At 31.7% G+C, this 111,605-nt stretch overlaps 2 protein-coding genes across 3 annotated transcripts; one reads left to right on the forward strand and one right to left on the reverse strand.

Annotated features, from left to right (window-relative positions):
• Window positions 1-444: 444 nt before the first annotated feature.
• LOC130899449 (protein Wnt-6) lies at window positions 445-67,297 on the forward strand. Of its 2 annotated transcripts, none has more exons than XM_057809388.1 (4): window positions 445-473; window positions 61,318-61,538; window positions 64,799-65,097; window positions 66,724-67,297. In XM_057809388.1, exons 2-4 carry the CDS (start codon window positions 61,340-61,342, stop codon window positions 67,183-67,185), a joined length of 960 nt encoding a protein of 319 aa, XP_057665371.1. In that variant the 5' UTR covers window positions 445-473; window positions 61,318-61,339; the 3' UTR covers window positions 67,186-67,297. The 2 variants fall into 2 exon arrangements, with proteins under 2 accessions (XP_057665371.1, XP_057665370.1); XM_057809387.1 differs by lacking the exon at window positions 445-473 and adding an exon at window positions 37,107-37,364.
• Window positions 3,250-4,900, reverse strand: LOC130899448 (phosphatidate cytidylyltransferase, photoreceptor-specific-like). The gene is made up of 2 exons (XM_057809386.1): window positions 4,684-4,900; window positions 3,250-4,460 (listed from the first exon to the last, which is right to left on the reverse strand). The coding sequence occupies exon 2, from the start codon at window positions 4,449-4,451 to the stop codon at window positions 3,303-3,305; it is 1,149 nt and encodes a 382-aa protein (XP_057665369.1). The 5' UTR covers window positions 4,452-4,460; window positions 4,684-4,900; the 3' UTR covers window positions 3,250-3,302.
• Window positions 67,298-111,605: the final 44,308 nt, after the last annotated feature.

The raw sequence follows: 111,605 nt of genomic DNA on the forward strand, positions 1-111,605 counted from the left end.
AGTTTTAAAAGCTGTGCATCCATGTATGTTTTCACCTGGTTGCGTCTATTGAAAGAAATATGATTATCGGCCCTGGTTTCCCTATTTGTATATAACGATAATATTATTTGTTTTACCTGACATCATTAATAACATGATATGGGAAGTTATCAAGACGGTTTAAAACTTAGATAAGGATAATAGTTCACTGGTGAACATACATGTTTACATGGAATGTATAAAACGTGCGTTTACAACAAAATGTTAAGCATAACATTGGCTAAATTATTTACCGTGCGGATCATTATTCAATTCAGATAGTCAAGTGAAAAAGATGTGATAAAAAGAGAACTATGTATATACGTTAAATTGGGGAAACTTTTTCATTGTTTTTCTATTTCTTGTGATATTGATACCGATCACATTATTCCTACTACAATACTACACAATTTCACTATCTTCGATGAAAAATTTATCGTCTTCAAGTACTGAAGGTAAACTAAAACTTGAACGTTTTGATATTTTCAAAGGCAACTAACACAACTAACACTATTGTTATATTATTATATCTTTTAAAACTTCTACATTATTTATATTTATGGCATGACGTCATCATAAGTGATGATTAAACTTAACATCTACAAATCTTCTAGTTTGTCCAACGTACCTACTTTCCATTACATTTGTTTTCATAAATATCACTCTTTTGAAAATCTAGTATTTCAATCAAGAAGTATTTATATAAAATATACTGAAAGAAGTTTCTCCTATTTTATTTTCAAAATTTTCTAATCAAGTTTTCATTAACCAGTTTACTCAATTTTTATATTGAACGAAATATCATATTTTATATTTTTCGTTATTCTATGATAGTATTATTGATTAAATTAGCAAATTTTTCGAGGTACGATAAAAACGTAATATTATAATATCAGAAAATGCACGACCAACCATTTCTATTACAATCAAGTCAATAAGAATTGGTAAAAATAAAGTAAAAAGCAGAAGCCTCATAGCAGATCTCACCATTACCAGAGCTCTTCACGTTGGAAAAAGTAGAGAGAATGATAAGAAGCAGCCTAAATCCTAATTATGAAAATACTAGTCAAAAAACTTCCTAGTAAGGGTATAGCATTGTTAACCATTATATTTGATCCCACTTCCTTATAACGTTACCTCCTATAGACTTATCAGCTCTCTTCCTATGATGAGCGAGTTGGGTCTAGACAACAACATAGTACCATCGAATAGGGTGGTGGTCACTATAAATCATGCCTTTGAAGACAAAAGTTTTTGTGTAGTAACCTCCCTAGATATGAGCCGAGCCTTCAATAAATTTTGGTACCAAGGATTACTTTTTAAACTTGAGAAACAGTTCCCATACATAATATAGCTTATATCAGAAATCAAGTGAACTTTCCTCAGTAATATCTCAGCTTGCTTGGACGTATTCTATATTTACTGTTCACTGCTGATCTTCTGACTATAACTACTGCATCATTTTCCGATTACAAAGCTATATTGGTAAATTACCCAAACACTACTGTAGCAGCAGTATATACAGGGTGAGTCGGGAGGAATGCACCAAACTCTAGGAGTGTATTATACACGTGAAAATAATGTAAAAAAAATCATATATTTTTATCCGATTTTCATTTGTTTTCAAGTTATAGCATATTAACAAATAAACAAATTATCACATAAAAATTTTCTAAATAATAGCGTTCTTTCAATAAATGTTCAAAACTTCCGCCATTGACTTCTAAACATTTTCTACTTCATCTTCTTTAATATGGGCCGCAGTATTTTCAATTCGTCTAATTAATGCATCCCGTATGTCCACGGGACTTCATTTCTCATCCAGCCCCATAAACAAAAATCTAGTGGTGTGAGGTCTGGGGATCATCCAGGCCAATTAATGGGACATCCAAGACCAACACAACGCCCTGGAAAACGTTCGTCCAAATGTTGCTTTACTGACGAGCGACATGTGCAGGAGCTCCATCGTGCTGATATTACATCTGCATTCTAATATTTACAGGAACATCCTTTAGTAGGCCTTGTTATTCAATACGTAAAAAATTCACGTAGTTCTCTCTCGTGAGACGATTCTCCAAAATGGAAGGGCCAATTAAATAACTGTCAACCATACCACACGTTTACAGAAAACCGATGTTGAAAATTGCTTTCGACCATTTATGATAGTTACGAGTATTATTAATGTCATCACGGGTAAATGTTATTATTTATCCACCGACTAAACTCCATACGGTTAGCGTAATCCTCTGGTTGTAGATGCTGTACTCTCTGTACGTGATAAGGATATAAATCTTGTTCGTGGAGTGTATTTATCACCCTTTTTTGTGGTATTCCCAATTGAGTGGGTGGCAATTCTCCGTGAGCTAGTAGCTGCATCTTCTTCTACTAGATGCAGAATATTTTTTACTTCTACCAAACCTTGTCGAGTAGCGCGTTCAGATGATATGTTAGCACTGGGAAGCTTACCAGTGTCGCACAATTTGTTAAAAACTCTAATAAATACGTTTTTATCAGGATATCTTTGGTGTGGAAAACGTTGACGATATTCTTCAGCAGCAGCTGTAGCATTTCCACTACAGACACCATAAACAAACACCATATTTGCATATTCTAAATTTGAATGAGTATCTAGCATCACATAAATTCGAAATTAAACGCTCAGTTACTGTTCACTGTACCCTTAAAGTTCATCAAAACGTCAGAGCTATCAAATGCCTTTTAGCTATTTATCTTTTAACATTTATCTATTTAATTTAAATAAAAATCGGCGGATAGGAACATATGACGTAAATCACAAATATCGTTGCAAAATAAACCGAACCTAATTGACAAGATCATCTTCAAGCCAATATGGACCTATGGGAACGGCAGCCAAATCTCACTTTCAAGTTACAGATGGGTTAAGTACCAAACATACTCATACTACACAATAAAGAATCAACTTGCTTATAGTACTAATAAAAATGTGTATGTATATTTCCAATGTAGGTTTGCATGTAGTAATGAGCAGGAAAAAAAATTTGTAAGGTGGGTGCCATGATTTCTTGATTCAAATGTTTGGTTGGATATCTTCGAACGTAATCAAAGTAGATTAATCAGTTGATATATAACATATAAATGGAAATTTTACGGTCTCTAATACTACATATACAAACTACAAAATTAAATGCCGAGGGTTAACTTGCACGAGTATTTATCTCACTAATTTTTTAAATTAATAAACAACAGAAGTCTAAAAAATATATATATTTATCACTAACAGTTATTCAAAATACTTTTCAGTATTACTCATTAAGTGCAGATTTCAAGAGCGAGAACAGTTTCAGTTTTTCATTGAGAGTTAGATTATTCATTCTGGTCGTGATATCTTCAATGTTGCGTTCTTTTATGAAAGTGCTTATATAAACATTAACAAATGTTCCCATCAAGAAATAACAATCAAATCTATCCATAAAGCCACCATGTCCAGGAATAATATTTCCAAAATCTTTAATGTCCACAGCTCTTTTAAAACCAGAGGCAAAAAATCCACCAAAAGGCGCAACAATGCTAGCGAAGAGCGTTAGATATAAAGCATGTTGAAGAAACGGATAGTAGTTCAAAGAGAAATTTGTATACGCAACGTGGTAAACAATCGGTTGAAATAAATAATTTCTAGTACAATTAGTAAATCGAAGAATTTTTTGATCAGCTTCGTAATATTTTATTGGACAAACTAAGTAGTCGTAATGGCAAAAAATATGAGCGAGAAAAAGTCCCAATAGTACCGTGAATATTCCTCCACCAACAAAGCCTTCCACAGTTTTGTTTGGTGATAATGTGATCAAAGGGGTTTTTCCAAAGTTTTTACCAACAAAGTAAGCGAAAATATCATTAATGATTATTGATAGAAAAGGTATCATAAGCCAAATAAGACCTTCGTAAAGATTTTGGATGAACAAATAACTTTGTACAGTCAGGATGATTGTTAAAAAGTGTATCCAAAACAATAAGGTATACTGTTGTAACATAAACTCTTTTTTTAATGTTACTAAAAAGAATATCAATCCTAAAAAATATAACAACAAAGAAATTATTTTGTGAAAATCAACCAGAATACGAAGTAACCAATATTTGTTGATAATTACTTGAGTGTACTGAGCGAAAGTTTCCACGAAGCAAAAGTAATTAGCCAAAATAATTGCATACCAAACAAATTCTACAAAGTATGGTATATGTGGAAGCTTCTTTAATCGAAGTGCGATATTCATTACTTCTTGAAAACTTCTAATTTGGATGATCAAAGTATTGGTTATAATGAAAGGGGGACCGACGAAAAGAGCTAAAGCGAAATATGCTAGTAGCGACAATCCTACGACCGTCCTTTTGATAACATTGCTTTTTAGTGTAAACTTCGTTGTCCAATTGGATGTTGAAGAATTCAGATAGACCATGATTCAATCCTGAAATTGAAATACATTAGTTGATTGGTTTTATTTCAATAGATCGAAGTGAACAATCAGTAAACTGCTTTAATGATATTCGTATACATTTTATTTGATGGATCTATTAACGTTTGACCCTACCATTATAGAGAATAAAATGTAATGTATAAAATGGATTTAATATCTCAATTAACCAGAAAAAATCAATGAAAATCGTATATATACATATTAACATACTCACTATTTTGACGTTTATTATTTAATTTAATGATTGGACTGTACTCTGAAACTGTTGCTGCAAAATCAAATTAACTCAATATTAATCTGATTTTTAAGTTCCAAATTTATTTAAAAATAAATTAATCGTATGCTAAAAATGAAAAAATTGTTACACTTGTCAATCAGAGTAATTGCTTTGAATTTGTCATTAGGGGCGCTGGTGTATAGTTAAGTTTCGGGAATGTCATGTCAAAAGTCACTGTTTGTTTGGCATCTTTAATGCGTGTTTATATACCAAATAATCAATTATTGGCTATCGAAATACTGCGGAAAAACACTTTATATTGCAAAAGAAACCAAAAGCAAGATCAACTGATGTTTTGCAAAAGCAAGACCAAGAGCGACTATGTAGAACAAAGAGAGATATTAATAGAAAATACGTTGAAGAACAAAAAAATTAATAGTACAAACACCCAATTGAAGCAAGTGGTAATTTTCAAGGCACAATAAACTACATTATTGCTCAACGTTGTATGCCTTAATCCACATTTCATTTCCACAACAAATGTATATCAAAATAAGGGGTGTTCACAGTAAAATCCCTTGTAACATAAATAAGCGACGAATTTCCTCTGTGATGTCGAAATTTCTCATGCAATATCTAGAGGTTTAATATAAAAATTCTTTTTGTCGCTGGAAAATATTTTTTTAAACAATTAAGCAATATATAACATTAATCAAAAAAAGAGAAGATATGCCTAGGCTTGCAAAACTAAGTGTACAAGATCAACCCGTAACATTCCAAGCACAGAAAATGCTAAATTGGTTACATTGTCTCACGAAGCTGCTATCTGTTGGAGAATTTATTGAAGAGATGATCAATAATCCTCAAAATTCAATCAACAAAAACAAACCTGATGAATGAATGGCAAATTAAAATAAACGTCAACTTTACTGATAAAAAGTTAAACAATGTCCTGGTCACATTAAATATTAAGATGATAACATCAAAACGGTCAAATATCTGGAACTACATCTGGATAGCCTACTAAAGTGGCATGAACATATCAAGAAGAAAGCGAAGTAATTAAAACTCAAATTTGAATAATTATATTTATTACTTCGAAGAAGCTTAGAACTTACCATTAAAAATTAGGTGCTGGAATATAAACAAATACTCAAACCATCGCCTTTAAAGAGTCCAATATCGATATTATAGGAGCATAGCCAACACCCCATAGTATGTCCGCAATAAAGATCTGCACCTAGAACTTGATGTAAAAAGAGTCAAAGAAGAGGTTGCTTAGGGTTACGAAGAGCGATAACCACATGAACAGTGACATGTTGACTTTTACACAGTCCAAAGGCTGAAACGCTAAAAGCCTATTGAGCTTGAGTGAAAGTGCAATAGATAGTAACCACAGTGCTGAAGTGTGCATGAATGTCAATTTCTCAGTTGAACCATTAGAAAACGGTACAAAAGTACATAATATAGAATCATAAATTTTATCACAATGTGAAAGGCGAAAAAAATTTATTTAATAGATTTATTAAAAGAAAAGAAAGTTAAATTTAATTTTTATTTAGTGTTATTATAACATAACGTTATTAAATAAATTATGCTTTTAAGCTCATAATCCCTATAATCGATTCAATAAATAACAATAATCGATCATTGGATATATGAAAGTACATATTTAGAAATTAGTATGTAGTTGTTTACACAGTACAAAGTTACCGAGAATAAAATAACTTTCTAACCCAATTCATTTTTTTATTAATTGACTCACACTTCCACTCATCGCATCAAAATTTCTCACGCAATTATAAATTTTGAATTGCAGAAAAGGTGCAGGTAACATAATCCTCTAGTACATCTGATGAGTTTTTGATCCTCATTCTTAGCTACTAATGGAATAATTGAACTCAAGCTACAGGGCGTGGAGATGTCAAAATTAATACTATTGTTTAGGTCTCTCTGATGTTTTAATACGTACTCGTGGGAATTTTGATGTAAAAAGGAGATATAGAGATGTTATTAGAGATTACTGAAGCACTGTAGCAAACTACGAATAGATCCTATAGATCGGTATGGGTTACTTTGTTGTACGAGAATGGTCCAAAAGTACCTGGTCTGAACTAGAGATGGCGGCAGTTGTTCGAAAAATAGCACTGGAAAAAATTGGTCATCGTTACGTGATAAAATACTTAAAAGGCATTATCGGAACCAATATAGAAGCTGAATTAGATTGTAGTCTGAGTGAGACTGCTCCTTCGTTATCAACAGTAAACTATTGGATAGCAGACTTTAAATTGGTCGTAAGACCTGCGAAGACCAGCATCTTAATGATCTATCAAATGAGGTGACTCCAGAAATGTAGCAGAAAATCCATGAAGAAGTGCGGTTTATCGCATATCAACTGGAAATTTGGACATGAGAAAGCCTTGCACAAGATGGGTGCTGCGTTTTCTCACAATGGAACAAAAACAGTGAAGATGTTTCCATCGAGTATTTGGCAATGTTTCACAGCAATAAAGCCGAATTTTTGGACCGATTTTTATGATGTCGGAAGTTAATAGCTATTTTGAGGAGCTTGACGATTCTCGTTATACAAAGGGTATCGACCTTATTGATATCGCTAGGAAAAGTGTATGGAGCTAAAAAGAGATTACGTTGAAAAATATATTTTCTTTCAACGTTTTTGTGTGTTGGAACTTGATTATATTTTGCAGTTACATTTAAGCTTTTCTGCAACATTTCTTGATTAGCAATATCAATTTTTCTTATAGGTTAGCTCAAAAATTAATACTTTAAATTAAAAGATTGGAATTTGATGGGTATACAACGTAGCTTCAGTTGCTTTCCAATAAATATTTCTGTTATTTGGATATCACTTTTGACCTTTTTCTTCACCTCATATACTTCTGATTTTTCCCTACTATCAAAATATATGTGTTCTTTCGCATGCATGAATTCTCTAATCAAGACCCTACAAAGACATTATACTATGCATATCAGATCTAAAGCTTTGTACTCACACGTTCATTGGAATCCATTTCATGACGTACACATTCGGAGACATGAATCAGTTTCAACCATTGAAATATGAGAAGAGGGAACAAGCACTTGAACTATAGAGAAGAACCTTAACTAAGGTCAACTTTTGATATTTACCAGTATATGGATTATAGAATAGGGTGATTAAGGGTCATTCATATATTGAATATAAAACATGCTCTGGTCTTTCGGGCAAAATGAAAAAAATGTATGAAATGATTATTATTATTATTATTATTATTATTATTATTATTATTATTATTATTATTATTATTATTATTATTACGATTTTATCTTTCGACAGGTATCTGTCTGTGGGGCTGTTACCTCTTACCAAGAAAATATCTCTTAGACCAACTGTTTACGATGCTAGGTGTTATCAGATTGTCAATTTTTGATATTTTATTGACAAAAATGTATATTTAAAATGGTGTTTAATGATCTCTAGCACAGCTCTTGGAAAGTTGAGTCCCCCAAAACCACCCCCAAATTATAATTTTACCGCTGAGTTTTTCTTGTTTGAAGATCAAAAATAAAAAATAATAAGTAATCTGATTGGTCCTCATATACACTGCGACCCAAAGGATCTACTGTGGCCCCCATTCTTGCTGCAATATTTGGAAATTCAGTGTCTATAGCTGATCATTCATGGGAATGAATTGGAGTGATTATAATGCAAATATAAATTAAAATTACATTCTTTTTTAGTGAGCTACTTATATTTATAGACTCACTAAACTCTTCTGCAACCTCATAATATGTGCCAGGTGTCCGATGAAACAATTTATGTATAGAAATTGATCGGGTATTTATTGAACGTATGCAATTAATTATAAATGACAGCTGTAATCAAAAGCAATTAGTGAGACATTTTTCTAACACTAACCGCTTGGCGGAATCTGAAAGTATTAATTAGGTTTTTAAGTTCACATTCGTGGAATTGAGGATTGAGAAGATATCTTATAACATCAATTTTATACTGGTTTATCAACATAACAAAAACCTTGTTGGAGCAATTATTATAAAGATCGTGATGACGATTATTGAGACTTTATATGTTGTGAAATTAAAGATGTACAATAACTTTTCATTATTTCATATAATACGAGAAAACAAACAAAAAAAGGTATTCGTATAGACGCTGTTGACAACAAAAAAACAAGTATTTTTGATCGAAATTAGTTCTATTCTTATAATATTCTTAACTGAGACTAATACATTTTTCCAACTTGCTTAGATGAGTTTTAGAATAACTTTTTCCAGTCGTCTGAGGTAGCCTCAAACTATGCGCTTCGAACGTAAAAACGTCTTCTTCTGGTGTTGACTAATCTTCTCCAAGTACTTTGTTTTCAATGTAGGTAAATCAAAGAAAATCTTTGGATGCCAAATCAAGTCTTTAACTCAATATTCTGGCCTGTTGAAAATTCGATTGTTCGATTTAAGAGGTCGCAATGCTACGGTGAAGACTATACGGTTCCACACGTTTACTCCAAATTATAATATCTGAGCACTTATTTAATTATGTTTCTCCAATTGATTTGAGTTTAAAGCACGATTCCCTAGTATATCTATTTTTCCGTATCATCGTTATGAATATATGTATATGTTAAAAAAGGTTGAACTTCAAGTTCACCATCGACATTTCTTAAAAAAATGATTTGATCAAATAATGCTCCGTTGCTAAAAGAGAGAAAGATGACAAATTCAATTTAGTTGTGAACCTGTTTCAAACGATACGTAATAAATCAAAATCCAAGAGCTGCTAAAATGTCTGCATTTAAATTCTAGATATTTTAGAAGAAGGAGTTCAGGGAAGACGATTTGGATATAGATAACAATATAATCTACTTGGAAGACGTTATGTCAGTATTTATGCGGACTATACAGCAGGGTTCACTGCCGGGACTTGTTTAAGAGATCAAAAATTCAGACTCTCCCTTCCTTATCCATTTTTGAATCTGTTTGTCTAATTCGTAAGCACGCTTCTCCAATGTCAGAAAGATCGTTGACCTGTTATCCACTTAGAAACGAGGAGCACGATCTTCACCTACCTACTTCACATTGTAAATTAGTTGATGGCTCAATATTTTACAATGCAAAAAAATGCACAATCACTTGTCAATTGAAATTAAATTAATATTATCTTTTCCCGCATTCCGCAATAATTTAAGGAAATATTTACTAGAAATGACTTCTACTCTTTAAACGATTTCTATTCTAATAATAATATTTAACTCCGGGCATGCAGCATATTGATTTAATTGCTATGGACTTTTATACAATTTATATATTAATTATTGTGGTTTTCTTCTCTATATTGGAATTCTATTTTATTTGTATCTTTATTTAGTTCTTTTTATGTTTGTTTTTTAGTTTTTACAAGCTTTTGTTTACAAATTGTAACAATTTTTTAACAATAAGGCATTTCTCTCTCTCTCTCTCTCTCTCTGTAATTAGCAAAATAGCTGATACTGGTGAACGGAAAAGCCTCGCTGTATTAGAGAAGAGCACTTTAGCAATTGTGAATCGTGACCGAGGAAATCCTCAATTTTAAGAGAATACAATATGATTTTAGCAAAGTGGAGTACCACCACATTTGCAACGCAACGACTGGCACTACTCTTATGCAATATTTTCCAATCGGTGAATAGGTAGTCGACGATCGATAGAATGGCCACCGTTACCACCCAATCTTATATTATCCGATTTCTTTCTATAGTGATATATGAAAAGTATTGTGTTTCTTTTGATGTAAAATGACTTAAAAATGTTTACGATTACGTCTTAAATATTTCCGACGATGTATATAACGAAAATAATTTCACAGTAATCGGAATAATTAATTTATATCATTTGGCTTCTATATATTATATATTTACTATGTAAACATTTAACTTGATCATCCTATCAAAAACATTTAATTAGAATTTGTACAATGTATACTTTAATTGAAATAGCAGCTATAAACTATAACTATAGTAAGTAACTTTCTTGAAAGACTATTTGCCATTAATTCTTTACTGTAATTTAAAATAATATTCAACAAAAATGTAACCTCTTTATCACGAAAAACCAAAACAGTATTATATGTTAGAAATAATAAAAGAAATAAACATATTCGGAAATTAGCTTTTAGTAACAGACCGTGTTTGTTGGTGGTACAAGCCGATTTTTAGCACGACTTGCAGTGGCGTTTCAAATTTTTATTATATTCCATCAAATAATCCATAAATTCCACAACCTAAAATTATTACTTTTTTATAATGCTTCAGTTGATGCTTATCTATCTAGATATAAATGTTGAAAAGAATCATTAGTGAAAGTTGTTTGTATACTTTTGTGATCCTTAAACAATAAAATAACTTCTAATTATAAAAAAATTCCTCTTTATTCTCTATCAGGTTGGATTCCTGAGTTGTTGATGTAACAGTAATCTTTGAAATAATATATGAGGATCAATTGTGAAAGGCTACATATCTAGCATCAAAAGTCTTCTATACTCTATTTGTATATGCGTAGCTCAAAAATAGCAAGTCAAATCTCCAAGCCTTTGACTATTCAAATGGAGTCAAAATTAGTGTGGGACAGTTCTCAATCTTTTAATTCACTGAAAGCAAATAATAGTATACAATAGAAAAATAGTTACGCGTTTTATTGTTGGTACCCGGGCATACCGGAGTGCACGGCTGATCATTTGGCGAGACAACTCCTTTCATAGGACCACAAACTTTAATAGGCATGACGAAATCAGACACATCGAGTGAGACTCTAGGTCTGGAACAATAAAAGAGATTTTTTTCATATCCTGTCAAAAGGTCCTTCTATTGAGCAAAGATGAGCTAAGAAGAGTTAATGGTATGTTCACTGGATACTGTCTGAAAAACACTCTGTGTGTGCCGTCCATGGACAAGGGCTGCGGTACTCAGATTCAAGCTTCTTAAAGCCAGAAGAGATGAGGCGCATAATCCCCAGACAAGTAGCTCACTTTACAAAATCGTTGCCACCTGACTAAAATGAGCTTCTTTATTAAAATAAAATATTGGGAGCAAAAAATAGATATATTTCAAGTGTTTTGAGTTTGGAAAGAATTTAAGGCGTAATTATTACCCCAAAATTGTGTCGTAAGATTGCGGATAAACTTACAAACAAACAAACAAACAAAGAAGTAAAATGAACAAAAGAATGTAATAAGAATCATATATTCCTAAATTTAACGTTTATGTTTATGTTATCTTTTTTCATAATTGTGTAGTGATTCATCTGTTTTCATCTGTCAAATTTGATATTAATTTTTTCAATATGTTGAGACGTAATTGTCCTTTATCCCTCACAAGGTTCATTTGAATTCGTAAAGCCCCTCTTTTTTATTTCTTCACAACATCTCCCCTACTATTAACGACTTTTCATTGATAAATTCAAAATCTGAAAGTCGACGACAAGAGATTTTTCATAAGGAAGCTTTCAGTAAAAACATGGATGTGTATTAATATTTTCATATTCTCCGCTTATGACTATCAGTGGAATTTGGGAGGGCTGTAGTAGGTATACATGTTGCTGAGCCGCGGGCGCAGGGCCGGTATCTTGATTAGAGGCTGCGTGATAGCTTCATTAGGTCAAAAGTTTCGGTTATAGGGCCCACCTCTGACGCCCGAACCATTTCATTTTCTTACACCGACTCGATTTTGTTTGAATATAGTAAGTAACCACTTTCCAATAAATTATACAGGAGGATCCTCATGAAATCTATCTAGAAATTTGAGTTATATCGTCACTAATCTGGAATCTAATTGAGAACTTCATGGATTCTGGACTCATTCTCGAACGGTGGAAATGAAATTGGAAGACGGTAGATGTAGATAACAATAATTATTCTGTTAAAAATTAACAGTACTGAGAACTTCGATCGTATTTTAAGATAAATACTATTCTACATAAATAAATAAGGTGAAAGCTTCACTTAACACTGATATTTGGCAACAAAATTACTCTCACTAAAAGAATACTGTTTCCTCCAGTTGCTTCGAAATAACGACCATTGTAAATGGAGTCTCTCCAGCTCCTCAATCTCAACGTCTATCACTTTTTCACTAATTTCAGTTCCGATTTTTACCAAGAGAATAAATAAATTTCTTTACCCAGCAAATTCATGAAACATAGAAAAAATGAAACTTCCTGTAATTCTGTTATGATTTTGAATTTATTTTCTTATGAAAACCACAAGTTTTGTTAACTCTCACATCAATAAATGATCTATTTATATGTAGCATTAAATCAAACTATCTCTGAAATACAATATGAAATAATCCAGTTGTGAAAATAATTTGGATAGACAGTTCGACTTGATTCTATCATCAACGCATCATTCTCATGAAATGTTTGTAAATTAGACACAGATTATTCCTAATAATCCTGGTTTCGTGATAGATATTTACGTTCAGGGAATTTTATTTGCGGGAATATCTAACTGTTTATTCGAAAAAGTAATTTGCGCATCTCAGTTTATAATTAACGGAAAGTTATGGAGATAACTAGTTTTTGATGTACACAAATTGCCAATTTAGAAAAATAAATCATCATATTTGTTTCATTTTTGATTATATATGAATCATTGCGATTTATTTCCTCAGTAAGATATTTTTGTTTAAAATACGTTTAATACTATATTAAAATTTCTTATGTTCTCTACATTTAATTAAACAATTCTTATTATTTATTGCTAGATGCTTAAATTTTCAAAAAGTAGAAACTGCACATAAAGAAAATAATTATCGTGCAAAATGATAATAAACATATTCAGAAAAAGGATAATCAGAAACTATAATCAATTAAGGAAAAAAAAAGAAACTAAACATCGACACATAAAACATTTTTCGTTACTATATGTACGATATATACAAGGACTATTATTTGCTGAACTAAAATGTACAACACCCAAAAAGACAAGAAAGTATTATATATTATCAAGAATCTTGTAATGATTGCGACGCTGTTTACTTAGGACAGACATCTCAGTATTTAGAAAATAGATAAAAAGGACATCAATATGATAAAAAAATGAGAATAGATTAAGAAAGCATTGAATATTAAAAACACATACATCCAATTTTAAAAATTCGAAACCTATTAAATGGAAAAACATTCAAGAAGAAAATTTTTATAATTGGCTCAATTACATAAGAACAATATAGATGTAAATGATAAAAAAGATCTGAACAATTTGAGTGAAGTTTATAGTTCTATTTTATAAATTTTAGTGCTATTAGGAATAAATTAATCAATTGCTGCTACATATTTCCGAAATATGGAACTAAGGAAAACATTATCTTTTGTGGTTTACTTAGATTTTTGTTTAATTAATAAATAAAATAGTGCTAAAATCTAAATAAAAGACGATTTATCAAGAAATACATATTGAAATGATCTGAAAAGTGAAAAGCTGCAATTAACATATTGGAAATATATAGTGTCTGTAAAGTTTATGGTAAAGTTACAAATATAAGAAATTTAGGTAGAAAGGTAATTTGTTTCGAGTTGTTGAGGATGTCTTTATAAGTGGGATTAAGCTGAAACTGTTGTCTCCTCTTGGCATATTTGTGACATTTAGTCAAAATATACTTTATATAAAAGGCATTAGATATCTACCTATTAATTGATACAAGTTGTTGTAAACAGTACTAGGAAGTATCCACAATATTCAAGGTTAGATGTGGGGAAGTAACCAAATGATATTAACTGTCATGTAGAAGCTGGACAATATAGTTTAATATATAGCTTAATCATTGATTATTGATAAATTTTCTGAAGCATCACATATGTTCTTGGAATAAATTTTGCTACAGAAGTTTTTATGTTATCACTGAATACTAAGCAAATTTTATATTCATGAATTGTTTTACAGAGAGTTCAGAATCGATTTAAAATTAACGATATGATAGCGATTGAAGAGCTCCTTACAGTTAGAAAAATTTTTTTCCTCACTATTCTCGATTGTTCCAGCTACAGACATTGTTATAATCGGATATATTTTTCAAAAGTATATGTTGATTAAGTTACTAATAGTTGCTGATTACTCACACGCACAGATTCTCGTGAAGAGAGGTATAGAAAAATAAATCGAAACATCTGTGCAACTTAAATCCTATATCATCACACATAGCCAAATGGGCAAATTCTAACTGTCTGTTGTACAATGTTCCATCACTTGTTACAATTTTTGTGAAAATCCGACTAATCGTAAAGGGCGCGATTTAATTGGCGAAAATGAGTGTTGTTATCACGAATCCGATTAAAACTGGAAATTTCGCAATTGGTGTCAAACATGCTGTCACTGAAAAAAGGAAAAAAATATTGATACTACCTCGGAAGTCAGAAAAGCTTTATACCTGCTCTATTGAATATCCATGGGGAAGAAGAAAGTTATAATTTTTAACGTTTATCACACAACGAAGATTATCATGTGAAATTGAATTTACTTGGAACTGTAACTGCAGAACAGGGCCTTCCGTTACTTGCCTCATCACCTAGCGATATCTGCCCTCTTCTTAATAACAACACAGTTGCTAGTAATGGGACTCCGTCACAACATACGCGTTCAAGTTTTTGGTCACTTGAACCCATCTTCATAATTCGATGGAAAATCGTATATATCACTATTTACTTTGTGATAGAATTTATCTTCTTCAAAGTAGTGCCCTAACGAGTGATATACTTATGACTTGAAGCCTTGTTTCCGTTTTCCAGATCGAAAGATGTCCCAATCGATGTTTCTCTCATCAACTCATTTTCAACTTCCAATCGAAATTGTGAAATCTACTAAGTTAGTAAATTAGTCCCTTATTACAAATTGGAACAAAATTAAATGTCAAAGCGTTACTCAAAATCTATGTTTCCAAGTAAACAGTACAAACACTATCATATTGGAGTGAATATAGTAGCAGAATGACAAATTGGAACGGAATCAAACTTTTAATGGCAACTAATGAGGGTATGAGATATGGCTTAAGTACTTGCTATTATGAAAATTATTTCACCGCGTTTGTTGATTATACCTCGTATACAATACTCTTACAAATTTCAATCCAGGCCAAGTCATTATCAATTTGTTAAACAACTTTCACCTTCGAGCACTAAGAGAAGGATAGAATTAAACTAGGTCTGAAAACTTTTTAAACTCATGTAGTTAACCAGTTCTAAAAATAATAACATGAGATTACATTCCATTCCAGAATACTACGAAGAGTAATTATCGAAGCCAAGCAGAAACTTGAAGAATATAACCAAGTACTACATAAATTTAACCATGCAAATATAAACCAAAATGAGTAAATACCCGTTGCACAACAAATATTCACAATGTCTGTGCAACATTCAACACCCAATACATTAATATGTAAAGTGCCATAAAGTACGTAAGCGTGGCTAATAATCATGTCGTTTCAATAGCAAGTGTCACACTATGAATTTCAATTGCCATTTTCACTGGGGAATCAACTAATAGCTAATGCACGATTCAGTATTACACGACAAACAGTATTTGCAAATTTCGACTTAACCATATAAAACTTAAATGTAGGTAAATAAATTATTAGTTGAGGTTTTAAGAACTGAGTATTTCTACATTTGAATGAATCACTAGTAGAAATTTTAACATTAATTTCCGAGAAACACAGAAAAGCATAACTGTATTAAGTCTATATACATTTCACGGTAAATGTTTATGTATGAAATGGAGAAAAATCCAACGAACCATACACGTCCCATATGTTTTATTTATTTTATAGAATGGGTGTTTTTTTTTGAGCAGAGGTAAACACTACCACTCAGAAATATAAACTACTAGTTTGTGTGTATTCGTCTAAAAACTAAGTTACCATTTAAATTACTCCATTTTTTAATAAATGTTTCGTTCTCCAGTGATGCTTCTCACACTTTTTATAAGAATAAAAACAAAAATCGGCAAAAATGTAGATTCTGATCACGTAACAATTCTCGTAGCATGAATATCCTCAGGAATTAACAGACCGAATAAGCAAATTGAACGGTTCAATGTATTCAAGTTCAAGTGTTATACCTCAGTCTCTGACCCTAAATTTGTTATTTGAAGATTTCAGGCAATTGAAATATCTCCAATAATAAAATTTGTAAGAGCGCACAGCAAGATGGAGATTCATCTCATTGTTCGCGTTTTGTGAGGCATTACCTAGACTTAGTATTTCCCCGGAGATGAATTGGAAGGCGTTATTTCATCCAATGGTAACCGTGATCCTCCGATATGAACTAGCTAATACAAGCTTTCGGGGCAACGACTCCATATCTTGGACCAGAATACTGCTATGGCCTCCCAAGATGCCACATCAAAAACGAACGAAACGAATGGCTAAAGAATCAGATGAAGTCTATTGGAGAAATACTCCAGGCCTAAAATAATCCAAAAAATTCATAACCATATCAGCTAAGAAGTCTGAAGAACTTCTCGTGATGACCAAAAACTAAATGAAACTGGTGGTCGGTCTTCTGATAGGTCACTGCTCCGTCAAATACCACGTTAAGACGATGGTCATGGCAGAGTGCGACAACTAAAGATTCTGCGAGCAAGCAATGGAAACAGAAGAGCATCTACTCTGCGAATTTCCTGCCTATTTCGCTAGAAGGCTGAAGTAGTACCTTGAAGGAGTAGTTCTAACTCCTAGGGAAGTGGGAGACCAAAACCCTTCAAAAATAGCCTCCATTAGGAGGAGCCTATTTATTTTGGAAGCAGAACAATAAGATGTAGAGTCTTGTACAAAATATCTTCTAAGAATAGGTGCAGAGTGACTATAAATCCAAAACGACTCCCCAAAACAACCTACAATCAAACTACAGGAAAATAGAAAAATGGTCAAACTGACTGTTCAGTTTGGTTCAGTTGCAGCTTGCAAGGTGCAATGTACTATCTATTGTGACATCTACAGAAAATTTGAAAGGGCCGCACTAACGCCAAAAATAGGTCCTTTAACTTTTAATGAAAAAAACATTAATATTCAATTGTTTCAAATCATTTATGTTGTTGACGAAACAGTAGAACTAGTTAGTAGAGCGCTTGGTACTAGGAAATCTATGATTTACAGAGTTATTAGAGATGGGAAATGCTGCAAGTAGCTGCAATAAAACCAAAATTTCAATTATAAAATCATTCGGAAAACAACTCCGAAGGAAAGTACATGAACCGTTCTTTAAAATATTATTTCCGATATTAAACAAAGTTCTTGTCACAGTTTAAGATGGTAAGGATAACCTTGCACTGAGTCAAAGTTCACTATGGAAACTTTTGAAAGAAATGAGCTTTGCTGGTAAAGGCATTTCAGTCTATTTCAATATAAAGAAACGATATTCTGGTTGGAGAGGAAATTACCTAAGGACTATAACAGAAATGAAAAACCAAAGAATAATTGACATACACCAAATGATTTTTGGAAAGATGAAACTGTTCCAAGTCAAAGATAGGATAATGTATCTACTGGTTTCAATCTACCAACAGGAAAGCGGTGCAGACTGATAATAGTAAACATCGGGAGTTGAAAAGGGTTGTGTTAAAGGTGGTTTATCGCCTTTTGCATCTGCTCTTTCTGTTGACTATCATGAGGTCATGATGTTGATGTTTTTAAGGAATGGTCCGAACACATAATAGATCCTCTTCTTCAGAACTGTATTTTCCACAACCAAGTGGTTGAATAAGAACTACAGGATTCAATATTAAGTTCCCGGTTCTAAGAGAAAAGAACTGTGTTCTTTGTGTTCTCTTTAAAAAGAGAAATTCAGGAATATGGTGAGAAAAAATTGCACAAAAATGTGGAATGACTTTGATTAAATCTCCACAATATCATTGCGAACTAAGCCAAAGTTTGAAAAAAAAAATAATTCTTTCAAAGTGATGCTTTGTTTTAATGCTATATTAATGTTAAGCCTAAAATGTGGAAGCTGGACAATATAACTGATGAAATTATCGACACACACATTGTGAATATGGGTTGTAACAGCTCATCTTCTGATTCCAATTCTGATTTGTATTTGTGAAAAATCGCCCTACTTATACTGGTTAATTTTTATATTGAAATTATGTACATCAAAATGTAAAACCTTATACATTTATAACCAGTATGACACGATGTTCTTAATACCCTATGAGAAAATTAAACATTTTAGTAAAAATTGAACCTTCAGCTGCTTGGAACTTATAAAAATGTTAATTAGGTGACAATATGGTACTTGCCACCCGATATATTTATTATATTTATACAAATGTTATTTCATACTAAAATATTCGAGGTGCCAGTTCAAATGTCTGCCAAAAGGATTACAAATGCAAAAATAGACTATAATAAAAAACCTGCCACTATTTAGGAGTTGTAGGATTCGATTACTCTAATAAAAAGAGATCATAGATTCATTAAAATGTACTGAAAAGTTGTAGTATTGTAGTATTGAAGCCAACATACCTATATGATTTTAGCGACATAATTTTGAATAGTTTTGATGGTATCTTGATGTCATTTGGTTGTTTGAAAAGATTATTGGTATTACATGTTTTGCCTAGTAGCTGCTGTAGATTATTATTGAGGTTATTATTTTGTCTTAAACACACTATTTACGCTACCAATACCTACCCGAAATAAACGCCTCGGAAAGTGTAATGTGAGTGATGGTTTAGTGTAAATAGTATGTTCAGTATTAATATCATCAACGGTTTATATATTTCAATTATGTTTTTCGGATTGTTGAAACTTTAAACACTTGATTATACATGATTTTTGTATGAAACTATGTAATTTTCTTTTGATATAAAATCCTTTAGAAACTCCAACTTAATAAAGGTTTTCCGATCTATGTCAACAATAACTATATTTTATGTTTTTTTTAAATTCGCATCGATTGAGTGTAAGAAATTTTAATAAAAAAAATAGTCGTTTATAAAGATATTTATATTTTTTATTCTGTTTATTTTGTTAGGGTACTGTAGCGTTTATTCAGAAGAAACTAAAAGTATTACCTCGGAACAGAGCGAAATCAATACTAATTTCAGCGTTAGTGATAATAATAATCCCGATATTATTGGTAATCTTTAGTTAAGGATAGATATGGCAACGTCATAGAAAAGGTGATTCAAATTAGACCAAATGTTATTAAGAAATGAGGTAAATTTCTCTACATAAGTCAGCGGGTATTTACTCGATGTTTCAACCTCTTCTTCCACTTAAACCCCCAGCAGTTATATAAGAGGAGAAAGGCTAAAGTATATAAGTATAACTTGTCCTGGGAGCTTGAAGACCGATTCGCCGATTCAATGGCAAATCGCTAGTAAAAAATTAATACTTGAAATATTTGACAGTTGTATCTTTGTTGAAGTTGTATCTTGCTTAAATCGCATTTTGTCGATTCAAGTTTAGTAATGAAGTAACTATGAATGTTTCCTAAATTCACATCAAAATTGTAATAATTTCATAATATCAACTCTTATTTCTATGTTTGTAATATCAGCATTTATGCTTTCAAATTAAGCGTTCCAATAAAAAATAGCGTCAAGTATTTGGACGACTGACAATTTCAAAATCTACTCATATGTTTCTGTCATTAATGGTGTGTAATGTGTAGTGTATTGTTTTGCGTAAGCATCGAAACTTAATTTGAATCTGACTGACAATACCATCCACATTCTCGATTCTCCTCACATCGAGAAACAAGTGAACGGCTACAAATGTAATCATAAATATCTCAGTCGACCGTGGATCTGCTGCTCAAGAACCCGTTTCGGTTATTTTAAAAATGCTGCCTTATCAGAAATTACAGTAGGCCGAAGAAGATACGCCTCTATACAATTATAATTCTTGCCGATTGTGCTTTCTACTTTAGTGCTGATTATATTGTAAAATAATTGACAGCTTAAAGTTATTTATCCTCTTTAAGTTCACTTCTTCCACTATTGTTTTCTTTCGACTCAGTCATTTAATTTTTTGTGCGTTCCAAAATTTTCCAATTTGCATATTTTCAAGTGCAGAACAAATTCTTAACATTGTAGCTGGTCATTAAATGTAATGTAATCTCTTCTCGAAGACAACGGAATTTTAGTAATACTAGACTCATAGACTGTCGTCTACTGAGAACAGGCCATTGAAAACAATATTCCCGTAATACTTATTGTAGATTCAAGAAAATATAAATTACTACTGAGTTCTGTGAAGTAATTTATAGTTCAATTGATAAACGTGTAATGATAAATAACAGTTTATTTATCTTGAAATTACCGCATTAATTTAGGAGTTAGGAATTAGAGAAAATCTATTATTGATATTAGTATTTAATTGATTTAATCTGAAAATACCTATATATTACCGTTTATACAGCACGATATACGAGGATCTGTCCATAAGTTCGTCATTTTATGAATTTGCCGTCCCCAACGGCCAGTTTATAATATTACCATTAAAGAATATATTTTAAACTAGAATAATACGAGTACACCTGTATAGTTTCAATAGTAAAAGATCATTAATCTGGCTATAAATTGCTTTTCCATCCACTGTATTCATCGGTTTTAGCTCCGAGTGAATACTTCTTGTTTCTAGAATATAACAATGAAACCATTTCACACAAACAATCACCTGTTCTGATAACCTCAACATACTTGTTGATAAAAAAATATTTCTTCCAGTGTTAGCAATAACTAAATAAGTTGGTAAAGAAATGGCTTGATTTAATATTATCATTATGAATGTTTGTCTACAATTTTTTTAAGGTTCAGTGATTTATTCTTAATTACGAGGATCAAAAATGAAAAGTAAAAATTTGCAATAATTAAACTATAGTACTAAGTACATTGAGGGTAACCTATGTGTAATGCGCTCGACCTCGGGCTACGAAGTATTATTGTAAAAATTACAAGTATAGTACGTTCGTGAAAGAATATAATATATAATATTTTGTCGATTTATCTCATTGTTTAACAGAAACGTAGAAAACGAAAACTACTGATATGTTTTTCGGGCTAATTTGGACGTATATAATTTTATCTGAATTAACATATTCCTATTTCCTCACTAAACCATTCTTCATAGGAAACATTTAAGAACTATCGAATATCATTTTTTGTATAGTACCAATATATTTCAAACTTATTCTACTTAAAAATCACGTCTCCGGAGGTCACTTTTATCTGTTCCATATTCTATTCAATAGAACTCAATTAAGTATAAATACGGATAAACTCAAGATGTATTTAATGTTCACTGAAAATGACAACACTCATATTTTGTAAGCCGATATATTTTTGTTCTTTTGTTGGTAGTATGTTACTGTTTCACTCGCCCATTCATGATGTATCTTTTTAAGGACCCTTCCTGTTTAATCCTCCTCTTACTATAAGAATACTGTGTTTAACTACTTATTTTCGTTACTTTTATTAACTGTATCTCTATGTAGCACCTATTCAGTTTCAAGAGAGGGTGTGGACAATATCCTGTTGGAATTTTTTTTTTGAAAGGCAGATGTTTTCTTTGGGTAAACACAATACTTTAGATAGTATCTTAAGTATTTAAATATGCTCCATGAAAAAGAAACTATTTCAGTTGATATGGTTACGTATATAACTTACTAAAATGGAAAATTTGTAAGAGTAAATGAAAGCGTTGTTGAATGAGTGCTATTTGAGTGGTTGATAGATACTTGAAACATACATCTTAGTCAAAAAATGGAATCAAATTTCAAATGGAGAAGAACGACTTGAACAACGACTTCAGGGCAAACCACTCCACCCTAGACGAAGTACACAGGATAACCGATGCCATAGAAAAATCACTAGAAAAGAAAAAAGTCCGCTCCTTTGTTTTCTAAGAAATGGCTAAGACATTTGACAAAGTTTGGCATGAAGGGCTCAAATATATACTAAACAAACTCTTCGCCTAACCAATATGCAAAACTGTTAGAGTCCTTTATAAAAAAAGGAGCCTTCAGAATAAAGCCAGAAGATACTTACTCAAACTTAATGGAAATCAACGCGACTGTACCACAAGGTAGGCCGGTCCTTTTCCTTTTATACACTAGTGACATCCCTCAATTAGAAAACCACACAATCGCCACGTTTGCCGACGAAATAGCTATTTTGATCGTAGGCGATTCCCATGAAAAAGCAGCAATCAACCTATTATTGGACCAAAAAATGGAGAATAAATTTAAACAAAAAAAAATCGATACATGTAAATTGCACAAATAAAAAGAAGCAATATGTACCAGTACGAAAAGACGATGAACAGGTATCACATGCTAATACAGCAAAATATCTGGGGCTAGACTAGTTGCGAACATATTCTGTAAACCTCACATAAAAAAGAAACGCGAAAAACTAGATATAAGATTCAAGAAAATCAATCAATCATTCAATTTATAATAAACTACTTGTATATGAACAAATCTTGAAACTGGTATGAACCTACGGAATTCAATTATGGGCATGTACCAGCGAAAGCAACACCCAAACAATCCGAAGATTTCAAAATAAAGTGCTAAAGAGCATCGTTTATGCAGCCTGGTTCTTTCGAAATACCGATCTTCATCGGGACCTGGAGAAGGAAACATTAAAGCAGGTATCCGCTAAATTCGCAAATAGTCACGAGCAACGGCTCTTGAAACATGTGAACAGCTCCTCGACAACACGAATCTAGAAAGAAGACTGAAGAGGGCAAAGCCTTTTGAGCTAGTTATCTAAGTGCTTGGCATAAAAGCTGAGCAAAATGCCGAATTTTACATATTAGTGTTAGTGTAGACAATAATAATTGGAAGAGCTTCTACTGAGTAAGACCATATTAGTTTACAGAGCATTAGTTCCACTCGCGTGAATTCGATATTGCATGAACATTTGGCTATTAAAAAGATTTGACAATCAATCAACTCTGAATGGTACACCAGGGAAACCAATCGCAGAACACGAATCATTCTCTACTACAACAATATGAGCCCCCACACACCAGTTTAACCAAAATCGTTTCTAACAGTCAAAACAACCAATTGATGGGTCATCCGCCGTACAGTCGTTGTTTGGCACCCAATAATATCTTCTTATTCCCGCAGATCAAAAAAATCACATATGGAATCGATAGTGATAGTGATAGTGTATTGATCTGATTGGAGAATATTTTGAAAAACAATAAAGCCAATTATAAATATTTGTTTTGTCTATCTCTCATACAGGTACCTGTGCAAAATTATGTATATTCTCAATAAACAACTTAAATCGTGCTGACATTTGATCTCATCAATATTATAAAAGGAATAAATGTCAATCGAACAAAAATAACTGAGAATGCAGAATATTGCTTAGTCTTAAATCACGGACACTTATATATGCCCGTTCAGTTGTCAGCAGTTTAAACTATTGCCCTAACTGAAAATGCCCTTTTTCGAATGGATAATTGCACTTCGATTGCACTGTCACATATGTTTCTCCTCAATGGGTGATTGTTTACAGGCTTTTCTAATATTTCTAATGCTGAAATATTGCGATAAGCACAATTCAATGCATTCTTTCGAAAACACGGTTACACTATTTTATTATATATCTAGATATGATTCAATAAATAATCTTATATCTACGTGGTCAAATAATAATTATTTAGTCTACAGACATCTATAGACTCGATTGACCTAATTTTAGTCATTCAGTATTCGGCTGAATGCAACTCAGGATCTAATAATTTATACTGCATACTGCTATAGTATAACAAACTAAAAATGAAATTAGTCAAATATATTATAAATCCATAAAAAAATTCATTTTTTAACGTTAGTGATGGAGGGATCTAAATTATTCATAATATTCTCAATTTATTCAGAATATTTATTGTGCTTTGCTGCACATTCAACGATTACAAGTAGTACAAGGATTGACGTAATTATTTGAATGTTCTGTTTCAATAACAGTATCAATTTAATTTCACCTTACGGTTTTCCTCTTTTAGACCCCGTTCTTCCATGTTAATAGAACGAAGTTTTGAATGTTATACCCTGACGCATCAGGTAACTTATTGTCCGTGGCTAAACAAGTTTTATAATGTGAAACTTGCAATCTATTGCTGCATTCGTAGAACTGCTGCTGCTACGAGCCTTTAAATTGTTGTGATTTGTCTTTGTTTATGTAATTTGATTGAACTAATTCTGCTTCAATCGGATTATTAAATCCAATTCCTTTTTCACGTGATCATTTTCCATTTCAGATTTTTTACTGATTAAAAGAAAATACTTGGACGGCTATAATTGAAAGCTTCACCTATAACAATAGTGGAGTGATATTTCACACATCGCAGGACGGACAATTAGTAGGCGTTTGTGTTTTTTATATTGAATCGGACATTGAACTTGCGAGCTAGCAACAAATAGAAATCAAATGCCAATAGGTATAGTAAGAAAAAATATACATGACATCCAAATAATTATTGTTTACATTCACATTATCATTTTCATGACTTGGGGAATAATACTTTTTGTAGCTTCTTGTGAAGAAACATATGTACTAATTGGTAAAATTGTAGTTTGGAAGAGACTATACCAATGACAGATGTAGCTGCCCTCAAATGTTCTTCGACGTTTCCAAAAACTTTCGTCTTCATTGAATTTTCATTGATTTCATCGGTTTCCAGGCTGGAGTGATATATTGATGCTAGACAAGGAAAATATGTTTTATCAAGCACTACTTCACGTCTTTACCGAGGTCTTTGGTATACTTTCAATAAAATTCTTATTATGCGGGGTCTAGCTATTAAATAACGAGACTGAGCGCCTAGAGGGCGCTCTAGACGGATGGGGTGAAAAACGAGTGGTGCAGTGGGTATCTGGATATCTTGTCTATACACGTCCCAAAACACGTTTCCGTCACTATTATAGTACTTGTGCAGTAGCGGTTTGGAACGAACGTGTTTTTTCTCGTGCCGAAAACTATCTGTGGCGAAAAACGAAAGCAAGAAAAAAACTCCGACTGAGTGCTATAAATTATTGCAAGAGCCCTATAGGAACAATTCTCTATCACGTACGCGTGTTTTCAAGTAAGTAAGCACTTTAGTGAGGGCACTGGAGATGACCAGTGCCCAGGTCGCCCTGTGACTGTTTCAACAGTCTGTGACAGTGACCAAAATCAACCAAATTTTGCGTGCAGGTCGTTGAATGAGCTGTCTGCTCAGATTTCCTTGAGAGGTTAGAAAGATAGGAAAGTAAAAAGTCTCGTTAGGAAATAGACAGACCTCGTATCAATTTTCAAAAATATCATGAAGATCTTGAATAGATTCAAAACTTCCAGTAACGTTAGCTTCTTGAGTAGAGTTGCATCTAGATCGGCTGAAAAAAGTAAAAGTCCAACACATAAGCTACAATTATCAGAAATATCGCTGAATAAGCTGAATCTAATTGAGCCATAATATTGGTTGACCCCAGTAACGCATATGCCATCCCATTATAAAGGTGGATTCTGGAGTTTTCTATCTTCTTATCCTCAAACTCAAATGCTCTAGATCGATGACCCTATTTCCGCATAAGCTTTATTGTCACCAAAAGCAGCGAAAACACTATAATACATTTTTTTGTTATAACCATAAATCAAACTAAACTAGCCGGCTTGGTATAAAATCGGACTTTGAACAAACTTCAGCATATCAAGTGAATGAAGTGATTTAATTCCTGGAAGAGCAGCTTATTTCCAATACTATCTAGTCAATAGACTTAAATTAATTGTATTAAATCTCATGATTCCCTTAGCCTAATTAAAAAAAAACATTTTTGACATGAAAATTTTGTGTCAATTTTCAGGTGGAGTTTCTACTCACACTAATTTTTTCTATAACAATAATCCTACCTAATATTTACAAAATCTCTTGGTATTTTTAAGTAGAAAATAGCTTCCATACTGCACAAAATCACACCCACTCTATTATAGTATATTGTTAATTCAGCTCAAATTATCTTCGAGAACTAGAGAGTTCGTTGAGCTAAAATGAATGTAGTGAACAACTACAGAAAGAGCGCACAGAATACGTCAGTTTATTCCAGATACATATATAATAAAATTGCAATAACGTGAATCGCACGGTCGGTGGATTCATCAGCTGGTTGAATTAACTGAATTATGAGGCGACTGCGAATTATTGAAAATTTTATTTTGTATAAATAATTAGAAATGTATTAGTTTCGATTATTCTTTTCAAATTATATAATAATTATTTTTCTATTTCCTATTTTTTTTTGGAAGCTCTGATTATACATTAGCTGCCCCTGGCTGCTCTAATAAAGTTTTGTGGGTCAAAGATTGTGGAACATTGCATGGCTTAAAGCTATATCGAGCTAATAAGAATGGATTTTATTGATAAACCTTCGTCAATGGTCGGGAAGAGAATTTCAATCTGAATGTTTATATTGTAAAGATATGTGAATAGCATAAATCACATTTTAAAAGTGTTACAATATTCTTAGATAGAAGTTTCTATAATATCACTTTAATAATATTTTCTTAGTTTTTAAAAATTCTGAATTGTCTCCTCCTTAAAAAATGTTCTTTAATGATTCGACGGCACTGTATACAATCACTGAATAACCAGAGTTGTTCTCAACAGTTTCTTTTCGGTAGGCTTGGGAAAGAAACTATATACAACCCATTTTGAGAAGTTGCAATGGCTGCAAAAACCCAGAATCGTTCGACACTCAAATATTTTAAATGGCTATTAAGACCAATTTGTTTTGCTTTACACTAAATTGTAGTATATTTTAATTCTCGGGGTGGATAATTACGTGAATGTACATGTATATTTAGGTTACCGTTTTCGATTACGGTTCTTCATAAATAATTAAATAATTCGCATAAAATATGTGGAACTTGAGCTTGATTTATTTGGGTGTTAACAAAATCACTGTAATGTCTTATGAGATATCCGACTAACGAGAAAAAGTATTTCGTGTTGTCGTTGGAAAGTAGCTGTTTGATGAAGTGGAGAAACAAAAATAAGATAAAAGTTTATTCCTTGGATGAAACATGGTTTGACAGCCACGATAGTGTTTGTAAAGCGAGGACAAATGATAACCGTGGTCGATAAAAAATAATTTTTTGTAGTAACACAAGAATGAATAGCATATTGTAATAAAATGGACCTAAACAAAAACGAAAATATGAAAAAAATAATTGTAGCACGTGAAGTTTTGATTATAAATTTATAGAACCATATTCATTGGTAAAATATTTAAAAAATAATTTCACGTTTTTTAAATTGTAGATATTGACAATATTTATATCACTTTGACTATCATTTAGCTCTACTTTTTTCTCTTTTTAAAAACTAGCAGTAATCACCCATCATGGACGAATCCCATCGTCGGTGATACCGAATTTCCATTATTCTAATATCTTGGTGGAACCTTTCATCCTGCTCATCACTGACAGCTCTCAAATTTTCGCGAAAAAATGTCAGATGGGAATGGAGGAAATTAATTTTCAATGACATTCAAGTACCAAGGGATTTGTAGGCGTCTAGAAGTTCATCAACTAACTGTTGGTAGTTTGGATCCGTATTGTTGCCCAGAAATCCTCTCACTACACTAACAAATGCCTTTCATAGCCTAAGTTCCTGCTTGGTGAGCTTTTTCGCAAAATTTTCATCGTCCAGCAATTTTCTCATTTGTGGTCCAAAAAAAATACCTACCTTTAATTTGGCAGCACTCAACTGGGGAAAGACTTCTCTAAGGTATTTGAATCCATCACCCTCTTTATCCATAGCGTTTATAAAGTTTTTTATCATTCCAAGTTTAATATGGAGGGGAGAAAGAAGGGCATTTTTGGGATCTACAAGGATCTACAAGGGGTATAAGTTTAACACTTTGAGATTCTGGTTGAAACTCACTTCTTGCTTTCCAATTTTTTTTACATAGTGTTGATCTACTGCCCGACTGTTGCATAGAGAAAGAAAACAGCAGTGTTTCGTAAAACCTCCCTGAAGTTCCATTAAAATTGCAATCACATTCAGGTCCCCACATATCTGCCACTTATACTTGTTAATTTTGTCTAAAAGCAAGCGAATATTTTCATAAGTTTTTTTCATCTTCACAGAATGAGTAACTGTTATATAAACCATTTTTAAATTTCCATTGTGTAATAACACTGCTTTTAAACTGTATTTAGACGAGAAGTTTTGCAACTGCGGCGCGTTAGAATCGACATTTTCGTCTTTATAATCACTTTTTGCATTATTAACAGAGAACTACTTACTATAAAACTCAACAGAATACTAATTTTTTATGTCTAGTATTCTGAATAAAACAGTTCAGGTATTTTTTCGGTCATAAAATCTACCGATATTAACCGCCACTTTATAAAATTACCCACCTGCCAATTTAAACAGGACTAATTAAGCTATTGAAAAGTGGTACGTGTTAGGGCTTAATAAATATTTTTTCTATTATTGGACAGGTATTTTTGCCTGTGTTACGAAAATCTTGTCGGCCAGTGTAATGGGAAATATGAAACGAAAGCACCCGATTCCAAAGGTAAACATATATTCCGGTGGGGAACAAGGTTGGGTGAATGATGGATTATTATTAAATTCGATGCAAGTTAGAAGGTTGTAGAAACAAAAATAATCGACAAAGAATATAATGTAGACGAAATGGCCAAGAAGAATGGTCACACTGTCAGTAAGATTACCGCAGTACTACAGTGTTTTAAATGCAATCCAATATGGTATCAACTAAAAAGACAGACAAGAACTAATAACACTCCACTCAAAATTCCTCCTCCGTTGTGGAGCTGATGAAGGAAAAATGTTCAAACATCAGCACCGAGAATTGGGGAAATACCATAAATCAAGCAAAAAGAGTTAGAAACCAATATATGCAACATGTACCAGTACAATTTTAAATAGACTTGATTTAAACGATAGTGATTCTGAGGAAGATGAATGTGATGCTAGTAATTAAGGAAATTGTCATAACATCTGTCGCGCATTAAATATAAGGAAGAGAGATTAATTGATTATCTAAATAAGTGGAAAAAAGTGATGCTGCTATAGTTGAGAATTAATGGATGTTGCTAGTGATTTGGAATTTGTTGTAACCTCAATCGTTTTAAAAAGTTGTTTTTCGATTGGCGATTAAATCCGTTAACCTGGGATAGGGAACGTGATATGAAAGTATCGATAATGGAATTAAGTTGAGCTTTATCATAACTTCAAGAAATTATAAAGATAAGATTCCACTTATATATACAAGATGTAGGCATTTAGATGATGTAGGAAGAAATCTTAATAGGGCCAAATCACTCAAATTCTATGTTTGACGCCGTGAGGTATACGTTAATATAATTTGATATCTGCTGCTAACTTTTTTGTTTGAAATTGTCGAATTTTGTACTATATGGATGATAAAATACCATGATAAAAGTCAACTATAAATATGAGCAAAGGGGGCAGCTTTGACATTTTTAGACACCTTTTTCTACAAGGTTAGCAATGCAGTGCTTTGACTACAGCGAGAAGCTGCGAATGTAGGATTCTGAAGAATGAATTTGAAAGTTTGTTCACCAATATAAATGCTTGATGACTAGTAGTAGAAGTAGTGGTAGTACATTTACAAGTTAAGAACAACTACTATTCTCAAAAAGTCTTGACTTAAAGATAGTCCAATGTAACGAAACTTTATACACAAAAAAATGTTTGGAAGTAGCAGTGTTACGATGACCCGTAAGAAGAGGGATGCCAAAGGAGTACTGTTTTTAGGTGATCGAAAATAAAATTAAAATATTATACCAAATATCTGTTCAGAATAAGTGGTGTAGAATGTATTATATTTATTCAATTTTCTTGTTTCAACGATCGTAAACAATACTTATTACTTTAGTAATGAGTCTTTTGCACATTTTTGAGAAGATAATTGATCATTATATTATAATTAAGGATTTGATCTAAGCTATAGATAGATATTTTCGATACTAGATGGTACGCCTATGTCCAATGCGCAGATTCCTTCCCTTGACGTTGAGACAGTCGCATTTAGCTGTCACTCGTTGGTAAAAAAACCGAACGGAGGTATTTTATTTTGCTGCCAAGGTTAATTCAGGGCAAGAGACCATTTCCAAAGTAAAATAGTAGTGTATCTCGCGTACTATCTGAGACAGCAGAGGATTTAATAGTGGCATATAATTGACATTAAGAATGTACAGCCCAGTGGATTGTGGATTCCAGGATAAGGTCTGATTAAACGGCGATATACTTGGTTTTAAGTAAATGAACTGCACTTTCAACCACAATGGGAGATTAATTCTGTAACAGTAGTCCGAGAGGGCATGAGAAAATTTTCACACGATAATGCTCTGTATTCTAAAATAATTTTAAAATAAATAAATCGAATTATTTATAAATTTTTACTGAACTAAGTAATGATATGATTTAACTACACTCGAAAGAATTTAAAGAATTTAAGTTTACCTGTAAAACAGAATTTGATTACAAATAGATTCAAGTGGGAAATTTGAAAAAATGTATTGTTATTCAAGGGACAATGAACAAATTAGATTATCTTACTTTGGTATAATTAAACTTGTAAATTTCGCAAAAACTATTAGGTCAGCTGCTATCATCTTAATAATCAAAATGTTGTGTTATGTATAACACTTTATTCTAAGTTTTGAGTTTTAAGAAAAAGAGACAGAAGTGGTCTAGTGCGTATCTATAGGAAAATGGAAAACCATCCTTGGAGCAATTAACAATGCAAAAGCAATAATAATAATAAATCACTCATACACGTATCATACGAAGAAGATAACTGTGGCGACTACGCTATGTGACGTTGGATTTCAATATACTTAATATATATACACAGTTCTCCGAACAAACTCAGTAAATTTATCAAACTCTTTGTTTATTGTCTACCTCTCCACTACCCTCGACATTAAGGCTATCGCCCATATAACAAACGACATAATGTCATGTAACGGTGGAGAAATATTTGAGATCTCTTATATAAAATAATTACAAAATATATAGAACAGGCGATACAGAAAATAAAACTAGGGAAAGCACCAGGTATAGACCAAATAACGTTAGACGTAGTGAAAGCAACAGTCGTGATGAACGAAATATGAAGTACAGGAGATTGGTAAGTAGGAATAATTACACCAATATACGAGAAAGAGGACACAAGAAACTGCAAGAATTATAAACGAATCACATTACTAAGTACAGTTAGCAACATATATGCGACCTGGACAAACTAAGAGACGAAATAGACAAAATATAGAAGATTCATAACAAGGATAACAGGGGAGGAAAAATAGATGCAAACTTCATAATTAAACAATAGGTGAAACAGCAAGAATACGAAGAGTGACACATGTGGTTTATAGATGTTGAAGCATTCGATTGATTCTATAAGAAAATTATGGAACTTCCTGAAATACAAAGGAATATAAGAAAAACTACTAGAGAGAGAGTGATAGCGACCCAATGAACAGACAAAAAATTATGTCAGAGATTGGGATGCGGTATCAAATATGTCCGGAACAATAGGAGTGAAGTAAAAGGAACAAAGACATAAAAATCAAACAGTATAAAGTCAGAAAATCGAAAATGGCACATATTGAAATTACTACATACTATATGCAGATGATATAGTATAAATGAGAAGATGAGAAAGCTCTAAACTACAAATTGAAAATATACAATAACATTTGTAACGAAGTTGGAGAATTTTATTTACTTTATTAACGCTGCCGGTAGCAAGCCGAGCATACCACGATAAAAAACTGGCGTCTGAAACAGTCCGATACTTGAAACGTGGCATCAAACCGTCACGTAGCGACAAAAGAGCGTTACACATTCTGGATATAATGCATATCAGAAGAAACGAGTATAAGACTATCATAATAAGCCGAGAAGAGACCGGAATAATGTTTTTTACCTTTTCTATAGAATATTCCTCAATTCGCGATTAAAGGATTCCCACTGTAGTTTTGGGCTTGACCAGATTATCGGCAATCTCATTCTTGTCGAGTATCCTATATCCAATGATTGAAAACAACTTATTGAGTCGCAATCCACAATCAGTTTTGATTCGTTGATCATGTTTAACAGATTCATTAGAGCTCAAACATTAATATGAAAAGAAAAGTTGAGAAAATTTTTTATGTTGACTAGTGTTATTAGATAATACTGAATAGCATTATTTTTATCAAGTTCAATATCGTTTTCAAGAAAAATATGTGTATTGTTCCAATATTCGTTTAAATAAGGTTAAATTTTATTGTTCTCAAATGCTTCAATTTCACAAATCTGGTGAATATTCAGATAGTTCGGCAGTAGATTGGAACTGAAAAGCAAACTAGTGTTCTTTGTTACCATTGTGAATCCTCATTCAATTCAAAAATTATTTATTGGGTAGTTTCTTAACACATGATATTAACTTCATGTTTTGAGTTGAAATGTTCATGTGCACAAAATATTGAATAAAAAGAAAAACCGATTACCCATTCTTCAATGGAATATTCGCTACTCCCAACAACATTTAACATCTTAGATACTATTTTTATCTCATTTCATATATATTTTTTATTTTAGTGTGAAAATGTTATATGTACCTTTAGGTGTTCTGACATTGTTTTAAAAGTTACGGCTTCCGAAGGGTCCATGGACATCCATTGCACGTCTACACAAATCAGTCTACTGAAACCAATGGGGACATTGAAGTTCTGATAGATTATCAGGTTTAAACTGTATGTAAATTCCACAGACGTATTGATGTTTATGTCGCAATACGTCTTACGAATTTGTCAGAGCAGTTCACTGCGATGAATGCAGATCAGAATGTTCTTCTTCCTCGTTTATTAGTAACAATTGTACAGTGATTGACGGTAGTATTGTTGATTTTCGATTTACTCTTGTGTCAATGTTGCCATCCGATAGTGATAAAAAAAATAGTTGTTGACATTCAAAAACGAAAAGTATTCAATCCATACCAAATTTTGCCGACGTAATCATTAATCTATTTCAGACAGTGGATTGTTGATTTATAATAGGGCTGGTAGGGTCGATGGATATAGTTATATATAAGGTTAGTAATGGCGTTTTCTTTTTTAGTAAAACTAGTGATCAATTGAAGATACATTAAATGTATTTGAGTACAACTGAAAGCTTGGAGGCTTCATAGCATTCCTAGATGAAAATTCTACTGATTCAAAAGGTATTCAATTGACTTAATAGCGTTCCGGAAATCCCTACATGATTAACGGTGGTTCGAGCGCTCAGATTATATAGGAGGGTGCATCGAACGCACATTTGCAGGTATGCTGTATGCTTGAAATGTTTATTACCGTGAATAAAAGAAGAAAAATCATAAAATAAAACAGTTAACAACATAATAACACATTATAGTCATAGTCTCCTTACCTAACCTAATCTAAACTAACCATTCTTAAATTAAATTTTTCAATTATTTTGAACCTAATACCAAAAATGCACTCATTCTTAGAAAAAATAATTTCTTCTATCAATCTTTGTTCAATATTTTATATAATATTGATAATTGCTAATTTTGGAAAATCTTAGATGCTGCTAATGGTTTTTCGTTTTGTCTTAATGATAATAATTATTCAAAAGTTCGTATGTTTGCCCATCTGTAGGACTAACCAAATTTTCTTGTGTGTTCGTCGAACGATCTTTCGGATTCGACACAGGTAGTGTGCGCTAGATGCAAGAAATGTTTTCTAAATGTGCCTGTTCGCTCGATGCACGTGCGCTCTTCGCACCCCACCGGAGTTAGCACATAACAAGTTCAAAAGATATTTTTCATTCATTTTAAATATTTATGAAACATTATGGGTTGATAATTGAGGTTTTTGGGCTGTTAGAGTTTAGTAGATTTTTTTAATAAGGGCACTATTTTGTGATTTTGTGACAATGAAATTATGTTGTATATTATCAACTCCGAATCCTAAACAACCAATTCTCGTAACAGCCAACAAATAAATCCTCTTGCAGAAGGTATAAGGTCAGTTTCATCGCTGAGCATATTAAAATACATTACAATTTTGAATGAGGAGACAAACTAAATCTGACGAACGTTTTTTTTTCGTTTTCGTCTACCAGCTCGAGTTCATCCAGCAGCTCAAGTAGTAGCTCTGGAATTAATTTTAAATTAAAAATCTTATCGAATATTTAGACTTTGAGGATAAATTACCCGAAAATATCTCATTTACCCTATTGAAAATAATACCTAGTACATTAATCTATTAACATTATATATGAAAATTGGAAATGGAAAACAGAACCATAGAAAACTAACGTAGTAAAAATCCTCAAAAATTCAGGCATATTAGTCCCAAAATGAACAAAAGTACAAACTCAATTGAATAAATTTTTTTGATAAACTTGGGGGCATAGTTAATCATCAGCGACATTCCAATGAAAGTAAGCCCAAATATCGATATACAATTACAAGTAACTACCTGGATCTAAATAGGGCATAATATTTTCAAGAAAATAATTGACGCTTTCGAGCCTGAACGTTTTTAAGACGACTCTTGACTTGGATGATTTAAGACAACGTATCTATTTTATTGTATCTATAATTCAATTAGCCAACATCTAACAAAGCCACTTACAATTACCTGTCTGAAGCGCCTTGCGATAACCAAGTTATCGTCTTCAGAGCCTGAAGATAAACTTGAAATTTGACCTATCTCTTTATACTAGATTTTCCCACCAATGAACTACGTTCCCGGACAGAAAATTCCAATGGGAACAACCCTTTCGACACCAAATTTCATATTTATTCCTTAAATAATAAAATATAGAATAGGTTGTGAGTAATAGGTCCTTATTTAAACTATTCTCACATTTAACCATCGGAAACATATTTATTGTCACAATAATTACAGCTAATTTAATGGATACCATTTTTTTCCAAATCTCGTATTTTATCCTTAGGATTACCCAAAAATTGTTTATTGCTAGATCTATGAACCAATTTAAAACCCATTCTGCAAATGTTTTTTGTTTTTTAATTTGATTTTGGAAAAAGGTGATTTCCTAGAGATATTTCTTGATGGTTAATTAACCTATCTCGAATTCTTCTATCATAACCGTTATGTGTAGTCACATCCTCAATAAAAGCCCTTTCCTTATTGTATTTAACGATATTAAGTGGAATTTGACTCAAACAATGTACCGTACAATGGTAAAATGCTATGGAAAGAATCAGCCGGGAAGTACCTCCGCGTACCGGTGCTTTTCTTAAATACATCAAATTCTAGTCTATTATTATTATTAATAACTTAGGTATTTAAAATAGTTTTCACCATTATTTTCCATTTTAAAGGTAAACGTCTTAAATATACCGAAAACTTCATCAACATACCATAATTTTATTTAGTGGGAAAATTTATTATAACTAGGTAGATCAAGTGAAAAGGCTTTAGTTCCCCCTCAGTCTCTGAGGACGATAACTTGATTATCGAAACACCCGTCGGACAGTGTAATTGTGAGTGTTGGTGTAGTGCTAGTGTAAGCAGTCTGTTAGGTATGAATATCACCAATGACTCCAAAAATTTTCAGCCTTTTTCAAGATTAAATAAGGTAAAAAATGCTTATTGTCTAAAGAAAACCAAAGTTATTGGAACAAATAGATACAATACTTAACGAAATAGGCTTTAAAACATATCATACTGATGTATGCAATATTAATTTCTTGATATTCATAATAAATATCAGCAGTTTTTGAAACATTGAGTTTTTTTAATTTCCCGAAGTTTTCATTAAGGGGTGCAATATTGTCAACGACTCATTTTAAAATATAATCTGATCATTCAATTTGGTTCGTAATTTTTTTCGCCTAAATTTTTTACTTATGAATTGCATAATCTCTTTTTTGCAGATGTACAATTATAAATCCTTAAGAAAAATCATGGTAAAGTGGAATTTTGGAATGTCTTCCCACTACTACTTTTTTTATAGGAAACATTAATTTTTGCTGATATAAAATCATGAAAAAACACATTTTTCAAGATAAACTAAGTGACCTGTAACTTGGCAACCAAACAATATAATCTATTCATAATTTAAAATATATTATCACAACTATCAATTAACTTTCTAAAACATGATGAGCCGTTACTTATTTATTGTTCCCAGTTGTGAAATAAACTAAAAATAGCGAAGACGATATAATAATGAAAATAATTGGAAAAATATCGCTGACAAATTATGTGCGCGACACCGACCAGCGGTCGAGCCTTGGGCACCAATTTCAGGGAGTTTACAGTATCCTAGTTCAAAGGACCAAAAACCGCGTGTACTGTGTTGGTAAGGACCTTCGCGCATGCGGCGTCTCATCCACGGACACGCTTCTCAGCGTATATCGTGTTTTTCTCAGGTAAGAGATCCCGGTGTAGTTGTATCTCGTCTTGAAAACTCTCTCTCTCGAGAATATCATCCGATTGTCGACCACCACCGATTTTGCCGGCATAAGAATGTCCGTGATGGGGCTCACCTAAGTGTCCTAAGTGATTGTTGGTTGCATATCGCGGGAGATATGCACACTGTGATCTGCGTGCCTGCCTCCATCTACCTTTTGCTCATTATCACCCCTTATACGACTTCCTGGTGGTAAGTACCATTAACTTTACTACCACATCTTTAATACATACTATTCTTTATACGTAAAATGATTACCAAATATATTTTATCATTCCTGTATACGTCAGTTTAATAATTAGAATTGTTGGTTAAGTTTGTTAATAAATTCATCAAAATAAACAGGTTCTAGATAAATATGGCTAATTTTGGAAACATATCGAATAATTGGAATAAACTTTTGCTCTTTTTTGTTAATAATTGATTAAAAGCGAAAAAACATTATGAGAAAATATTTCAATATGCGATTAGAATTAATTGGATGACTAAAGTTTGTTATAGTCAGAAGTTTGTAATGAAATTATTTGAATATTTATTAGGTTTGAATACTAATAATTTTGGAAGTAAAGGTAAAAGTAAAAGTAGATTGAAAATGTTCAATCATTGATTAACAACAAAGTGAATATTAAACTCTTACTCAGTTCATTAGCACGCTTCTAAATAGTCTAAGCAACAAAAGAAACGGTAAAAAGTGTTTGTAAGGACACAATAATTTTTCTATAACTACAAGAATTGTTTTTAATTGTTCATATAAAGAATAATGATGAACCTATTGCACCATAATTATGTATTTATTCATTACAAAAGCTGATATTATTTAAATAGGAATTGTTGGAGAAAATATAGTTTTATTCCCTCTTTTCATAGAAGTACATTTAAAAAAGGTTAATTTTGAGTGAGATTTCTATATTTTCAGTTCTGGAAAATTATTGTCTAACTAGATGTTTGCTAAGAATTTTCTCAACAGTGTTTTGTAATTATTTTTCTCTGATTCATTTATAGCCAATTGATGGTTTTAGATAATAATATACATGCACTAGTCAGTCCTGTTTTTCTTTTCTACCACAAATAAAGCTTGTGCTTGTCATGTACGTTTGTAGAATATGGCGGCCTAGTGACCTGTTTACCTTTAAACCTAAAGTAGCACTTTGAAGTAATAGAACGTTCTCTTAAAAAAACTACCCTATGGAAGAATGAATTTAGTTCAAATATGAATTTTTTCATCAGTGTAAAATTTCAAAAGAATTTTATTTATGGTGAATAGAAATAGAAATAGAATAGAAAATCGACTGAAATATTAGTATGTAGTACAAAAATTTAAAAATAGTTTTTATCATTCCTAGTTTATCAGTCACTAAAAACTGAATAGCTGGTAAAATGAGTTACTGATGGAATACATGGGAAACATATAAATTATACAGAGTGCTTCAGGTGAAAATAAGAGCTGATAACTAATAAAAAATAGTTGTTGATATATAAGGGCGTATCTATCTCTCTATTTAGTTTTTTGTACAAAATAAAATATGATTATGTTATCTGAGAATTAATTATCCCTGATTCACGATCAAGTTTATTTCTTCCTAATATAGATATGACAACCATTTGATATTTAATGGTGTTTTAGAATTTTTATACTGATATTTACATAATCTTCACTCTCTTATTTCTATAATAATTATCCAAATGAAACTTAAGAGGCGAATTCATTTATGCTGAGAGGAATAGTGACAATTTGTACTTGTTCCGACTTGTGAATGTGCTACTATAATGGCCTTATCCTGTTTACATTTTCTCTCATGGATCTTTAGTTATATTCAAACAGAACCAGATTTCATTTTCATGAGTATGAGTATATGACCTTGAGACAAAAATCTCAATGGAAAATACAAGCAGGCTAATTAAGTGGAATAACAAAGTCATAGTCATTGTTTTTTTTTAAATGAAGGCATAGTGCGCGTTCATTGCAGTAATGACAACTATATAGTCAGAATTATTCAGGATGTACTGGTTACGTTTGTGAAAATGGACCAAAGGATTTGCAAATACTGGCTCCTTATATTGAGCAAAGGAAATCCATTTCAAAAGACATCTTCAGACCTTTCAGCCATGTTTATATTCATAGATTCGTGGTTTGGAGAAGTATATCGTTAGCTACCGAGAGTAATTTAAAGAATATTTAAAATTTTATGCGAACATTTCACTTTTCTAGAAATAATTCAGCTTATTTGTTGTTTATACTTGTTTTTTAAAGGATTTTTCATGTTCTGAATTCATTTTCACATATATATGAACCTGAAATCAATGATGCATAACTTTTTAGTACCGTAATGTTTGGATTTTTTCTTTGGAAGACGACCATAAGTTTTTCCAGACAATATTATACATTATATTGAATTTGTTTTTTATATTTTTATATCTTTTTATGATTGTTCGTGATTCTTTGTTTTTGATTATCGAATCGTTGTAAATACATCGAGTTTTATAAAATTCGTCGAATGTTTTGGAAGTTAATAGAAAATCCTGGCGTTTTATGGCGCCCCAATTCTCTGAACTACACTAAAAAAATGTCATATTTTGAATAAGAAGGTAACATAAAACTTTAATTAATCTCCTTCAAAGAACAGCCATTGGTTGAAGTGACAGTAACCTTTTTGAATAGGTTTCATCTATTATGTCCAAGATTACTCAATGACAAAATGTTTCCGTTTTAGTACATTTCTATTCTGAAGAACGAGAAGTCATATAGTATTAAATCTGGTAAGTAAGCCGTATGTAAATAGACAGGACAACTTAAAGTCTCTAAGTCTCTAACCACTTGTAAACAGTATTCTAATTTCGTGAGCTTTCTTGGAGAATTTTCCAAAATTTCATTTAAAAGTTATTCAAGATCATTTAAAAACATTCTCACTAAAGTGGGGTATAGTAGCAGAATGAGAAGACGTTTATCGCAGGTTTATTTCATCACATGAAGGTATGAAAAATAATACTCGAAATATACGGGTGATAGAGTTATTCATTCATCAACATAATATAGTTTTTGATTACACATCGTATAATTAGTTTCACTGACTCATCTATATCATTTATTTGATACACGAAAATTTTTTTTCGCTGAAATTAAACGGTGGCGTAATGAAATGTTAAATAGTCGCGCCCAATATGGCAGTCTCAATAAAATTGATACTATTAAATATATCCTGAAATATATAACATCCTGTATGTCTTTGAAGCAAATAGATATAATCTGAGTAATAAAGATAAAGCGAATAAAGTCTAATGTTGACATTTTAATAGTAGTAAAAAGTGTGTGTTTGAATTTCATCCAAAGTATGTGGTAGGAAATGTAGTTTACCTTAGGAGTAATAAATTATGTAAATATTGTTTATTGGTGCCTAAAATATTATTAGTGAATATTGAATTTGATAATAATAGATCAGATGCGCAAATTATTAGATATAAATATACCAGAAGGTAAGTTATCCGACAGATATTTCTTGTACAATATTTATCATTCAAGTTATTGGTTTTACTTATTGGAAAAATAATTATTATAAAGTCCTCTGCCGCTTCTGTATGTTTGCGATATGCTTCAAAACTTATTGAATATATTTGACGTATAAATTGCTTAAATTATGAGTATAATCGTTTGTCCTTTACAATGAAGTAATTGGAAAGCTATCTAAACGGATAAAGTATTAACTATTATGAACTTATCTTAAGCATTCAATGTATATACATACTTCATTCCGCATAATTCGAATAATTATCTTATAAATTATTACAAAAAATGGACATGAGTGAAAAATTAGTGCAGAGGGATCCATATTAGGACAAAGGAGTCGCTTCATATAACGTGTAACTTCTAAATAAAATGGACTCTTGTATTTGCACGTTCGGACAGAACTTAACAATGAAATGTATTGATTTCGACCTTACTATAGGCAAACTTTGAAGATATAATAAACAAAATATATAATAAATTTATGACAAATATGCTTTGAAGTCTTATTATGACATAATATGCCGATATTTTCCTAAGATAAATTACCTACGTTGTAAATATTTTTACACTAAAGATAATTCGTTTTGATTTCCAATTGTATAGAAAAAGGAATAAAATTCAATGAATATGCTTATATACAGATTGATTCATATTAATTTGTAATCGAATGCATTGTTGGGAAGGTAAAAGAGCCTTTGATTGGCCTCTAAGAACGAATTTCCTTGATGATATCTTGTTTCGATAAAAGAAAATTTGGAATACTTTCAATTTCTCATTCATCAACTTCAGATACTACTTAGATGCATAAAATCCAAATCTTAGAGAGATTGGTTCATGGTGTCTTATACTGATTATGATTAGCAACTTAGAGTTTAGCGATTCATTTGGGGATTAGAAAACCTGCTAAAGATATTGTTGAAATTTATGTTAACGCGAAACTCTTCATTTGCATGCACTGGGGTGGTGCAGCGTATTCAAAATCGTCAACATATGATTTACATTATTTTGGTATCTTCAAGACATCGATTTCTTGGAACCTGCGAAATTAAATTAAAATTCTCAAATTTCACAGAAAAACAAAAACATTTTTTTGATATAGCTACGGCTATACAAAAAAAAACAAAATTCAAATTACTGTACATGTGTATTTAATCGATATAAGACTTCAAAGCATATTTACTTGGTAAGCACGTTACAGAATATTCATGAATAGTACTAGAAATCATAGAAAATTGATTATTTGGTATTTATAAGTAAATGTAATAGAAAATATAAATAGAATTTGCACATTTTTGTATTTATAAAAGTAATAGTGAGAATTTCTAAATAAAAGTTTTTACTGATACTTTCAGTTTGAAATTGTAAGATTTATATTTATTTTGCTATAAACAAAAATACTTAGTTCATTTAATAGTGTTTAGAAAAATAAAATTGCAGCTAACTTTCTATATAAATTTCATGTGGAAGTATTTTAGGGGTACATAAATGTATAAGTAAACACTTGTAGCGTAATAATCTTTAATGAGCAATCAGTTTACATATCAGAAATAAAATGTGTATCTAAAGCATATTTTATTGGTACAATTTGCAAGAATATACTAATAAATTGAGCTTTGATTTATTTTCTTAGTGCTCTGTAAGCACTTTTGTAGATTAACACTCCCAGTAAAATGGTAAAATTTCAATTCAAATATAAAAATATTCACATCCATTGATTGAATAAACAAATTAAAACGTGGATAATTGGTTATTTATTCATGTTCTATTTCTGTTAATATGCTCACAATATAATAATCTATCTCTTTAGAAGCTCGATGCAACACTTATTCAGTATATAATAGATGAGAAAAAATTTATTTCCCCCATATGGAAAATTGTGTATCGGTAATTAGCGATTTGAATTTGTTTCATGCAACCCTGCCATTCGTGGACAGTCAAATAATCAAATTAACCACACAAACTTTTAGTCTACAGAATCATCCAGTGTTTGTTCCTCTCCACCCTTCTTAAGTTAATTATCTGTTAAACTGTCTACGTTACATCCTCTCACTAGTCAAGCAAACAAACAAAACCTCAATTTTTTATTCTTTACACTCCCTTGAATTCAGTGGTTTCAGCAGAAACTAATTCACATTATTCATGATTTAAACAATAATATTCCTAAAAATTATTTTTAATATATTTCTTTAAATTGAGTACCCTGTTTTCTATGTCACTTAGTTCCTTCTTTAAATGATCAGTTTTCAATTTAATCATACGTTTTTTGAGCTATGTAGTTAAAATCACGGCAAATTCTTTGGAGTGGTTTCTGTTAGACTAGGTGACCCAAAAATTACAATTCACAAATTTTCTGTTTCTAAGACATTTTCGTTCCGATATTTTACGCTTTTTGATTTGAAATATACGGTATTAAATTAAAGTGCTGAATACGTGAGTCATAACTCTGAAATTTCTGTTGCTTGATGTACATTTTGCTTTTGAATTCAGTGAAATTGCTACTCCACATGTTCTTTAAATCTTTCAATTGCATTTGAAAGCAAGTCCAAATTGTTCCAAATCTAAATCCATACAGACTCCTCGCCTCGGAGATTGGTTGTTATCCAATTCTGATAGATACATTGATAAGGGAATAGACAAATAAAATGTGATTAACATACATGCAATTTAATGATCCTGATATTTGATGAAGAGTGAACTGACAATTCAGACGGCGGTTGTTTGGCTGAAAGATAAACATGGTCACAGAATCTCAGCTTTAAGACACTACTTCAATTTATCGTCATAGACGTCTAGGGGACTAGATACGGCACGCTAAGAAGAAGAAGGGGTCGGCGATTATTAAAAAAAAACTATTGAGAAATTGCGTACTAGTTTCACATTTTCTTTTTTTTTATAAGGGTTTTGATTATAAATTATTCTTGCCTACATAAAAAACCGCAGGTTGTCGATTTCTGAGTTAGATAAATTAGATACTACCTTAATTGATCTGTGAAGGAAGGACATTACGATGCTTTTTTAAAAATGATACAATGAGTACTTCGTAATTGAGAGCGTCATAGATGATACAGATTTCCCTTACTTAATATTTTTTTCAGAGAGATGTTCAATTTTATAAATTTTCTGTGTTATTTGATACAGGAAAATCAAGTCAATGGGTTGACCGGATTTAGGAAGAAGGAACTCTTGAGAAAATACAAAAAAATTAAGAAATAACACGCTTTCAATGATGGAAAAGTAATAAGGAAACGACAGTAGTTTTTTATTGGGAACGTGGCAAGGAAACATCAAAGTGGACTAACTTCAATATATTTTTTTTTCGAGCTTTCGTATACTTATGTATTCATCGTCTTCTGGGAAATAATTAATTAAAATTGCCGGTGATTTTTGATATTAAAGCTTGTAAAAATTTTCAAATTTCAAATTCAAAATTCAATATTCAAATTGACGTTGATAGAAATATTTGTATCAAACTAACTCTAAGAGATATTCCAAATCAAGATGTAGCAAAAAATATATTTTTCCTCAAATTTTGATGTTTCTAGTATCGTACTAGTTTTTGAAATACATTAGTCGTTGATCAATGGAGAAGATTGAAACTCATAAAAATTATCGCGGTCTTTTCGCTTCTAACTTAACTAAAATAACAAATTAGTTTTCAGAAACTGAATAGAATTAACATGGACTTTATTATTAATATTTCATTAAAATCTAAAAATTCCGCCTCCTTTTGATTAACATTCTCAGACGGCTTTTATGACACAACCATATAAAGTTCTTAATAAACCTACACCTTTCTTTCTGAAAAATTAAAATATTTAGTGCTTTTCTGAGATGTTTACACAACTTATACAACACATAGGTGTAAATTAACAGCTATTAAACATACACTAGCTTTCAATTCGAGTTTATTTTTAAAATTAGAGAACTTAGACCAGTTTAGACATTCCTTTCATGTTGTACGTCCTCAGAACAGGTGTTAGAATATATCTGAATTGTCCAGCGAATACAATATTTATGAAGTTCAAAAACAATCGGGCTAACGCTCTGGGAGGTATAAATATTTTCATATACTTTTAGATGGAATATTTAGAAACGCATTTTTTAGGTATGTGAGATTGGAAAAGTAGATCACATAATTAATTGGTTTATTCAATGAAAAATAATTAATCTTATTCAATCAAATAGTGAGCAGTAGGTTTATAATTAAATTGATCGATTTTTCAGTTTCTAATGGCTGTAAGAATAATCATTCGACTCAAATAGATATATCAAATGAACGCTCACACAAGTCTTGAACTAAAGATGATAATATTTGCATTGCTGATTTGTTCGGTTGTACCATTCTGCAAATATTACGTTGTGTACGAGATACTCGTTAAGTATAACTAATTTGCTCTATAGTTCATTCGGTAACGAGTTTACGTACAAGTTTATAACGGTTGTTTCATGTGAAATTTAATGTGAACAATTGCACAATGAAATCCCGACTTTAACGAGATGATTCAGTTATAAGGGTTGTGTTTTCTAAGCATTTATCAGTATTATCTGAAAAATGATCATCAATAGATTGATAATACTAAATTATCCAGGTTCAATTTGAAAATAAGTTATTTCGCACAACTAGAAGACTTCTTGATTGTTATGGTACATATAAGAGATTGGATTCCATACCATATAATTTCTAAATAATGATAGAATATAGAATCTGAATATAGATTCAAATTATTGACTAGGTCGCAGAAATTTTGGCTGGGTCTATCCAAAGATCTTGACTTGCACCCGTATAAGATCTAACTGATGCAGAAATTCGAGATCATCTTATGAATCATTCGATTAAGTTTAGTAGTTAAGTCTATAGTTCTTTTTTGGCTTACGGGTTTGTGATTAAACAGAATTACTGCTTATAGAGTGAAACGAATCTACATCCCACCCTACAGACTTCATAATATATAATATAAATCAAAGGGATTTCTACATTTTTTCTACGTTGGTAGTTCCCGGTTTCTTTCTTCTTTGGGTACATCTACACTCAGAACATGATCCAATTCGAGACACTCTTGGAAATTAGTGTAGTAGCTGCTAATTTGTTCGTCTAAATAATATTTTCCAATTATTATCACAGGTAAACTATGCTTCGTCAGATATATTATCATTGATTTGTCGGTAAAACTCACCATGTGAGCCAATTTATGGTTTTTTCCCCCTTATGTTATCTATTGTTAGAAATTCATCCCATTTCCACCTAACTTGTTGTTATCAGAATTTCGATCGATAAAATTGATACTCGTTTTGGTTTAAATGATTTTTAGATGTACATACCGAATATAAATGTAATATAAATACCTAAAATTTTGATCAACATTCTATTTTGAAAATTAATAGAATTACAATTCTAAAAAGTATCGCCATTTTCACAGTTTGCTTTTTCTGGCTGAAAACATATATTAAAAGTCCAAATGGTTAAATATAGTAGAAAATGAGAATATTTGTTTCTATTCCATACTCTAAGTAGTGTCATAACTTCACGTAGAAGTAAACAGACAGGAGTTGTAATAACAAATAAACACGAGTTTAGTATTATAGTGTGTCTAATGCTTACATTCGAGTCTGTCAAACATCAACAGCACCAAATATTTTAGAAAATTTGTTCACAATTACCGAACGTTTTTTTTTTAATTTATTCTTGTCTGAATTATATACAAATTAAAATGCGTTGGCCGCACTTACTCATTTGTGATTATATTGAGGTCATTCTCACAATAAAATAGTTAGTTTTAATAAATAGTTATGCAAAGTATCAAAAACTTCAATACTTTCAACGATTCTAAATTTTTCTCTAGGAGAAAAATTTCAATAAAATACTCCTAAGGAACAGGAATTTTAATCTGTGTTTAATATCTTAAGACCGTTCTTCGTTCTAATCTGATTCATTTCCAGTATTAAATCGTTCATACCACTTTTAGAAAGTCTTCAGGTACCATCCACATAAGAAAAGAATCTATTGGACAATACCATATAATCAATTGTGATGTAATGTATAATCAATTTTATTTTGTGAATTACCTCAAAAACGCTTAGTGATGAATATGGTAAGTAAGACGGATGTGGACAGAATAAAAAGACTTTTTATTCTGTAAGGTTTTCACGGCCGTCACTCATTGACTGATTATAAGTGTCTGAAGATTCCAACCGCAGTAGTTGGCGAAACGTCAGCTATTTCAGACGAAGGCCTAACAGTCTAAGAAATATTCAAGGTAATTGCTTTCAGCGGCCAAAAACCGGCGAATCAAAAGCGATTTAATGGTGAGCTTTTATTGACTACTTTAAGGCCAAGTGAGTTACTAATTTTCTGTTAAAAACTCTGAATTATTTACTATACTTATAATTAAATTTCATTCAAACTGAAAAAGTCTGTTCACTCTTGGTAGGTTTTTATAAATTTTTTGAAGTCTAATGACGTCTCGACTAAGAAGTGATTCAAATTAAAATCGTTCTTGAATCATAGTTTTTGGATGGAATATATTAGAAAGTCGAAATTTACTGTATACGTTCCATATATTTTAGAGAGAGGAAAAATTCATTACCAACAACTTTCATTACATAAAATTCCATTATCTGAATCCGCTGTCAAATGTGACACTCATTATTTAAATTGGCAATTAAGTAATTATTGTAATTCAATAGTATTTTAAGATTTATTAACATTGGAAAGAACATTGTCAAATGCAAAGTTAATTAAAGTGAATCCATTTATGGGTGTATATAATTTCAGTTGAAGCTGTGATATCTACATGTATGCCAGGAGCTTGGCTCAGAATGTGTTCTGAAATGCTTCTCTTATTTTCTAATGAGCTCTCAACATAGACTTCGACTATACTGTTGGATCCATCCTCCGTGATGCTTTATTTTCAAAATGTCTGCCAGGAGAGACGCTGACAAGCGTCTGAAACAATGTCCTGTGCATCCTTTCCATTAGGTAGACCCGGGTACTTAGCAATCTTTGCTGATAATTCTCCAATGGTATATTTATGCCCACCATACCAGCAATATTTCCAGCAGTGAACAAAAATTCCCGACTAATGTGTTTTTTGCTTTCTAGAATTGTAATTTCCTTCTCGTAGGAACGTCATCTCAGTATTTATGCAACATCATTTGCTTTTCATAACTAATTACGTAAAAAACTATTATATCATTCAATATTCATAAATCGAACAAATTATCTACAAGATGAAATGTGGAAGTAAAAGTTATCCATTTGTATGATAATCGGAGATAACGAAAAGAACGATTTATTTTAATTACATAAAAAAAATATTCATGAAATCTGTTTGCTTCATGCAAACATTTATACGCCGACATAAATTAAATGACGACAAATAACAGAAGTTTGTTGTGTTAATTTTCTGACATCCAAAAGCGTGCTAAAAGCTTAATTGGAACTTGATAAATGTGCTTGTAAATCTGAAATAGTATAATTATAAAATTAGCCGTGTTGCCACATAATAAATTAATATCCTGTAAAAGTTTGTTTCCAGAGTTATGAGTTTTAAATATTATTAGTATGTATTCTGTCATCCTTTCGTACTAGTCTGAACTACTCGAATTTCTATTTTAGTATGTTGTTGATCGTATTAAAATCAAACAACCTATTAGATTACTACCAGAAACGGTCGAAAAAAGAGTTTTCCACTACTGGTAAGTTCTTTGAAACCATGTTGAAACTCATTACTCCTAATATAGAATGGGAAACTATATACTTGTAAGTGAATACTTTTTTCTAAGGAATAATAAGCTGCTCTCGTAGTTTTGTGAGCACCTATTCCCAACAAAACCCACCTTCTCCTGAGGAGAATTGAGTATTTTTAGTGAATCCCTTGGCTTGAATTATGTAGTCAAGTTTGTTAATATCGATTTTTCTCTTTATCGATTATAATTGAATTCTTTCGCAGTTACAGAACCTCTCTTTCTTACTCGTAATCGTTGAAACTACGTTTTTGTGAAAGCTATAGAGATAGATCAAAGTTCTTTGTTCTACTTTTTCCTCTTGCTTTAAACTTTAGTTAAACGTGATCAGTTTTGTTCTAGATAAATGTACAAATTTTCTAACAAACTTCTCCATATACAATAAACTTTAAATTTTTTCTTTCTTATTATCATCAACATTTTTTGGTTTATTATTTGTATTATTGAGAAGTACCGTAATGACTGTATCTTAGAATTCACGAGGTCATACCGTTGCAAATATTGCGTTTTTAATAAAATTACGTTTAAAAAAAAGAGTTTTTATTAACTTAGCATCAAGTGTAAAGTTTAATTTTGAAAAGAGAAGAAGGAAAAGAACTTAACAGTCAGATTAGAGGACGTTAATAGTGGAGTGGATTTGAAAGTATCTAACAAACAGAACACCGAAATAAAGGAAGATTGAAAGTAACTTAAAACGCCCGAAAAATAATGATTGGATTTTATGAAAAATTGTAAGAAAAATTGTTTTAAAAAGTACAAAAACCACTGAAAAGAGAGAAAGAATACTTAGCAGATACAAATTAGAACGTTTCAAAAAATGGAAAAAATGGATAGAATAATGGAAAGATATGAAGAATGGAGACTATTACTTCGTCAAACACAAACAAATGGCAATACCCAAGAAGAACCAGAAATGATTAAACCGAAGATGTTAGAATAAAAGAAGATTGAAAACATTACCAAAACACAAAAAAAATAAAATTACAGTTAGAAAATATAGAAAAGATAGAAGATGTACTATTAGAAATAATAAATATAAAATTGAAAAATTCCAGAAGAATGAAGAATAACACTGATAACCCCTTTACGTACGAAATAGGAGCAAAAAATGTGTCAAAATTACATAGAAAAAATTCTGTTACATATAATTATGAAAATATAAGAGAAAATTACAAATACCAGAATCGAATCTACTAAATATGGAAGGCACAAAGTGAATTTAGATTAGAAAGATATCTTCAAAATTCAGCAGTAAAGTATCGGTAAATACTATCATTATCAGAATTACCACTAATTTTAAAATTCCTTCAAATGTATCACTATACAAACGAATAAGTGGTTCATACAATATATTTTTATGTAAACTAGATTTGGCTAAACTCCCGTATCTGTTTATCGAGATCCTAGTTGTCAGAATTCGCTACTTCCGGTTCACCAATTGGATTGATTCCATTTTCATGAGATGTTTAACTGAAGAGGGGATAGATCTACGGTAAGAAGATGGTCAAAAATAATTGTTGTTTCCATTTTTATTCTTTAATCTTATATATACATTCTCTTAATTCGTTAAGCAGACCGAGGCAAGGTTCCATCTTCTGGTTAAGTTGGTTACATAAGGTTAGGTTTAGTTGGCTTAGGTGAGGTTAGATTAGGTTAGGTTAGGTTAGGTTAGATTAGGTTATGTAAGATTCGGCTGGGTTAACTTACTTGACCGATGTCTGATGAAAAATAGCGCTCTTCATGAAATCCAATATGTTTCTATAATCACCTCTTGATTGGCACTGCTTTTGCGTGTAATTTGTATATACAATTCTCAAAAAGCTGAAACCAGAAGTCAACCTTTCCAATTATTGTTACAACCAGAAGTTCTATGTCAGACATCTGTGATATCGATAAATGGATTCACGAAGTAGAAAATGCCATATTAGCGTGACTTCTAATTGTATAATAAGAGGGCAGATATGGACACATTTCCTTAGATTTTCTGCTCACTATTTTTATTATTGTTAAAAAAATATATTTATACTGTCTCTTTACATTTTTTTTTCTATGAATTGATGATTATTAACAAAGAAATAATGGTATTATTTTGTCCTGATTGTTACATTTGGTATGTTACCCTCATTCTTAACCTTTTAGTCGTTCCTGACCATAAAACATAAAATTTTAATTGGTAAATTAATCAAAGTTAGCCGACACTAAAGCTTTCATGTACGAAATTATCACATGCAATTATAAATGACGTAGTCTTTCGACCTACATTATAGGTACAGAGTCTTAATAATTCTAATATTATTAGAAGACATTATTAATGGTCATTTTAAGGTTCAATGGAAGTTATTGTTTGAATAAAAATTTTTGCATATGTAAGGTACATATATATTACTCTAATGGAGGTTTCTCTATGTTATGGGCCAAGTATAATGAGTACAAAATATAGGTCGATAATTCATGTTATCATATGTTATCTAATCTGTTCAATCCCATTTTATCATATTCAAAGAAACGCAGAAAGATATTAGAAAATCATGTACTTTGTACTGAAGTGGGCTCATAATACCGGAACTGGTCAACGTATACTTATAGTAGCGATGCAAAAACAATGGGTATTTAAACAAACAATACACGGGCATATTTTCTTTCACTACATTTTCAATTCTTCGGCGTTTCCTCGAACAACTATCTCGATAAATCAATATTCAATCGTCCACCCGACGACGTTAGATTTGACACGCGCGAGGACATCGACTGAGTGGAATATTACATTAAGTATTCACTCAAGTCTTACGATAGCACTATTGTAAATTCATTTCATCTTTAAAGTACGAGTTTTAATTATTTCATCGAATTTTAATTATTGTGTTAATCCTTCGTTATCCTCGTTTCTAATACTCGCCTATACAACAAGGTATGAATATGGGTAAACGGTGTACATATCGTAGAAGTCGAGATCTTGTTGACGGCATGGAGTTGCCGGTCCAGTGGAGTTTTTTGGTTTCAACTGGAAGGTAGATGACGTCGATGAGGATGGCATCGGTTGCAGGTCGCTTAAAGATGACGATGAAGGTGACGGCAACGGTTTTAAGTCATTTGGCAGGTAACAGTTCGGAATTAGTTTCATTTGCAGCCTTCAAAATGGCTTCGGGAAGTTCTTCGTCAGATGAATCCATTAATATTATTGTATCCAATTCGGTTTAATGTGGTTCAATTAAGAAAAAGATTGCACTTATTCGGTCACTTCCAAGACGTTTTTAACAACTTCGACGTTTTAGTAACAATTACATGGTTATATAAAAAATATCTGTATTATTTTATATTTTCAAAAAATTAAAAATGCTACAAAAAGCTAGAAAAAGTTTAACAATAGTAACAATAGTTATAATCTCAAAAGTAAAAAACTATCTAATAAGGTCAAAATTTGCATAATTTGCACTAGTGCGGGAAAGTAACACTTGCAAAACTAAAATGCGTGCGAGAGAGTCCGTTAAAACGCACGGTCGTAGAAAAATATTTTTTACCCCCTTCCCCTGCGAGACATCAAAAATACTTTAAGATATATTCATCCAGTGTGTGATAGAGTATCTGGTAAAAATTTAAAGCCAATCGGTGGGTTCCCTCTTTCGGAACTCCAGCCCGAAACGGGTCTTTTACTTTACTCGTAGAAATATCCCTTTCGAATTCTTTTCTGTAAGGATTATAATTTTTCCGAGCTCACGTTACTACTATGTTATCTCCACTTTATTTGAGGGTGCAAAATACTACCTAGTAGCAAATCATTTATGATTTTTTTTGTAAATTGAGTCAATTTACTGGTAGAATCAGAATTTTCTATACCTAATGCGATGAACGTAAGACCACGGGAGCAGTGGATCCATCCTGAAAAAATAATTATTTTCTCGGTTTTTAGAAGGGCATAAATAGAAAATAAGACAGATTTAGATAATGACAAAAAATTTTTTAGAGGGTGCAAATTATTTAATAGTATTTTTCTGGTAGTACAAAAACGAAGCTTACTATAAAATTAATCATTATTGTGCCAGGATCTTTGTCTGGGACAACTGTGCTGAAACATGAAACATTTAACGTGAGCGGCGAAACTACTGAAACAGGTGCCAATATTTGATGATTTATATATCAACAATTAGTGTTGTTAAAATTAGTTGGAAAACATTTTTAAGCATTTTCGAAAATCATCATAGTCTTATACGATCATAACTCTTTCCGAAAGGTTTCACCTCTGACACTAATTGCTCGTATATTTTGTTTCAGAAAAGAAATGAACATTCCAGAAATTAAATTGTACAATCGATCGTAAATTTTGTTTACAGTGTTGTGGGTTACGCCCTAATATAATTTATTTCAGGTACTCACAAATAATAGTATATAAAATTAAAATTACACGTCTATTCCTACAATTGGAATTCTAACAACTTATTTGGAATTATGTTTTGAGTTGGGGAACATTTTCAACTCATTAAAAATTATACCAAGAATTTATAGAAATGAGTCACATACATAACGAGTGATTTTTTTGCTGTTATCTTTTTGGCAACACTGTTTTTGACAGATCACGCGCACGTCTTCCGATTTATGGGCAGTTTGGTAGGCCTACTGAGGAAACTATTCGGAGGCTTGTGACTAAATTTCTTACCCAGTTTACAATATGGCACATTAAACCACTAACGCGCAAATTTACAGTGAGGAGCGAAGAAAATATTGCGGCTGCATCAATATTTACGATTTTTTTTATTCTGTCATCGACTGACATGAGTTGTCAGTAAATTGTACTAGAAATTTAGAGAGATAATGGAGCCTGAGATTGTTCCCTGTCCTTAAGCTGTTTCTTTATTTGTATTATATACTGAAAACAATAAAATATGAAAGCATTCATTTTATGTAAGTGTTTTGGAATTTTAAAACAATTAGAGTTGTTCAAGGACCTCTAAATCGAAACAAAATTCAGAAAAATGCCAATTTATTTCAATCCCGACTCTAAATTTTCTAATATACAGCAAATAATAATCTCTAGAAGGAGAAAATATTTATAATCCAATAACAATTTCAATAGGTCTCAAAATTTCCAATGTAAAAAAAGTCATATGGTGATAGTGTATTATTTTAGTTAATATGTACATTTCTGTTAGCTTAGCCTTGTAAAGAATACGCAGAAATGTTAGCTCTGTATTGAGAGGCGATATTGAGGAATTGCATTTTTACATAAATAATAGCAATTAAAGTACATAAACATTTCCGCAGTACTTGTCTACTGACTCAAATTTTCCATATAAGTGAAGGTGGCCATTTAATTATCACCCCCATTTTATAAGAGATGAAGGATTTATTGATAGATACTTGTTGAAATTTGATTCAAATTAAGAAATATTCATGATAAATGATAATTATAAACAAAGCCAGTTAGCATTAATCAAGTAATCAAGATTCTTAGGGGTGGTTATTCTGAAATTTAGTTTGTACAGTTTAGTTTAGTATAGTAGTTAAAGTAGATATTTCTTAAACGAGTCGTAGAGGTATTTTTTAGTTCACAAGTAACACGAATCTAGTTCAGTCAGACTTGTTTTGTAGACGCCGAGAAAACACGAGTAGAACAAACACCATTTCCAAAATTTCCAAAAGCAATTCCAATGTGTTGAAAATCAAGCGCTTAAATCAGGTTTTTTTTCTGGAGGTATAAGGGTGATTATATAAAATATAATAGAATATCCACATACCTAAATCGAATGTCATATTGACACTTAATATGTAGTTCAGTTTAACAAAGAGTAAACAAATAAAGACAATAACAATTACTTAACAAACTGAAACAGGTTTCAATACAAACATCAACTTCTGGACGAAATTGACGAAATTTGTTGTCTATTGTCTGTTATTTATATAGATTATTTTATTTCTACTAACATGTATCAAAGCAGGGTCACCCGAAAGATCCTTAGTCATAAAATCTCAACCATCCTTTTGATGGGAAAAACACGTCTTTCTAGTTTCGCCAGACATACTAAACTGGTTGGTACTCTACATCAGTATATAAGTTTTTAATCATCTTATTACTTCTTGGTTTGTAGCGATATTGAGAAGGAAAGAATAATAATATATCAAGCTTTAGTTGGATAACTTTGTCGAGTCTAGGAAAATGAAAGAGCAGAAATGTGCTGTCACAAATAGCTTAGCAGTTTGCCCCGTTCTTATACCCTTACACCCGATGATTATTCAGAAGTCTGATTGACAGAAGAACTGGGAACAGCTTTCTAAGTAAGTGGCTGGAAACTAGCGGTATGTAACACATCAATATCCTCTTCAATTGGCTATCGAAGACACTCGAAAGATAATCAACAGCTGATTATTAGCAACTGGAATACAGGGAAGTACCTCAATGCCCCACCAAATTCCATTTCACGTTCTGTTGAACTGCAGTTCTCTTTAGGTTTTTTGTTTAGCACACGAAATAGGTTTTCATAATATATACCCCAATCCATTATTTGCCATTCGTAAGCACTGTGATATTGGCTGGAGCATCCGGCTGATTTAGAAACCAATCACAATATATTTAAAAGAAATGATATTATTTCATAAATAAGATATTGATTCATATAATATTGCAAGAGCGGAATTGATGTAAACTACTCGCTTTAAAAAAACAATAACATTTCTGCAGAGGAGGGTGATACTCCTTTCACCACCCCCATATCATATAATAGATATATATACCACAAATTAAAAAAAATGTTCTTTTGATATTGGAGTCTATAAAATAGGTAACAGTAACTTTCGAGGTGAAAAAAATTGAGCGATATTCTAAAGAAAATGAACCCTAACACCTAAAAATAATCATTAATCCAAAATTATTCACTGTCAAGCTATTTTTCTCTCCAAGTGTTGATTGAGTGATGTTTTTGTAAAGCTGCCAGTCGAAATAAATAGTGGCTGACATGACTTTCTGTACACAGAAAATCAGTTTAAGTTGGTGTAACGTTAACTACGTTGAACAGATCTACACTGAAGGCTGAGAAATGATTTGACGACAGCTAAGAAATAATACAGAACGTTTATATATGAATGCCACCTTGAAATATAAATGGATTCTAGCGCGGATGTGACTGGGGGTTTGGGTGTCATAATTTCAGTAACGCGTCAATTCGCCCTTCTTTTCATCACTTTTCTGAAAATGTTATTTTCCAAATATGAGCATATAAAAGAATACAAAGTTTAAGTATGCAGGATATTTTTTCGATTCTACAGAAAAAAAATAAATCAAATTTATTTCATCAACTATAACGAAAAGTTTAAGACAAGAAGGTTCCCAGCACTAGGAGCATATTACTATATTAGAAGAAATAAGGTATTACAATATGCGTCAAATACCTGAACAGTTTGAGATATGCAGACGATGTCATTTTCATCTTACATGATACGCTAATGAATTAAAATAGAAACAATTACTTGTACTTGTAAATTCTAAACTCTCATGAGGTGAATTTAAAGCTGCAGTTTGTCAGTATCACATTTAGTTTGATTGCAAAAAATAGCCAAAAATCATAAAATTATAGCAAATTTTTATGTGCGATTCAACAAAAACAACACATGAAACGTTCAGGAGGTCCTTTTATCTTAAAAACAGATAAAAAAGTAGAAACAAACTTGATTGTTTAAACATATTATTGACTAATCTACAGCCCAGAAGATAACTCAAAATCTAGTACGGATCCTGCGAAGTATTTTAAGAGATTATTGACTAATAAGATAAGTGAATATTGAATTTGTACCAAGACTTTTCTCTGATAAACAACAAGAAAACCGTGTTCCAAATTATCCAGATATAATTGCCAAAATTGTTACTGAATATAAAAGTAGCGTCTTTTGACCCTCATATAAAAATTCAGAAGTCTTAATTAATATTAAACTAGACCCATCATTAAAAATAAAATATCAAGGTCATGATCATTTGTTCTTACCTCTGTCTATCCATATCCATTCAATCGAATAGATTCAGCACATAGTCGTATAAACTTTTTTTCCAAAAAATAAATATTGTACCTAGAAGGGATTGATACCAATGAGAAGGCCTCGACTCAACAAATTTATACTATTCCAAAAGAAGCTTATCAAAAACGTTTCCAGTCATTAATTCAATGTTAAGTGCATAGCTAGTCTTGAAGTCGATAAATTTAAATTTCAACCTTTCACTTTTTTTCAATAAAATTAATTATATTAGCTATCAAATCTTGCAAAATATTATTAATGAGTATTCTAGATGGGCTTAATGCAGAAACTATATATGTTGAATATTGAGAAACTACCGTAATATTTTTGAACAGAAGTTGCATTCAATGTGTTTACAATCTTCACCTACGACTTCTAAATATGAGTATATTTTAAGTATAATCAAAAATATATTTGGGAGCTAGTAAAATGACAAAAATGAAAATTTCCAAAACATAACAACAAATAAAAGAGAACGTAATAAGTATGAAGACTCTGCATCATTTACGACCATCGAATTGTGGACGTTCGGGGTGGCTAAAAGGTTATAGGGGATTTTAGCACATTAAGGGAAAGCATTTGCCATACGCTGACGAAAATTACGCACCCACACGTTGGTTGCCGCGTTTGCTCTCCTTGGACCAAAAACGAATTCGGATGAATGTTTTCCAGACCTTATTATGCATCATTTGTTAATGGCGTGGAGGAAGAAATTGCAAAAATACGATTGCATTGGAAGAAAAAAGCACTTTTCTATCTGTTTTAGTTGACCATCCGCTGTATCCACTAGATATGGCTTCCAGAGACTTATTCCTGTTTTCTAACCTCATAGTTTTACTTATAAGGGATAGATTTTAACCAACAAGGACATAATCAAATAGAGAAACTGCCATGTCGAGGAGAAAAGTAGAAACTACTATTTAGAAGATTGAAAGTGGCTAAAGTATCGCTGGAGAACGTAAATAGACTTGCTAAGTAGGAACAGCTGCCAAACAAACCTCGTATGCTATATCTAATCGATCAAAATCGCAAATTATGGAGAAAACTTGAAACATTTTGGACTACTTCAGGGATTATAGTTAGATGTTTGGTGAGAAAGATTTTTGTAAATATTAAAATGACTGCAGTAAACTAAACTTTTCAGTTGAAATAAAGCATATATGCATAAAGATGTAACAGAATTAAAAAAGTTATTCAGTCTCAAAAATAATATGACTGTACTGTTACTTGTAGAATAATGCTTAATTGATGGAAGTGAACGTAAACCATACAAAGTGAAAGGTAGTTAAGCGCGGATTTGGCATGTTGATTAACGTTTACTGTGTTAGCGAAAAAAATTTTTTTACGACGAGTGTCAGAAGGAGTGTCGACTTTTACGGGTATAAGAAAGTGAAATAGCATATATATTGTAAAATCTGTAGAAAGCTTTATATGCTAGAAACTTATTTCTTCTGTCAATATTTCTTTGGTTCACAAACAATCAGTATTTTACGAGATCTATCTAAATTCTTGAAAACAATCAATATTTATAATCATTTTTTATCCTTTTTAAAAATTATATTGTTATACCCCTGGCTTTATACATTAAATTGTCTGTTCGAAACCAATGGATGTGAGATACCGATATCCGGTATCAACTAAAAGTTGAACTGGTATTAACACCTGTAAAGATGTTCGTTGGTACTTTCAAATAAAATACCGCGCCAATGGGTACCCGGAGTACGAGGCCATAGTCTGATTGGTGACTGGCGAGAATATTAATACTTATCAGGTTGACCCAACAATCAATAACAAATTTTATAGGAGTGTATGAGAATTGGATAACTGGTGTGAATTGGTTTATTTTGAAATGGCGACAGTCAATCATTGATAATTGGTTTAATTTCGGACATTTCTAATTTTGAAACCGGTATTTTTAATAGCTATGTTGAACACAGATTATATTAACATAAAATTTGTGAGTGGCTTTAAAAACGTTACCAATATGGGTCAATTCATCTAAATATTTGAAAATAATACTTAATATTGAAAAAATTTGATCTTTTGTTGTTTATGTTTGCTTAACAAATTTTTTTAAGAAATAAATATGTACAAACATATCCACTTTTGTACTAATAGACATCGCTTTACTCACAATTCTACTGTAAAAAAATCATTTTATCTGAATTATTCGCTATGTGGAGAAGGTTGAAATGTTGCTTGGATAATTGCGTTCCATTCATATTGGATTTTTTTCCACAGAATTGAGACTTTTTTTATACTTATCTAGTCAAATCGTCTTCATTCAGTACCAAGAAATTTCGACCAAAGAAATATTGGTATGTATATAATAATGTTTATGTGAAATAATATTTGCAGTATCGTTCATCAGTATATTAATAAAGAACCAATTTAAATAACAACCTCACTGTGACGTATGCATATCTTTTAGATGTAAAAAAACCAATTCTACAAAAGAAATTCAAAGTCATCAGTGCAACAACTAAACTTACCTACTTAGCCTATAAATTTCTTATAACTTCACTCATAACGGCCTAAACTATTTTAACCAAAAAAAATTCAGACTTATTTGAATAGCATTCAGAATCAATATGGTTCAGATTTATGACACGAGTTAATTGGATATTCATTTTTGAAGCTTATGAATTCGATGTTTTTGTTATAATAATAGAATAAATTTCAACACGCTACAATCCTCAATTAATTGATGTGAATAACTTTTGATATTGCTATATTTTTATACACATTTCTATAATGTACTTCTAGCAAATGATTTCAGTCCCCGATGATGAATACATGAGTATTTGATAGCTAGGAATATACCTCACTACGAAAACCTACAACTGATCTTGTTTGATTTCTTGTAGCCCCCGGACCTATTGAGTTATTCCACCCAATTTGAGCGAATCTTCAAACTATAAATAGAGCTGTTAAACAGCAGGGCTCACTACCGGAACTCCTTTAGAAGATAAAAAAGTCTGACTCTTCCTTCCTTATTCATTTTTGAGGCCGTTCGTCTAATTCGTAAGCACGCTTCTCCAATTTTAGAAAGATCGTTACACGGCTATCAACTTAGGAACGCGACCTTTACCTACCTACTACACGTTCAAAATTAGTTAAAGGCTCAATATTTTATAAAGCAAAAAAATGCACAATCACTTGCCAATTGAAATTAAATCGTTATCATCTTTTTCCTCGTTAGCAATACAAGATGGAGCCTGTTGTTTGTATATTACCTTGTCTAGTATCATTAAATAGGTTCATGAAGAGAGAATCGCCTTGTCTTAGTCTCCATTTCCTATGAATTAATTTGTTAAATTATAGTGTCTCAATTGCTTCGTAGTATAAATAGCTATAGATTGTTTGTCAATCATAAACTAAGTGATGTAAATTGTGCAAAGTTTGACACGAGTTGAATGAAGAACCAAAAAATTTGAAAAATCCTTCAGCTCTGATATTTTGTATTGAATGATATAGGAAGAGAAAATTTATTTTTTGTGCATAAGCACAAAAGTTCTATACAATAAATTTTTCAAAGTTTCAATTAAAAATTGTGACCCTTAGTAATGATGTTTTACTTCTGGAATAGAAAAAATATTGGCCAATTTTATTTCTTATGAAATGATTTCATTGTGTTTTCAATTTCAAGCCTTATTTCTAGAATCATATTTCTTATATTTCCCAACAAATAAATATAACCATTAGATTGAATTTGAGCTTCTTTTCTCATATTTCTGAAATAAGAACAACAAATATTTCGTAAAAATAACACAAATATAAAAATAACACTTTTTATCAGACCATTTCATAACTGATGATTTACATCTTTATAAACACGATTTTATTGTAAGTAAAAAAAACTTAATCACATTTAAATCCTTTAGCTTAATATGACTTGACATATAAGTGAAAGAATTTTATTATCACATATTTTAGGTGTAGTTGATATTTTTATGAAATTTTGATAAGGGCCATGCCCTAGGAATACGTAAATATCATAAATTAAGAAACACAGTTCATTAAGAAGGTTTAATAAACTTTAGTTGCATTTTTCTGTGGGAACCTTGAACTGTTTTCAACCACTTATCACCCTTTATATTCTTAATCAAATAAGTAAAGAGAGGAAATTAATTTATAAACCTCACAAATTGAATACGATAATATAAAGTAGCTTCCACAATTTATAATTTTTTTTCTCTGGGGTTCCTGTTAATATAATTTATTGGTAAACGGAAATTTGAGTATACTGTGAGGTATACATTGAGGTTAGGCGTTGGAGTAAATATTTGAAAATTTATACAAGTGAGAATACTTCTATGAATAGAAGAATTTTGTTCCTCATAAAATATGAAATAAATACAGAATTATGAGAAAGTAACGTTCATTTTTTTTAAATAACCGAAAAAGAAAGAATAGAAATTCTAATGATGATGAGTGACAGTGATAGACTTCGAAATCATGAAGAAGTATGCGCTGTAGTTAAAGAAACACATTTTGAACTACCTCCAAGCAGATTTATTGCAAAATTTAACGGAAAACGCGAGGGCTCTCAAGAACAGAAGACCAAGAATTAGTCACGGTGGAAAGTTAGACAAAGAAGACAATTACAAATACAAAATTTGTATTAGAACATGAGGAATTCATGGGGTAGTGATGAAAATCCAAATTATAGTAGTCTAGTATTTCCAAACGATACAGAATTTTGTTTGAGTGGTACAGTACATCGACAAAATTGTCGCTGCTGGGTGAGAATCTCCACTAGATTCAAATTCTACTTGGCTCGATATAAGAGAGTTACTTAGCACATCATAAATATAAAATCTAGTATACGTAGTAAACGTTGATCTTGGTTGTATCTCGTTAGGATAAAGCACTTTGATTGACTTTATTTTCTTTTTGTTACAGGGCAGTTGGCAGTCATTTGGTCATGGATCCAAATCAGACCTGTAAAAGGGCAAGATGGTCGCGGGGAAAAATGTCAGACATTTGTAATAATAAACCAGGTTTATTGAACCAAATAGCCAAAGGTATTGCTCTCGGTCAGACAGAATGCCAATACCAGTTTAGGTATAGAAGGTGGAACTGTACGTCTACCAAAAGGAGTATTAAAAAAGTAATGTTAAGAGGTTAGTGACAACTATTCCTCCGATGTGAGTTTCATTACAATGAGAAATAATGAGACTAATTCAAAGAATTCAAGTATATGAGGTTTTATTCGGTTAACCTTGTTTAGAACTCACATTCTATCGTATTATGTAATTTGCAAGTGAACTCTTTTGTTTATTCATTTATGTATACATTTGACACAAATCATTATTTCTACGTAAGTAATAGAATTATGTAGGTTTTATATACTTTTCTTATATTTAACACAAATTTTCATACTAATACAAGTTATATTTATATACATATGGCCAAACTTTCCCCAATAATACATGGCATTGTACGAATAATCATTAAAAAGGTTCATAAAACAAGATCAATAGTATCAAGATGAACCTCGCTTGGTTAGATCGATGTTAACGTAGAACAAATTCAAATATCGGGAATTTCGGTCTGTCGATGGATTTAGTCGCTTCAAAATCACTTTCGTTTATGACACAAACACTGCGACTTCCCAATTAAATCTGCACTAGCTGGAAAAAACTAAATTTTTCCGTAATATCACGTTTCAATCATAAAACAAAACTGAATCTTCATGTGAATTTTGATTTAATTCTAGCAATTAGTCTTCTAGCTTATCAGAGTTGCCTTTATTCACTTTCTCCATTATTTCACAATCAACTGCTCCTCTCCTTTTCTCCTCTATCTATTTCGTTGACTAAAATTTATCGCGTTTAGGGAATTTGTTGAAGGTTTTTTATTTTAACTCGACACATGACCGTTCCTAGCTGGTTCCATGCAGGAGCTTTCGAGAATGAAGGACAGCTCAAAATTTTGTTTGGTGTCACTTCAACGCAACTTCAGGCATCGATAGAGACTGCGTAGGAGGTAGGATGCTGAGATATATCTATATCTTTGTTAAAAAATCCGTGATGAACTGATGAAGGTGATTTTCTGCCTCTGACCTCATCTAGCGCACTGTGTTTCTAGCGCACAGATTATATAGGAGTTTGCACATTTGCAGGTATAAAGACGGTATTTTCAATTCCTGTATTTAGCTTGAGATGTTTATTATAAGAAAATTATAAAAGAGTTAACAACAGAGTAACAAAGAGTTAATACTTTCTCATCATAATCTCCTAACCCTAACCTAACCCAATCTAACGTAACGTTACCTAACCAAGCTTAACCATTCTTAAATTAAAAGACTTTTTGTGGAATTTTCAAAATACGCATTTTTTCAATTATTTTGATTCGAATACCAAAAATGCATTCATTTAAAAAAAATTATTTTTTCTTCAAATTTTTGTACGATATTTCATATAATATCAAACATTTGCTCATTTTGTAAAAACGTAGATGATGCTGATGGTTTTTCGTTTTGCCTTGCTGATAATAATTGTTCAAAAGTTCGTATGTTTGCCCATCTCTAGAACTCACTTCAGCAGATCAAATTTTCTTGAGCGTTCACGGAATGATCTTCCACATACAATTAGTATGCGCTAGATGCACGAAATGTTTTCTAAATGTGCCTGTGCGCTCGATGCATGTGCGCTCGATGCATATGCTCTCCTCGCACGCCACCGCCTCTGACATCTTTGTTGAAATTTTTTTATCCATTAGTTGATTTCCAGAGTAACTTAATTCAGATATTTGAAGAAGTTGCAGGCCGAAAATACTCCTACGTGAAAGTTGCCTTTTAATGAATCTTGTAGGGTGGGAGAGTTGAAAATGTACATAAGTGTCAGCAAAACCACTTGGAATTCGATTATGGGTCTATTCAAACTTGACTAAGTACTGTTCCGCCATGATTCCTAATAATACAAATTCATGTAACCAGATTTCGTCTCCTACATGGACCATATCCTTTTGTTGCTGCCCTATAGTTGAAGTACCTGTTGCATTTTTTAGATTGTAGTAGAAACGTATCTCGTCCAATTGAATATGTTTCTTGTGGCATATTTATATGCCAATCTAAGTGTAGCTTTGGGAGATTTCATTCAACTGTTGCAACACTTGTGATTTTCGGAGAAAAATGATCTGTTAACATTTTGTATTTGTAAGGTGAGTTGTTTCTAAAAATTATTATGACAGCCCCAGGACGTTTCGGACAACCGACAATAAACTTCCGTAACATGGGTTCACAAACAAAATCATTATTTAATATTTTAATATCTTCTGAATCAAAGAGTAACCTCTAGAAAATAGCGCTTTAAAAACCCGGTTTAAATTTTACATCAAACCCGCGGAATAATTCCAGGTACGTGATGTTTGTAAACTAACCTATATGCTTTACGTCTTAAATGGTACTGATGAGAAGGAAATGAGTTCATGATCTAACGCGTATGTCCTCTTTTCCAATTAGTCATCATATTTGAATGTGCCCAATTCTTCTCAATATTCAAACTGTTGTGACGCTTCTTCTAATCGTATCTGAGATAAAATTTTTAGAGCTTTTTCTAAAATGCTTCTCTGTTTTTTGTGCTTTTTAAATAAGAAATCAGATTCTAACTCAATTTTGAATCAATTTACATATAAATAATTTTGTATTTGCCGATGTCCATGGAATGGTAATCTTAACTGGTTCTTCTCAAACAAAACGAACGAAAGAATTTATTAATGCAAAAAGTATTTTTAAGTTGACATCGCCTCACCGGTTGATCTTAATCTAACTATTCAACATATCCTGAGTCGACCAAGAAAATATCACCAATGCACCAGTTCTTGTTACTGCATATAATAATTGCAAATGTGATATACCAGGATAGACGAAAGATCGTTATCATTCGATGACATTTTTCCTTGTCTGTTCAATTGATCTGATTGAGACACTGAGAGGCAGCTCAAGTAGCCGGATGGAGTGTTTGTAGACACACTGATTTGTCGTTTAGATTATAAAGAATCGATGTTTAAAGCGCTATACGTTTTTCAAGGGTATTACCGATAATATCTAAAGAAAAACGTATCACAACAGAACATATATTGCAGGAACTGCATTTTGGTATTTCAATTGGATAAATTTTATCGAGAAGAATTTAAATTTATTTCTTAAAGGTTTGTTAGCGAAAAGAGATAGGCCATATATCTAAGAACTAAACTCAAAAATTTTATGAAGAATAATATATAGAGACTTTGCAGTACTATTTCTTAATATTTTTCATTTGTCAAATCATTGTCTATGACTCTCAATTGCCAACTTAATTAGGAAAACCAATTAAATTGTTCACATCAAATAAACTAGAGAATTCAATCTTTTCCGAAATGGCATATTTCTTCATTACAGATACACGAGAGACTGGATTTGTGAATGCTATAATCGCAGCAGGAATAACATTTCAAGTGACCAGAGCTTGCACCAAAGGAGAACAAATAGGATGTTCTTGTTCGAAAAAAAAACGAAGAAAAAACAGTAGAAAGAAAAATCCTCCTCTACCAGAAGGAAACTGGGAGTGGGATGGGTGCGGAGAGAATATAGAATTTGGTATTAAGAAATCGAAAGATTTCTTGGATACTAGGTACCGACGAAGAAGTAGTGATATGAAAACTCTAGTTAAATTACATAACTACGTAGCTGGACGATTGGTAAGTGATTATTATAGTTCCGTTCTTTTTGTAGTTCCACTTGTGCTTGGTTGGGCATAGAAAATTATATTTTATTTCGGTCGAAATTCAAGATTGTGGAGGAAGATCACTAGAATCACTTTTAGTTATCATTTTTTTTTTCCAATCAATGTTTTAAAATTGATGAAAATTAATGGGAAAATGGGAAAATCATCATTTAGAATTAATTAAATTTGTGAAGTGGCATACTTAGCGAACAAAAATGTAAAGGTTCTCATGATTATGCATGCCATATGTAACGGAATTTTCTGGACTTCCCATTGGATTAGCTTATTCAATTAGTTCTTAGTTCTAGGCAGGCTTCTTTTAACAACCTTGAACCTCAAATGACCCCAAAGAAAAAAGTCAGTAGCTATCAAGTCTGGTAAATAGGTGCTGAATAAGTAACCGAATTATTCGAATTTCTGTTAATCCATTAAAATATTGGTGGTGTGGCTAGTAGTACCATCTTGCTGTGATAATATCTCATCATTTACAAGTTTATCAAGACCAGGTAACAGCACTTTTGACAAAGTAAGGACCAACTAGGTACAACTTTCTTACCACAAACCACACTTTGTATGTATAGGTTTTTCGTGAAAATAACGTGGATTATTTTCCGCCCCCTTCTAATTATCAACGTTCCCGTCAAAATGGAAGTGTACCTTAGCACAAATTGACAAATTATAAACCAGATTTGGTAGCTTGGAATACCTGTAGGTTGAACAGATGATAGTCAACGATCATTGAGATCAAGCTTTTTGCCGTGACGCTTTGCAGATTTTCGTAGGTTTCTTATCACAACCTCAAATAACTGATTAACACCTACAGACTGAAAATATCGATTGTCTGGGCACTGAAGGTCGAATTCTCTATTTATAATCTCGAGCGTCTGGTGCCTCTCACCAACTATTTCCGTTCTGACTCCTCCAAATATTTTTTGTATTGGTGCAAAAAAATTTGGAAAATTTATAATTATGCTGGGAATGTGATTTTTAAAAGAACACTATCAAGTTGAATTAGAGATTGGAAATAATCATCTCTAATGACATAACAGACAGTTGTTTCACCTTAAATAGTTTATGCATTCAAATCCTATTCCATTGATAATGCATCAATCAAAAAAGCTGTAGGTGCTCTAATAATAAGCTATGTATTTACTACAGTTTTTCATTTCTTCAGATTTGAAATTATTCATTACCTATACAAATTATTTCAAACCAACGACAAAAAATAGGATGCACCACAGATTATCAACAAATTTTTGAATTTTAAGATTTCAATGAACATATTGCTTAGACCAAATTCGAGTAGTTTATTTCATAATCTGAATGTTTGGAAAGTAATCTGGATCACCTTTACTGTTTTTTGAAAAAGATTCAAGTCATCGAATCATGTAAATGTGATAAGTTTCCTCCCACATATATAGATCATAGTTTCAAAAACAAATTCATAAAATTTAAAAAATATATAACGCCTCAGTTGTCGATGTCTCCTTTACATTCCTCTAAGATCAATATTTGATATAAGATTCAATATAATATGAACAAAATACTCTCCACTGATCGGAATATATTCATTATATATGTTAATTTCGAATTGTTCCAGGCTGTTAAGAATAATATGGTAACTGTATGCAAGTGCCACGGCCTCTCAGGTTCATGTACACTGAAAACGTGCACCAGAAGAATGCCTACATTTCGTGAAGTAGGCAACAGACTGAAAGAACGCTTCGATGGTGCAGCAAAAGTCATAGCTGGCAACGATGGTCAAAGTTTCATGCCAGAAGGTGAAACAATAAAACCTCCTGGTCGAGGAGATTTAGTTTATTCGGAAGAATCTCCTTTGTACTGCGTTCCAAATAATACTCTTGGATCATTTGGAACGCAAGGGAGAATATGTAACGATACCTCTCAAGGAGAGGAAGGCTGTGGAATATTATGCTGTGGAAGGGGTTACTCGACGCACACTGAAGAAGTGAAAGTTAATTGTAACTGTACGTTTAAATATTGCTGTGAAGTTCAGTGTGATATTTGTAAGGTAACCGAAAGGAAAAATATTTGTTTGTGATTCATTTATGAGTTTTTACTATGGACTAATGGAAACCGTAATGAATTCAACCAATATGAATAATTGTATCGAATTATATAGGCTCTTAGTATATAGTAAATTATTATCAGATCTCAAATTGCTTTATTTTTTCCAAAAACCCATAGATATTTCAACTATTTCCACATAATTTTGTAAAAGTGTAAACACATCAAAAATAATATAGACATGGAAAAAGTGATTTAAATGATGTGATAAAATAACACAACGTATTTGTACGAGGAGTACTCGACATCAATTAACAAGGTAAGTGTAGGCGTAAGCAATGAAAATTTAGTATTTTGTCACTTGTCTCGCTTCATTAAATCACAAAAAATTTGAAGGAGGAGAAAATTCTAACAAAATAATCTCATTATTATCAATACGAGGTGTGGCTCTTAAGTAACGAGACTAGCGCTACTCTTTAGTATGCGGTGTCTCGTGTCTGTACACTTAAAATTAAGTAAAACAAGTTTTGTCACGTCCACGTGTTTTTGAGGGCTATTAAGCGTTTTAAAGATGGCCGAGAGGATGATTTACGTTCGGGTCACCCTTCTACATCAAAACCGGATGAAAGTATCTAAAAAGTCGGTACCAGAATTTGTACGGCAAATTCAAATTGCAAAGGGTATGTGCCAAACTGGTGCATAGAATTCTCACATTTGAACAACAAGAAACACGTAAAATTATTTGTATTGCTAGACCTCCTACTTATTTGCCGGATTTTGCAGTGTGCTACTTCTACCTAAAGTCAAATCTGCATTAAAAGGAAAAAGATTTGAATCTGTTGAAGCTATGGGAAAAAAAGCGGCGAGAGTCATTGAGGAACTGACAGAAGAAGACTTCCTGCACTGTTTAGAACAATGGAAGATTGGCATGAAGCGATGTACGGATAGAGGAGGAGAATATATTGGGGGTGATCATAAATGAATATCATAATAATATCTTATATCAAAATAAAATATATTATATCACCAATCTCTTTATTAAATAGCCACACCTCGTGTTATGAATATTTACCATTTAAAGCGAATTGGGTTCTGCAGATACAATAGTATTAATAAAAATATTAATCTTGTGTTTTTATTTGACTTCTGAAATAAGTATTTATAACGCATAAAAATAAATATGTATAGAATAATGTATAAAAACCTAGCTCTATTTAAAAACAATATTGATGTCTCATTTTAGTGACTTATGTCGAATGGATCGGGATAAAATATGACAACAATTTTCTTTATCAAAAATGAACGTTTCATTAATTTTGTGCATCACTTTTTCATAAACCTATATAATTTCGAAGGTTCTCCAAACATAATTTTTTACGGCGAAAAACAAATGAAGAAGCCGAGGAAAAGTTTCTGAAATATTATCCTGAAGGTGTTCCGTTCCATCGCCTGATTTTTTGGTGACTTTTATGTTACATATGCGAAAGCTAGTAATTTTTATCTTAAAAAGCTGTTCTTTTGTGTTTAACCGAATATAACTTTTATTGCTTCGACACATTTCCTTTCAAAAAATTGCTTTGTGCAAATAAAAAAGCACGAAAATACAAAATAATCCACATCCAAGAGAACATATTGGATTTTTGTTTCAAAATAATTAAAAGTATGTGAAAAACGTTCTTGAATTGGATCTCATATAAAATAAAAATTTACAATCTATATCAGAATAGGAAAGTCCAGATGAAACTGTCCAAGATTGAATATAAATAAACGGTTTGATGAAGTCATGAAATATGTGAATAGTATGAATAGAAATATGAGAATTATGGAAGAAAATAAAAAAGATCTGCGAAAAATATAAAAAGAATATAAAACAGGAAATCGAGAGATAACAAAAATTTGGTTCATGAACTAAAACTATGATAAAAGATATCAAAAAAGTGGATAACTTGAGGGAGATAATAAAGAAGGGACAATGAGTATATCGAAATAAGATTAACAGCTAACAAAAGAGAGAAGGAATATACAGTAAACAGACAAAAAAGGTTCATAGAATTAGAAGAGAATTTTATGAAAAACATAATCACTGGCATCACTGACAGTGCGAGTCAATTTTCAAATGAGTGAGATTATTCTCTTTACTTTATCTTTATTGAAAACTAATGTGAAAATAGTCAATTGAATTAATTTTTCTGTAAAATGCATTATTTTCAAAGGATGTTGGAATCAACATGGTTTGTATTAGTATGGGTGAAACTTCAGAGACAAATATAACTGTCATTTAAAGTATTCCTAAATAGAAATTATTATAGGTGTTTCCAGAAAAGCAAACCTTTGATAACGGATTGGGTAAGGTCATGTTGCAAGATTACTACTTCTCGTAGGGATAGGAAAATAGTGAAAAGAGTATAACCCGTTTGAGTTTTTGATAAATGATAAGTGAGTTATCGTTTCAAAAAAGAATAATCTGGCTTTTCGAAATCATGATTTACCGAAACCATAAAGATAAAACGACTATAATATAAACCCAATACTGACATTATTATTGTAGACTGGAGGCGATTAAATGGTACAAATTATTCAAAAAGCCGTAAGTCATTATTACTAAGAATTCATTCGTCCAATGGCGCCCAGGTGAGTAGTTTCAGACTGCCTTATAAAGAGAGTTCAACATCAAGTTAGTTTCAAGGTGTGGTTTGTCATATTAGTTGAAGACAAGTTTCTCATTGTGAAAGGAGCCAGTACAAATTTGACCGCGTAACTCTCCTGATACGAATCCCATAGAGAACTTGTAGGATCTTTTCAAACAGGCTATTTCCAAGGATTTGATCACAACTAAAAGACAGCCAATGGACACTTTCATCATCGTTACAACATGGAACTCCAAGAACATGCATGACCAAACGCCTAGAAGGTGTGTGATTGTAGCAAGAGGCAGCAGCAATAGATAACCTATATTCTACTTCTATACATAAATAAAAAACTTTTCTAGCACAATTTTGCTTCAATTATTCTAATAATACGCTCTTCTAGAAAAAATACTTACAGTTTATAACCATTTATTCCTACTATTCCTGAAAATGAAAAATCTGAGTAGAGTCCCTAATGATCTGGAAAACTACTCTTCAGGTAAAGTCATGAAAACTATTCAGTGAAAATAAACATCTTTAGGTTAAAATTTTAGATTTCTGATCTTCATCTTAATCAATTTTTTATTTATTAATTTTATAAGAATTATTGAATAACTTAATTAATAATGTCATTTTTTAAAAAAATATATCAACTTTCACTGATTGTTGATTGAATAACTATAATATCTACTTTTTTTCATTTATCAGTAGTTCAGTTGTCGCATTAACATATTGCTGCGAACTCATCTCCACCCTGGAGCCGGTTCTGCTTGGATATAGTAGAATTCTAAAGTTCGGCGAAGGCGCCGCCTTTGATGAAATACCTGGAATTCCCTTGATGCTTGTTTTTATATTTTTAATTTATTTGTTATATATTAATTTATTTGTTGTGTGTTTCTAGTTTTCTAGATCTTTAAAGAATTATTTCTGAATATATAAGGATTTTAGTTCAGTTTATAATAAATAGACGAGGTGAACAGAGCCAACTGCTAAGTAAACAAAGAATTTAAATGAATTTAAAATTCGTTAAGTGATATTGATAAGTGAATTATTATAAATGAGTTAAGTATAATGTATCGTATTTAAATGAATTTAGAACGTAAGAAACAGTGTTTATTAATTAACCCCATGAATAGAAACCATATAAATAAATAAGAAATACATTACAATATATATTATGCGTTTATTGAAAGGCATGATATTTTAGCTGACGGATGCAAATTTACTCCGCATTTCAACCAGAAATCGATAATAATTTTCCCATAAAAGTTATCATCAACGAAGTTGAAGCTCTTAATACCCAATAGCTATAAAAGTTGAATTTCAAGAATATCACTCTAGACCAGTCTCCGAACAAATTAAAAACGGAATATCGGTCTGAACTGAACCCAAGGTTAAAACCTCTCTAAAATCTATAATTTACTTTGTAACTAATTTTTAAAAGCAACAATGTCAGTGAACATTCGCTTTTATAATTATAGAAGAAATTGCTAATTATGTGATATGAGACTATTTTGACATATTATTTTCCCAAACTCTAGTCAAATATATTACATCAGTAATTAAATTCATATTTTCTAAAATTTCTTATAAATTTATACAAAGTAAGCACAAGCTGTATTTTTCTGCCATGGATTTTAAAAGGAATTGACAACATTTTTATAATGAATATTTGTCGAGACTGGTCTATCGATATTCAGAGTCATTACATAAGTCAAACAGTTGACAAACTAAGTGATAATTATAAAACTGCCTTGCATAAAGTATATGATAACCTTTTGCATTTTCTAAGACCACCCAAACTGGACTGCTTCCTGGGGGGCAGTTAAGACATCTTCATGGGTCCACAACATAAATTTGCTTGCTGTCCCGGCCAAGCAGGACGTATTCTGATCACGCAAGCTGAATCAACAGCCGATTGATTAAAAGTACCAACTTTTATATCACGGGCATTTTTTGTATCTGGGCTAAATCTACAACACTCAGGGGTATATAATGAATGTGAGAGAAGAAACTAAGTAAGTCCTGGAAAATTCGAAGATACGATAATTTCCTCAATAGAGTAGAATAAATTCAATTCCAAATGATGTCATCTATTTCAACCGCATTTTTCTATTATTTTGTGTATACTTGATGCAATTTTATAGTATCGATGATTATTTAATCTATTCACAGAATATTGAGATATCTGTCCTATGTCCACATCTCACAATTATTACAAGAAGCATGAGATATAGTATTTTTCTTTACATTTTTTTTAATTTCATATATACGATTTTACCCTAGGGTTGCCATTAATACTAACGATATTAAATGAACCGATTTCGATTTAAATTCTCTGAATGTTAATGATTGTCAGTGAACCTCTTAAAGGTACATTAACTCTTGCCTTGTTTTACAAATTAGTATCAGGTTTAACATAAACTGGCCTTAATTGGCTATAATTCATTTTAAATAAAAACAGTTCTCAAGTTCCGTGTGAGATATTTTTTTCACTTTTACCTAATACATTCTCTGGCTCTTCTGCTAGTTGAATAAATGATAAATTCAATTTCGTTTCGGGTATTTTAATTGATAGCATCTAAATTAGTTGAGATTATATTTGTTTTAGACTGATGTGCTTACAAGGTACACGTGAGAATATTTTTGCTTTATGCATAACCTATTTATTTATAAATTTCTATCAGCTATTTTGGATATCCAGCGCTACTATTGATATTCTTCCAAACACTTCCCAATAAATCGTGTTATATTTGGAAAAAAATATTTCATTCAATTAATGTATGTGAATATTCTTGAATAGTTGATTATCCACGACTTAAAGATATTGATATAATATCGTAGGTATTATTTCTTATTTTATTGTATATAACACATTTTGAGACTGTTTTGGGGACGTAACAATTTACCAGAAATGTATCAATTGCCCTAGACTACGGGATTTATTATACCATATTAAGCTTTATTGTGATTTTAAGACAGCAGAATTTTCGTGGAAGTTCTCCAAAGCACGGTTTCTTTAGCAGTAGCGATCTTTGTTTGGCATCATTTTGTGAAGTTTTGATACATGATACATTGCTTCATACCTCTTCCTCGATTATTCTGACAGCAGTTTATTCTTCTATACCGATTTGGATGTCATACAAAAGTAATAACTTAAATTTTTTTATGTTTGAACAATTTGTAAATTGAAATAACAATGCTTATGGTGCTATAGAAACCAATCAAAGCCTTTTATGATTGATGGAAAGAGTTTCGAATTAAATTCGAAGTCTCAAACTTCATCGCTATAGCTCTGGCGCAAAATGGTTCTCGACTTGTAACTTACATCCATTATAGTATAAATTACTATGTTCATACTGTTCATAGGAATTTATAAATATAATTTTTTTATTCTTCCATTGATAGAAATTATGATACACCTTGGGGTGAATACCAAAATATGGGTTAACTGCAAAAAAAATTCCATCAAGCTAGGATTCAACTAGGTAAGGACACATAACTAGCTATTCAACGTATCAGGAGTGTAAGATTGAAGCAACAACTGAGAACTCAATATGTTTTATTTTGGGACTTGATTTTATAATCAACATGTTGGTGTCTCTAGTTAGAATAGTAAGTTGCAAGAAACGTTTAATTAACTGTTTAATTAAGTGAACATTGAACGTTGTTTAGTGATTTATTCTTCTATGAACCCAAAGGTTTCTTTAAGAATAAGACATATTTTGTAATTATGTGATATCAATAATAGTAAGTAGTTTTTATTACTCAATTTTGGAATTATGAAATTCCACCATCAACTCACTTCTGAGGTACTCGTGGAATAGAGAGTTTTTAATTTCAAGACTAGAACTTAAAGAACGATGAAATAGATCCAGGTTAAAGATATTGGAATAGTATTTAGGTAAGCATGTATGATAATTCATTTCATACCAACAACAACTTACACGTAATTATTGCTGTAAAGAGTGTTAGAGCGTCATGGCTAGAGAACTTGAAGGGAATTGCACGTAGCGCATGGACAAAAGGAGACAAATTCTACCAACATTTTGATCTTCAGATGGAAGATATTAACGACTACAAACTTTTGATTGAGAATGGTAAAGATTTCAAGAAAGAGTTTTGACAAAAATTGAGCTAGATGCAGAAAAATCAAGATGAAGTTTAATGAGCCGCTCAAAACACTGGATTTCAACAAAAGAAGCTGTCAGAACATATTGTTACAGCTGAAACAGGAGTATAAATAATCAACCCCCAATACATCCGTGACTTCAAATGATTTGGTTCTCTTATTCTCTTCAATGCCTCAGTAATCGGATATACGAGGGTTGGCTGAAAATTATCCGACCTCAATCTAAAAATTTGAGTGCTTTTAAGTGAATAGTTGTGAGGATTTTTCTGAAAATGAGTTTTCAGCTGTCATTGAATATATATATTTTTCAAAAGACATGAGAGAGGAGCTAGACATTGCGTATGAAGAGATATAAGAGGCTATGGGCATATCAAAAAACGCATTTGTTATATACTGACTTATGCATGTTTAAGATATCGGGTTTCGCGTTTTTTTTTATTTTGGACCAAAAGCGTACTCGTATGAAAATTTCTCATGCCTTATTGGCGCAGTTAAAAAAAATTAGTCAAATTTTTGCGATGATTCATAATTATACATCAAACTTGAATCCACTAGACTCCTATTGCACTTCTCGAACTGTTTGACAACAAATTTATCCATTAGTGACTTTTCCCTGTTTTCTATCCATACGTCGATGAATATTTTGAGGAAGAAGACGGATTATTAGAAGGGTTAAAAAGAGCATCGCTGGACTAAGTGTGAAGATTTTTTATTGTGATCACGAGAGTCTGTATTATGTATCATTGATTTAATTTTTTTTCCAATTCATAGATTCAATTTTGTAAACTTCATTAAAAAATCATTGTTTGTTTGATTTCATTTGTTGTTTGTGAAGTAATTAATTTTAATGATATTTAGTTTGGCATATAAAAATTTGTCTAAAGCAAGACATACTTTTAATTAAATAAAATTTAGACTGTAGACTACTCTGTAATAAACACGGGTTTGAGATACAGTGCGTAATTCCACGGGTCTAGTTAATTCCATTTTGTTTTTAGTTCGACATCAACAACGTCATCCCGTGGAGAGAAATTCGTCATAGATTTATATAAAAAGCGAATGACGAGATCAAGAAGATCGACCATCTGCAAGTCAGCGCCTATCTCCAGGTGGTGCCTGCATCAATAATATCTGTATAATACAACATAATGAAAAAATACAAAGACGTAGATAAAGAGCAGTTATGGGAAAAATCTCATTATATAAATTAGTGTATGTAGAATAAAAAATATTGGAACTTATATATTAGTTAATAGGATTTGGTATTTGTTTTTTCTTCTCGATCCAGAGGAGATAACAATCATTTGAATGCGTCTTTTCGTAATAGTTATTCTTTCTTATTCAATGAACATAGTTAAATTTTGAAATTACATAATAACGAAAAACACCTTTCACTGATGGTAATGAGAAATAATAGTTAATGACTTAATTAATGACAGACGAACCTACTACTCTTTTGATGTAACGAGCGGTTATGTAGGTCATAACTCACGCAGATGAAATTTATGTAGTTTATCAAGTACGTTCTGACCATCACCGCAATTGATACATATACGACTGTATAAAACTACAACCATATTTAAAAAATTTTATGACTACTAGTAACCGTGTTAAAAGAGTTGCAGTTTTATTCTTTTATTAGTGATATCTTCTATTTTCAAATTTATAAAATCATATGGTTTGAGACATATCGGTAGAACGAATTATGTTATGAAAATGTATAATATTGAATTTTCTGACCAAAAAATATTTCCACCATCTTCTAAAACTGTAATATATTATGTAAAAGACTATTTGATCGAAACACTAGAATTATGAGATCTACTAACATTGTCGCCAGATAATTTCCATTAGGAGCTCCGTTTATGACAAGTTGTTGCGTAAAAATGTTTATCTTTTCATCTACATGTCTTTCTGATTGGCGTTCAAGAAAGACGCGCGATTTCAATTAAGTCTCTATATTAATACCATTATTTAAGTTCAGAGTGATTTTTAGCACGGAGTAGATAGTATACAGAGATTTTCCTTTATATTTACTATAAGATGCTGGAGAATCGTTTTAAGATAATACAAACCAATGCATAGGTATAAGTAGTAAAGACTTTACCAAAGCAGGCTTCTGAGGATGTTTCTTGCTTGGGAAACATGCTACCGCCTTCCAAGCCGATGGAAAGTAGAAACGCGATTCTCTATCGACGCCATAGAGATACAGTAATCTCAATCTGCGCAGGCAGCAAACCTGCTATACAAGCCAAAATAGTTGTAACGTTGTGCTCTTTATGCCTAAGTTTGAGAAAATCATACAAGAACAGGTGTAAGATAGGTAAAGCTGACGTGCATTTCAGATCATTGGGGCAACAGAAGCTACACGATGTGTCTTTCCAAATAACTGATGGACATCACGGACGATCTGGAATGCCACTAGTGCATTGAGGAAGAAGAAATTTCGGACTACGTCATCTGTGAGTGCCCAGCACTCTCATGTTCATGGCTCAAACATTTGACTCTAATAATTTCAAGTGCCTTATGTGCCTAATCATCTTTGACTGCCCACAATCTTAATATGAATTATGTAGGTATAATCCTTGATCTAATTCCAATAAATTTCTAGCAAAAATTAATAAATGCGAGAATAAATTTAAGAGCGTTTATCAAAACGATACCGATAAGATGACTTATTGATCAATATCGCTCTTTTTATAACCAGTTACGTGAATAACTATTGTTAATTTATCTTTGTTAATAGGTGAATCCCTACAGAGCTTTCATACTTGGATCAACGTCACTAAAACTCGTAATGCTAATTTATGTTCAGTAGAAATTATTAGTCCCGCAATAACTATGAATCTACCAAATCAAAACGTAAATTATTGATTGCCTTGAAAAAAAAATCAAGGTGCGACCTTGAAGAACAAGTCGGTTTACCGACTGAGAATGAATATACAGGGACCGGATGATGAGGTTATATCTGCTGATCTGGGTGGTCCACTGCGCGTGATGCCTCAAGCAGCCCTGAGCGTGACCTATCATTAGGCCATTGCAAAAGGCGTTCTAATTGCTTGCCTGAACACCCAACATCTCTATCTCTGACACCTTCAGCCGACCATCAGTTTCTCGCATCTCGTATCGCGGTCTTTTTCTTCTTTATTTTTCATCAGTGATGCAATTCCCTACCTGAAAATACTTTTTGCTCACAAAATAACATATTTATGTCTAATGACTTCTTTGTGATTTATAATATAATTGAGACAATTTAGGCCCCGCAGTAGAAATTTATGGATATTATCGACGTCACAGCTAAATTTCACTTATACAAAAATAACTTTCAATACAATTCTATACGTTTTTATGAAATTTATTTTTTTATAGACGCTAAATATAATGAGTTGTAGTATGATTTCTAGTTATTTCGATATCAATGAAATCAGTTAAATAGCATTATAAGTATTCTAAGGACTGATAGAAAACAATGCGTGTGAATGATAATAATAATAATTTTATTTACAAGTAAGTATATCTAATAGTTATAACTGGGATGGAATGGAATAAGTGAATGAAATAAAAAATTAACAATAAAAAACTGAGTACTTGTTTCGATCTGTATAAAAGATTTATGATGTAAAAACATAAGCTTGAACATACGTACTAATATAAATAAAAACACAAACACTAGTACAAATCAAAATCAAATCAAATTTTTATAGGGACAATATTTAATGATTTTTCTATTAGATGAATTTTATGTCAATGTAACGGTATATTGTGTCAAAAATTTGATTTCTCTGATTAAAATGCTTTTAGGTGACGTCTTTAGATAGGTTTTCTGTATACTTTTTAATATTGTTGGTGCTGTATTGGGCGTGAATAGTACAGAAATAATAGAACTGCTCAATGTCTAGAATTTTTGATTCTCCATACATACTGTCAGATGGGTATAATATTTTTTCATTTTAAGCTGTAATAATTTTGTTTGCAATATCAAGGGTTGAACATGCTATTCGGCTTGATACGTTTTTATTAAAACATTTTGAATATTGCTTTGTTCACGTCTTGTGCCTCAATAGTCACTTCTATTTTAATTCTAACCGGACTGAATTCAATAAAACTCTAGTTTTGTTGCTAAATCGTCCTCTATATATCTACAATCTAAAAGTCTTGAAATCAATGAAAATTTAGTATAATTTGAGATTGTACTCTATATCCACTTTCAATTTTTCAAATATCTCTTTCTGTTTTAAACTTTTTATGTAAATTTATATTTTCTGTTTATTTCAGTAAGAGAACAAATAGAACAGATTTCTGTTTGATTATATTTCGAAAAAATATAAATTCATTTTTTTTATATTGTAGAGCATAAGCTCCTTTTTATTCATATCTGTCCTGAGTACTTGTTCCTTCTTTAGTAATTTCCATCTGTGTTCCCGTCCCCTTCCTGATTTTATTTTTTCCGCAGCTGTACAGCTGCCAAGTTGGGAGTTCAACCAAACTACTTAACCAGTACACTACAAACGAAAAAATTCAACTAAACTCTAATAACTGGGAATTCAGTTGAGGGCTGCAGCCACCCCGGATGTCCATAGATAAGTCACGTCTCATCATTGATATATGAAAATCTGAGTTGTTTTCAATTCACAATTGTTTCTATTATTTTCTTTAATTTTGTTTCTTGCTGAAACTTTTTTCATTGTGCACAGCAATAACTTTTAATGATTAAGAATCGTGTTTGGGGATAGTTTGTTCAGTTTTAATTAATTTATTTCATAAGGTATTTTCAGCTTTTTGTTAAAAAGCTGTTGGCGTCCATTTTAATATTAATTGTTCACTCCATCTCAGTGTCTTCTTGCGAGTCTAATAAAGCATGTTTTCAATACTTTAAATTCAAATAATATAAATTCATAGGAAGTATTGCTAGAAACCTTACATCTGATATGGAAGAGCAGAATTATTAGATATTCATTTATAAGAACTTATGATTAGATAAGTATTTTACAATCATTGGTTACCAGGTTTCTGCCTCATAAAAGACGTCTTCATATCCGATAATTTCACTCATCGTGAATGATGATGACAATGACACCACTACCATACCTTGCGGAATTCCCCATTTTATGAGTTTTATGTTACTATATTCGTTTTCTGCTTTGGAAACCATTAGTAACATAACTATTAAGAAGTTGTAAAAAATTTTATTCTCTCATTTGTTTCCAAGGTTTTAAGCAAGAGGGAATGATTGAGTGGATCAAAAGTTCCACCAAAATCCATAAAAACAAGATAAAAACAAGTTTCATGGAAAAAATGTATAGGGATTATAATTTTCTTGAAAAATCATCCAAATAGCTTTTACCCGTTTGCAGTAGAAAACGAGATATTTGTTATAAATCATTGAAAATTATAGCTAAACCACACGGAGAGAATTTTTCAACTTTTTAACGAATCAACTGATAAACGTCACTTACTAAAATTATGAACTTATTATCCAAACATGTTTCTTGTTTCAACCAAACCCGAAGAAAATAATTTAAATCTACAATATATACAAATTTACGCATTCAATATAAAATCCCCTGACATTATATTATTACATTCTTACAAATATATTTCGTGTACCTACGAGTATATCCTAAATCCTGTAAACTGTAGGCTAATACTAAATAAAACTACAATGTAATATTTTTAAATGAAAAATCTATTGGTTTCAGCTTTTTTTTTCTTTTCTGTCACAGTTTTTACTTTCCATTCCCTCAAATATCAATTTCTGTACAAAATCACATTATCTCTTCTTTGGTATTTCCCCTTCATTGTTATTTATCGGTTAGGTAAATTTTTTTGGCCATTAGATCCATATATTGTCTCTACCATCTCTTTATAAATCTTATCCAATTCTTTATTAGTTCTTCTACTCAACTTTCCACCGCACTCTCCTCCATAGATTCTTGTTGGTATCTTTTTCTCATCTGTTTAGCATGGTTTCTTCTGTGTTCTTCAATATTCACGTTTAACATGCGTTAATTTTCATTAGCCATTTATATAATCTTTTTCCAGTTTTTCTTGACAGATACTTTGATTTCGTCGTTGCTCTGATGCTTCCAAACATCTATGCTCCTTTCTTCTGTTACTACCTTTATATATACAAAATTGGAAACCTTTCCAAACTTATATAGTTTGTTTCTTGTTCACATAAAGATTAGATAATCCTCTGTCCCCTATTTAGTATTTCCGTGAATCTTTTTTAGTCAAAATATCTTTTCCACTTCTCCAAAGTTTGTAATGGAGAGCGGAACTTAATCAAAACACTTCTCAATTTCTTAAAACTTATCCTTGTGTTTCAGCACAGTTTTTTATTTAACTCATTTTCAAGTAATAATATATAATATTATATATTATAATATATATGATATATAATATTTATGAAACGAATATAGTGTGACTGCATAAATTTATTTCTATTTTGAATTTTTTTTATCAGTGTATACAACTCAAGATACGCTTCTGAAAATACTTTTCAATTATGTACAAATTAGCTGATCAACCTCATCGGAATCTTTACCTGCTCCTAATTAGAGAACGATTAGTCATTATCCTGACCATTTTCGATATCTGTTCATGTGACTCGGATAACACTACTAATTTGAAAGACTGTGGAACTAATATTCGCGAATAAATTTTGCATTTTCAACGGTAAACATCGCCTGACAAGAATACTTGATAAAAATAAATATGCCTATTGCAAGGGTAATTGATGAGAGGTTATTTGAATACATAAAGAAAACAAAAATCAAAGAATTTTAATCGATGTATCGAAAAATAATCAATGAATTAATCATCAAATGTAATATAAAAATTTCTTTTCATCCAAACGAATATATAGAAAAAGTAATAAGTAATAAAAAAATACAGTGGAATAGCAAGGTAGTCAGAAGTTGCATGGTACTAAATCTTGTGAGTAACGTGGACATACCAATAAGGAAGATGTTTTACGACCAAAATCTTGTGAATCAAAAGTTGTAAACCTAATTTTCAGACTGTAGTAAACCTTCTATAAAACATAAACATCAGATTAAACTTACAAGTGGAGATTCTTCTCTATGACAGTAAAACAATATGTAACTTCTTGAATAAATTTTCTTAACTTATTACTTTTTGTTTGGTTTTGTTCGAGACATTTTTCATCCTTCGACCGTTTCCCCGAACAACTAAAACATCACTAAAACAATAATTTTTCGACCCTAGTAATTCCAATTTGGTGATTTCGGGAACTTCAAGTTACCTTTCTAATGTAACGATTTATCTGGTACACGTCTTATCAAAAACCAACATAATTCCATCTCTCTGCCTTCTACATTGTTTCATGACACTCCCTTTCATTGCTTACTTACATGAACCCAGGCGAGACGTTCACTCTTTCTTGGGACAGCGAAGCCAGTAGATCTCGAACGCCTGCATCTTAGGCTACGCTGCTCCTAGAAATTCGACACGCGTGAGCTTAATTTCACGTTTTCTATACATTTGTATATATATTGTGAAATAAGATCCAATCACTCAAGAGGGAAAGTTATGGGCATGTCACTTGTTTCCCGTCATTTATAAGCTGAGATTAAAATGATATAAATATCGTTCATATTCTTGTTTGGTATTCCAAACACAAAATGGGATTTATATGTTGTGATGTCAAAATGGATGACACTAAGTTAATTGAATAAGTGCAAGGTTTCCTGGATCGGTACAACAAAGGTGATGAATATTATTTGAGACAGCCAAAGAACATGATGTTTTTTGTTTTCCAGGACACTCTCATTTTTTCCTGATACCTGTACATTTTTTTAGCTGAATGGATGCAGTGGGAAATTGTTTCTATTATCAAGAATCGTCTAAACCATAGACTAGTGTCTACTCTCTAAACGTCTACTTTCAAAGTTATTGGTAGTCATTAAAAATATCAGTTTCATGACACAAATGCTAGAATATATTTTTCAATTTTAAGCGTCCTCAGCTTTGCTTTCAATTGATAATTGTATTTCATAAATTAATTCATAACATTTGAAATTATTTACAGGGTGTACTATTAAAAAATATGTTATATGAGATAGAGATAGAGCTGTAGTCGATTTATAAAAATGGCCTGAATTATTTTAACAACCTTTATTAATAATTTTTATGTAACTTTACGAGGAATGGAAATTTCTTCATAAACACTTCAAATAAAACATTATCAGATATATTTAAATGAATAAATATAAATAAATTAAGAGAACACCAATAAATTAATGTTAATATTATAAATATAATTAGGCAACACAATAAACAATAAAGTTAACGAGATAGTCTAACTAAAGGTTAACATACTTGTTACAAGTTGAAAATAGTACCTTTGACGCCATATAAATTTTTTACAGTACTTATATTGTAACGCGGAATATACAGGATGTTTCTATATTCGACCGACAACGCTTTACCACAGAGAGATCTCAATAAATGATTCATTTTTATATAGGAATACGAACCCTTACAAGGCCTTGTTGCTGAGATATAGAGTGCTCAAAATTTTAAATCAAAATAAAAAATGTGCTATAAATCAAGAACGTCTTTGAATTTTTTTTTCAAATTTGGTGACCAATATGCTCCTTAATAAAGTAATTTTTTGACATGAACAAATTTTGGAAAAATCTAACTAGTGGCGCGGTGTCAGGCTAAAAGTGACAAATCACTTTTATCCCCCTATTTTTTACGCCACTAGAGCAAATTCTTTTTTTAATTTTGTTTTAGATTGCCTGATTATTTTCAGTGAAAAAACTAATAACCTTTTATGGAGCTAAAATGAATGGTGTTGTAGAAATTTGCATCTAAACAAAAGTCTGCAAGCACGTAAGTAATTTACAAATGAATTAATTATTCCCTATCTCTATTGTTCAAACTGTTGGCCGCTTAATTCAATACACTTATTAGACCGTTTTGTCACTGAAAAACGTGTCTTTGAGAATAAATCTGGATGAGATTGAATAATTTCTGCCGCAGATTGAATTCTAGCTATTAGATCTTGTTCAGATTCGATGATTTTTTCGTACACTAAGGACTTCATATAGCCTAATATAAAGAATCGATAGGATTTAAGTCAAGTGATCTTGGAGGCCAACAATTGGGTCCACCCCGACCAATCCATTTTTCTCTAAAACGTCTGTAAAAGTAATTTCTTTTTGTTTAGAGGCTCCAGGAAATTGCTTTGGCGTAAAAAATAGGTGGATAAAAGTGAAAACTTACCCTCACAGCGCGCCACTGGTGGAATTTTTCAAAAGTTTGTTTATGTTAAAATATTACTTTATTAAGGAGCATATTGGTCACCAAATTAGAAAAAGAAAATCAAAGGCGTTCTTGATTTATGGAAAATTCTTGATTTTGATTTGAAATTTTGAACACCCCATATCTCAGCAACTAGGCCTCGTAAAGGTTCTTATTCCTATATAAAAATCAATCATTTATTGATCTTTCTCTGTGGTAGAGCGTTGTCGGTCGAATATAGAATAAAGTTTGGAAATAGGTCCAAAACCGATTTTTATAGTTGTAGATGAAGAGAAGAATAGAACCACTTCACTCAGTTCATAGGTTAAAATTAATTCCTGTGCATTCACTTTTCCTGATTAAAATCTGATCTGATTATGATCAGTAGCTGAAATAAATTACCCGGTGTTAATTTAATAAATGGAAGTATAATATACTTCTGTCGTTGTAATGAATTCAAATGACCGCCATTTGCATTTAAATAGCCAAACGATGAAGAGGCAGAAGAAGTAATCACTTTATACTGGCATTCGCATACGGTTTACATATATTTCTACAATGTTTGTACTTCTATTCAAATCGTTCCATAAATTATGTTTCAGAAAGGATATTACCAGTTTATATTCTCAAGAATGTTCTGTAATATTTATTATTTAAGAAATATTGGTTATCATAATCGGGAGTATTCAGTTAGACTAAGATATATGATATTGGTATTATATTTCCTGTCTTTACGATGTTTCAATTCAATGAATGATGAGTACATGAATCAAAACCTTTCTTGTCAAACTCATTGACTACAGTGCTCAAAATCCAAAATCCAAAACCACACTATGAAGTGAACTAGATCCTTAGCACACTTAATATATGAGGCAAAACTATAATTAGTGAAAATATTTGGTATAATAATTCGCGTTTAAGACCTGATATTAAAAAGACATAATTGACTTGGATCAGGACATAATCGATAAAATGGGACTCTAGGTTGAAGTTAAAAGTTAGCTTGTGACTATTGCGAAAAAGTTCCAAACTGCATGATTAGTAACCAACACTTATAGTTGAATACGTGGTTTGGTTCAAGACAAACCCAAACATGGCGATTATAGCAAAGATATCAAAAAAAAGCGGTTGATATGAAGCAAGTTCAAAATATTGCATTTCTTCATCCTTTACTGCTAAATGTCACAATTTTTGAGATATGATTGCTTATTAAATATATTTTTCCGTAGAATTATAAATTGTATGCAATAAAAATGGGACTTGACCAATAAAGATGTAAGTGCGAGAATTCTCGCATAAAGCAATCAGCTGAGCTTCATCGGCGTATGCTTTTTATCAAGATATGTTGCGTCTTGCATTCCGTTGAACGTGTACTTGCTTTATATCAAACTTTCTCACATAGTATGCAAGAAGAAATATCTGAATTTTAATTCTATATTTTGATTAAAGCTGTTACTTATATAATCCTTCAAACTCTAAACCAAATAGCGCATCCGTAATAAACCTTTGTTACAAAGAGATACATTTTCATTTCCCTAAACATTTTATGCCGAATATTTCCCAGATTCCCATAACAAAGCTGCTTCTTGTCTGCCTCTTGGATATTTTCCCGTTGGAAAGCTTCCTTGGAATTATTTGTGAGCTCAGTCTCTGGACATAACTGCCTATCTAATGCTTTAAATTTGAACATAATCAGAAACATAACAAATAGGAAAGTTGAGTTTCTTGTACCATTGTTCTTGTTCAAATTTCTACTTTGTACAATATGATTTGTTTTTAAACTAATATCACTGATTAGTAAAATTAACACATTAATTGGTCCACATCGTAAATAAAAAGGAAATAAGTAATACCGAATAACAAGTGGAATGAGCTCACCAAATATAATCAGCTAATAGTAAATGAAGTCATTGCTTTGTATGGAACTGTTTGTATCTTGTATCAAAAGATATTAAAACCGAATTTCTTCTTTAGTGGGTCCGGTTTTGGGTAGATTATTGGTTACCAGTTTCAAACAATGTTGCCAGTGTTGAATTGCTTTCTTATTCCTAATTGATAAATGATATTCAACGGAAGGAACTAGTCATTTTCAATTTAAGTTGATTTTTTTTTTGCTTACTCAATGATTATCCTTTCTATTGGTGCTAAATACTGAAGTAAAAATAGAGCTAGCAACAATTCGGCCATATGCGCCAATTTGGGACAATCATCTAGATTAACACCAATGATGATAATTATCATATTATACAATTGAGAACAAAGTTATTAGGGAAATAATGATTCTATGATAATATTGGGATCATAAGATCTCTGGAAAAAGAGTGAATTTAAATGGCAATCACTGTAGACTTTGGATCCAACTATGAGTGAAAGGTCGCGTTGAGCTGATCATGAATATGGAACAAGAAGAACAAAATAACAAATATATAAGATGAATTTGTGTGCGTGTAAGCTTGTAAGCGAGTAAATTAGTCACATATTTTTTTGTGATTGCTTAAAATTAGTAGCTGGCTCTTTCTCTTTTAGAGATTATGAATATGTGGATTTCAAATATCGCTTGGTACAAACCCAAGTTTGTTCACGGATAATAAGAAATTTCCAGATTCTAAAATGTCATGATAGTATATAAAAAGAGTGTATACTGACCGGGAGGGTTAGTAAACAATTTTATGTCATAGTGAACACAATGGGATAGTAAAAATCAAAATAAAAGAAGTATTTGAATAAGTTAGATGATAAGTGTTAGTTAGATATATACGAGTATATGAATTTTAAAGAAGTCTTTGTCAGCTATATTATGAGCAGTTTATCATTGGGAACGTGGCAATGAAACACCAAAGTGGTCTAACTTTAATATATTTTCCGAGCTTTCGAAAACTTATGTATTCATCGTCTGGGAAATAATCAATCAAGATTTTCAGTGGTTTTGAATTTTATTAATTCTTGTGAAAATTTTTAAATTCATAGGATTCTAAATTCAAACTTTGTCCAAAAAATTAAAGAATTAATACAATTCAAAACCACCACCGAAAATCTTAATTAATTATCAATAAGTAAATAACTCATTTTTCTTATCTTTCTTATTTAATTTTGATTGAATATTTTTGAATTAGTAATTATTGTCGTCGTAAAAATAGAAGTGGTTCATTAGATTCGATCAAAAATGTCGTTAGTGTCGATTGAAAAGAATTATTAGATAATTTTTTTTATAAAATCCGTTTCCAGTAAATTTCCTAATTTACCAAGTCAGTACATGGTATTACTATGTACATATAAATACGTATAAAGCTCTTAATTGATATATCTATATAGGAAACTGTCATCTCGATGCCTTTTATAGTATAGAATTCGTAATACTACGCTAGCGCATCTTTTTTATTATGAAAAGTGAATTTAAATATTTCAACACACGGTACCGTATCATACTTGTATTTATGATCGTTTTAACACATAAATCCACCCAACTTTACTTTTCTCTCATAAATCTAAATGACTCACTTGACAGACACTTAGTATTCATCTTGCGTTACAATTTTTTATAATAACCTGGCAACGTTGCTGATGTACATCTGTAACGGTGGATTAGCTAATATCTGATTGATATACTCATTACGTTTAAATTATGTTGATGAATTAATTACGGAGCATCTCTTATCATTCACTGTAATTAGTTACCTGCCAGATTAACGGCGTATCAGGAGTCATCACATTATGTAATTATCGTCGGAGGTTCCTAATTATTTTATTAGTAATATAGTAATCAGAATTCATTCTAAATTTGATTCGATCACTAGAACGATTAAATATTGACATTGTTAACAATGAGCAAATAAATTTTTTTTCTGAAAAACAATGTTTGTATTGAATTTGACGGCACAAAGGTGTCATATTAATTGTGTATGTTTCATTTATTACCGTGAAGCTTTCGACAAATTTTATCATAATCCATTTATAGAAACATTGAAGCTATTCTTTTATTGCTGTGAGTTCTATTAGTGATCAGATATAAAAATAATAATGAACCTTAGAAAATGTGCTATGATATTAAACGAATTCGTTCTTGAGCATGGGAGACGTTCTTGATAATCAACTATTGTGTCAGCTAAACACCAACTTTGAAATTGTGAAGCGGCTGCGACACGTTACTTGTCAAAATCAGACGTTAGACGTGACAAATTGAGTTTATTGAGACCGTACTGCCTGTAGGGTATTAAGTGCTTCCTTTGTCTCATCATCTCTTTTCCAATATAAAAAAAGGAATTCTGAGAGTGGTAAATTAGATTGTGATCACAAAACTGTATTTTCTCCTGACGGGTACTACGGAAAAAAAGTTTAAATATTAATAGGTTTGTGATTTGATTTTATCGATGACGGTTAGATGCAATTCGTCTCGAAACAATAAAAGATTGTAATGAGGAAATAAATGCGGATGTGTGTGTAGACTATTTTTCCTTGGTGACTATCAATCAAGAGGCATTGCCAGAATCAATATGAAATAATGGCACCTATATTCTATTGATTACATCAAAAAGATCTCCCATATGGAAAAGACATGGTAAAAAATAATTATTTTTAAATTGCGAGGCAACTAAAAGCAAACTGAAAAAAGTAAGAAACTCTCGAAATTATAACGTTCATCACCATACCACTGTGTGCTCAATCCTATCTGTGAAAACAGAAGTAGGCAAGTTGCTTTCGTAAATTGAATTCAACTGAATGAATTTCTATTTTTTATTATTAATGTAATCACCTTCATTATCAACAACATTTTGACAGATAGAAATTGGAAGGAGCGATATCCGGAAACTATGGTGAGTGAGACAGTACATCCCACATCAATTTTTCCATCTTGCACAATGCGGTCTTACATTTTAGTGCAGATAGACGCCTTTTCGATTGAAGATTGGTTCACTAGATCCAATTGTCCAGAGTTCAGTACTTCAAAAAGATACACATCTGCGTGTATTCCACCCAATACACTCACGCTTTTTGGGGATATAATCCAGATTTCGCGTTAATTTAATCGAAGACGGACACTGCCGTTTTGAATTATAGAAATTTTCGTCGCCAGTGATCAAGCGATCAAAAACCGGTTCTGTGTAGTGCCGTTGAAACAGTGCGTTGCATGTGATGGATCGGACAAATCGTGGAGGAGTGAAATACCTGCTCTGTTTATTTTTATAATCTGGCGCAAATGTTTGAGGGTGATCGATCAAGGTTTGTTAAGGGTATTTAAGAGTTTTTTGTGGTTGTCTGTCATTTTTCTTTTGGTATTTGGCACAATAATTTCAAAATGTCTTTGATACGACACAATAAGCTGACAAATGAGAAATAATATGAACATCATCATGAACGGTATCATTTTGAATTATAAATGTGTTTTAAGCAGGAATAAGTGAAATAATATATCTTGACACCAAGTAAGACACTATTTTTCAGTAAGACACTTTAGACTATATATTAAAGAGCATCTACAGTGCTCATGGGGCAACACATAAAACACTTAACATTCACCAATATCCCCCAAGCTCTCTTCAATTCAATATGTCTGGGATATGAATGACAACAGGCTGTTGATTGTGCAGTATAGGTTGAAGTGTCTAGTTTGGAATGAAATAACTCAAGAAAATATAGTTCATCTTATTAGAAGCGTAATCAGGGGCAATAATGATTCATAAACAACCGCATATTATTGAACCATCTTCCTATCTCAATGTCTTATAGAAATTTAACATTCATTGAGTAAGAAATCTAATCAAAACTGTTAATATTGGCTTGACAAATATACATTTTGACCTTTCTTATAAGTTTATTCAGTTTGACAGGTGTAGTTTTGGTTTTCGAAATTTCCAAATTTGATATTTTATTAACATGTAATGTTTTCCAAAAAATTCTAGGAATACATATTTAAACAAAGTTTATCGATATATTCACTAACGAAGCTTTGTGATTAATTAACTCCATTTAAATTAGTGACAAAAATCGTGAATTAGAAGAGTAAAATCAATTCGAAGCTGTGTAATCCTACCAAAAGGCATTTAAACAGGCAGTACACAACTTTTCGTAAATTTCCATCTATAATAAGTGTGCAGTTACCAGTGGAAAGTCGACAGATCATAAAAAGAGAACTATATCGTTACTATTATATGAGTAAACGAAATATAAGTTAAAAACAAGCAAAATGATTTAAATTGATGAAATATTAGAAATTCATAGTATACATGGAGTTAGGATGATATTCCCAGAAGTACCAGGTACAACTAAGGAAGCAGAAAAATTTTGAAAACGTTATCTCCTTTTAGGTCCATACACTTTTCCCAGCAATACTCAATAAACTCGATACCCTTTTCATAATAAGAATCATCAAGCTCCTCAACATACTCATTAATTGCCGACATCACCTTTTCATTGTTGGAAAATCACCGAGTGACGAAAGATTGCATATCTTGGCCATATAATGCGATGCCATAAATATCAATTCCTTCAGTTGATAGTCGAGGGCAAGATTGAAGGTAAGAGAGGATTGGGACGGAAGAGGATGTCATGGTTGCGGAACGTGAGGCAGTGGACGGGTATACAAGATATTCAGACATTGATCCATACCGCTAGAGATAGAGAAGCCATGAAAAATGTGGTCGCGAACATCCATTAATGGATAAGCATTAAAAGAAGAAGACATTTTTACGTCAGTGAACAGAAAATTATTCAAGGAGGCTAAATCTGGCGAATAGGGTGCGTGAGGTAGCAATTCTAACTTTGATTCATTAATTTTGGATATAGCGGATGTGTGAGCTGGTGCATTGACTTTATGAAACTACACTTTCTTCTTACCCAAATGCGGCCGTTTTTGTTCGCATAATACTCGCCGTTAATAGTTTTTTCTTTTTCAAGATATTCAATGAAAATTAACCCACGCGCATCCCAAAAAACCGACGCCAGCAGATGCAACGGTCTTTGCCTTCTTTGGAGCCGGTTTTCCTTTTTTACCTCATTGTGTTGACTTTTTTTGTTTCGGTTTTGAAGTGATGGACCCATGTTTCATCCATGGTTATGAAACGTCGAAAATTCAGCTTTATTTGAAAGATTGACAAACACTAGATGGAAACATTCACATTATTTTTATTCAAATCAGTCCAAATTTTCAGTTAATATGTGAAGTACCGTACATTTTGACATTCCTACCATGACTGCTCACTCATGCACTTTTAGTCGACGATCATTCAGTACCGCTTTGTGGGTTTTCTTCAACATTTCTGGAGTCGTCACCTCATTTGGTTGACCACTGCGATGCTGGTCTTCGCAGATCGTATGGCCTCTTTCAAATTCTGCTACCCAATATTTTACAATTAATAACAAAGAAGCAGTCTCCCCCAGAGTACAATTCAGCACAACTTTTATATTGGTTGGGCTAATGTCTTTCAAACAAGATTCTCTCTTCCATGTTTACAAATTCACTAAGAACGTTCACTATTGATAACTGCCAAACAAATACTGAACAACGTGGAGTATTCAAACTTATGCTGTATAGATTGTACACTTTCTAATATAGTAGTATTTTCAAGCAACTACCGCCATCATAATGTACAATTAATATTCAATAATTTGTATCCGGTATTTTTTGTTTATAAACGAAAACAATTTATTTGTTAATTACTAATTAACACTTACAGTCCCAAATAAATCATCAATATTTAAAGGGTCTCAAGAAAAACAATACAATTAAACGTGTTAAATTACATGGATTTATTCCTAACATAAAAACCGATACTCAGAATACCGGGAGAGAAAAAAGTAGTCTGTGAGAATATATTAAAAATACATATACTAGTAAGAAATCGATTCAAACATATTCATGATCATACGGGGTCACAACAAATTTTTAGAAGTCTTAGAAATAGCAATAAACACACCAGTTCTGCGTACTTCACCTACATTCGCCACATATTATTAGATGGTTAGTTAATATTTAGATTGTTTTGGGAATCGTTTGGCAATACAATCGCATGACTATGCATCTCATTTTTCTACCTATAAATACCTAGACCCGAAGATATTTTCCTGAGATTTTTGTTCCATTTTCCAAGTGTTAGCGCTCATCTTTCGAGCGGTTTGATGGAATGGACAAGACATTCGCAAAGTAGATGCTTCGTTCTCTCTGTAGCTTGTTCGCAGAATCTAAAGTTGTTGTTTCCTGCCATGCCTATTTTTTTAAGGTGGTATTTGACCGGAAAGTGTCTGTCAGAAAACCAATTAGCCGTTTAATGTCATGTCTGAACATGGCGGAAAGTTCCTCAGATTTCTCAGCTTTTATAGTTGCTTATGGATATTTTTAGCTAACTTAGGCCTGGAGGGTTTCACCAATAAGATGTTATTTTTTAGCTATCTGTTAAGTTCATTGTTGATATGATTGGGTAATATAACGTATACCTGCAACTATTATAATGGAATTATTAATGATTAAAACCAAGAACGGCAAAATTCTGCTTTTTTGGAAAATTATCCCCTTTCAATTATTGAGGATGGGTACTGTTCATTAGAACACCGTGAATATTCAGAAAGAATATTAACAAAACAGATCTTAGACATCAAAATGTATCTTTACTATCTTTACTGATTGGGAGGGTCACGATATTACATAGGAGAAACATCACAAGATTGGAAACGTAGAAGAAACTATCAACACGATAAAAATTGAGTATCAATTAATAAATAATAAAAAATGTATTTTCTGTTTCCATACTTTGTAAAATGACTTGGTGGTCAAAGAAGAGCTTCACGATTCTTATTATAAAAAAGTTATCGAACTTGAACATCTCTGGGAAAAGTGTGAAAAATAAATATATTTTGACTGGGTACTTCTGGGGCCATAACCGTATTCGATTCAATCATATTTTATCCCAATTTTTTCGTATGTATGCTTGAGCTCATATCTTTTGCTCTACGAATATGATATTTTTTTCTGAGATTTCTCTAGTAATTTGTCGTTTTTGGCATTTTTAAGAGCTTTTGTTTCCAACATATTTTGCTTTAATCATTTTGTATCTTTTGACATAAAAATTATCATCTTACATGTCACTCCATTTATCACTTTCTTCAATTATCAATACGTTTTTGTATGGTTAAAAAAAGAGTCATTTTTTGATTTTTCTATAATTATGTCAAAATGGCATCGCTTTTTGTTTATTTAAATGTGAATGATAACAAGTTGTTCGTCCCTCGTATAAATGCTCCTTTCACGGTGGTGATGTGTGATCTTACTGTTGATTTAAACTGTCATATGAAATTCAGAATATTGCCGGTTTTTGTATATGGCTACCTTGAAAATTATCATCGAAATTACGTGGTGTCGAGAAGAGTTGTACAAGAAATGTTATATTTGTTTTCATTCCCGTTCGCACGGTATAAATTTTCTTTCGTTGTCATTCCTAAAAAAATGTCTCCACGACGACTCATGAATCAGGTCTTTCTTTGGTTTTATGGGTGGTTCATATAATAAATAAATCGTGTTTTTATTTTTTATGAATTGTTTATTGGTTCATCAATTAACTGGTTATAACTTTCATTCCATAGAAGAATAATGAATCAGTAGATAGTTTACAATCGTTGAATAATTCATCCAAAGAGAAGAAAGTCGATTTGAAAACGTAGGAAACAAAATTTTCTTATCAATGTGTACAAAAAAAATACAGGGTATTTTCCAGTTCAGGAGAGAGTAGATGTCGTGAAAATAATGCTGTAATACATGAAGCAATTTCTCATACCATAAACATCGATTTTGTGTTAATGTTTGGGCAAGAACAGTGGGTTTTGATTTAGTAGGTCCATATTTTTTTGGAAAATAACCTGAATAGTCGTCGATACTTTCTCCAAAATATGATATGTGATATTCCTCTAAATATCCACAGACACATGTGGCTCATACAAGAAGGAACCCCTCCCGACTTCCTAAATGATGTAAAAAATCATCTTAATAAAATTTTGCGTAAATAGTGGATTGTTTGGGGAGATCCATTTGCATGACCACCACTTTCCCCTGGATGGATTCATTTCTTCGGTATAGATGATATGATAGAATAAACTTCCCATTTCGAATATTTATTATCGTTTTTATTTGTTTTTATTTGATAAGTTGTAGGCTAACCTGCTAAATTGTTCCACATTCGAATGTTTGATGATATTAATATGGAGTTCAATTAGGAATGTTTGATTGTGTTTCAATATCTCCTGTAAGTATTTTCAACAAATAATTACAATTCAAGATAATTTTCTTCAGAATGTCTCTTTACGAGTATGTTTCCTTGGCAAGTTCAACGATCTAATAATTTACATGTCTCCTACGCCATAAATTTTATCAATTTGGAAAATCGATTGAAAAATTTATTTTTGCTACCTTTAGATTGTTGTTGTCACTGTAAAAGTTACGTAGTGTATAATTATTTATTCCGTCAAACACATACGAATTCATCCATTAAAAATTCATAATGTTAGAATGTATAATTCGGAAAAAATACTTAAATTCTGATTTCGCAGTTTTTTGCATCTAGTCCCGGAACTCCCTGTATTTTTTGTACACATTGAAAATAATTCTGTATAATACCTTCCAATAAACTAATCCTCGCAAAAGAAATGTGATGGGAATATTGAGGTACTTGGGTACTTACTTCAAACATGACAGATTTTCATACAAACATTTATCCTTTTCTCCACCACTCAGAATTGATTTTCAAAAACGATGAAATACGTAAAACAGATGGACTATTAAAGAAAATTTTCATCCCATACTCAAGCTACAAAATATTTCCTGAGAAGTTACATTATGAAAAGAAAGTTCTCAAATTTCATGCTTGTAGCTCTGGAAATGTTTGTTTTGGAGTATTGAACTATTAACAGCTAGATAACTTTAGAATATTTAGAATTGACAATACAATCATATAGTACGTGTATAAGACATAGAAATAAAACTAGCATCAGAAAAACAAGCCACAAAAGCACTCTATGACTGACTAAAAAACAAAAATGAAACATAATACGAAATGTCACCGTATGTAGGGCAAAAGTACCACTCGACTAAACGACTATTAGGCCATAGAATTCCAAATTTTCTACTTCTCATCATCCCACTTTTCAATTGCATCCAATTCACCTAGTCCTCTTCAAAATACCTTGTAGTACTTTTCAGATAAAGCCCATATATCTTTCACATTTTTTTCTTACATCCTCCCCTATCTACTTTCTCTCACGAATCCAAAAGGAACGTTTCGGATCTGATGGTCCACCGAACCATTTGACAACCCCTCGACCCGACTCCCAACTCGCTTCTAGCCGTGCTACGATACTCCTCGAGGCTTGGTACGCGCATAGAACATTCATTAAGTTTATTTTAATGTTACACTTAGTATTTACTCAAATTTCACTGAACTTTGACCATTGTTTCACACATCCTCGATCTTTAGACACGCGCCCATAAAATGCTCAATAACAAGGAAACAGTGGACAACAAAAGTATGGTCATCCCCAAAAAATGCCATAACTTAACAGGACAAAACGAATATTGGAATAATTGGAATATATTCGTTACAAGACATTCCCATGCATAATTTTATTATTTTAATCTGAATTTTGTCCCAAAAAATGTTCCAAGATCTTTCCAAATTATAATAAAGCTCTTGAATACTTTTTTGTATAAAGCGACTGGCTTCAACATGTCATTAAGGTCATGCCCTTCAAGGCTAGTGATCTTTGTTAACCATAATTTAATATGATTTAATGATAATTATATCAAACGCAGAAGCAAATTTAACATCGTCCTAAGAAGCTATTTGGAGGTTTCTAAACTTAACGTAAATCCAGATAAAAGATAACAAGTATTGATCGCGAAATATGAATGATAAACTATCGGCGAAATTGTTATAATAATCTCAAATGAATTAGTATCATATACAATGTTTAATATAATTTTAAAAATACCTGGGATAACAGGTAGGCAGAACAGTAACGTATATTATAACCGTGACGATAAATTTCATGTGATGTTCCTTTCTTGTCAGAGATGCTATCAAAGAGAAGAGGGAGTTCTGCGTAACCCAACAAATATTTTCATTAACATTAGTCGAAACCACAGAATTTAATAATGTCGATAAAGTTGCGGTGGCCCCACATTAAACATCTGTGCATAACTTGCCACTCAGGAATATAGGCATTGCCGGAGGAGAAGGGTTAATTATTAAGTGTGTACCCCACTACTTCTATTTCTGATTCACTTACCTGATAAGATGGACCTTGAGAAAAATTACTTTTCTGATACTAAAAATTGTAATGAGTTTATGACGTTTATGTCACCATATGATTGTAAACATAAACTTTATAGCAATCTCACGATATTATAAGATATTGTGAACTGGAAGAAATCATTTGTACAATTTAATTTTAAATAAATCAGCAAGAAAAGTGCGTTTCATCGTGTGTTCGTTCATAATTTGACGATCTGACATTGATAGATTATAAACTATGTAGAAATAATGAGTTGAATTGTAAACGGTTAGTTGCAAATTACAATTTTTCATTAATTTACAATATCATAAGATTAATTGTAAACTAATGTATTAAGAGTCATAAGGTAACAACTACACTCTATTCAGTACATTAAAGGAAATACTTCAGTACCTCCTACTAACTCTAGATGCAGAGCTGTACGGATAGGAAATATGACATTTTTCTGACACATCAAGTGATTAAAATTTAGTATTATGTCATATAAACAATTATTTAGTTTGCAAATCTTTCATATTGTGATCAGTATTTCTTTAAGCTACTACATATTCTAATTTTGTCTACATTACTGCACTATCCCTCTTAATAAGCCTACACTTACTTGTTTCAATGTTAATAATTCCAAATGTATAGACAAGCTTTGTTTGCTCTTGTAAGCCACGACAATAAGAAACTAGACTCTCGTGAATCACTAATTTTGTTCCAATCACGTTGATCAACTGCTTATTCAGCAATCCAATGGTTTGAAATAGAATATCGAAGAATGCGCCTTCTAACTATAAACATTTATGGAAAACACTATTTCTGTGAAACAATTTTCACGTTTATTAGATGGTTTCGTCGCTTCGACGTTGACTAAACACTGGACGTCTAGACCTTACCTAAACTTACCTAAAATATCTTATCTAAAATATCTTGCTTTCAATAAAACTTATCAACTACAACTCATAAAACTAAATAGTTAGCGCGATATTCTCACGTATTGTGATGATATTATTGAGTTTCATAACTTAATGGGCCGTCCATTAAAAGAAGACAGTGAACTTTCTATTGGTAGTTCCAAAAAGTTTGGATTGCGCGTTTAAAAAGCACCATGACTGAAAAAGAGGTACTTCCCTGCGACAGAACAAATAAAAGTCAAATATCTTGGGTTCCAGAGCCGTTTCTATCAAACGGCAATGCTGGTAAGAGCTAACTGAGCACTAAATTTATTAATTTATTCAAAGTATAATAGATACAAATTACACATTTATCGATTTTTGTGAGAATGACGCTTCGTCAGCAACTATAAGTGGTGACAAAATATGAAATTTTGAAAATTAGTCAACCAATATTAAACAACAAAACATAAAATTTGGAATACAGATACCAGTGAACTAAGATTGAGTAGTTGAAAACTGTGTAGTCTCCGCCAAGCGTAAAGTGGTGAAGAGCCACGAAATCTTCACTAGAAGCACCCAACAGATCTAAAAATCGTCAGAGCAACGATCTCACATATATGTTTCTGGTATAATAATAAAATTTTTTTCAAAATATATTCCATGCGTTTGAACGAATTCAAGAAGAGCTTATTCTACTCAGACTTCTACCCCAAACTATGAAGAAATATGTAGAAAATCGTTGACGTCGCAGTTTGGTGGAAACAAAAAGAAGTCATTGGTCTCAAAATCAGGATTGTAAGGTAGATGGTCTATCAACTCGATCTTCTGGGTAGTCACTATTTCTATAACTTTCTTTAATTTCTTATTTCTTAGACCTTCTGATATTCTAAATTTTCTTGATTTTAAGATTTTTATTTACAATTTTTGAAAGATAGATGAAATTATATTTATAAATATATATATTTATATTTTGATAAACACTTAAAGAAAAATCGAAACGTCAATTTTATCTATTTACCAAAAATTATTGGAAAAAGTAATTTTAAACAGAAGAGACCTAAAATCAACAACATTTATAAACATAAATATTTCTATAATTAGAGCAGCTATGTGAGAATTTCCATTATTATGATGAAGACTGATTCAATGAGTTTTTGATGTCGAAAATCCTATAATAACTTTGGACAAACAAATAACAGAATAAATTCGGAGTTGACTACATTATATTATAGAAATGCCAAATGAACAGTGTGTTTTACACACAAATGATCATATGGTATCTTGACACTAGCAATGTTAATGCGTAAATATGCGTCAATCATAAGCACTGCAGGTTTCCAGGTACTAGGACAGGCTAGGCTGCTTTAAAGGATTTCACCTTGTAGTGAACTTCGGGCATTTTTGTTCAGTAAGTCTTTGTTGTGATGAACCACGTCGAAAGTTATAGAAAATAATTGTTCACGGATCGATTCCATTTTTCTTACTAGCGACTGAACTTCTTAATTAACATTTAAATGATAAAATGGTTTGGTTTAACACATGAATGTTCACAGCGGAAATGTCACTGAGAGAAACATTCAAATAACTTTAGTTTGATTGTAGTAGGGAAATATAAATAATTGAATATGGACATTTTTAAGTATATAAGAAAACACATAAGACAATAATATTTGAAACATACGCTCCACATCCTCATTGAATAGTTTTATAAATTTAAAACTAAACATATTTACTGACAAATAAGGATTATGAACACAATCGCAGATAGTGTTCTAATACTTCTTATAACAGAATTCTTATCGTATTTCTGATAAAATAAGAAATAATTTGTACGCTATTTCCTACATTCTACACCCATGATCTCCACGTATTAGTTCTTTTGTGTAGTGTAAAAGACCCTATTGAAATAAATACTGCACGGTATAATATGAGATTTTGACCAAGCGAATAACACTAAGCCTCCAGTGGTCGCTTTTGTACAGCCCCTCCCTATTAACTAATAACACTCATCGAAATCACTCAGCATGAATAATGTACAGTCGTTCATGTTCTTTTCTTGTGTGTTCCAACAATCCTTCATTAAATTAACACTAAAAGCTTAGGTTGTTAGGTATTCTGCATGATTTATGTTTACTGATCATAGTCCGGACTATTATTCCTCCTTACAAAATTAGTAGTAATGATCTACGAAACGATCACTTTCTTAGTGAATATGACAAAAAAATATTCAGTGTTTTTAAGAAATATATTGGAAATTTAAATGCCTCTACGTGTCAATTTGAAACGAAGTGTATACATTTTTATTGTTTTCGTTAAAATATAAGTGTATAGGCATCCCTGTCAGAATAACGTCGTAAAACAATATTACGAAATTTTAAAACAATCGTTTATGTTATTTTCCGACGACCACTTATGGAAATGATAGATTGCACACTCATTTTTACCTAAGAAAGTAGCTTATTTCACACATGTACCTACTAGAAAATAACAAGATATACATGTATTACAATGCTTCTTTTTCTTATGTTATATATGGTCTCGAACAATAGAGGAAATACGTGAACACAATATGAATCTGATGATGACTCTTTTCGTTTTTGTCATCTCTACTATTACAAAATAAAAAATATTTTGTAGGTGTTTTTAACTTTTCAGCATACATGTTTATATACTTTTCAACACATGTGCTGAAATACTTTGTGTGATATTGTTTAATTAACTTTCATATTTAAAAAATACGTTTTTTTGAAGAATTTTTTACGTGATCGTAAGAAAAATAATGTACGCAACTCATTGGAAAATGTATTTCGCACTCGTTATTCGCAAATAGTAACCAGTGCGAAATATATCACTTTCCACATTCGTTATGTAATATACTATTTCATACTGTACTGTAAAATACTAATTTGAAACCGGAAAATGACACTTTACTGCACTACTGCTTCCACACTTTTCTCAGCAATTTTGTTTGAAATATCAGCATTTTTTTACTTCCAAAAACTCAATATGTCTGCCTTTGTTTACAATGTTACCTTAGTGACTTCTGTTAATTTTTATTTTTTAAACAATAAGCGAATAATCAAAGGAGCTATTTTTCAGTGAAATTATCAAATACGACATTTCATATTTAAATATAATTTTGCTTAGCTTAAAACCGAAAACACTAAGAAACAAAAGATACTTAAGTTATAAGTCCGGGAATTGATTTAGTACGGTACGAGATAGATATTTATAGACGAGGCGACGAAGGAGCCGAGTCAAGAATATCTAATCCAGTACCGTAATAATAACTTCACGAACGATATCGTAATATTTTTTTTATACTGTTTTCGGTTTTAAATAAAAGGCGAAATTATATTAAAATATGAAATCTCATATTTGACAATTTCACTGAAAAATAGCTCCTTTGACTATTATCTTTTTTGGAATTAAAAAAATATTTTCTGAAAGAATGGTCGATAATTCAAATAAAGTTTCTAAGAAAAGTGCGGAAGCAGTAGGGCAAATTATTTCAACCTTCGAAAAGGTACGAAAAAGTATATGCGATGTTTTGCGACTGGTGTAAGAAATACGAGATAAAAATTCTCACGGTACTCGATTAGATATTCTTGACTGGGTTCCTTCGATGCTTCGTTCATAAACATCTATCTCCTAACGTAGGTACTAAATCACGTCCCGGACTTTATTAACTATTATTGTATTAAATTTTAACCGTGGAATATATATCCAATGAAAGTATTTGTACCTTGAATATTCCTTAGACCTGTAAATAGATCTGAGCTAGAGTATACCGTACTCAGCATTCAAAACAAAACAAAACCTGCGGCATCGTTGGGTTATGAGCTAAGTTATTTTTGAATTTTCTAGAAGTGCTAATCAAAGAATCCATCGAAAAGGGACGTTTCCCTAGCTGTCTAAAAGCAGCTATAATTGTTCCCCTGCATTAGGGTGGTGAGAAAAATCACACTAGTAACTATCGTCCTATTGCATTATTACCAATCCTATCGAAGATGGAACGATAATGAAAAAACGTCTATCATCCTTTCTTGGCGCTATGTTTTCTTTTCCCAAAGAAATATATACCTCAATCAACAATAAATTTTATACGGCTTCGGTTTTTTGTGATTTCGCTAAGGCATTTGATTGTGTTGATCATGAAATATTGATTAACAAACTAGAATATTATGGAATTCGAGGTGTTTCCTTAAAATCGTTTGTATCTGACCTTGAATGTCGAAACCAATTGGTGCGAGCTAATGGTAAAGCTTCAAGTAAACTGCCAGCTAGCAGTGGTGTACCTCAAGGTTCAGTTTTGGATCCAGTTCTTTTTTGGTATTCATTAATGATGTCACAGACTTACAAATTATAGTCCGGTCAAATTAGACCACAAAATAAGAGTGAAGTTAATGGTAAACTCACTTTATTTGCAGATGATACCAGTGTAACCTGGAGTGGTCTACATATACAAGCTTCACATTATACCATAGGCAAGATCTCATTACTGTTAAGTCCTGGTCTCACGCGAACGGTATCTGTTTAAACACTGAGATAACTTCAGTTTTATCCTAAAGGAGCTCTACCAGCTCTTAAATTCTACTGTGACTTAATACGATCATCAAAATCGATTAAGTTTCTTGGTCTATATGTTGAAGGTGACCTTCAATGGCCTGTACATGTGGAAAAAATTGTCCTCTGCTTGTTTTGCGATTAAATTGTGGTTTCCCACAATCTTTGTAGATAGTGACACGTTTGCCACCTCCTCGGAAGCATTCGGTTGCCTTTTTCGTTAAAACCTCTAGGCTTGTGACGTAACCATTTGCGCACAAAAGATTTTATCTCCGTATTAAGTCATATGGCGACAAATCGGGACTATAAAGAGTGTGTTTCCATCGTAATCCTAGCTGTACGCAGATTGGCGTTATCTTGCATCAATATCGTTTTGATCTGTAGACAGGTTTCACTATGTTTTTAGGTGGTTGCTATAATACTGCACGCTCACAGTTTGTTGTTCGGTAAGAAAACTAACCGCAATTACTCTTCTGTGTCAAGACTCAAAACACCTTCTCCGGTGACAATGTAACCTTCGCTTTAAATTGCGCGCCTTCGTCTGTATTCCTCCACTCCATCTGGTGTTGTCCCAACTCGCATTTGTGGTGAATATTCCTGCAATAAATTTTCTTCTTCCTGCTGCAAAAGACGTGTTCAAACTTTCAAACTTCTGCTCAAAATTCAATAGTTTTTTAAAGTAACCGAGTCATTCATGAATTATTTGGTCAATACTACTCACGCTAATCCCCAATTCTTCCGTCATATCACGTACAGTAAGTACGTTCTCAACTTAAAACTACAGCGCTCTCATCGATAACACTTGTTGTAGGTTGCCGTACATGCCGCAAGTTAACCACCACTTCTCGGCCTTTTTGGAAAGCGGAACATGATTTATACACTTGAGTTTTGAAGGACACTCATCCTCAAATGGCTCTTTGACCAAAAAAAAACGAATAATGTTATGATGCGCAACATACTGCGGTACATCCTTCTCGCTCATTTATATTTCTTCAATTTCTTATTTCTTAGACCTTTTGATATGTTCATGTTTCTAGATGTTCCAATTTATGCTATGGATATGACAAGAAAATTTCCGTTATAGAATAGAACGATATCAACTAATGAAGAACTCAATCTTGCTAGTAATATTTTCTGAACATATCGTTGTTTGGAGAATTTGCTTTAAATTTTTTTTTTCAGTTTAACGTGCCTCGACAGCGCTGGTCATTGGCATACAAAAACAATCATAACTTAAATACATTCGAATTAAATAAAAATAAAATTAAAGTTGAATACAGTTACATACACAAAATAAAATCTGTTACAATGTATGAATTAAATTATTTTTTCTTGTACAGCTTGGTGGCTTTAAGACTCTGCACGATTTTACTTATTTCCGTCGGACAGTTAAGTGTCTCCTGGAGGTTGGTTTTCATATCAAACTGTTGATATGCGGTGGAATATTCTCTGCAGTCGGTGAGGCTGTGCTCAACAGTCACAGGAACTTTACAAGATTGGCAGACAGGACGACTTTCTGACGACATCAAATAGCTGTGAGTAAGTTTCGTGTGGTTGATGCGAAGTCTTCTTATTGTCACAGCTTTTCTCCTATTTAGAAAGTTTAGGGAAATGTGAGAAGTAGTTGGGTGGATTTGATGTAGTGCTCTTGCTCCATGTATCGTGCCAAGATTTTTTAGTGAGGTGTTTGAAAGTAATCTTCAGATCATTGTCCAGCTGTACTGGGATTTCAAGATGATTTTTTGTGGCTTCTTTGGCATGACGATCGGCACATTCGTTCCCAGCAATTCCAGTGTGCGATGGAAGCCAAATGAGAGAGCAATGAGAGTTTGGTAGATGTCATGAATGTTTTGGACTTTTGGGTGGTCGGTGAATATGGTTGAGATGGACTGTATGTATGAAAAAGAGTCAGTACATATGGCGATATGTTTATGGGGAGAAGAAATATATTTGAAGGCTTGAAGGATAATGTATAGTTCACCAGTGTAAACACTACACGTCGAAAAGCTTTAAATTTATTATTATTGATACATCTAAATCACATATTTCTTAAGTCAAACGCTATAATCTGATCTATGAAACAATATAGTGTTCAATAATATTCAAACTCAAATTCTGATAACAAAAGACATATAGCCTCAGTATTCAAGAATGAAATAAAACTATTCTCAACGCACCCATGTTGAAACATAGATTTTAAACATCGATATGAAACTAAGTGAGTCATATAGTGCATCTAAAAAAATAAACTCACTTAACGTTTTTATTATTGTCCTAATTCGTTAGAGGAATATTAATACCTCATTTAGCAGCTAGTAGTGACGGAATTACCATCTCATAGTGATTTTTATTCAGTGATAAGGAAAGTTGCGCACAAGTTCTCATGAACTGAAGTGAACCGTTTCACAGCTCCCGTCTTCTTGATCTTGATGGGCATCCTTGTCGACGTCGTGTCATTCTTTGACGCAATATTTTTTCTTTATGGTTTCTTTTCTTCTTTTTGAACTTTTCAATGAGGTTTTTAATTGATTTTTTTTTGTGGTACTTGACTAGAATTGACCTATGTTTATAGAAATTTATTCGACAATACATTATTTTATTTTTGAAATATTTCAGTAGCTTCAGTAACATAAATGCCATTCAACAACATATTTTTTTCCATCCTGTGAATATGTTCACTATTTTTAACACCATTCTTCATCTTATTTTAATCATTATAAAAAATCATGGAAAAGCGTGAAGTTTCCAGATATACCGCTGGTTCTGTTCTAATATATAAATTAATTTTATCTTTCGTTTGGGTCGTAGCAAATAGAAAGAGCCAATCAAATATTTTTTAGTACTCACATGATATAAATTATACGATGACAGGGTTAGAATATTTTTCATTGTTCATCTGTTTTTTGTGCTGAGGTTTTATAAAAAAATTCATATTGTGGAGTTGCCTTCAGTTGTCTTTGTATATTTGAAAAAAATTCCAATTTATCTGTTTCCCTTTTATGTTTAAAGACATAAACATTTTTGAATGTTAAAAACAAAATAATATGCGGCAAATGGGAAATATCGAAATAATATAAATTGATGATTTTGGGAGCCGTATAACTTCCAGGTCGTCTAGCCAGACGGTGGATGGTCAACGGAACTTTAATTTTGTGGATAAACCTTAACTCTATACGTAATCCTAGTAAACCATTGCATATTTCTTTGAATATAGGGGATACGACAACTATTGTATAAAATATCTTTCAAATCTTTCTCTTTTACTCTAATATTCTGCCGTCTATACAAGCAACAAAATGAAGTGGCACAAAAACATTAGTAAACTCAAAAAATATAACCTCAAACCATAGTTCTGGAACTATAAATTTTGGTACCAATCAATCAAGTCAGTTTAGTTGAAGTGCAACCGAATAATCTGTGCGTAAACTATCCTGGACACCAATTAATAGCCTAACTTCGGTCCTGGCCCATCAAATCAAGATAAATTGGACATCGATAGAATAGCGACAGTATGGGATGTAATAGATGTAGAAGTAACAATGTTAACAAAAATTTTAACAATGTATTAGAAAGAATCATGTAAAGAAAGGCCTTAGTTAGTGAGAAAGCAGTCATTTATCTCTAAGCTGCTAATTGATTAAAAAACAGTTTTAGTAGAACCTGAGGTAATCTGGAATAATTAATTAAAAATATCATTATTAAATTATTAGTATAATCTTTGAAATTCTCAATGTTCCTTCCCTATGTACATATTTTGAAGTTTAAGCCTCATTTATATCGTATTGTTATTCTGTTCATATATTTATTGTATTCATATATTTATAAAGATACATGGTAGTTAAATTGAGGCACTATAAATTTTATTAGTGAACTATGTCATTTAAGTATGCGTGGTTTTGCCCAAGCACCTAATATTTTGACTCATGTTTTTGTTTACTTAACCTGCACAAATAAAATATCAACACGAAATCCTGGAAAATATGATCGAGTTAACCCAATCATGATGTGATTGTTTGTGATTGTGATTCCTTTGAACCTATTAAGAACCTCCCTCTAACAAATTAATATCATTTATTTCATTCAGAGAATTTACTGCTACTGCTAAGAAGTATTTCCACACAAAAAACACTAGTTCTGTCAAAAGAGTCGAATCAAATATAAGCATCCTTATTATCATCATCTGATTCTTCTCTAATTGTGCAAATACACATTTTAAAGATATTTATTTTATAATTTTTTAACCGACAAGTTTTTTCAAGTAAGGTTATTGCTGTTTTGGTTTTAAAATAAAATTTATAGCTGCGATTCGACTTAAATCGTAGTAATTGGTCTAAAGAAAAATTTTGCCATCCAAGAGTAAAAAATGGTCGAAATACTCAAAATATTGCCTGTCAGCTGATGTACCGAGCTACATGAAGAATTTCTCGGCTACTTCGAGCGTGGGAACGACCAATACTGTCACTAAAAATATTCTAACTGTCGTTCAAGAACCAACAAATTCCAGCATAGGCGTCCACATATTAATAAAAATAATATACATTAATGAATGAATAAATCAAGAATTACGGCAAACGTCCAGTTGAATTCTATACAATATTAACTTGTCTTCTTCATGCGCTCATAAACTATTTTCAGTTTCGAAGCAAGTAAACCAAAGACTAAGCTGAAAACAGAAGTGTGTGTTAAATCGTTAGGTAAATAACGCTAACATCATGTGAATAAAAATTGAACAAACTGATAAATTTTACTAGTGAACTATGCCATTTAAGTATGCGTAGTGTTGCCCAAGTACCTAATATTTTGCTTCATGTTTGTTTACTTAACCTACACAAATAAAATATCCACACGAAATTCAGGAAAATATGATCGAGTTAGCTCAATCATCATGTGATTGTTCGGGAAGGAATCCGTATACAGAAGGAACTCTGGTTTGTTCCTTTGAACCTTATTGAAGTTATTGATCTCTCGCTATAATTCAAAGTGCTTCAGAAGCCATAGGCATAGACACCAACAAAAACAGAAACACCAAATCATTCCAATTTTTGTATTCCTGTTTGATTTATAATTAATTTCCACTTCACAGAAATCCTCGAATCTACCTTATTTAAAATAGAGACACGTCCTTCTCAATATATTATACAATACTGCAGATTTTCCTATTCATAAACGGATCAGAGGTATACCAAAGAGATCAGTTTAGTTATATGAAAATTTTTAGGACCAAAAAAATAACCAATGATGACCTAAGAGAAAAAGAAGGCATAAAAAATGAAAGGTACAGAAAAAGAGCAAACAAACACATATGACAAGTAAAAAAGGATCGTCAGAAATGGATATGGGCTTAAAGGCTTATCAGATGGAAGTGTGGAACATGCTACTGTTATATTGATGTTTAAAATAATCCGATAGAAAGCAATTGTATTGATAATGTTAAGAATAAATAATCGTTTGTAGACTTTATTTGTATGATACAAGTCCCACAATCTCTACAACAATTTTAGGGATATTGAGGAACTAAGATAGGATTAAGATGAATTTGAACCTAGTGGAAGTTCTCCACGGTTGGTCTTCATATGACAGATCATTAAAAAGTTCAAGTTTGAAGTAAGTATGGAACCAGTTGAGGTTCGAGTATTTTTCCATAACACCCCGGTCGTTCTCGGGATTATTGATTTCCATTTCTTTTATATTCCAGAGTTGAAAAACTTCATGTATTTATATCTTCCAACAAACACACACTGCAAATTACTCTCTCTGCTCTGCTATTTTTAATAAAACTATCTATAAGAGCTAAGAAACTCAGGCAACGATCGTGATGCTTCGTTATCTTGCTCGATCTCCGCGTATCTCAGCCTTGGTACCATGTCTGATAATAACTGACAACGGTATCTAGTTTATTCTACTAGCAATCTCTCAGATAAAAAGCATGATAATTACTTGGCAATTCTTAATTAAACGTTTAAAATTACTGTACTGATATAACATATCGAAATCGAAATAAGCCAATTCGTTGTTCAATATATGCAATAAGAAACAATTGAACTGAAGCAGGAATGTTCAACTGATAGCGTCAAATTTCAATCTTGCATTCAGGCTTTATTTGTAAAAATTTATATGAAATGTTCTAAAATAATGAACATAATTTTAAAAGGATGCTTATTGAAGGTTTATATGTTAACATTCTACATTTCTATCCCAAGTGTGAGATCACCTCATTTATCGCTTTTTTGAGGTTTAATACAAACTATTCAGATATATTTACGCATTCACTAACACTAACAAATTTAGAAAATATTGGTAGTTCACGATAATTATAAAAGTAATTTTCTTTAAAACAAACTCTTATTATTTTCCTCCTACAAACACACGAAATCATAAATTTATAATTGCCTTAAATATAAGAGGAATATCATTTCAAGTATTCAGAGCTTCCACCAAAGGGAAACAAATAATTCTTCTCTAGCAGACAGACCCTGGCAGGAGGCTTTGATTTCATCCTTTGTTCCATTATTTGTAAACTCAAAAAATAGTCTCACCATACTTCAATGAATGAAGGGCATCTTTAGTTTATTTTTATTTTACCAGATTCTTCTTATATATTGAATTGGATCAATAATTCGACAGTAATAATATTTGTTCACAAAAATGTATGTGATGATTATGAATAAACATATTTCGCACACAGTGAAATTTCCAACAATATATACCAATCATATTGTACCCTACCTAAAACTCGCCCATGGTGGCATACAAAATCAAAAATATTCCTGCTATTGGACAGGAACCAATGAAACCATCGAATTCCATAGGACTGCCTGTCAGTTTCACCATCCTCCCCGACCACATTTAAATTCACCTTATCTCCTTATCAATTATTTCCCATAAATTAAGTATGATTAGGCTTTTATTTCAGACATAATTCAATCGTTTTTTTTTTCGACTTGATCCAACTAATTGGGAAAATTGTAGAGACAGATAAAATTTTAAGGTTAACTGAATTTATATAATTTAAGATAAATCTCGAGGAATTTCTGTTCACAACGGCGGGTTTTTATATTCCAAATTCTTCTTATAATTCGAATTTCCAGCAGACTTTTCGTCTATTCTATTTTATCATGTTGTAATTGAAATTAAAATCATAAGAATTCGTCCTACTATAAAATATTCAGTCCATGGTTTGTCGTTAGTACAACGAAGATTGTTCGGGATAATTATGAAAATGGTAAAGGGCGAAAAAAGTACAAAATCCACATCTACCAACAAATATTCAAGCTTCTTCGTGGTTTGTCAAGGTTTTTAATAAGAGGATATTATAATAATTACATTCTCAAATATTAGAATTCAATTCTTGATCTATCAACGCTATTTTCTAAAATAAAGTACCGGTAACTTATGAACAAACTATTGCGTGACATGTTTTAAGAGATCTTCATGGAATCAATTCACCATTCATCAATTCATAAAGTTGTTAGTATCACAACCTACATTGAAGAAAAAATGAAGCTCTTCCCGAAAAATCAACAGATTCTGATTCTATTACGTGTTTTATGAAATCCATTGTTTTTAGTATATAATCGATAATTACTTAAACTTACTAATGTTGTGAAAACTGTGACATTCATATTCTTAACCGTGAATTTAAAATTTAAGTATTAACTAAATTAAAACCTTATCTTAGTTAACGAACAGGTTATAATGCAATTCCCAGTTGTTTAATGAAATCTTCAGTTACTGAGATTTCTAATTTTTTTTTACATTTAATTGAGAACCACCCCACACTTTGAGAGAAAAAGAGTTATAACATCTATCCTAAACAGTTATTAGGTGAAGCATTCAAATTATGTAATTGTTTACGAGGGTTGTCTGAAATGTTTCTGAAGTAACATAGAAATAAGACATTCTCACTTTCTGTACACTTAGTACATCTCACTCCTGTGAGTAAAATTTTAAGGATAGGAAATAGTCACTGGGGATCAAATCTGTTGAAGATAGTGAGTGATCAAACAATTTGCAGTGCAATTCATGGATATTAGCCATGATGATCACTGAAGTGTGAGAATGTTTGATGAAGCAACACTTATCTTTAAATACGGTCGTGTTTTTGCAATTTCCCCTTCACTTTATCAAAAACTATGCATAATACTCTCCTATTATTGCTTCATTTGTTTAAAGGTACTCGATTAATTATTTTCAGAAATTATTTCTATAGAACAGTTAGCTTTTTAATTGACTTTTGGCCAGAATACAAGCTATCAATGATCAAAACTCACCTTTATCTAGAAAATTTTTTTGAGGAGCAACGTTATATGTGATGTGCAGTTTTACTTATTTCTATGATTATAACTTTAAATTTGGTAACTGAAATAAGTTTGTGACATTTTTTGTAATAGATCTATACTTTCAATACATTATAATTTTTTCGTATATCCAACACCAATTTGCGAAGAAATGATTATTACAAAAAATGTCACAAACTTTTTCAGTTACCAAACTAATTCCTCATTGTACTTACTGCACTTAAAGAAACTGAGGATCCTTGACATTCCTAGACGATACCTTATTAATGTATTAATATACGTGGAGGTACCTACACGTTTTTATCAGCAACTGTTTGCCGCCAGTGTAAAGTTAGATTTCTCAATTAACGTGATATATTCACGGATGTTAACCGTCTAATCAAAGTACTTAAAATGTTATATTTATTTCTTAAATTACCTATTTTGTTCGCCACAAAATGAAGACATAAGCAGTAAACCGCAACAATAAAATTAAAAGAACATTTCATTCATTTTATGGCAGTTCTTCGGAAAGCCTCGATTTGAAACAGAAACCAACGATCAAAAACCATGAAGTGATCGATTCGTCACAAAATAATGTCTCGGATGGCACCTGAATATACACAAAAATAGAAAATAGTAACAGGCGCACAACGACGTTTAGTTGAAGAGCTACTTACACAATTTCCTTCGTATTATTTGTCCTCAATCGAAATTTCATTATCATTTGTATAGAAAAACTTCGAATTACTACAATAAATTATTCCTTAGACTTTTTCATATTTTAAGGTGAATAATTTATTTTAATTTTAGGTCTCTTGATTGAAAAGTGGAACGAAATCGATCGAAACGACAATATTTTTATCTGTTTTGAAAAATAGTTATCAATTGAAGTAGACCGAAAATCAAGTTGTTTATAATATGATCATTGTACAGTAAAATATGTTTCACTTTTCTTTCCTATATTCGCCAATAATATATCGTAGACATTTATTAGTCTGAGAGAACCTATTAATTAACAAAAAAAAGTACTTCTTATACTTATTCTTTTCCTACTTTTGTTTCAGCGATTACTTCCTCATATCCTTCCTTTAACTTTAGGTTTGGAAATAACCAGTTTCCGCTAGACGCGAGATATCGAGAAGTTAATTTCTTTGAAATGGGCTATCATTTTCATCGACTAAAAGTGAACTGTCTTCTTCATTTTACGAGGTCGATTTTTATGATTTTCTTCTCGTCTAAAGTGCTGCAAACAGTGTACTAAATCAATAATCCTTTGTTATATTTTTTTCTGTTAGTAAACGTGGCACCTATTCGAAAATAAGCTTTTTCATTTCCACATACTCAAGTAAAATAGTGTAAGCACTTCCGTATACTATCTTTGTTATGACTTTTATCTCTTCCAATTTCACTTTGCGGTTTTTAATTACGATTTCCAGCACTTTTTTATGTTTTCCTGAGAACCTACATATTTTGAATGTCATGATATTTAAACATAATTGTTGTTTGTAAGGTTTAAGATAGAATGCTCTGTCCCACCACCATAAAAAATTCAAGGAAAAAAATCAAGAACGTAATTTATGGTAACCTCCGTATGCTAGACACCAGTCATTTTTCATTTTTAAGATAGTATTGAAAAAAAGTCGTAATAAAGCTATCGAGCAGCGTAGGATCACTTTCTGTTTGTTCCAAAGAGTCTTCAGCAATTGTCAATCGTTGTTGTTTTTTCTCGAAACCATTTTTACTTTCTAAACGTCAAATATTGAGTTAAAATGTGCCTGATGATTTTACTTTATATAATTAGTTTGTATGTTATCATTCAGATCGGCAACCGACGGTTTTGGCAACTTAACGAAACACTTGTGTGTGGCTTATCACAAAATTTAATCGGCAAGCGTTGTTCGGGATTTTACTTATCTATGTATAGTGGTCACTCGCAGTAGAAATTAGTAGTTGTTCCACGGTTATCGTAAGCGTGCCAAAAAGGATTCATTATTTAATAGTAAATCATTTTACTAAAAATAATGAATTCGAAATAAAATAAAGAATAACTCATTCTCAGCTATGTGGAAGAATGATATAAGAATTATTGGATATAAATTATACTCAATACTTTTGACTCAACAAAAAGAAGCTCACCAGTAATCTCATCGCAGGATTAGGAATAAAGCTCCATCTTATTTTTGATAAAAAACGTGGTTTTTATAAAATTCTTTTATTATTATTATTAAATCAAATTAAGTCTAATTTTAATGTATTGTGTAAAGTGAATTCTTCATTGGTGATTTGATTTCGAAGAATTTCAATTTTATTAGGAAATTTATCTGTTCTACCTTCTAGTAAAACATTAATTCAGATCACAAAAAACGGTATGGATGAGTAAAGGTAGTTTGGGGAAATCCAGGAAGCATTTAAGGAAGTTTTTTATG

The sequence above is a fragment of the Diorhabda carinulata genome, chromosome 11 (assembly GCF_026250575.1).
Source record: "Diorhabda carinulata isolate Delta chromosome 11, icDioCari1.1, whole genome shotgun sequence".
Classification (NCBI taxonomy): Eukaryota; Metazoa; Arthropoda; class Insecta; order Coleoptera; family Chrysomelidae; genus Diorhabda; species Diorhabda carinulata.

Coding starts and splice junctions, on each gene's coding strand:
- LOC130899448 (XM_057809386.1), bottom strand. CDS start 4,451: ATGGTCTATCTGAATTCTTCAACATCCAATTGGACAACGAAGTTTACA.
- LOC130899449 (XM_057809387.1), top strand. CDS start 37,291: ATGCACACTGTGATCTGCGTGCCTGCCTCCATCTACCTTTTGCTCATT. Junction 37,365..61,317: donor CCTTATACGACTTCCTGGTG/GTAAGTACCATT, acceptor TTTTTGTTACAG/GGCAGTTGGCAGTCATTTGG. Junction 61,539..64,798: donor TAAAAAAGTAATGTTAAGAG/GTTAGTGACAAC, acceptor TCTTCATTACAG/ATACACGAGAGACTGGATTT.